Raw genomic sequence first — 107,559 nt, 5'->3', positions numbered from 1 at the left:
TTCATCCCTGTTGTTGCAGACTTTACCCCAAATCAGGGAAGAACACATCTACTCAAGCTTCTGCTACATTATCTTTCCCTTTTGTTGTTCTCTCCCTTTCCTTAAAAAACTTTGCCTGTATCTTCTTGTGCCTGTATCTTGTGCCTGTATCATCTTGTGCACTAAGTGGACATTTCTGCCTTCTGATGCTTCTTGTTCTAGCCATACCTAACCATTTCACTTCCTCTCATGCCAAATTCCAGTTTCTGAACTCTTCACAAATTGTTTTTATACACTGAGTGACACCAGTGGAAATGTTGTTTCCAGTTGGAAACTCCCTGATATTGTCAATATTTGCGGAAGTGGCTAGAGGACTCACTATCTTCAGCAGCTTTGGCTGCCAGCCTAGCCTGGAGGCTGCTTCTGTGTAAGCACCAAGGAAATACAGCAAGGCACAAAATTATTCTGAAACTCACTCCCAGACTAGGACATGGAAAGATATCCAAAAGTCTATTCACTTCTCCTTCCTGGATTCCAACTATTTCTGCATGTGCTCTTGTATCCTTTGCATATACTTTCATGTCATGTTCATTCCCTCAAGTATCTATTCAAATATAACTTCGGTTTCCAATTGCATTATCATGTTCCATTAAACACAGTCCCTGTAACCTTCAGACACTTTTCACTATGTTTTCTTAAATTCAACTGTTAGATTAGAAGGTCTGTGGGTCAGGGTTTTGGTTTTTTTCTGGTTCTGTTGTATTTTTACACTATTTTCTTTTCCTTGTTGCCATTGTAGTTTTGCATGCTAGAGCCCTAAAGTATGGTGGTGACAGATACAGTGAGTTAAACTGGACAATCCTCTCCAACCTTGCCCATCTTCCAGGCATAACAACCCAAGAGTGCCATGCCACCTCAAATCTACACCAGTGTTTCCTAATCCCCATTTTATTTTCTGTTACTGCAGTTCATTTTCTGTTAAGCTTTCCATTCTTCTGTACAACCAAACACAACACATGGAAGTCCAACTCTCACTAAGCAAGGCAGCTGCTGTGGTGACCTTTCTTCTGCTCAAACCTTTTAGAACTGTTCATCATTGTGGGTTATTTTCTTCTTTCAGAAAGAAGGACAGTTTGTGTAACAAAACCGTATGAAATGTGCTGCAAACATTCCTCCCTTTCTTCTAAAATTGTAATTGATTTTAAGAAAATGGATGTCTGACTAGAGAGAGTAGGTAATTAGGAGTGTGTTACAATGCACCACTAATAAGGGATGGCTAAAAAAAATGGTCAGTGGTAATGCATAAATAAAAAAAGGCAAAAAACCAAACCCCCCGGCAACTAGAAATAGGTAGGTTCTAATGGTTTTGTTGTGTATTTCAGTCAAGAGCACCCGAACTGGCTTAAGCATCTATGAGGTTAGCTGATAGACTCTGAATGTGGTACTGGTTTAGCAGTGATTCACAACGTTTTGCAACTTAGTTTCTTAATTGAGCCACCAAAGGAAAGTATCTGGGTTTGGAAGGTAAACTAAAGTTGGTATAGAAAAACCAAACCTGCTCCCCTGGCTTTCTGTAGTAGGGATGTACTTCATATATGTGCCTCACAGAGGAACTTTTAAGTACCTCAGTTCTAGAAATCCTCTTGATGCTGAAATATGAGCTTTGTTTTCACTGGTAACTTTTGCCTGTTTCCATTCTACTGTAACAGGAAGACTCTTTCCATGACTTACTGCTTTTTTTCAGGAGCACTAACGTGAATACACAAGGAACGTACCGGAGGAAATGAAGGTGTGATTTGCAGGCTGTGACAAAGAGCGTACTTCTGAATTCTTTCAAGCTAGAAAGTCATGATGCAAGCTAATAAATACAATGAAATGTCACTAAATTCTTCATAAAAGCCATTTATGTGACTTGTGATAAACACAATGTTATACACATTTTCAGGCTATCAGTCACTTGAAAATGTAGATCCTTGAAGTTTATGAAGGGTAATTTAGGACATGCTTTTCTATGCATTTATACTTCAGGCAATGATTCAAAGACACAGACTTCTCTTTCTAGTCCTGTAAGGCTTAGCTATAACATGTGCCACTCTGAACCAGAAAGGTTTTGAATGCTGAGGGTGGAAGGAATTACACTTGCTTCATCTTTCAAGCATCTGTGTATTTCTGAAGCAACATCATTGCCTTTCACTTGTAGAGGGGTTTTATGGAACTATAGAATCTGCCCTCGCTCCTTGAAGAGATCTTGAGTGGTTGTCTTCATCCACAGGGAAGAATTGCATGTGGAGCTGTGAAGTCGATTAGCTGTCCACACTGTATGTGTGTTGAACACATAGGCATGAAGCTCATTGCCAGACCGGCACACACCAACCTCTGAGAGCTCACCATCAGTAAATGAAGCCAAACCATGGTAAATGCGGGTTGGGAAAATCCGACACGGCTTCTGTCCCCTCACCGCATTTCTTGGTCAATCTCCCAACAGTTCATGAACCATTCCGCAGCGTTTGACGCCAACCGGCCACTCACACAGCCGTCACCTAATCACCCTTTAGTGAGCCTGGCCTGCGACTGACCCCAGCTCTGGGACCAGCCAGCCCCGGCCGGGCACACCGGCGTCCGCGCCACTCCCCCCCGAGGCCCAAGCCCGCCAAGCCGCTGTCCATGGTGTAAGGGCGAGGCGAGGTTGGCGGGGGCACCGCCGTGGGGCCCGGGGTCGGTCGGGGCACGGCCCCGAAGGGCTGCCTGGGGCGCACGGGGCGGGCGCGCCCTCAGGGGCCGGTACTCGCCGCGGCACGAGACCGTGTGCTCACAGCCGCGCGGTCACGTGCGCGCGCTTCGGTCACGTGGGTGTGCCGCTCGCCAGGCGCGTGCCCCCACTCCGGCGGCGGAGGCCCCTCAGGACAGGATGTAGTGCCGGCTGGGGGCGGCGGAGGGATAACCAGGCGGCGTCAGCTCCTTCTTCGGACCCAGCCGCAGGGCGCGGCGCCTCCTAGCGGGGCCGGGGTAGATCCCGCCGCCACCGCTGCCGTCGGCTCCCTCTGTCCCTCTCGCGAGAGCCCCCCTCTTCCCCCCCGCTCCTGCTCTCCGCTGGGCGGTGTTATGTAACCCGCCCGTCCGGCGCTGTTGGGGCGCGGCCCGCGGGTCGGCATGGGGGCCAGGCCAGCGGGAATTCACCGGGGCTCGGGCCCCCTCCCCCCCGGGGCGCGGCCCCCTTCCCTCCCGCCGGACAATGAGTCCCGTATGCTAATGAGAGTCTCGCGTCACTTCCGCTCTTTCTCGGCCGCCATCTTGGCCAGGGCAGGTTCTGGGCAGGAGGGACCCGGCTGTATTGTCTGCAGGGCGCCCAGGGAGCTCCCCCCCCCGCCCCGGAGCCCCACACCCCCCGCCCCGGGGACCGAGCCCAGTGAAGCCGCCGCCGCCCCCTCCCCCCCGGGACCCGCTCACCATAGGCCACCCCCCCCCCCCCCCCCGCACACTCGCCCTCCCCCCCCCCCGCCATCCAGCCCCCTTTGTCTCCCCCGCGCCGCCGCCGGCTCCGCTCCGCCCGCCCGCCCAGGGACCCGGGCGGCGTCAGGGAGGCAGCTCCGCGCACCCCCACCCCCAGCCAGAGGTGCCGGGGGAGCGCCCGCCCTCGCTGCTGAGGAGAGCCCCAGTCAGGTAGGTGTGTGCGTGAGTCCGCGGTCCGACCCGGGCGGGGGCAGCCCCCGCCCGCCCCCTCTCTTTCCCTCTCTCCGCCCGGCGGTGCCGTAGCCCCCGGCAACCTCGTCCCTCAACCCCGGCGTAGGGGTGGGTGTCCCGCGTCCGCCCTGAGGGGCAGGAGCCCCGCGACGTGCTCGCCGCCCTGCCCGCTGCAGCCGAGGGGCTGCGGAGTTGGCAGGCGGGCCCCCTCCGCCGGCTGTACACATGTTCAAGATACTTGGAGAGGCTGATTCTGCTCCGGCCGGTTGTGGGGACCGCTACACTGTCGCCTTCCCTCCCTTCTGCCCGGGGCCCGCGCGGCAGATGCAGTCCCAGCCTCCTCCCTTCCCCCTCCCGGTTGGGGGGGACCACACATGGATGTGTCCCGAGAGCGGCCGTGATGGCGAGGGCTGCGTTGGCGGTAAGATGAAGTGAGCGGGATGACGAGTCGGTGAACGGGTCCCGCATCCCCGCGCTGCCTGCAGCGTCCCTGCAGCCGGGCGCGGGTCCCCGCCGGCGGAGTTGGCGCCAGAGCCAGGTCGGAGAGCAGCGGCGGTGCCGTGCGCTGAATGGGGAGCAGCCTCCCCCCGGCAGCCGGTGTCGCTGCCTGCGGGAAAAGGCGCGATCCCCGGCCGCTATGCTGAGCCCAGCACCAGCTGCAGGATGGAGCAACGTTCACTCGCCCATCGCTCCATTCCCTACCCAGGGCTATAGTTATTGACACCCGCTCCTCAGACAAAGGCGGGGGAAATAAAACCATAAAGCCCCGCTTAGCTGCCGGGAGCTGCACCCGCCCTGTCACGCATCCCTTTCGCTTGGCCGCTGCAGCCCGGGGACGGAGAAGGAAGGCGAGGGGGTGAGATTTCCGAAACAAGTACCACAGCGTGGGCGATGCCGGTGGTGCCCCTGCCCCCCCCCCCCCTTCCGTGGGCATTGTTGCCGGTTGATGGCCGTGGCACAAAATACCAGCCCCCACCCAAAATGCACCGCAGCCCAGCCGGCGCCGCCTGCGGGAGGCAGGCAGTAGGGGGCGCCCTCCCGTAGTTGGGCAGGGCTGCGGGGGGGGGTTCGGCGGGGCTGGGGGGGGCCGGGCTCGGCTGCGGCCCCGTCACGGGCACTGCAGCCAGGCTCCACCACCAGGCACTGCCCTGGACCCACCGCCCCGCACCGGCACCCTGGGCCCTGCAGGGGGGCGGGGGTAGGCCATGGGTCACTTGCCTGGCAGTGCTGGGATGGGCGCTGGGAGCCTGTGCTGGGCCAGCGTGAAGCAGGGATGTGATTTTGGTGGAGGATTTCGGGCGGTTTTGCAGGGCTCGTACGCGAAGCTCTGCGGAGGATGTTGGTGATTGTATCAGAACTTGGTTGTGGCTTGTGGTGCCATTCGCTGTGTAAACTTGCATGGCTTTCTCACAGGTTCTGAGCGCATGGCTGCAGCCCTAGGAACTTGCAGTCTGAGGCGGTGGCAAAGCATCCAGTGCTTTGTCTGGGGCCATGGAGTCCTGATAACTGGGGGCTTTGACGTTTTGATAGTCTTTGTTTATTGGATATATTTAAGCTTTTTGGTAGGTGTGAAGGAGGTTTTCACTCCTTTTAGAGAAGTTACCTTTCTTTTTCAGGTTGCTTTTACTGGTTGTGTTTCTATTTATTTTTACTATTATTTCCTGTTTGGAGGTAGGAGGTGTGAGGTAATGGAGATTCCTACCTGTCAGGGTAGCATGGACCAGCCGTAGCTGGTTCCTGTTTAGCACAGCTTGTGTGTTGCAGCCCACCAGCCTTGCTTCCTCTTGCAGGGTCTCAGCGACTTGGAAAAACTTTCACTTGGAAACTGGTCACTAATTGTTACAAGTTGCCCTCCTTCTACGTGAGAAATATGGATCTTTCCATTTAAGAAACCCCAAACAAACAGAATAACATTATTTATCTATTATTTTTCTTTTAATGACAAACCAAACCTTAGCTCAGTTCCTTTTTAGCTGTGCGTTTGCAGATGTTGGGCAGTAATTCGATATCAGCAGATCGACATCTACTGTAATGTGCTGAAATCCTAAAACTTTAAACAGAGACAACAGAAGAGAAACACCATTGTTAATAAGATTGCACTTGAGGCTGATGGATGTAACATAATTGTTACCTTTCCTGAAGATTATTACAACAAATACTTAAGAGAAAACAGTCTTTTTTGACACACCACAAATAACTTGTTCTCCAAAAGTAATACTAAGCTAAATGTTTTTCTACTGTTTTTATACTAGTGAGCTGTCCTTTACTATAATTACTATGATTTCTTAATGTCTTTAAATTACTTTCTTATATCTAATAGAAATTGGATGCTTCCAGTGTTTGGGGACAGCTCTGTGAGAGCTTTGCGAACTGATCTATTTGTAGTGCCCCATTATTAAAAATAATATGTTTTTTCTCTTGAAGTTATGGTTTATCAGACAGGTTTGTAGAAAGCATCACTTCAGGTTTCTACAATTTATGCTTCAAAGTATATATGAACTACTGGAACTTAAAAGTCATTAAGAGCTCATAAGATCACTTGTGTAAAGTTGTAGGAGGGAGATGTTTGGATATGCAGGGGATAGGGAAGGTGAAATGTGGCTGTGTTTGCTTGTAAGTAAGACAAGTAGTGCTGCTCACAGTGCTTAGGAATGAAAATCCTGCAGGAGAAAGGGACTTCTTGACTGTTTTGGAAAGTTAATGCCCTGCAGTGTGCCCTGCAGTGTTAAGCATCTGCACAAACTAAACATCTAGGGAGACTGTACTCTTCAGGATGAGATTAATAACTTACTTTTTTTTTCCCCTGTATACATAGGATAGAAGTTACCAGTTGTCAGAAGATGCCCATTAGCATTTTCAGGTTTGGTATGTCACAACGGTGTATTACAACAGCATTTTAATTAAGCTTTAGTACTATAAAGTGTCATTTGTTAGATACTCAAACTGACTTCTCCACTTACTGGTTCACCATTAAATTCTAGAGGAATGCAAGTACATATTTTCTGTGGAAGGTAAATTTGGCTTCTGACACTCTGCAGAGTGAATAATAGATGATTATATCCATCCCAGCTTTGCCACTCCATAATAATAGTAAATACTGAGAGTAAATATTGAAATTTATAGCTGCATTCCTGGAATACTTAAACATATCAGAAGCTTATCAGTGGTCAAAAGTCATACAGCCCAAATCTGTGTATTGTAAGTTTTTATTAGGATAGGAGCTGATTAGATTGATATAAAGAAATAAAGCGGAAAAAATTGTTTCATAGGAGCAAAGACAGTGCTCGTGGGTTAATTATTTATTTTGAGGTGTCTGTGAATAAGATAGAATAGGAAATTTAGTGTGGATTTTTGTGGTGTTTGGGTTTGGTTGATTTTTTTCAAAACGGGGAAGTTACCTTTGAAGTTGGTTTAAGAGAGGAAAAAATCTTATAGACCAGGAACAAACAGAACAGTGTCAGATATGATGAGGATCAGTCTTAAGGGCTGTAGGACATGGGTGTCAGGAGAGGCAGTGAATAGCTGTGGGGCTGAATCATGTGGTCCACAGGTGTCATTTGATCTGCTTTGTCTGCATGGACAAAGGTGGGGTGTTTTTTTAAATTATTAGTTCAGCTGAGCATGTTTTCTAGGATTTTCCTTTAAGATGCATGTAATGAGTTTGTTTAAAAAAGGTAACACCTGGTGATGTTGGGCTGTGTCTGAATAAGCATTACGGGATGTTTTGTTATATTAAGATCTGCTCTATGCTTAGATTTTTGTACATGTGTGTATAGACACACACACACATATATAGAGGGTATTTTTTTGTTATCATGTCTGCAAGAATATAATAGTCAATGTAGACACAGTCTTGCTCATAGAAATAAGTATGCTGATAGAAGTGTGTATTTCCTGATAATAGTATAAGGGATGGAGATGAGACTAAAAGGTGCTGGTCTGAGGATGATACCATATATGCATATTTTAAGAAAAAGAACTCATGTGTGTTGGGTTAAAAAAAAAAATCCTATACCTTCTGTGTATGTAGACAGCTTGTTTTGACTCACATTGAGGGAAGAATGCCCTTGCCATCCCTGTCAGAATGGTCAAACTGACCTGCTCACTTTGAGCTTTCAGGAAGTACTTAGATTTTGTCTAAAACTTGAGTACGTGTGCTAGATATGAATAAAGACCTCTTCAGAGAGGGTGTAGCTCATATTTGTATACCTGCATGCCATATGCCTCAAGTTAAAAACGACATTCTTCAGACCTTCACTCTAGCAGGCTGATGTTGAAAGGCAAACATGAGGCTTGAATTTAGTGCTTCATTCTTATTTTACATTAGTGCTTTGCAGATGTGTGTGATGGTTGATGGTTTTGAAGAAGAGTGGAGTAAATACAAAGTTTTCTGTAGTGAGTCACTTTCAGTTACCACCATTTATATCCTTCCTTTTATCTTTTGTTTTAAGGTGCCATTAAAGCTGATTTGGATGAAAACTGATACTGGCTGTTGTGTCCTAAACCTGTGTAGTTGACTATACCAACACATCACAACTTGCAGGTTCTTGACTATCCAGATCATGTAGCAAAACATTTCATTTAATAGCTATTTGTCAAGTAGAGTCTAAAACAGTGTACAAGAAATAACTCGGCAACTGTGTAAACAGCCTGTCCACTGGAGTAGCACTTGAGCACATCTAGTCATTTAGGTGTAGGAGAGAGCATGCTCTCAAGCCTGGCTTCACTGATGTTTCTTTCCTACCCCTGGCTTCTTTTCTCTCTTTCAGGCCTCAGCCTTCAGGCATTCTTTCACCCCTTTTTACCTCTATTGATTTCTGATGCCATTCTGGATCTGATAGTTCTTTACTTGTGCTACAGCTGGGCCAAAGAAATTGTTAGTGATGCAGATTCATAGCAGCAACAGTAAGGGGGGGGGGGGGGGGGCAAAATGTCTCTTGAAATCTAAGTAGGTGAAATAATTGTCTTTAAATGCTTTTTCCACCCCCTAAAAATTCAAACTTAAGTTTGTGATCTTTTGTTTTGTTTTGTTTCCCCTTTCCTGCTGCTGCTGCTATGAAGCCTTTCGAATATCGAAGGTTCCTGAGTCAGACCGAAGACAGCAGTAGCTGAGGTGGATTAACGCTGGAATGTAGTCAGGGATTGGAACACTTGGGAGCTATGCTTAGACAGAAAGGGAAAGAGGTAAGAAATGTGAAGTGGTAAGACTGATTTTAAGCTCTTGTTTACAGACTTCACCCAATCATGTAATGCCAGCATTTGTGCGTAGTGTGTGTGAAGTGGTAAGGCAGAGAAAAAACAATTAGCATCAGCCTACTTCACTGACTGTTTTTACACTGTAAATACTCAGATGCTAGCCGGTTGGCAAGGTCTCTTCAATATCTAATGTATCTGCTGCCTGAGAAAGCATGGATTGGCAGGGTTTTGGATGAGCTTGTCGAATTTGTATGCTTTCTTTTGTTGATTTGTTCTGCCATTTACACCAGCATGCAAGCAATGCATTTTACTAGTTGGGATACATGAAGGGATGCAGTTTCACTATTGATTTAAATATATCTGTGCTGCCAGTGGAAGGGGTGGTGTGATCCATGCTTCCTGCCATCTTGTACCAACCCTAGTTTGGGTGGATGGAGGAACTGCTCTGCCTGAAAATCACTCCTTTTTTTCCGGGATCAGGTCCCTGCTCTGGCTGTTGGTACAGTGGTGGGTAATGTCAGGAAAACATGAGACAGATAAGGCTACCATTTTTACTTGAAGTCTAATCTGATTGCAGTTTTACAGTTGCTGTAACCCAATCATAAATTATGCTTATATTGATTACATGATTTGTTCTTCCATGTTTTACAGACACTTCTTTGTTGCTTTGTTAAACAAATGGTTTTTGAGAGTTTGGGGTTGAAAATTTCAAGATGGTTCTTGGTTTAATTTAAATGGTAACTGCTAATTTGTGAAACATGCTTATACTGCCACAAAAATTTTTATTCTGGAATAGTTCATGCTTAGCTACAATCTAGATGAGGATTATTTTGGAATTGTAGAACATATTTGTGCAGCCTTTTTTCCTGATCACTGAAGTGTGGATATCATGGTGTAAGCAAATAACATCTTTCGTGCTTCAATGATCTTCAGTCTTGATTTCAAATTTCAGCAAGATGTGCAGGCTTTATTACATTACAAACTGAAACCTTTAAGAAATAGCCCTAAACAAGCAAGGCTATCATATTGAGCATGTATATTGCATATTGATTTCACTGCACAGCTGTGGATGCACATAAACATTTATCTTTGGAGATCTTGAGCAGTCATAAAAGATGGCAGTAGGTGTAGCCTAATTCTTGAGCTGCTAGTGCTCCTAATTTCAAATTTCCTATGCATTGAAGTTTAGCGTATGCTGGAGAATGGATGCAATTTCAAATTGCTTTTCAGAGTGCAGTAGAGATAGCCAGAATTGGTGTGTTTTTATCATGTATGTTCAAAAGGTCATTCTTTAGAAAACATTAAAATGTCGCTAACAGAATTCTTAAACATACTTCAGCCTATGTCATTAAAATCAGAAAAGCCAATATATATTCCCAGTGGAGTGTAAGGTAGCATATTATTAATCAGTTATAAAAGTAAGGAGCTTTGGTTCCTAGAGCAATCAAAATTGGGCCATTTTGTGATTTATATTGGGGCATTCAAATTACAGAGTGTATAGAACTTTGGTTTAGTAGTAGAAGTTGATAAGGAAATAGTTAATTCCCTTTCAGTTTTGCAGTTAGTGTACACACCCACCAGATGGAGCTTCTGGCACCAGTGGAAAATTCCAGAAATCGAGCAAGAATAAGAAGTGTATGAATGACTTAGAAGATCTCTGTCCTGGACTGCAGAAGATATTTTTTTTAACCTTTAAATAAAAAATGAGTGTCGAGTAAGACCTCTCAGCCTTACTGATTCCTTTCACTAAAACCATCTTCCGTATAAGTTTCTTCCTCTGATGGGAAGTTGGTGTTCTCAGCTGAAGCTAGACAGTAAGCTCCAAAGAAAGGAGATAAAACGGTTTCATAAGCCCTTGCTGAAAATTGCATATAAACACTGAAACAGCACATTAAGGTTTTTGGCCTAAGAATTTCCTCCAAAGCATTCTGAGTGGTTTGTTGTTGCTATTTGTATTACCATATGTTAAATGAACTTCTATCCTGAAGCAATATTTACATAGGATGTCCAGAGAAGTGGTGTGAAATGGTCCTTTTTGTTTGACACACCACTTGCCATTTTTTGGGGGCAGCTAATTTAATGTCTGCAGTGATTTTCCCCCCCCCCCCTTTTTTTTTTTTTTACAAAAGGACTTTAGCAAACAAATTATTTGACTATGAGGGGGTCCTGCACTATTTTCATGTCCACAGGGCTGCAAAGGTTTTACAGTGCTTTGACCAGATAGCAACATACATATGTTGATTTCCTTCAGCTCTAATAATTTTAGTTGTAAACCAGCAGGTCAGGGTTTCCCAGAGGGTTAGATGTAGGGTTTCTGTTCCTGTGATATCTTTTTAACGTCCCTAATCCTTGGATTAGGTAAAGGACACAAAGTAAAGAACCTTGGATACAGAAACAAGTTGAAGTGCTTGGGTACTTGTGCTTGCTGACATGCTAGCTCAAGGTTGGATTTAAGTGCTGGGTCTAACATGGCAGCTGTGCACACAGAAGTATCCAGCTGGAGTTAAGAGGTGTTTGTTAGACAGAAGTTAGTTGAAGAACATCATGTTAAGTGGGCAGAAGCTCGGTGTTGCAGATGGTTGAGCTGATAAGGCTGAGGAGCTGCTTTCTGTTTAAAATGTTGCCATGCCAGAGTAGAGCCCAGGCTGTTACTGTTACAAAACAGCCTCCATCTCAGGATTATAGTGGGCTTGAAAAATGAACCCTTAGTTGTCTGGCATTTCAGATGTGCTGTTAAACTGCAAACCTTGTTACCTTCACAGGAGATATGGGTGCACATCCCTCTGAAAACTAGGCCAGAAATGCTTAAGGAGGAAAGAGAAGAGTCCATCAGAAGAAAATGAAAATGCCTCATGTAAACTAGTGATAGAGGTGTTGGGAGTTCACTTAGTGCAGGGAGGGGAAATAGTGAATTGCAACTCTTACCTTATCTAGGAAGTTTTTGGTAGTTTTCAGTTCTTACAGCTTCTGTGTTCTCCCTGGTGTTTCTGCTCCTGGTATTTATGATTTGCACACTCTTCTCTGAGACACATTTCTGATTCCTGACTATCACTTTTCCTTGCTCAGCTGTCTCTATTCTTTCCTTGCTCAGCTGTCCTGGAATTGTCAGATCCCAGAGTCCCAGGCTCCACCTTGCTGTAGACAGGCCATCCTTGTGCTTGTGTGACTGTAGAGTGGTGTTACACACTGTCACACTGGATAGCATCATTTAACATGCATACATGCAGAGGCTGCTTTTGTATTGCTGTAGGAACCACAGGTTTATTTTCTTGCTTACTTTTTCCTGTATTTTAAGAGATTTCACTCTTTTGCACTTAGCCTTCTTTGCCAATCTGTTTCATAGCTAGTCTTTGAGAGCATGCTGTTAAGTGCAGTTAGCTAATTGTTAAAAGTAGACTGTATTTTAAATGCAGCTGGAATAGGGAAATAAAAAGCACAGCATCAAGAAACTACCAGGCTTGCTTTTTTTGGTCCAGGAATGTACAGGTGTTGTCACCTCTGACATGCTTCTATGTTGTGTTGTTACATATAAACCAAAATCTTCAAGTTAAAATACTAGCAAAATGAGGGCTAAAAGAAAAGAGTTTTGGATTACATAAAGTCAGAAAAATGCCAGTTTCTTGTCCGCAACACAATGCAAGGAAATTATACTCAGTCTCTGGGAGGCCCAGTATGGGCTGAAGTACTTCCCTATGCTCAGTATTTGTATCTTCAGATAGACAGTTGTCACTGGTCTGCTCTCAAGACTGATCTGGTCCTCATCCAGAAGTGTGCTTTCTGCAATGGTGAGTCAGTGGGGAGAGGTAATTTGGACATAGTAGAGATAGAGGGGTACAGCTTCTACTTTCTGGTTGGAAAACAAATTAACCCACCGTTCTTGCTTGTTTGAAGCTACAGCTATGGTCTTGCTAAAGCATCTGCAATATTCAGTTTTGCCTCAATGCAAAGTATTTTAAGAAATCTGTCTTTTTAAATTTCTTACAATATTTTAGTATCTTCTGTTGAAACCATACTTGCTGAAGAAATACAATCTGTACTTTAAGCTGTGGATATTCTGTCTGAATAATCAAGAGAGAAGAGATTAAAAGCTAACAATTTTAAACATTAACCCCCCATATTGCTTGGAAGAGTAATTATAAATTACTCAAATTTTGCTTTTATAAACGTTAGATTTCCCTGCCCAGGTTTTATGATACTAATGTCTGGTGTTTCCAGTCTGTCCCAAGACTGAGATTCTGTCCATGGGTGATAAGTGGAGGGGAGGTAGCAGTCTTCCTACACAACCATAATCATTTACATGCCATTACTCAAAAAGGTTTACTTCACATCCTCCTACAAGCAGCATTGTAACTGAAAATTGTAATCTGACTGCTTCCCAAATGAATGTGTATCCCTAGGGTTGTGGCTGACAGCCATGTCACCTGTTTGATCTCCCACAGTCTTGTGATTTAAGGTGGGACTGTACAGGAACCTTCTAGGCAAAATTCCCTCTTTAAGGAAGTGCTGTTGGTATTGTAATAAGTGCACCTTACGTACACTTACAGGGTGCAGCTATGCTGCTGGTACTAATAGCTCAGATGAAGCATAAATTGAGGTCATAAATGCTTCAGTCAAAAGATTTTATGAACTGTGAATAGAAGTGTTCCTCTCTGTATCCTGCAGGATTTCTGAACTGGGTAACTTAATTGAGAGGTGAGCACTAAAATATTCCTCAAGTGGCATCACCCATCATAATCTGTTGTTTAAGCCACAAACCTGCTCAGACTTCCTGCAGCACTGTTAACTTGCTGGAGAGCACTCCACGGTAGCTCTGTCAGCAAAGGTACTGTAAATGTGGTTTGTAATTAGCTTTGGAGTCCTTCACAATGAAAAGTACATTCTAAATGTAAGATTGCCCTTATTACATTTCTTATCTCTTGTCTTTAACACTTTGTTTTGTACAGCAGGATATGATCCTTCTTCTATGTCCGGGCTTTGGCCTCACACAGTAGGTGTAATATAATCGCTGAGGTGGGCGTTCTGGAGGAGAATTATTTTTGGAGGCTTTTGCATGAAACTTGTCCAATGAGTCTGAGACGCCCAAGCACCATTAATTTTGGAGGTAAATGCCTCATAATATGTACTGACTAGATTGGGAGGAACTAAGATTTTCATTTGGCAAACTATGGGCAAAAAATAGTTGAAAGGATCGTTCTGATAGTTCTGACGTTTGGACATTCTGAACTTAAAGGAACACCAACTTGAACTGTAGAAAAATTGGGTGTCAGGAGGGCTTTGAGGTCAATCAGTCTGGCAGTTTGACTGCATGAAAACTAGTTTGCTGGTTTTCATTTTTTTTCTTCTCCTCTTTTGGTTTATTCAAGCCAACAGAGGCAAAAGTGAAGGATTACAAGACAAATGACCAGGCTGCTTGAAGTACACACTTGCACTGAAACAAACGGGGGGGGGAACCTGTGACTTGTGGTATGGAAGTTCAAAGATACATAATTTTAAGTTGGATGTCCCTTTAAGTTGTTCCTTGGAATCTAACATTTGTCACTTGAATCTCAATTGGAATGTTTAATTTTTGAAATTCAACTGAAATGTTCTTTATTATGATATTTTCTATCATTTGTCTGTCAATTGGTCTGTCAAAGGGTTACATACAAAGGGATAAAGCCAAAGGGGCGGGGGGGGAATCAACAACAAAACAAAAACAAATGAAAGAAAATATAATTAGTGCCAACAGTTTGGCTTTTTTAAAATGACAGATTTTAAATGTTGGTACTTGTCTGGGATGGGGGTGGTGGGGGAAGAATTGTTTGCATGAAGTATGGTTTACTTACAATTTTATTCATGCTATTGTTATTGGAATAAAATCAGGTTACTGATAATAGTATAAAGATAATGTATGTTTTAAAAGTTAATAAGTTAAGTTTGCTCTAGTAAACAGCAGTAATGTACTGGCACACAGCCAACAGAGATAGGAAAACTGTTTTAAAGCTTTACAGTGTCTGGGTTGCACTGATGATGTTGATCCTGGCTTCTCAGTGCTTTCTGATTTTAGTGATAACTATTACCGAGAAATATTTAATGCTTAAAGCCAGGCTGTCTAGTGGAGAGCTGTCCTCTACTTTCATGAAGTAATTTTTTGCATAATATGAATTTTATGTTCTAACTTGTTACCAAACTACATTTTATTAGGCTGTTTCACTCTGCTGCAGCCCTTCCCTTTTAGTATTATTATGGATATTAAGAAATTTGGGGTTAAATTATTGGATTGAAAACCACGGGCTCATGATACCTACCTAACAAAGGCAGTGTGCTAGAGTAGCAGGTTGAAGTGTGTGGGATGGTATATATTATGTAGAGAAAAGGAACAGCTTTTAGAATAAGGGTTTGAAACATTGCTTTTTCTGTAGGAAAAAGATGGAGTATTGCATGCTGGGAACAAGTGCTTTCCATAAGGTAGCTAAATTTTACAAGTACGTTTGTTTCATTTTGTTTTAGGCTTTGCTTAAGTATTCTAATCTAGTAATTTTGTCCTTTCTGCAGTTTTTGATTAGACCTGTGCAAAACTCTCTTCTAAACAAAAATTCAAAACCAACCAAACAAAAAGCCACACAAACCTGTGCCACAACTGCAGTTAGTCATTTCTGAAACGTTGCTTAATGCGTATAGAAGAGTGTTTAAAGGATGTTAGTATAAATTCTTTCAGTTGTGGATGTTCTGGATGACTACAGAGGAATGACCAGAAGTAAACCAATTGGTTAAAAGGTAGCCTTCAACAAAATAAACCAAAACCTGCAAAACAACAAAAAGCCCCACTCCTGATCAGGAGAGCAGAAACTGCAAGTAAATAGTCACATTCATGTTTCCTTTGTTCTTGTGAAAAGCTAGATACAACATACTCAGGAGTAAGTTTGAGTAGATGAATCTGGACTTACTTCATTAACTGCAGTTGAGTGTTTTGGCCAGGTTTCCCAAAGAAACAAAGCTTATACAATATTTCAGAATGTGGCTTAGCTGCTAATCCCCCCTCCTTCCTTGCAGCCAAAAGAGAAATTGAGCATTGCCAACCAAATTTGGTAGAGGTGGATGTCTGAAAAGACAGACCCCCTTAAGTTTCATTAATTGTACCTCTCCAGTAAGAGAAGAAACTAAGGTTCAAATGTTCACAAGTTTTTCACAACTCTCCCATCAGCCTGTTCCTTCAATTGGATGCAAAACCTACTAAAAACTCAGTGGGAGGAGTTGTAAGAGGGAGGGGAAAGAAATCCTGCTGCTTAGGCCAGGGATTTTAGTGGGTTGGCTTTTCAATGTTGGATGTGCACCAGCTGCAGAGGTGCCAGTTAGGTGTTGTGCCCAGAGCTGAACAGAGCAACTTGCCTGGCAGTGTCTACTGTGGAGCTAGCAGAGGGTTATGAAGCAAAGAGACAAAGAATTACATGATCTTGCATTAGTATGTGAAGTGTTCAGCTCCAAACGAGAGTTGTTGGTGCCTGATTGAGTGCATGTATAGTATATTATTCCATGGATACGATATTATTACAGGTTCAGCAGCAGCTCATGATGCCCCGTAAAGCTTTTCTTTCCCAGAAAGAAAAGCAGGCTCGTGCCAGGGAAAGGGATATGTTAAAAAAGAGGAGGAGGCGACAAGACTATCTCAAAAGAAGCGTGGAGCCACAGAAAAATGCAGAAACAATAAAATGGCACAGGGATGATGAGAAGAGGAGAGAAAATGAGCAAGTTAAGGACAAAGATATCAAGAAGCGGTGGAGACAGGATGAGAGAGAACGACGAAAGAATGTGGACGCTATGAATTGGCACAGGGAAGAGGAGAAGAGGGAAAATGAGCGAGGTAAGGACCAAGAAGGCCAAGAACCAGCAAAGAAAGGATGAGGAGGAGAGGGGGAAAGAGCGACGAAAGGATGGACTTTTTGAAGCAGTAAAGGGATGATGAGGGGGAGAGGGGAAAAGAGAGAGCAAGAGCAGTTTTCTTATATAAGCATGTGCAGAAATAATAGAAAATACTAATATCTTTTTAGTTTCAAATGTAAAGGAAATCTGCTTTAATGAACTAGAGTTCTAATGGAGCTCATTATTTTAACAAGACAGGGTTGATCAAAGTACAGATGTGTATAAACTCAAAGTCCCAGTGGGATAGAAAAGGCTGGGCTTTCACGTTGCTTGTAAAATTGTTTTGCCTGCATGCTCACACCTAATACTTGAACAGTGTGGTTGATAATACTGTGTTACAGAGCACCTACAAGTTCAGGTTTTCTCAGTCTTCATAATATGAGTAAATGAGAGTGATTAGGAAAGGAAGGGTCAACCAAATGTGCCCATTAGAGAAGGTAAAACTGATGCTTTATTGTATTCTTATTAATAATGTGTCCAAGAGATAGTTGTAATTGCAGCTTCTGTTTTATTCCAAGGTAAATTATTTAACACAAGCTGTTTGGAATGTAAATTTGACAGAATGCTTTTAAGAAGCAGTCAGTTCAAGAGATGCGTGTTTCTGTGTTATTAGCTCTAAGGTGTGGGCATCCAATCAGTTGGCATCACATTTGATGTGATAAATTAAGCCACCACCTTGGCATCAAATCTGAAAAACTGACAAACAGTAAGTATTTACATTACACTAGGAAGACACCATCTGAAGTTGCATTTTTATTAAGTTTTATATAGGATTCTTTGGAGTTATAAAATAGGTTTGGATTGGATTTTTTTCTTGGGGAAAAAAAAATAATCCCTAAACCATCAATTGTAAGCTTATGAAATGTTAATGGATTTATACTGGATGAGAGTTTAGTCCTTTGGAAGTCCTTCTAGTCTGATTGAGACACTAGAGCCCTCAGAGTAAAAAGGATGGTGTCTTTGCAGACATAGTAGTAGTTTACTCAGGTCCTGTTAGCTGGTGATATTGCAGCCCTTCTTGGAAGAAGGGTCTTCTGTGCCTGCAGGGTGTTCACAATAAACACTGAGGGGAAGGGGCTGTCAAATTTAATCTTTGGTGAAATAAGGCCTTTTCTAAACAGTAGTAAAGAACTAGCTATCTGGAAATGAGAAGCTGATTCAAATGTCTGCATCTTCTGGATTTTCTGTATTGAACATATGTTTGGCTTAGGCTTGGAGTCTTACACTTCTGGGTTTTTTTTATACTCCATAAATGTGTTTGGCACCCCTGTTTTGACTGATCAGTTATGATGAGGCAGCCTGGAAGGACACAGAACAGTAACAAAGAGAAGAGTTGTGTAATTAATGACTACTAACTCCTATGTGGCTGAGTACTGAATGTGGCTGAATAATTCTATTGCTCAACAAAACCAAAATGGTCAGCATACTGAATATGCAAAAAGCTTTCCTTTTTACTGCTGATCCTTTCAACTGAGCCAAAAAAAAAGAGTTTAAGGGGTAGGGTGAGGGGCAAATCTTACTTATTATGAGTAACTATATATTTCATTGAGAGGAAAATGCTCTAAAAATAAGTTACCAGCTTTCCACCTCTGTGTTCCTGAGAGGTTTTCATTGTAGGCCTGGGAATTACCAGCTGGTAAAAGAAATTGTATGTTTCAAGAGAATTGAAAAAAAATGCAATTTCTTCCAGAAGCCTCGTTTTTATTTCTGTAACTTTTTTCTCTGTCCTTCATTCCAAAATTTCACTCAATGCTCACTAAGTAAGTTCAGTGTTGTAGTTTTTCTTTTCTTGACTGACTGTTCTCAGCTTCTTCAACTTACGTGCTTTCAGAACTACGTTCATAAAATTTCTGAAAGAAAGAAACGGAATAGCCAGATAGTAACTTTCCACTTACTCCTCTGGGATCATGAGCAATGCTGACATGTGAAATTTGGTGGTTATCTAGTGATTTTTACATAGAAAAGTACAATTTAAAAAAATCTCATCTTGCACTGGCCTGTGGATAGGTACTTGGGAAGACTCAGTAGCCAATCTAAAGTAGCTCATACAAGTCTGAGATGCCTGAATGCAAATAAAATGCACAAGGGACTGTGTGGGTTTTTTTTTTGCTTCTTGTTTATAGCTCTGGGGATTCTACAACTGTGTTTTACTTACCATTTCACACTGGTGCTCTTTACAAACCTTGCTAAGTGAAGTCATCTTCTTTAATGAAGTGTTTAGGATCACGTAGAATTCTGTACTTGCTGGTCATGGAAAGCTTTCCTTGTGGGACAAACTGAGCATGGTGGTTAGGAAATAGTGGCATTTTCAGTTAAGCATAAGGAAAGAAAACCTAGGAAAGAAAAAAACCTGCTGTTGTCTTGGTTCCTTTACACAGGAAGACTTCCCTTCAGATTATTTCTTTAGGTCTTTAAAAGATGTCTGGATGAAGACCACCATTTTACTAACAAGACCAGACCACTGACATTAGAAATACATTATACCTGCTCCTTGTTAAAACTGTAAGAAAGCTCAAAGATGAAACAAGCATAGTAAGCACTTTGAATGTGTTGCCCAAAAATGAAAATAACAGGATGAGGCAGATTTGGAATATTTGCTGAACACTTTAGTTGAGATAAAGGCTGTCTTGTTCTGAAACGGATGTGGCTTTCCCAGAATCAGAATAGCGTTACCTTGTGTGTGCTTTGAAGCTGTACACTAGAAGATCCTCTGTTCCATTGTTCTGTACAATGTTGGCAGAGCTGAAACAGTCCAACATCTGTTACCTGAGGCTGTCAAAGGTACCTGGCTGTAAGGCAGCTCTTCTGGTGAGGTCCAAACTACAAGAGACTCACTGGAGAATTAACATTTTAATTACACCAAAATAGAAACAGCTTTCGGGGTCTAAAGGCAGGTGGAAGCTTTCTCTTTTTTTATCACCTCATAATATGACTGATAAGGACTTTTTGCTATTTTTTTCCTCTTGAGTTCCTTATCCTCTCTCTCCTGCCAGGTGATGACTCCCAAGTTGTGAATACATGGTATTGTGTATGAGATCAGTATGTCCCTCATAAGGGACAACTGTTTGCACTGAGAAAAGTCTGTAGCACAAGAAAGTGTTAACTGCTGCAACCTAGAATTCTGAAGCAGGCATGCAGTATTGTATGTTGCATTGATTTTCCACGTAATTGCACAGCATTTTTTATTTCACTTCTCTTTTGACTCAGTTTTCTAGGTGTTTCCAGTCCCTTGGTGACTGATATGTTCAAGGGCTGAACTGCATGGTCATGTTAACTTGGAGTGCTTGAATCTGGTACAGTGAGAATAGTTCATTTTTCTTAAGGGGCTTAAAAATCACTTAGAGTAGTAATATAACAGGAGGATGTGTCAGACTTCACATTCTGGATGTTTTTAGAGTAGAGACTGCAATTGTTTCCAGCTGGAATTTGAGGTCCTAGTGAGAGTAGTGAGTTGGTGAAGAGGTAGTTTGGAGCTGGCAGTCACTGCAAGTCTTACTTATCTAAATGCTCACATCTGTTTTTTTAGAAAGGTGGTATGTTGAAGAGTTTGGGGTTTGTTGAAACTTCTGAATATGTGGTGGTTCATTTTTGGGCTAGGCCTTGTTTCCTGTCTGCTTTTTTTGTCGTGCCATAAAAATCAGAAGTCTTGATTTTCAGGGTCTTAAAATATTTGTGCTGTTAAATTCCAAAAGCTAAGCAGAAGTGATGTTTGCTTCTGCATATTACTCTCAGTTGTGCTCCTGAGAGTATTTCAAGGTGTTACACATTTTTTTCCCGCTAGTATTTTCTTGTACTAACATTTTGTCCTTTCTAGCTTGTCTTTTTCTGCTTACATTTGGCTACTGAATTATCCTAGGAATCAGTATTTGGTTGTGGACTGGACCCCTATGCTAGGCACTGCACAAATAGGGAGCAAAAGAAGGTTCTTTATTGCACAGTTTGCTGACCATTACTTTGCGAAGGTACAGTCAGACATTTTATGTACAAGCACACTAAACATGAGTGAGATCTTACCGGTATAAATTGTCAGCATTTCTTACAACTAGGTTAGTGATCCATTTTTTTTAGGCACCTGAAGATTCTATCTGGATATTTCTTGTAAGGACATTGTTGGTCGTCTTTTCAAGTAAACAATTTATGCTTTCCCACCCGTAACTCAGTTTAGGAACAAGGGCTTCCCAGTGTATTTGTAGGTGGGACCCAATTGTAGAAACAAAACAAAAGGGCAGACCCAAACTTCTTACTGCATTTGAACTATGAACTTTACTCCTGTTACTTAATGAGAATAGAAAGTGCTCAGGCTTCCCTGTAGAGTTATTTTGCTGAACACAGATGTGATTGTCTTGACTTTTCTGTGAATGTGTGAGCAAGTGCACGTTCCCTTACAAAGAAAAGTTCTGTAATGTGTTAAATATCTGGGATTTGTGCAGCAATGAATAGGATAGAGTAGAACCGTGCAGGAAAATAATAAAGATTAGTTATGCCTCAGCTACTGTAAAACAGAATACATGGAAATACAGCATGTCCTGCTAACTAGAATCCTGGGCTGGAATTAATCATTGATGCAGTGGTGTCATCTCAGGATAAATGCATCTTCCTTTCTTTTTTATTTTTCTTTTAATGCTGCTGAGTTTTTTTTTGAAAGCTACTTTGAGATGTCAGAGAGAAGTTCTCTTTTAGGCCTATAAAATTAGGTAAGTAGTACTTTAACCACGTGGAGTTGGTAACTGGTAGGTGCACAAAGCTTGTTCTGCTTGTGCCTTTTATCTGTCTTCAGTGAAGTGCAGTGTATTTAAGAATGTTCAGTTTGGGCATTTCAGTAGAAAAGCCAAGGAGAAACAGCATTAAAGTGAGCTATTTTACAGAAGGATCAGTTGATCTCTGACCTTTATTATGGGTAGCCTTCACTGTAGGGGATGTTGGATGTAGCAGTAGATTCAGTGCTTGGTGAAAGCAGTAGCAGGTTCTGTCAGTACTGGATGCTGTGTTCCTTAGAATTATGTTCTGTTAAAACAGTTACTGGGATCTGAGCTCCAAAGCAGTAAGAAAAGGCCATGATAGTTCTTGAGATGTTCCAGGTGTCCCCTTATAAACATAAGCTTTTGGTCAGATAAAGGATACCTCATTTCAAGAGCAGCATTAATGCCTAAATGATGATTTGAGATGCCTCTTACTTCCAACTATTTTAATGTCCACATTCAAGGATATGCAAAGCAGTGTGTGGTGTATGTCGTAATGATGACTTCAGTTACTTGCTGTAGATAGAAAGGGAGATGCTAATGCTCTGTTCACAAGCCATAACAATGTCAGACTATATGGCTCTCCACTAATTATGATTAAGTAGTCAGAAATATGTCTAAATGAAATGAATTGTTTTTGCTTAAGGGCATGTTTTTAAGATCAGGTGAGCTGGATTCAGCTATCAAGCAGAATTTCTATAAAGTAAGGTCAATCTTCAGTTTTCAGATATGAAGATCTAATTATATCCTCTATTATGATGTGTTGTGATTAGAAGATCTTGATAATTTCTTGTCTGTAAGACTCAACTGTGAGGCAGGGAAAAGGGCAGAGGCAAGAAGATGGTTTGGATAGAAGAAAGATCTTGTTTTCAGGCAGTCTTAAATTATTTGCTTTCTCTATCACTTTAGTTTGTGTATATATGTATCATGGTGCATTTGGCATGTCTGGGTGTATTAGCCACAGTAATTATGAGAAAGCATTTGATTCTTTTGGTGAAGAAGTTGTTAGTGATTGGTTTAGTACAAAATGCCTATTTGATAATAAGCATTACTTTGAGACTTGTCTGACTTTATAAGTGATTATCGCCTAAAGACAAACTCTGTACTGACTCTTGCTTTGTCATGAGGGAGAAAAATGTTTCCTTACAAGAAAAAGGAGGACATTCTTTCAGTGGGAACTTTGGCTTTAAAGAAAACAGCACAGCTTGCTAGAAGCTTTAAAATGTAATGTTTTCATGTACTGATATTTCTACAGTTGATATTAATAACTTGGGTTATTCTGGAATAAAATTGCGAGACATTATCTCCTTGGATTTGAAGCTCACTTGAAAATATTAATTCAAATCCTGAACATACTTGACTGTGCTACTTCATATAAATTTTGATTAAAAAATTTAGCAGACAGGTAGCTATGAAAAAGCTACTGAAAGCATTACTGAATCGGTGCTGGAAAGTGAGAGCAATGCTTACTCCATTGCCTTTAGAGAAAAGGAATTAGTGGAGCCATGATTAATTTCTTGGCTACATTAATATTTTTCACTCTGGCTCTGAATTGCAGCAGCAGTAACTTCTAATAAATGAATGTTCTGAGTTTAAAAAAAAAAAAAAGGTACTGTGCTTGGAAAGAAAACTTGTGTTACTCTATTGTAACTTACTGTTCAGAGCCATACTTCCCAATTCTGTTTAGGGAAGAGAGGGAACAGAATGTTAAGGAAACATTTTTTGTGAATTTGTGACCTGCGTTCAAGGATTTATATCCACCTTGTGTATTGTAGTAGGTTCTGTTTTCCTCTTAATACAATTCTAGTATCACACAAGTCACCTCTGTTGCAAGTCATTTTAGAGTGACAGTGAGCTCAGCATTGAAAGCTACTTCACAGTGACTGGCCTAGGAAAAGAAACTGCAGGTTGGAGTTGCTTTTTCCATCTGGAAATGTTAAGCTTCACTTTGTTTTTTCAACTACAAGTCAAAAATAGAGAATATGGTACTACTTGGAAACTGCAAATGGGGCACAGCCTTACTAAACCAGTAGGCTAGTTAAGAGTTGAAATTCTTAGGCAACATTTTTTCCCATTTGTCTTTTAACAATTTAACTAGTACTTCTCAACATTGGCATTACTGATCCTTAGCCCTGTTGTTAAATACTTTCAGTTGCTATCTTTGAAATGGACTTGGGTCAGGTTTAAGCTATATTAGATGTTGGTTTTACAACTGAAGCAAAATTGCTGCCTTGAAATAATACTTTCAGTCAAAAAGATCTTAGTTCTATTTGAAGGAACTAAATTAATTGCAATACTGCCCTGAAATAGATAAATGTACTCTCTGGTCTTAATTTTTTTTAATAGGAAGACTTCACAATACAAACTCCTGTTTGCATGGAAAAGATCCATTAATATTTTCAAATTCTTTTCCACCATTTATCTGCTATAATTAGTGATAAATGGTTTCATTTTTACTTAATCCCAGAGCACATTAAGAAATAGTACAAATAACAGGATACAGCCTCTGCCCAGAGGTGCTCAGACAGTGAAACTGACACCACAGAATGGGCAAGGGTGGGTAGAAAAGCAGGGTGGAACTTGGCACGTTCTGTACTTTCAAAGCCTCGTACGCAGCTAAAAAATCTTAGGTATGTTGAAAGTGGTTTTCTTAAACTTCTTTAATGTATGCCTTTGGAAATTGCTCTTAATATAAGAAAGAGGAAAGGGGCATGTGGCTAAATTCAGAATTTGGTGAGAAAATCTGATCAGGGAAGCCATAAGTTGAATGCAAATTTCAAACAAAGTAACTGATTTGCCTGGGTCAGTTTTCAAAGTAACAAGAAGTTAGAAACTCAGATTCCCACTTTATTTCCTAGTTCTTTTTTGAGGGTTAAAAATTGAGTCACTGGGTAGGAGTGAGTAGCATTCCAAAAGCATGACATGCATCACTCTACCTATTTGAACAGTCAGGTTCACTTACAGAGACAGGGAGAATGTCTTAGACCTGGATATTGTTTGTAATTTCAGGTGAAATACTTTATTTTAAAGGAGCACAAATGAGAATGGGTACAGCATTAAAAAAGAGCAGTTCATCATTTCCCATACAAAGTCATCAGAGGCTTTAGAGGATATATTTGGGAAGTGAATCTTTGCTTTCTCTGAGGTGGCAAAGAATTCCTAAGTGCTCTCTGCAGCTTGATTAGGGCTTCTGTTACAAGGCTTGTAAGTGACTGACCTGTAAGGTATTTCCCTAGAATGCCAGTTGCTCCTGTTTCTGAAGTGGCTTTGAGTTTCCCTAAAAGGGAAGGTGCCAGATACAATACAGAACATCAGTGTTGTTCATATGACCTTAATTCCGTGTTTTCCCCAGATTTAATCCTTTTTACTGAGACTGGAGTTAGCTGAAACACCTGTACAGTCACAGAAGTTAATATGCTCCTATTTAGAGTTCTGTGTGTGGAGAAATCAAGATGGTTTTCATTGTACTACATTCTCTTACCAAGGGTTACTTGGAAGAAATTACTGCAGAACATTGAAATACTACTACTTTCTTTTTTGCTATGTTGTTTGGAGATTACTATAGAGTTACTCACTTTGTGTGAAGTGTCTAACTTTATTGCACATACTGTAATTGAGTATTTTGGAGTCCCTGAGATGTACAGACAGGCTTCAAGCTTTTGTCTCGTATTTCCTGCTTCTCGTACAAAGGTGTTAAAATGACACTGTGTTCACCTCTGGTAATCTGTGAGAGTGGCCAGCCTGATACAAATACCAAAGTCCTTAATGGTCAGAGTTGCTTTGGTACTTCTGAAAAATTTCCTGTAGATCTTTATATAAACTCAGGCTTGTTTCCATGTAATTTCTAATTTTACAGTTGTGATATGGATCCTAAATGTCATGATAGCTTTTGCTCTTAGCCAGGAGCTGTTTCTGAATTCATTGTATTTGAAGAGATCAGAGCCTGGCAACAGGTGCTAGCAGCACCACTTGTAGATTGTGGAACCCCAATGAAGTGTTGTGTTAGCAGTGTTACATGCAGAACTCAGTTTTGTTGGTTTCTGAAACTCAAGTGTTGTTAGTGGGTTAGTTGTCAGTAACTGTCTTAAAGCATTAGCCTAGTAAAAGTTGGTAGGGGCATGAAAATAAAAAGGCTAGTGTGTAAAGGCAGAAGTAATCATTCAAGGAGTATGCATGGTAGTGCATATAGAAGTGTTGGTACAGATCAGAGACAGTGTAGTTTAAAGCCCATATCCTTTGTACTTTGAGAATTTCTTAATAAGCTCTTTAACTTAGCAATTGCCCTTGAGCTCATGGTAAAATGGGGAGAGTTGTTTGTCTAGCTGAGAATGCTGAATGCAATACTGCTGCAAACATCTGTTAATTCTGCACTCTCGGCTTCTACTTGAAAGTGTTAGAAAAGACTTTCAAGCTCCTAACAACAACGAAGTTGTCCATTTTTAGTTGGCTAGGCTCTTTCACATTATAGTGGATTAATTTGTTGATCTGAATCAAGCTTTTTGTTGTCCAAACACAGCAAGGTTTCTGAATTGGCTCATGTAAATATTAATGAGCAGAAATGCAGCTTTTCTATTCTTTGAGCAACAACATGGGACCATTAAAGCCAAGGGAACAAGACAGCAGCTCTGACACTTCCTTGCTATTTAAGAAGCTTCCTGTCCTTTTCTTGAGAAAAGCCTACCTTTTATTGCTGCCTCCACTCCCTCTCCCTTCTGCAATAACTGTGTAGTCAGGGACTTTAAGGTTTTTGCCATTTTGCACTTCCTTAAAGTGCAGGTGACTTGATGGTTCTGTTGCTGAGCAGGTGCCCACCACCACAGCAACGTGCAGACTGAAAACTCCTGTGTATGTAAAACAAGACAATTGGAAGAAATCTTAGTGGTGATAACTGAATCTAGGAATCCATGTATCTTACAGACTTTCTTTTAGTGGGACAGCCCCAGTCATTAACAGAGAGTTTAATTGGAAATGTATGGGGAACTGAAAAGGAGGGTTGTCTTGTAGGCTGAAAATACCCAGCTGCGCTTTGAGGTGTTAAACCATCTCTTTCCTGTGATTTATATCTCTGAATGGCTCTAATCAAGCTTTCAGGTCTCATCTTAATAAAAGAAGAATGAGCTAAACAGCTTGTGAGCCTTTTAAAGCTATAAACACAGTAAATGGAGGAGACTATTAATTCCTTAACCTACCTACAGCTGAATGCAGGAAGCCTCTTTCTCACTGCAGAGATACTATTAAATCTATTCGGTGACTGTCACAAACTTTGAAGCTCAACTTAGCTATTTTCAAATCAGTTAGGATAGGTATGCACATAAGATAAATGGACTTCTAAAGTATTTCAGCATAGGGGGTAAATTCCCTGTAAATACAAAACACTTTAAAAAAAAAAAAAAGTTATTTTAAGATGCAGCTGATTACTCTTGAAAGAGTTGTTCCATCAGTTTGTTGGATTTTTCAAGTGCTCTCTTAAGTTTGTCAATATCTAGCTTTATGGCCAACTTCATTTAAGAGCAAATCAGATAGAGAATGTGGTAGATGCTTAGCTAATGACACAGCTGTGATGCTGAGTTTTATATGGGTGAATGAGACAAAATTACTAATAATGAAAAGTGCAACACGCTATCACACAAAACACATATGACTTAAACCTTTTCTCTTGCCTTTTTTGTTTTTTCCCCCAATAGAAACTATGTTCCAACTTCCTGTCAACAACCTTGGCAGTTTAAGAAAGGCCCGGAAAACTGTGAAAAAAATTCTTAGTGACATTGGTTTGGAATACTGTAAAGAACATATAGAAGTAAGTATGATACCTCCCAAAGTGTTGTAGTCAGAGTTCAAATGCTCCAGAGTTCATGGGACTGTGAGGTCTTTGGTGTATGACCTGATTATGTTTCTTAGATCTGTTGGATGAAATGTTACATATTTACTGTGCATTTTGGAGGGAATTTCCTGCATCCTGTTACCACACTACACTCTTCTGTCATCACCGTCTTCTAGGAATGACTCTGTGATTCCACTTGAGCCTTGTTCAGGTGTTGCTACCCCTGCATTGCTTTTTAAGTTCTACACAAAGTAGGACTTAATTAGTAACTTGAGATAAAATGTATGTGTAAACACACGGGAGAAAGTTTAGTCAAGGCAAGGCACACTTTAGGCTCTATGTGACTTCATCTGTACTGAAGGAGGTTGTCTTTGGTTTGTGGGGGGTACTGGCTGAACACATGGGAACAAAGCAGGAACTTGGTGCGGTACAGGATGTTCTTAAGGGACACGAGATCACTGTGGGGTTTTCATGAAGTGTTTGTCAGGGTAATCAAGTCAAAGAACCATGTCTTTACCTGTTCCTAGAAGGGCAGAATATTTGTGCTACTCTTCTAGACAAAACTTCACAACTATCATCTTAAGTGCAGCTTTCTCTCATGGGCATTAACTTCTGTACTGTCAGTTCACACACTTCGACTACTATGAGTACGCAGCGAATTTTGACCAGTTTCCTTTGGCATTTCTGTTAGTACCTCTATGAAGAGCATTAAAGTGAGAAGCATAAGAAGAAGAAATTACAGTCCTTCTGCTTGGAAAATGTGTGGAGTGAGAATATAAGGATAACATTTTACACTGGGAAAATGCTACTGTCAGTATTCATTTCAGTGGAAATGCTGTTTTCAAGGCCTTCTGTGCAGCTGACTTAAATGCCAAAGATGAAATGCCGACATACTTGATAAGATTTTTTTATTAGTAGTAAACTTTTAAAATAAAAATGAAACCAACTTTAAAAAACCCAAACAAAATAAAAACCCAAAGCAACACCCCCACCCCCTCAAAAAAACCCAAACAAACAAAAAGGAAAGCAAACCATGACCAAATATCAAAGTTATAGTAAAGTGTCTCTGTGGTCTTAAATGTTTAGCACCAGCCTGGAAGTACTTTTCTCCATGGCTGCTTTTGAAAATGGGGCAGGTATGTAATTACAGTCTTTGCTTAATTAGGAGGATGAGTTTTGAAAATAGTTCTTCAAGTGTTTTAGGATATTGAGACTACTCACAACTCTTCTCTTCCAAAGAGGTGCATCTGGAATACCCACACTCCCTTGAATTAATAATCCCCTACTATGTGGCAGCAGCACTTGAGAGGACTGCATGGATGCTTACAAAAGTTGCTTAAGGAGCAGTTGGTGTTTGGTTTTGATTCTCTGTACTCTCTTCCCGTCTTCCTCTTCTCCAGGATTTTAAGCAGTTTGAACCTAATGACTTTTATTTGAAAAACACTACATGGGAAGATGTGGGATTGTGGGACCCATCGCTTACAAAAAATCAGGTTGGTAATAGTTTGTTGACACAAAGATTCCAAAGATGGTTCATTCTGAAGGCTGTTTCACAGATACGCCAAGAGCTTTTCCTGCAGTTTTACCCACCGGTCTTCCTTTGTTGTCATCCTAAGGGGCAATGAAAAGCTGGGCTTTTCTTCTTCCAAGTAATAGTCCTGGTCTTTTTTCAGTAGTATATGGGTAGCCAAAAACTGGAGAACTGATTGGTCAAGAAGCCTTACAACTGCATATTGAGAGCCCATCTGTTTTCAAGCTTAGCATGATTACACCATCCTTCTGGTCAAAAGATCACCAGTTTTATGCAGTTCACGATAAGCTTTTTACCTTCCCTTAAATATTTCATTTTCTGTTTTTGTAATCTCAGAAGTTTAAATTGCCACATCTATCCATTTCACTGCTGTTGTAGCTCTGTCAGCTCTCTGCCACACCTGAAGAGTCTCATAGTCAGACTGTGTCCCAGATTTGGTTTAGGCATTTGTAATTCTGCATAGCTCTACAGGTTTTGCTTTTCAGATGTTCATGAGCCAGTAATAAAAGACATTTGAATTGAGCTAGAAATGGAGGGAAGAAATAATACCCCATTCTGATTAAACATATTGAAGGCAGGTCATATCCACTGCAGTAGCCTCTGTCAGTGGTACAATATAGAGTAATACCAGCACTGACGGAACAGAGAGAAGGTGAAAAATCTCTCTACAAAATAAGCTCCCTTTGAGCATCTAAAAGATCAGGTACTGCTCATACAGGAAGTGGGAACCTGTATCATGTTGGATTCCTATTGCAGTGTTCAGCTAAAAATGCCCCTTTCTTGGCTGTGTTCCACAAAACACATCGGTGGTGTCCTTTTTCTAGTTAATTCCAGAATCAAAATGGTGATATAAAGAGACAGCTCTTGTGTACTTGTTGTATCCTGTCTCCTGCCTACCACATGTCTGAGGCTTCAGAAGATGGACAGAAGCACATACTCCTACTTGCACAACGGGAGAGTACAACTCTCCAAATACTTCAGATGATCTATGTGTAGTTTGATGCACGACTTGATTTGACACTCATGATGAATGTAACTATTTGAATTTAATGTCTTTATCTCAACCAAAATGCCACACTGCTTGTGGTTATCTCTGAGGCCAGTGTAACTTTAGTTTCTGTACAACAGTTGTCAAGAACTGCATCAGCAAGGTGTTAAATGAACACAGGTAAAGGGTGTAGTGAAACTGCAAGTCTGGCATTTCAAAGTGTTTTTTTCTAACTCAAGATTGCTTTAAAAATCAGGTTTGGGCTTTGATCAGAAGGAAAAGGTTTGATGGCTTTAAGGGCTTGTGTAGCCTCAATATGCAAGTTGATAAGCTTGGGTCCATTTGTTCACCAAAACCACATTTTGAAGAGCATCTTTATATGAAAAGTTTGTAATGGAAGGAGACACTGAAAGAGCTGGTGTTACACTGAAAGAGCTGGTGTTACGCTGAAAGAGCTGGTGTTACACTACAGATGATTGGCAGATTTTGATGGGAAGTATCTTGTCTGGATACAGTCTCATCCTACTCAAACAACCATGCTTGTCTTTTTCTCTGGAAATGAGCTTACAGTCAACTTCATGAAGTTCAGCTGCAGGGAAGGAGGCTTTTTTTCCCTTTTCTTTTGACTGGTGGTGAAAGATGCTCATAATTTAGCCTTGTACGATGAGTTCATGGTAAAATTCTTGAGAGATCTCGAAAGTCGGGCTCGCCGCATGTACGTTCAGGTGATAACCTGTTTAGGGCCTGATCTGCAGGCCAAGAATGGGAGAGAAGAAATTAAAGGCATGAGACCGTTATGGTGGGTCTTGAGGTGACTATTTGGAAACATTATTGTTTGGAGAATGTCATGGATGTTGTTTTTCTTACAACTGCTTTTCAGTATTTAGTTTCTGCTTTGTTCTCTGTTCAAGGACTATCGGACAAAGCCCTTTTGCTGCAGCGCATGTCCATTTTCCTCGAAGTTCTTTTCAGCCTACAAAAGCCACTTCCGGAATGTTCATAGTGAAGACTTTGAAAATAGGATTCTCCTCAATTGTCCTTACTGTACTTTCAATGCGGACAAAAAGACTTTGGAAACGCACATTAAAATCTTTCATGCTCCAAATGCCAATACAGCGAGTGGAGGCATCAGCACTTTTAAAGATAAAAACAAACATGATAGCCTTAAACCCAAGCAGGCTGACAGTGTAGAACAAGCTGTTTATTACTGTAAGAAGTGCACTTACCGAGATCCTCTCTATGAAATAGTTAGAAAGCACATTTACAGGGAACACTTTCAGCATGTTGCCGCTCCTTACATAGCGAAGGGAGGTGAGAAATCACTGAATGGTGCAGTTCCATTAAGCTCCAGTGCCCGAGAGGAGGGTGGTATCCACTGCAAACGATGCCTTTTCATGCCGAAGTCGTACGAAGCTTTAGTGCAGCATGTTATTGAAGACCATGAACGTATAGGATATCAGGTAACAGCAATGATAGGTCACACTAATGTAGTGGTTCCAAGATCTAAACCTTTGATGCTAATAGCTCCAAAACCACAGGACAAAAAGCCTATGGGACTCCCTCAGAGGATGGGTCCGCTTTCCCCTGGAAGTGTTCGATCTCTTTCGTCCCAGCAGATGATGAACAGACTCACTATACCAAAGCCTACGTTAAATTCCACGGGAGTGAACATGATGTCAAATGTTCACCTACAACAGAACAGTTACGGAGTCAAATCAGTACCACCAAGCTATGTTGGTCAGCCAGGGGGAAGGCTGAATTTAAGTGGTAATGCAGCAGTTTCTATTTCACAGCAATCACAAACTATGAAACAGTTTTCAACAAGTGGAAATGGAAGGCCTTATACTCTTGGAGGGGAACAGAGATCACAGGCAAGATACTCTCTTCAGTCTGCGAATTCCTCCTCGCTTTCATCAGCTCAGTTGAAACAGACATCATTATCTCAGTCACAAGCAGCTTCAAGAGTATTAGGTCAGTCTGGCTCAAAATCTCCTGTGGCTGCTACAGGTCCTTCCTCTGTCAATACATCATCCACACAGAAGTGGAAAATCTGTACAATCTGTAACGAGCTGTTTCCTGAAAACGTGTATAGCGTCCACTTTGAAAAGGAGCACAAGGCTGAGAAGGTGCCTGCAGTAGCTAACTATATCATGAAAATACACAATTTCACTAGCAAATGTCTCTACTGTAACCGCTATCTACCCACGGACACGTTGCTCAACCACATGTTGATACATGGCCTGTCCTGTCCCTACTGCCGCTCAACCTTCAATGATGTTGAAAAGATGGCTGCTCACATGCGAATGGTTCACGTCGATGAAGAAATGGGACCTAAAACTGACTCCACTCTAACTTTTGATTTGACATTGCAGCAGGGTAGTCACACAAATATACACCTTCTGGTAACCACCTACAACCTGAGAGATGCTCCTGCTGAATCTGTAGCTTACCATGCTCAGAATACTCCTCCAGTTCCTCCAAAACCACAGCCAAAAATACAGGAGAAGTCTGATGTACCTGTAAAAAGTTCCCCACAAGCAGCAGTTCCCTACAAAAAAGATGTGGGGAAAACTCTCTGTCCTCTATGCTTTTCAATCCTCAAAGGACCCATCTCTGATGCACTTGCACATCATCTACGGGAGAGGCATCAAGTAATTCAGACCGTTCACCCGGTTGAGAAAAAGTTAACCTACAAATGCATTCATTGCCTTGGTGTATATACAAGTAACATGACTGCCTCAACTATAACGCTGCACCTTGTTCACTGCAGAGGGGTTGGCAAGACCCAGAACGGCCAGGACAAAGGTACTTCATCTCGGCTGGGCCAGTCTCCAGCTCTAGCACCTGTAAAGCGTACTTACGAACACATGGAGTTCTCTCTGATGAAGAAAAGGAAAATGGATGATGATGATTGCCCCTCTGCCTTCGAGGAGAAGCCTGAGGAACCTGTAGTCCTAGCATTGGACCCCAAGGGTCATGAAGATGATTCCTATGAAGCCAGGAAAACATTTCTTACAAAGTATTTTAATAAGCAACCATATCCCACTAGAAGAGAGATTGAAAAGCTGGCTGCCAGTTTGTGGCTATGGAAATCTGATATTGCATCTCATTTTAGTAACAAAAGGAAGAAATGTGTTCGAGATTGTGAAAAATACAAACCTGGTGTGCTGCTTGGCTTCAACATGAAAGAGCTGAACAAGGTTAAACATGAAATGGATTTTGATGACGAATGGCTATTTGAAAACCATGACGAGAAGAACTCCAGAGTCAATGTTAGTAAGACTGTTGACAAAAAAATCAACTTGGAAAAAGAGAATGAAAGTTCCTCAGACAGCTATGAAAATGTAGAAGAATACAATGAAAGGGGCAGTCCCTTTGGTCAGCGTATTTCTGACAGCGGTGGGAAAACCTCTTCCGACAGCATCGTGGAGAACCCAGAGGACAGCATATCCAAGGAAGTCATCGAGGAAAACACAATACAGTCTCCAGAGAAGTCTGATCAAAAACAAGAAGAAAGCTCTAAATATCAAGAGATTATTTCTGCTGAGGAACCAGCAAAACTGGTAGGTGATGTCTCAGATAGTGATCAGGATGACCAAGATGATGCTGTTGAATGGAAAGATGGAGCTTCACAGTCTGAAAGTGGGCCTGGTTCTCAGCAGGGTTCCGATTTTGAAGATAATACATCGGAAGTAAAGCCAGAAGTGTGGACAGATGAGTCCTCCCAGAGTGAAGATCCTGGTAGCAGTAAGCCGACTGTTGAGACGAAAGGGGGCGGATCGGAGAGCGAGGAAGAACAGTCAAAATGGAAGAATCGTTCCTATGGAAAAGTAGAAGAGTTTTGGTCTAAGGACCAGTCACAATGGAAAAATGCATCAGAGATTGAGGAGAGCTTGTCAAATCAGCAGATGGAATGGCAGAATAGCACAATTGACAGTGAGGATGGAGACCAGTTTGACAGTGTGACTGATGGGGTAGCAGAACCAATGCACAGCAGCTTAGCTGGCGTGGAGCTGAGTAGCCAGCAGGCATGAGCTGCTAGATTCGGAAGCATCAGGAACAGGATCCGGTCCACAACTGTCTAAAACACTCATTTCAGCCTGCCTGCTCAGCTCACACTTAACTGGTCCTGCCTCGTGAGTGCTAGGTCATGGCGTGTGCTGGTGGTGGCCACTGCTGCTCCAGTGGTTACTTAAGGATGCTGTTGGCTAATCTTGCTTGAGAGAACCTGCTGGGATGAGCACAGTAACTTAATGTGAAAATGGCTAAGCTGGTGGCTCCAGAATGCACACAGAGAAAAGCAGAGATTTCTTCTATCTGCATTTCCAACATTTATTTCACTCTTGTACATGTTCAGTTGTATGTCTTTTTAAACATTACCCTTTTTCACATGGTAGTGTAGGGCCAACCATACAAGCTACCAGTTCAAGGTGTATAGTAGACTATGGGGAAATTTGAGTTTTGTTTTGGTTTTTGGTTTTTGTTTTTTTTTTTTTTCATGTATCATTCTGAATAGTTGAAATGTATATTTGTACAGTCTTTTAGACCTATTCAAGTGAAGCTTACAAAAATTGTTCTTGTGTACCCATCATAGATCTGTTTCTCTTTTTTAGTGTTGCCCTGCTGTGTAATAAATGCTGTATCTAGTTTACCTAGCAAAAGCTTGAAACTGCTATAGTACGGATTTTGACAAACTTAGTTTTTGCACATAACCTTGTACAATCTCCAAACAGAGGCCAGCAACATTAAAAAAAAAATATATCTGGACTCTATTGTATTATAGAATTTTCTTGTTCTGAATATCCTTGACATTACAACCGACGACAAACGTATTTCAGAGCCATTTTCTGAAATCTTTTAAGCTAATAAAAAAAAAGAAAAGAAAAGAAAAATATCACATGCAAAGAAACAAGTTTGCAGCTACTAATTTTGACACCTTTTAGATCTGTATAAAAAGTGTATTGTGTTGAAGCAGCACACTGAAACAAAAGTGCTGTGTTTTGGATATTTAGTTTTCTCTTTAGTTAACACCACCCAGGTGTTGTATTCATTTATACCATCTAATATATGACACACTGTTGTAGTATGTATAATTTTGTGATCTTTATTTCCCTTTGTATTCTTCATTTAAGCATCTAAATAAATTGCTGTATTGTGCTTAATGTAAATATTTGCTTTATTACATGCAAGTACTACATTCCTGTTTGGTAACTCCCACCTTGCTACATTCATTCCCTGTTTTGTTTAGTTTTTTTCCCCCCCGAAGCACTCCGCAGCTCTGCTGGGGGCATGTTTGTATGGTGCTTTCTTACTGAATAGACTGATACCTTCAAGGTCCTTGCAAAAGGATGAAATCTCTTCAAGGAGATCCTGCAGAACTAACTTTGGCTCCATTTGTCTTTACTATTTTAGCATTTTAGAAGAGTAATTTATAAGTAGGATTGTAGGGATTTGCTTGTTCTGCATCTTGGAGAAACAAGGTCTATGACTGACTTGCATTTTTCAGCCCTTTGTACTTCGATGAAGGGAGATCACTGTCCCACATTAAAGTTCTCTAGAAGTCCCATCTCTCTGAAGCACTGCACACGGAGCGTGAGCAGCAGCAAAGGTATTTGAGCACTTACCCTTTAGCCATGGAGGACGATGCCTTGCAAGCTACAGCCTTGGCTTGGCTTTGAAGAAAAAGTAATTTGAATACTAAACAAATAAATCTGTTTCTTAAAATTTGTGACTACTTTGGTCAAACCATTCCTGCATTTGGGCAAGTGTGCAGTACAGCAGGCAGCTGCACCACCAGAACCTTGAGACAATGATACATTGAAGGGACTCTAATGGTGATGAGGACCAAACTATTCCTCATGAGAGCAGCGAGTTTGGTTTAGGCATATGCCTAATAAGTATACGAGTGCCTGCTTTTGGGTACTTTACAAGAACTAAACTGACCTGTGATATTTTCATGCCAGTTGTAAAGGAGAAAACAGCTCTGTGCTCTTCATTTTAAACAGCAAAGCTGTTTCACAGGGACCTTGAGAAAACATCCAGGTATCTCTAGCAGTCTGGGGTAGATATAAACTGTACTTTCACTAAGATAATGAACAAGCCCCTCTGTAAGCCAAAGAAGAGAATGTCTGTGCTCTCATGTTCTGCAACTTGTGCTGCTGATGCTCTTCCGAACAAGCGTTTCTGAGTTTTGTTGAGCTAATCACACGTGTGAAGTGACAACTGGAAACGGTTACCTTTAGGTGAGGAGTGGTTAGGTTTGTCTTGTTCTTCCCATCCCCCTTACAGAAGGAGATCGTACTTCCATTCTGCTTTTTTAACTCAGAGGAGTGAAAGATGGACTAGCTCACAGTTGTGTACTTAAGTGGTAGAAGATGCATTTTAAGGACAGGAAAAAGACTTTTGTCATTTACATCAACAACAGCTTTTGGTGCTCCTCTGTCTTAAAAGAGAAATGATTTGAGCCTCAGCTCATTTTGTTAGCAGGCTTTCTGAACTATTTAATTGAAAATAACTTCCCAGTAAATCACCTGGGAGGTTAACTGCCGCTCAGCTGTCAGACACCAGGCAGTCAAGAGTCCTACAGACGGTCATTCCTTGCTAACAAAATTTGGTTAGGCTTCTTTCTCTTTCCCTAGGCTGCTCTAGTTGAGAGGATGCTGCTGTCTTTAAAAGACATTTCAGATTTCATTTCATCCAGGGTTTAAGAGGTTTTACAAATACGTATTTTTAAGAACTTAGTTTGCCAGTAGTGCAACAGCCTCTGCTAAGCAGTGAAATAAACTAGATACCATCTTAGGAAGCTGCATTATATTTGTCTCAATATCTGGCAGTTAAATTTAACTCTACAGTTCCATTTCTAAATTCTGAGCTCCTGTTTACTGTTGTCAGTGAACAGCAGGACTACAAAATATGAACTGTCTAGAAGTACTTCAGTTGCCAGAAAATTCCATGATAGGAAATGCCATTTTATAGAGTGAGTAAATTAAAGGTCTTGCACAAAAATAGTCTGTCTTACGAGCAATATCATGGAGTGGGGGTGGTGGTTCTAAGTGGCATAAACTCTCTAGTATTTCAAACAAGTTACTCTTCAAAGCTGGAGTTCAGCCTAGACCAGAATTCCTCTCTAGATTTGAGGCTAACCACACATTTTTGAGGAAGTCCAGAAGCAAAAGAGGTAAATGGCCCAATAAAACTGCAAGAACCTTAAACCCAGTTTGTGTAATCTTACCATGTCGCACCATTAGAACTTTAAGAGATGGACGTTACCCAGTTTTACAGACATCATTGATACTCTGTAAGAGAACGTGCCAGCTTCACTTGCAGAGTTACCCAGCTCAAGCTGGCATTTAAATGCTGCTGTATGCAGTGGGAGACCTTGAAAACCCACTAGTTTGTCCAGGCTTTGACCAGCACAGGAGAGTGGAGAGACCATTAACTTACTCTAAAAGAATTAGTTTCAGCCAGTTCATCTGAACTGAAGCAAAGAGGATGTCTTTTCCATCTCAAACATGCTACTTGAAATCTAAAGGTTGTAACAGCTGAGAATGAAACAGGAGGTGATCAGCATGGACTCTTTTTCAGAGCTGGTGAGCACCTCAGAGGGCAAGGACAGCCTGAGCCTGTGAAGGGTAGCTCCATTTTATGTCTCCCTGTATTTTCATGGGTGTGCAATGGGTTTGTAACAGCTCCTGTTCTGAAGCACTGCTCATTGCACTGACCAGCTGAGATGCAGTGGCTCAGCACTACACTTTTCTTCCTCCTTTCGGTTCCACTGCTCTCCTTCCATCCCCTCCCCCTCCTGGAAGCCAGTGAGCTTGCCTCCAAACTAAACAGTTCTTATCCAGCAGGGACAGACAGGCAGCTTTTTGCTAAACTCCCAGTTTTCTATCCCGTGCATCAGACACTGAAGTCACACTTGAGCTCCACCTTTTCCTTTGAATGCTGTGACTTAACCCTTGATACTCACTTGGAGTTCAACTCAATCAAAACCTCTGCAGCAATCTCTGCATTGAAGTTTTATTTCACAAGCTCTTCATCTTACTGAAATTGCAAGTGACATTTAATGCTGCCATCCTCTGTTCAGCAGGAACATTTCTGCAGCAAGAACTTGCTACGTAACATGGATTTATGACCCTTTGAGACATGGATTTTTCAAGACAGAAACCTGACTATTCACCAGGTATTTTAAATTCTAGCATTCTTAGCACCAAGAACGAGCAGGTTTCAAATCTCCACTAATACAGCTTCAGTAAACAGCTTATCATTTTGTAGTACATCTGTTTCATACACTCTGGTATTAAACCAAGTTTTATTTCAGTTTTTTATCAGAACCAGAAGATTCCAGGAATAAGCTGTGTGTACTGTCTTTTCATTTCTGTTAATAAAGAAGCTGATATTTGGATAAACAGGTTGGTATAACTAAGAGTATTTTGTTCCTTTCATAACTGATTTGCCTCTCTAGTATCAGCGCATTTGTCATCCTCCATTACAACCACCTGCATTGCAGGGGCAGACATTGACTAGCTCTCTCTCCTGCTTTATATTTTAATTCAACTTTATCTTTCATCATCAGTCCTACTAATAAATATGAAAAGGTTGAGTTCATTTATTTCTGCATCAGAGAAGCATTGGTCTCCATGGTTACTCAAAGCCATGTAGCTTTACTTTCACCATAAGCTGGGGTTTTTTTTCCCCTCCTCACAGAATTGCACTGAGCCCTCCAGCTCGAGTTCTTCCACAGGTATTTTTAAACCAAGAGAATTGATTTGTATTTCTCCATGTTGTGCTGTATACAAAGCCAATCATCTGAAAAGCAGCTAAGGTCCTCTCTCTAATGTTCCTTGTTCAGAGAAAAAAAGAGTGAGGCTTTTTTAGAAGTTGAAAAGCCAAACACCAAGCTACAGGTGTGGAGAGGAATTCTGCTACTTCCGGCTAAATGGCATCTGCGGTACAAAATCGTCCATCCAGAAGTCCAGCTTTGCAGAAAGTTTATTTCTACCATTCAAGTTCTGGTACACAGCAACTTGTGAAATCCTGTCTCTAGTTTGGAACAGGGCACTGGAAGCTTCAGCCATGTGCAGTTTATTGAATGACAATGTTCTGACAGTGACACATTCTCTTGTAACATCTGGACATTGTGAGGCTGGCAGCACTGGCTCATTACTGGAGGGGTTTAAATGCTACACTAGGGCACTCTTCAACCTTCTCAGCATTTTAAAGTGTGGAGCTAAACAAAGTCAGGTTTTGTGTTTTCTTCAGTGATAGGAAGCTTATCAAGTAAGTGCCACCTACTGTGATCAAATCTCAGAATAAACAAATGTTCCAGCCTCCACCTAGCTACAAAATTACCAGAAGTTCTCTGCTTCCCTTGTGAGATGCTAGCCAAAGGTCTGAAATACAACAGTTGCTTCTTTCTAACGTGGTAAAGTGTGAGGCTTAAGAACAAACTGCAGCTGCCTTTCCTAAAAACCCTTTTGTTAGTCAAGTCATTGGTTTGGATATTTAGTACCTACATCATTCACAGGGAAATAGTCTTCTGTTCGGTAGAGTTGTGGCAGGTCACAGGAGCGTGCCGCTGATGGAAGCTGACTCTGAAACAAGAAGAGAACAGAAATCAACCTTATTGTGAGAGGAGGAAACAATACTTTAAGGAGTTGATCATGTCAAAGAGACATGAGGCTGGGGAGAGGAGTCAGCAGCTCAGAACTGAAGTTCCTTTCCAACACATGTACTTGGCTCTGTAAACAATGCTGAAAATGTGAAGTTGTTTACTTTCAGACCTGATTCTACAGACTCTGCAATCATCTTAGCTGGATTAATATCGAGCAGATAAAAATAGAGTAGAACACAGGGGAAATCAGTTTTAAAGCACAGAAAAATGTAAATGAATTAGTAACTGCAAAATACTGGCTACAGAAGAAATATGGAAAGGGATTTGGGGTTGCTTCTGGGGTTTTTAAGAACTCAAATAATTGACTAATCTTGAATTAGGGGGATTAAATGATATTTCTGTAGTGCAGGAATTCAAACCTCCAGCTAAAATCACAGTCTCAATGGAAAATGAAGAGCCTTTCCCTCCCCTAAAGCTAATGGTCTTCAGGCACCTAGACTGGCCATATTTCCAGATAACAGTTGTGAGTTTCACATTTCATTTGTACATAATTCTCATCCATGTGTTCCAAGATGTACATCTAGTCACAGACATTGCTTGGGAGTATCCCCCGCTAATTCTCTGGCATAGATCTTGGCTCTTCACAGACACCTAGGCACAACTTAAGAGGTAAATACTAATTCATATTAGGACCTAGAACTGGCTCCCAAAGCTGCTCTGTTGTGCTGGCGCTGTCAGAGCAGGCAGGATGAAAAGGGCTCTGCTGACAAACCCCCTGATTTATACATCTCAGCAGTAAGAACAGTGTCCTCAGAGCAGAGCACTTGCTCCTTACTTGGATACACAAACTTTGCTGCGGGGAGAAACACGCTTCCATTGATAAAACCCAACAGATGCATGTGGGTTTAACCTTTTCACATGCAGGCTCAAAAGGAGATAAGCTCCTTTCAATGGGCAGAATTTTTCATGCAAGATGTAAATTTTTTCAACTAAAAGTCAACAGTCACAACTCCTGAGTATGAAAACATGAAGAATCTCAACTGATCATTTAAAAACTACTGGCAAGGAAGTTCACCTCTGCAAAACAGAAAGGAGAAAAATCCCTGGCCAAAGGGATCTGTTTTGTTTTCCAGAAAATAAAAGCAAAGCTAACTGGGATTTTCAGAGTAAAATACTCTGCCCTTCATTCCTCGGGCAGCACTGCCAGTGGTCATACCAGCAGAAAACAAGGCAGGGATAAGTGTTGTGAATTACAGTAATTAAGAGGTTGAGTGACAATCTGTTTGCAGCACGCCCTGATCAGAGCAATTAGAGTTAGGACATGAGCCTCTCAAACCGACTTTAAAAGTAGACTCTAGATTTCCTATGGCTCAAGGGACTTCTGTCCCACTCTGTACCACTGCTGGATCAATAGTGAATGAGGCAAAGATCCCAATCCATACACCTTGACAGTATTTTTTGAGGAAGGGGTCTGAGAACAGCTTTCACAATGGTACAAACACCACACAGGGTTAAAAGGGCATGAGGAATCACAGTGCTCTGCACATCACACAGGCTGAAGATAAAATCATTCCTTTGTGGTTAGGCTGCTGTGAAACCTAAAAGGAAGAATGATATGGTTGCCTGCTAAGGAGGAAAGGGAAGAAATGGCTTAAAATTCCAAAGCCTATTAAAGTCATCAAAAGAGAAATGTTTAAGTAGTAACAAATAGCTTTTCACCTGTATACACATTACTTATGGCTGTCACAATCTAATAAAGGCCAGATTATGGCCCTTAGAAAGTAGGCACTCTCATTGGGATAGGATCCGTACTGTAACATACAACCACTAGTGGCACTGACTACTGCAGCAGTTTGCTGAAGGCTAAGTGGCCATAAGACTAAACTGTGTTTATGTCTAATCCAGCTATAAAGGCCTTGGGCAAGGTTTGATCATTCCACTGGGCTCTGTAAGCATCTGTGACACCTATTTAGTACAACTACTTAAATCTTTATTTCTCCTTTTTTCTCTTAGGTCAGGTTTGAGACAACCCAGCACAGAGTAGTAGCAAGCATCCACTGCACCTGAAAAACACAAGCTAGAGGCAGATCTCCATTGAGATGCTCTGTATTCTGTTCCAAACTTGGGAACTATTTATTAACTTACAGATTCAACAGTGAATGTCCTCATACAAGGGTGGTAGGACTGGAATAGGATGCCTAGGGAGGTTGCAGATGTCTCCTCCCTGGAGGTGTCCAAGGCCAGGTTGGATGAAGCATTGAGCAGCTGAACCTAGTTAAGAGGCATCCCTGCCCAGAGGTTGGAGTAGATGGTCTCTAAGGTCCCTTCCCACCTCAGCCATTCTATGATTCTGTGAATTATTAAAGGAATTCCAGAGGAGTTTAGCATTTAGAAGGAAGGGTAACAGGTTTACACGAGGCTAGACCAAATAGTAGAAATGAAAGGATTAAAACACTGGAGAGAGCTTTTGACAAATAAAGCATACTCAACAATTCTGCTCTTGCAGGCAAATAGAAGAAGTGGCATGTAGAATCATGCCCAAAAGATTAAAACTTCTGGTGGAAGCTTTAGAGACTTGAGGCAGCTGTGTTTTAGCAGGCAGCTACGTTATGCAGGGAGACAGGTTGTGTGACACAATACCTAAAGGCAGGAAAAGCAGCCCTTGAGAAATGCAGTTTGAAGCCCCTAAAAGCCAAACCTCCAGCTGATTGAGCTAAACAAATGAGAGCAGTAAGAAAATGACCCATTTAAGCACATTGGTTTCTCTGACAACTGCAACCCAGCATCAGAACAGCAAAGCTGGGTCAAAAGGTGATCCCTTACAGGTTATATCACACCCCGGAAAGAGCTTAATTCAGAGGCAGATTCTACCTTTTATTGAAGAAAAATAAATGCTAGGCTGAGTGTGTCTGCTTCCCCAGATTCATTTTCACAGCCAGGCTTAAGCCAGTCTGCACAGCAACACTACTGTGAGTGCTGTTAAGATTCCTGATGTGAACACAGAAAGGTGTTTCCCTTCAAAATAAGTATCTACAAGATAATCTAGAAATGCATGGAACAGGGGCACTTTAGTTCTGCTTTTATGACACAGATGTAGGGCATCCACCCCTCTGGGACCATGAGCCCACAGTTGGTCCATCTGCCCCTGGCCAGTCTCACTCCCAGACAGATCAGGGACAGGCAGCACTTCACCTGCTCATCAGGATTCTCACACTCTGGGAAGCAGCAAGGCCAGCACAGTAGGTATGGTCTGTCTGTGGTGCAGGGGCGCTGGCATAGCCACCAAGTGCCCAAACAAGGAGATTTGGTATCACTAGATGGATTTCTGCCCCTATTCCATGCAGTATGTCTTATCCAGGCTGTTGCAGTGTGCCTGAGTGCTACAGCCAGAACACTGAGCTTTTTCACAGGCAGAGAAAGTAAGATTACCTGAGAAAAGGAGGAGGGATATTATTTCACACAGGCAAACTGAGGTTAATATTCTATATGTGATGTTTCTGGAAACTTAGCTGGTAAGTTGAACCCTCACTCTTACTCTGGCAGCAATCATTCCAGATTAAAAACCATGACCAAAGCGGGGGGGAATGCCCTTTAAGGTTACCAAATTTAAAGCCTTGGTAGTTCAGCTTAGTAGCTGAAAGACTTATTCCCCTACACTGAGCTCCTGATCAACTCCACTGCCTCAAAGCAGAGAAAGGAGCAGTAATAAAGTATTTCCTTCACTCTGCTGGACTGCCGTGCTGGCTTTGCCCTGAGTGCTAGTCATGTTTGCCGAGTTCCTGCATCCACTTCTTACATCTGTTCTCTTCCACCTGAGGCAGCTCAAATGTACCTGTCCCTGGACACCAATAATCAGACTTGCTCCTGTTAGTTTGCAGCGAAAGACTGCCAAGCTTTTTGGAGTGAATCAGAACCACTGCAGATAGCCAAAGAAAATGAAGCAACTCTAGGAGCACTTCTGCACAGGAACCTGCCACAGCAATTTGAACTCTGCTGTGAAAGATAAAATGACATTCTGGGCTATGGGGCAAAAGTTGTTTTTTAGATTTGGTCATTCTCACAGGTATTAAAATCAACACCTGGACTATAGAAACCAAAATAGGACAAACCTAGTCAAGAGGTGTCCCTGCCCAGGCAGGGAGGTTGGAGTAAGTATCTTTTAAGGTCCCTTCCAACTTAAGCCATGCTATGAACTGAAACTTGTTCCTTCAGCAGCTCCAAACCCAAGCAAACATCCCCACCTTTTTCCAGCAACACAATGTCACAAATGCTGATTTGGATTCCTCTCAGTCTTCATTTTTAATACAATTTTACATAACGATGGTAAAATAATTTTCATTTATACTAAAAAATAACTAAAGCTCCAAAACTTACTTCTTAAAAACCTACCAACTTTGACTTTACCAACCAGCCTCCTTTTGAGTGCTGCCAACCCATCCAGCACAGCTGCCAGAGGACTCCCAAGAGACAAGTTTTGGGAAAAGTTATGACTTACAGAACCAAAATGTTCTTCACACATCAGCTCTGATGCTGAGCACAACAAATCCTCACCCCCATGTTCTCCTCTGTTAAACACTTGCTACATACAAAGTATTTAACAAGGATGTTTTTAAAAGAGAAGGGATCTGATGTCCATTATTGCCACATCAGAGACTCTTCTTCCACTTAGGCTGGCTTCCATAGTAATTCTTCTCCCCCATCTGTGGGGCTACCAACCTCACTGTGCCAAGACAGAAGAAACTCAGCTCTTCTCTAAAGTATGTGCTGAGGAAACATGCCACTGAAGGTGTAACACAGCGTGTCACCTGCACAAGTGGGAAGAAACAAGCACTAAGGCTTCTCCTTAGCTAACTAACAACTTCTCAGAAGCTTCATAAAGGGGTTTAACCAGGGTCAAGGATCCACCTTTTAAGTAGCACCTTCAAAACAGACTGAAGATCGAAGACTAATCCTAACAGCCTTACAAACTAGTCAAGCCCTACTGCACCTTAGGAAATCAAGGCAGGAAGGTTGGGCTGGATGTCCCAATGGAGAGCAAGTCATGGCAGAGCCCAGATCTAAATCAGGACTGACAGGAGAATTCTAGCAGAGCCTGCAGCACTGGTTTAAAGCTTCACCACTTACAGCTATCCTCCCCATTCCTCCCCCAGAGGTTATTTTTCTCTCCATCAACAGAAGGAAGTGTGTTGCCACATCAGAGCCATGCCAGTTCAGCCTGGCACACTACCTTTGATCACTGATGAAGTTTGTACTAAGGTGCCAAAACTATTAATTACAAAAGCAAGAGCATGGGTGCAAGTTCTCCTCTTCAGGAGAGGCAGAGAGAATAATGTGAAACCTCTCCAATTTTCAGAACACAAGCTTCAGACCCCCGTTTTGGCTCATCTCCCATACTGCAGGTATTTTATGCAGCTGACTTACAAGACTTGGATTCCATTCTTGACTTCACACACACAGCACCTTTGCTTATCTCAGCAAGGTAAAGAAATCTATCATTCTATAAGCCCAGAGTGTGACTAGATGAGGAGCCCAAGCCACAGAATTTTGTTCCTGGGAAAACAGAAAAATCTTTCTCTGACTCTGGTACCTGTGCCCCTCATGAGCTGGAGTCACCCAAATGGGACATCTGACCACACCCACAGCATTCACAAACATTTGCAGCAACCTCTCCAAATTCTCTCTTTACAGAATTCTGGCTGAACACCACCTTACTTTCCCCCTTTTCCTTCAAGTCTGTGAGATTAGTGAAGGCTTTCCAGACAATTATTGACTCATGCACTGATTTTCTTATCTCTGATTGACCAACAGGTGTGGGGAAAGAGGGGGGAGAGAAGGTTCTTTCTCTAGTGTTCTGTTACTAGACTCCTTATTAGAGTACAATGTAGAGGTTGAGGCACACTGTTTGCAAACACAAGGCAATCATACTACTTTCTAGTATTATTTATGGGTCTCAAAAACACAGTAAATAGCTCACAGACTCACTGTGCAGGTCTCACTCTTCAAACAGCTTATGAAGCAAATAATACACAACAGAAATGGGAAGTTTGCCAATCAGAATGAAGCTCACTCCCTCCTCTGTTGGCTTTGTAACTCAGAAGGCACATGCCTTACTCTTTTTTAACATGGTTATAATATCATTTCCATCATAAATCGTAAGGTTTTTTTCTTCCTGTTGTTCCAAATATTCTGGGTTAGCACTTCAGAGCAAGGCCAATTTTATGCAAGCTCCAGAAATTACAGCTTTTGGCTGTAATTAGTTATTAACGACAACTTTTCATTTATGACTAGGATCTCATAGGGGAAGAATAAATCAGGCTTCCCTTCATGAAGTACAGTGCCACAAAAACATGTAAAACCAGTCAAAGAGCTATTTTCAGTCCATAAATAAATAAATAGAATTTAGAATAGGCACAGGAGGAAAGGAAAAAACCCCAAACCAACAACCCACAACATCCTTTCCCCCCCAGCCCAATCTCTTCAGCAAAGATCTACTCAGCAGCTGCAATAATGATCCCTGCACAAATCAATAATCTTGCTGAAGCCAGGGCAAGTACAGTTTATTAGCTGTTCAGTAAGGAGACAGAAAAACAAGGATGCAGTGGCTCCTCTCCTGCCAACCAAGTGTGGGATGCAGAAGAGATGTGACAGCTTTGAAGAACCTCGCCACAAAAACGTGTCCTCTGTGTGTGTACAGTCTAAGCTTCTGTGCTCGGGCTTCTTACCCACCAGGCTTTCTCCTCTCCGGTGACAGATCTCGTTTCTCACTAATATAATCATTTTCCCAATATGCTGTTGCCAGAAGGAGCATGTCCTTTAAAAAGGAAAGTCTGGGTTTGTTTTTCTGCTACCACTTGTGATTGGTCTGACAGGCTGTGTCCGTAAGGCTTCCTAAGGCAGCCTGCCCTGGCTTCAGAGCACTCAGCCTCTCTCTTACTTCCGAACAAGGCACAGGAATATATTCGGGGCTGTTTCTCATGTGTTAATCTTCAGGAAAGTCAAAAGGGAAGAGGAGTAAAAGAAAGAATGAGACAAACTAAGATAAATAGGAACAATAATACCTAGTATTTCTATCTGCAGGAGCACAAAGGCCAGAAATTGGCCATTTGACTTTACAATATCCTTCTAACACAGCATTCTCATTTCACCAGTAAGATAACTCCATGCATTCCTTGTCATGGCTTTTACTGCAAGTTCTGCTCCCAGAACTACGAAGTCCCTGTCTAGTGGCACAGTCTGTGGAAGTGTATGCAGCAGGGGCAGATCCAAAAAGGGATTATTACAGCACAACGGTGAAAGAAAACCAACATTCACCCAACAACAACAAGAAAACCCCAAACAAACAAAGCCCCAAACAAACAAAAGCCCCAAATAAAAACACAACACCAAAACAACAACAAAACCCCACACACCAAGAAATCCACCAAAAAAACCCAAACAAATGGAAAAAAAAACACCAAACCAAAACAACTAAGCACAGCACCAGAAAAAAAAACCACAACAAAACCCATGGGACTAGATGGATGCATTTGAGGATGCTAAAGTTGCTGCTGTCAGTCATCTAAAAGGTCAGGGCAATCAGAGGCTGTTCCTAACAACTGGAAAAAAGCCAAATTTCATGCTTTGGTTTTTTTTTGTCTTTTCAAGAAGGCCAAGGAGGAAGCTACAGGGATCTACAGGATGTTCAACCTAACCTCAGACCCACAGAAAATGTGAAGCAAATCCTTTTGGAATCCATTTCCAGCACTTCAAAGAAAAGGAGGCGACTGAAAAGAGTCAGCACAGATCTAATGAGGGCAAACAATGGTTAGCCAACCTAATTAACAACTGACTAGAAAGCAGCTTTGCAGAGAAAGTACTGGTGCTCCTCAGAGCCAGGAAGCTGAACCTGGGTCAGCAGAGATCTCTGGCAGTGTCAAAAGGTAATAGCATCCTGCTATCAGTACGAGCACAGCTAACAGACTGAGGGATGCGATCACTTCCCTCTATTAAGGTACAAGACTCTGGTCTGGTGATCCCCAGTTCATGAAGTATTTACTGCACTGGCATCCACGAAGCAAGTCCAGCAGAGGACAATCAAGATGCTGAGGGGCTGGAGCACTTACATTATAGGGAGAGGTTGAGACAGCCACTTTCTTCAGCCTGAAGAAGTAGTGCAATTTAGTTGATGTTTTCAACTATCTAATGAGCGAAGACAGAGCTGCTTATAGAGAAAATAGAGTTGGGCTCAACTCAGAACTGCACAGCAAAAAGAAATTTAAAATCAACCTAAAGGCAATGGACATCAGTTGTGGGAAGAAGAACATCAATCAGACATATGGAAAAAATCTACACAATGACATGGTCAAAGACTGGAGCAGTGCCCAGAGGGGCTGTAAAATCTGCCTTCTCAGAGATGTTCAAGGCTTGACAAGACCCTGGCCAGCCCAGTCTAACTTCAGTTAGCTCTGCTTTCAGCAGGGAGTTGGACCTGATGACCTCCAAAATTCTAACTTATATTATTCAACAATTGTCAGTGAGGTGCAGAGGCAATAAATTACTTGAACTCTGTCTGTGGTCTTAATCATGTTAACCCTGAGCTTTGAACTCAGCATTTCTGTGCTGTTTATTCCATTCCCTTACTGCCAGGCTCCCCATGTGGCATTAGGGTTAGACAGGTTTTGTTAAGCAGGTTTTCTGCCTACTTGCACAAGTTAAATTACAAATTCTCAAAAACCTGCAGTGCTGCACTCAGATTATTCAGTGGCACCCCAAGCAAAATGTGCAAAGTCCAAGTCTGCTGCTATGTCTGTTCCTCATGTCCAATACTCCAAATTAATCTAATCATTACTCACTAATCTATCACTTGCTGACAGTCTCAGTCCTAGGGAACTGACAGTTACATCCTCAGACCTTGAAAGCTGGTGTTAAGAGGCCGTTTCACAAAGGTGCTGAAGTGAATGGCTAGGGAGTCTCACCCAGGCATCTTATCCTGGCTTTCAGTCTTTCTGAAACCATGAGTTAAGGCATAAACAGCAGATTCCAAGGCTGTCACTCCTAGGCTTTTATGAGCAGGCTTCTTTCTTTATTAATGCAGCGTCTGAGGCAAGCACATACAGTATCAGAATAGTAATAGCCTCAAATGATACATCCCTTTGCAAATCAATTCATACCAACACATTTTCTCATCCAAGATATTTAAACATTTGGAGCCTCTTGCACACGGAAGAGCAGCTGAGCTCCCCAAGGAACAACTCAAAGGGTTTTCACTTTCTGGAATAATATCACAGGCAGAAGTAAACAAAAATAGCATCATCCATCTAGAGCATGAAGCAGCATTATACACAGGAGGAGTCTGTAATTATTGAGGGAATCAGATAAGGCTAATTAAAACTAAAATAAAATAGGTTGACCAAACAGACACAACAAAGCACAAGTTGTTGACACCCCTTTCCTGGGTAAATGATTCAGAGTCTGCAGTACTAGCCAAGTCAAGGCAAGAGCCTACTTCCCAAGCTGGCTCAGTGTTCAATACTATTGCACTACAAAACAACAAATACAAAACTGAGCAAGGAATGCCCAGTTAAAAAGAATAATCACTTCCCTCAATCTATCAGTCATGTTTCTCCTGACGCTTCCAAGTTGGCCTTCTCTAGTGGCACACTGCTAATTCATGCTTAGCTTATCATCTAAAAAGATCCCTGGTGGTCTTCAGCCAGTCAGTCCCCAGCTTGTACCATAGCAGTCTTAGTCCATCCCAGGTGAAGGATTCAGTGCTTGTCTTGTTGAATGTAATAAGATCCACTGGAGCACATCCCTCTGGCCAGCTGATGTCCTTGGAAAGGCAAGCCTATTCTGGAGCACACCCCATAGTTCACTGTGATCCACAAACTCAAGGAATATACATTCTGTCCCTTCCTTCAGGTTACTGCAAACTACTTCTGAACAAGCATCCAGGTAGAACACAAACATTAACAACTACCCTTTGAGTCTAATCACTATTTTCACCTATCTAGCAGCCCACTGATCTACATCCTAACATCCCAATTTGGATACAAGGATGCTGTGGGTGTCTCTATCAAAAGACTTCCTAAAGACAAAGGACACCAACTGCTCTCCCCTTATCCAGTTACACCACAGTCATATCATTCCTGTGACTTCACAGTCAGAACAAACTCAACATTCCTGATAGAGAAATTGTGCTAGAAAAATTATCCATAAAGTATTAAAACAGGTCCTAGTCCTGCTATATTTCCATATAAGGCAACGGGAATGGAAAGCAGACAGCACCTCGGACAACCCAGCAGATACTAGAAATGTGGCAAAACTGGAAGCATTAGATTTAGCCTGGCAGATTATACAATATCCTAACACTCACTGGGAAGGCATTCAGACAAACACTGACCCACCCACAAGTCACAGGAGATGGAAAATTGCACTCAGTTTCCAAGAGTAATACAGCAGGAAACAAAGATCAATGAGGTTTGGCTTGTATGTCAGCCTCCCGTCAGCGGCTGTGATGCTGCTCTGCAGTAGTACAAGAAGAAATCTGTCCACGAACACAAGAATAGCCAGTGTGCCTACACTGCTGCATCAAAGCTTAGTAACTTGTCTCCAGCTGAGACCAACAGCTGATGATTAGAGCATAAAAACATGGCAAGTATGTGGCATTACTGCCTCGAATATTCTCCTAACCTACAGGAATTTTCAGCATATGGGTTCCTAGAAACAGAGAAATAACTTTTCTAAATGACTTGGATCCAATTTAACATAAATCTTAACATAAATCTTCTTCCATTTACTACCACAAGAGTAAGTTCCAAACTTCAGTGATATATTGCACAAAATTTCTCCTTTAGCTAACTTTGAGACTATTTCTTGGTAATAATTTCTACTTACTGTCTCACGCAATTTTAGATTTCAAAGAACTCCAGTGCATTCTTCTTCAGTGTGGAAAAGACTAAAATCATGGTCTGCTTAGCTGTTCCCCAGAGGGATGTGGTTCCAAACTCCCATTCCAGATGCCTTTTCTAGTTGTGCTGCAATAGGACCATAGCTTCAGCCAGTATTAAAGATGAAGCCAGAGATTCCCAGTGTCACACAAAGGTTTTCATTTTTGCTTTACACCTGTAATAATTCCTATCATTCCATTTCCTTTCAAGTCAAAGATGAGCTGAAGGTTTTCATGAGGCCATGATGTTTTTCTTTAGTGAGAAACATGAGTTTAGAAATCAACCCATACATGTAAGGCTCACTCACATCAACCCCATCTGCATCGCCTTGAATTACGTTTTGGCTGCAAGTTTTTCTGCTCAGTCTCCCAATACTGCAGGGTCTGTCTCTAGCTCCCTGCAGTTGGCATTTGATCTCAAAGCAACTGTTAACAAGCTTTCTGATCTCATTGTATAGCTCATTTTCTAACTCATCTGTGAACACTGAACAGTATGCTAGAGCTACAGCTAGCCCCTGAAAGACTTCCTCCCAAACCTTTGCTCAGGAGCTTTGCAGGCCTGTAGTGGAACATATATGAATAGTGACTTTCAGCAGCCTGACAGGAACATGGCCACAGTGCTTAAGTGAGGAGGAGAAACAGCCCAAAATAAAAGTAATACTAATCCCCTCACTGACAAAAGTCTCCATTTCTTTCTTCTATAAAAAGAAATACAGCTTCGTCTTTGTAAGGATTGATACCAAAAATTGCTATTATGCTCTGAAAATGATTGTAACAGTTTGGGTTTACAATCCCACATGGTCCTGCGACAGGAGGCACTCTGGAAATTAAAGAGTTAAGCAGGAATGGTGTGGGGCTAGCACGGATTAACCGGACTTTTCTGGAAGAGACGCTGTCAGCAAATGGTTCTCCTTCAATACTGTAAGGTTATGTCACCTAACAGGAAGCAAAACACTCTGGATGTGACCCCACAACGGTGCACACCAGAGTGTGGGTGCTGTGCAAGGGCTGGGGAAGGGGCTGACTCCAGCAGCGCCCAGCCCAGCTGCTGGGGTGACTCTGGCTGGCACAGGCACACGCACATTTCTGCAGACTCTCTTGCATTTTTGTTCTTGGCAAGCCAGAGCAGCTTGGGAAATATTTGCAGGTCTGGCTATTTAAGCAGGCGCAGCAGAGCAGGGAGCACGCAATCATTGCCCAAGATTGGCTCACAGCATTACTGCTGCTGGAGGGGGGAAAAAAATCTTTTCCATAATAACAGTTTTGCAGCACCCCAGCTATGCTGGCTCTAGCATTTTGCCACCCAGCTGAATGACGACAAACCAAGGGCAAACATGCTATTTTCATACCTTCTTTTCTTTTTTTCCCCCCAAGCCATATTGACACATGGACTCTGCGACAAAACGAATGCTACTGAAGCCCAAAAATATCTGCACTGAATATAAATATATTATGAAATAGCTTTTAAACTCTGCCCTAAAGCACTTTCTGATTGGCTGCCAATGATGTCACACATCCATAAAGCCCAATAAAAAGCAGGGGTTAACAAGCCTCATTCCTGTGTATGAGCTGCTTGCCGCAGGAGCACAGAGCACTCAGGACAGGCAGGGGTTAACTGCACCATCTCTCAGGTAGTTAAAATCCTCCCACCTCAGGCTTGCCTGTCCAGCAAGCTGCACTGCTGCCCCTGCTCACAGCCTGATCCTAACCCTACTTATCGGAGCACTGTTTGCTTGGGAGAAGCCTTCCTAAAGGATACAGTAAATCACTGTCAGGTTTTAGGTATGAAACATACTCTCACGCATGGTTAGAGCAATTAATTTGGCCTTATCTAGCAGTTGTGATCTTACATTTTGAGTAAAAGGTAAGCTTAGTATCCTTTCTAAAGAGGAACTTGACCTTCAGTCCTGGTTGAATAAACTGTTATTAAAGCCCTAACAAAACTAAAATCCCGAGTTTTACAAACTCAAACCCCAATGCCAGAAATATCAACTAAGCCTGCAGAACATACTATTTTGGCACCGATTGCTCAAATAGTAAAAACAAGTTAACTCTTGCTGTGCATTCATGCTTAAGATTGCTTGACAAGGAGCACTGGTTTGCAAGTTTAGGCAGTTTCAATAAGCAGAGCATTTCATGCAGAAAGAAGTCTGCTAGGTAAAACACTAAGCCTATATGATGCTCAATTACCAGTAACCACCATTTGTTTCTTACTAAGAATATAATTCTTGGAGCTGGCGTAGTTTCAAATGTTATTAGGTAGCTAGCATGTGGTGTTGTAGTAAGGAGTCTTCTGCACAAACTGAAAAGACACTGAATTTTATCACCCTATTCGAGGCAGTTTTGCTGCCAAATGTGGGCTAATTTATATTTAGCAGCCTATTTAATAGTTTGCACTCGTACTTCCAAAGCAAGCACGGAAGCAGACCATATAAAAATATGAAAATGTTGCCTGATTCGCTACATAAAACCTTATTTGTTTTTCAAATCCTTGTCTAAGGTTTAGGGACATTCAATTGAAATGAAACTGCAAGCTACAGGGTTCACATATGGAGCTGCTATAGGGTATGGTATCCCTGCAGTGCTCAAAGCAGGATCGCTGCGTATTGCTATCTACTGTTACCCCCTCAGTTTCATATTAATAGCAAAAAATGCTATAATCAGTCAAAGGAAAGCAAAACCAAACCAAACCCAACCAACCCACAAGCTCAGGGTCTCAAACCCTCATGCTTTCCTCGATTACTCCTAAAGGATCCCTTTACCACTGAACCTCAGCACATACCATCAAATATTTCAAGTGGAACAAATTCATTAACTTGTAAACATGACTTAACTAACTGCAAGCCAGTGACAGAAACCTGGAGCACCGTTAAATCAACTTCAGGCAGGCACTGCATTTCATGTGTTAATACTTGCCATCTGCTCATGTTGCATTTTTTACCACAAGAAAAAATATGTGACTGCTGAGTAAAGACACTTTAAAAAAAAAAAAAAAAAAAAAGGAAGGAAGGAAAGGAAAGGAAAGAAAGGAAAGGAAAGAAAGGAAAGGAAAGAAAGGAAAGGAAAGAAAGGAAAGGAAAGAAAGGAAAGGAAAGAAAGGAAAGGAAAGAAAGGAAAGGAAAGAAAGGAAAGAAAGGAAAGGAAAGAAAGGAAAGGAAAGGAAGGAAAGGAAAGGAAGGAAAGGAAAGAAAGGAAAGGAAAGGAAAGAAAAGAAAAGGAAAGGAAAGAAAAGGAAAGGAAAGAAAGAAAAGGAAAGAAAAGAAAAGGAAAGGAAAGAAAAGGAAAGAAAAGGAAAGGAAAGAAAGAAAAGGAAAGGAAAGGGAAGAAACCTGACCCCACTTAGCCATAAACGAGGGGGGTATTTATTTTACTACTTTTTCTTTTTTTCTTTTACAGAGGCACACACACTCTCTACTGAAAGCAGCAGACCCTATGTGAAACAGTCCTTTTAGCTATTGCTGCCTTATAATAGCTACACTAGGAAATCTTAAAGAAAAAAAAAATAAATAAAGTGCCTGTGCATGTTTGGTACTCCAGACAGCGAGAAATTTGCCTCAGGGAGAAACACTTTGTGAAAGAGGTGGGGGAAGGGTAACATGCTGGTAGACAGAGAGCATAAGGGAAGCAGGGCAGAGCCTGTGCGAGCGCTGGGGAGACTCAGTCGTAAACCTTACTCGCTGTGACTCCTGGAGGCTCAGCCCAGCAGAGCACCTCGCGGCCACACAACCATTACATCACCCACAGAGCTGCCTGCTGGCCACAGAAAATGGCCCAGACAGGAAGAGAAGGATACCAGCCGATGAGATGTTTCTCCACTTTGTGAAACATGCGATTTAAAACCTTTTTTTTTTTTTTAACATATATAATTAGGGTTTGTTTGGTTTTCATTAAAAAATATCCTAACTTCTTACTCTCTTAAAAACTAAAAAGAGAGCAATATTTTTCAACAGTTGGAGTCAATGATCTCAAGGGTTGAACTTAATGATCTTGAGAGATACTTTCCAACCAAAACAGTTCTATGATTTTGCCCCAACAGCTGGGCCTAGGACTCAGAGCATGCCAAGACTTGATGGCATAAGCTTTGACATAGTTTTGGCCAATATGGTATTTCACTTGATGTTCAGTAATAATCCTAAAGAGCACTCAAGCATTTCAGTAATGCAAGTGACAAGGAATTTGCTATGGCACCAGGTCACCAAGGAATAAACATTTCTGGTCATGTGCCATGAAGTTCTGCTTAGATGTTGCAAAGAGAAACACAAACCGAAATTGTCAGATCTGCGTTGGTGCCTCTGAACAGCTGTCATGTTTAAAATGGATGCTTATACAGAAAGCATCCAAGGAACTGCTTTGCTGGGTCACATCTACCACTACCATGCCAGATACACTGAGCAGCAGGTCCTGACCTAAATGGGCAAATTCAAAGGCAAGTTTCTTTACAGAAGTTCTCAGGACACATGGTGATGGTGCAGGAGATGGAAACCTGTCCACTGGAGGCTGGACAAAACCTTTTCACCAAAGCTAGCACACAGTAACTGTACTTTGGTTGTAGCAATAGTGTCAGTGCATGAAACTTGAAACTCTGACTTCTGGCTAAAGATCTCTCTCACCGCTTCCTATTACCAGCCCCTAGAACTATTTTATCTTCATAAGACTATAGCACAGTGTAATTTCTCTGGCTGTCACCTTTCTTTGGGTGCATTGCCAATGTATTGCCTCCCATGATTGGATTTTGGTAAAACTTTGTTAGCTGCTGGGATCCTATTCCTGATGACTGGAAATAGAGGTGGGGGGGAAACCCTAATACTGTGGTCACAACCAAAACAAACAAATATCAGCCTATGTCACACAACTGAAACCAGGACACTAGCAGGATATATTCATGCTGCAAAAATTTGAACATGAGGCATTCCTTACAGTGAAAACCCCCCTCATCTGGTCCCAGATCCTTTATATTTAAAATTCAAGCATTTTTACTTCCACCCCAGATCTTTCACCAGATCTTTCCTCTCCACAAAGGAGCCCAGGTGTTTCTTGAATTCACTGAGAATTTCCAACACTTCACTCATTCTCACATTAATGAAACCCATATGTTTAAGTACTGCTGTGCCCAGTTCCTTCCTTACTGCCCTTTCCCTGAGATTTGAATTTGTTTTGTGAATAACCTTCCCTGTACTAAAATAAGTTGCATAGGTTTTATTAACATCTTTCATAATTTTGCAGACTGCTGTAGATGACTTATTTACTTGAGACAGTTTTGATGCTAGGAAACAAAGATGGGACATTTCTCCTCTTGCAACAGTCAAGTTCCTATTTTTCAAAGTATATTGGACCCAGATTATCTCTTTTACAGCTACCCAAGAATGAGTGTGGGACTTGCATTAAGACAGCTGCAGTGATTTTCAACCCCAGCTGGCTTCTCTGCCTCTTCTCCAGTGCCCCTCTGCACTGCAAAAGCAACCAGTAAACCTCCCCAGTTAGAAGCTCAGTAAATGGAAGAAAGTGAAACTTTGGTGTCTCTTTACTTCAACATACTGACAAAAGATCCAGCCACCGTTACCTTCCTCACAAGAGTCTGGCCCCCACTTCACCTGTTTGACTTCTAGTCACTGCCATTTCACCACTGCTCTGCAATACAGGTATTGATTCTAAATGCATGTAACAGTTACCAATGCTCTTAGGTGATGTGCAACACTTTTTAAAAAGATCCCAAACAAAACCCAAGTGGAGGAAGTATGAACCACTACCACCACCACGACATAAGCAGCCATCAGGAAAATGAGTCACAGAGAGGGCCAGTGGAGTCCCTTAAAGCAATTCCATCTGTGTCAGTCTTCAGGAGAAGGCAGAGGTACTGAAAATGAGTTGATAAAACACTTTTAAAAGGTGGTGGGTGTCCCAAGTGAAAACATCTACGTGGCAGCATAAAGAGATGGAGGAAAGTGTAGAGGAAGCGGGGAGTTAATTGGACATCTGTGTGAAGCTGGGGGAGGGCAGACAGGAAGGCAGTAATGAACTCCATAAGCAGACGGTGCTACAGGGCTAGAGAGAGACTCCAGCTTTACTCAGAGCAAGGAAGTAGAATCCACATTTGTCAGAGCATGCCTGTGTAAAAATTACACCTTCTCAGGGACCTTGCTTACCCAGAGCACTTTGGAGGAGAACAGGCAATTTACTAACAGCAGTGTGGCCTTCAGCAGCTCTGTGGTCATTTGTTAAAAGGGAGAAAAGGTTGGGGCGGGAGGGGAGGAATGTCACCAGTGGCTGAAGCTTCACTTTACCTCTTGCCTCACAGATTAGTTCAAGTAGCTCAGTGAAAGGTAAGACACAGACTGACTGCACAAACAACAGCCCTCTGCATGAGTTGAGAGCTACACACACACTTATGGCTAATTTTCTTTGAAAGTATTTATACAGGATTCAGATCTTTATTTAAACATAAGGATAACTTCTTTAATTTGAGGATGCTGGAGCACTGGAACAAGCTGCCCAAAGAGGTTGTGGAGTCTCTTCTGGAGACTTTCAAAACCCACCTGGGCTTGGTTCTGAGCAACCTGATCTGGGTAATTTGGCTTCAGCAAGGGGTCTGGACTAGATGATCCTCAGAGGTCCTTTCCAACTCCCACTATTCAGTGATTTCCCTGCCTTTATTTCTTTCAACTTAATCTATAAATGTATATCCAGAGAGAGTCAATCTGATGGACAACAGGGGTGATGTATTGCTTCTGTTTGAGCATCACCTTAGGCTACTGGGAAAATCTGCAAGTTTTCCATATTAAAAAAAGCCTAATCAGAATGAAAATCCCTTTCCAAAATTCCTTCATGCCAATTTCATCCAAATTTGAACACAAATTACTCTGCATGGAAAATCCAGAGCATGGATTCCCTATTTAAACTTTTTTACCAGGTCATATTAATCTTCTTGGGTATTGTACCAGTTTAGTCTGGGTCCTCTGTTCTTTTATAATCCTCTAAGGACTTCAAGTGAAAAACTGAAGCGTTAACAATACTCGAGCAAACAAATTTCATGCAGAAGAAAGTCTTTGACTTAAGGGTTCCATGGACACTTCAATGCAGTGCCAGGTCATACTACAGCTTTATGGTAGGACCATAATAAACATTTTATTTCTGTATGCCTCCAGTTCCCATCAGCCAAATAGTGCATCTGTTTGGTGTGTTTACCCAGGAGGCAGCTTGAACCTAGAACTGCTGTCAACGTGCTTCAAGATTCAGCATCCCCATCTTAGCTAAGCCCTCCAGCCCTCAGTATCAATTAGGAATTTATTTCATTTTTTTTTCTTAAAGTAAAATGTTTGTAAATGGAAACTCATTTTAAAGGTCAACTTTGTGTATGTGTAATTAAAATAGGAACAAAATAAACACAGAAATGTTTGCTTTTGTCACACTGAGACCACAATTTCTGCAGACATTCCTCTGATGAGACACCATCACAAAAGTATATATTACATGGTTACAGAAATAAGTGGAGGCACATACCATACTGCAGGGACAAGAATCCACAGAAATATGGGCAAACAAAAGTTCCCAACAGGCTCACCACAACTATGACTGGCAAGAACATAATTTCTCAACGTACTACAATCCATTTGAAATGGTTAACCCTAACATCACCTAATCTGCAGTGTGTTTCTTCATCTCAGACAGCATTTAAAATGTAGCTGATAGAGCATAAACTGGGAAAAATAGCATAATCAAAGGAACCCTGGCACGGGGGAAAGTGTCAGCCTGTTGTAGTAGCAAGATTCAAACAGTTTGGGAAATGTGGTTAATTTAACACCAGAGGTATAAATGGCACACCTGTAACAAAGAAGCTGGGATGCTGTCAGACGAATCCAGACAAGAAACTCTACTAAGAAAGGGACCCAACAACTCCTATTGCAATATGCTGCTCTGCTGGCCTTCAGGCATTCATACTAGAGAGAGAGCTCCCAAGTTTTAGCTTTTGTTATTTTATTGCTTTTGTTTTATTAAGAATGGAGAGCTGTACGGCACCAGTTAATGAAGAGAAACTTCACTGGGGCTGTGAACAGTATTTTACATGCATTGTTTTGTAACAGTCAGTGCACAATGTTGAACAATGTATGGAACAGCAGAACCTCATATGGAAGAGAGAAATGCAAGTGCAAGCAGATCTGATACACTGAAGACACTGATATTGCCCCAGAAAGCAGGCCAGTGCAGAGCTGCAATCTATAACATGCAAACGCTTCAATCAATAGTGTGAGCAGAGCCACTGCTTGCTGCATTCCTTACAGGAGCAGCCAAAAGGAACATCAGAAAAGGGGAGAGTGAAGAGGCATTTACTGCTTATTTCATTTGCTCCAGCTACTATCTTTCCTGTAACTAATTCACTTTAACTCTGCAGAGGGTAACGTTATATCAAACATTTCTGAAGGAAAATTTGTTTCCTTGCCTTTCAGGAGCAAGCATCAAAGCCCAGTAAACCATGTACTGCAGAATATGTTTAAAGCTCAACAATAATAACCAATGGTGCCACTGCAACTGAACTCTGGAGGAGGAGCTCTTCACATGCAGGGGCTGGGGTTCTATTTTCTGGCACAGATTATACCAGCTTACAGAAGGCAGTATTTTACAAATCTTTACATACGTAGCCAGAAGCTTTTGTCAGTGAGATGCAAAAACAGTTCCTATGATAGGAAAGAGATGAGAGCACTCATGATGGTGGCTTTCTGACAAATTAAGTTTTTCTAACTCTTTTTTATTTATTCATTTGATCTAAGTACTGGAGTTCTGCGACAGGAATTGGCTGAGTCTCTTTCCAAACATAAAGGGCCTAATCTGTTCCCATTAGAGGACAGGAAGTCAGAAGCCAGTCTTAGCACTGATTAATAAAAGCAAGATGATTGTTATTTTAATGTCTTTGTTGTACATAAACTAGAGATTATTTTTTTGTCTGCTACCATTTTAGCATGATGACACAATTACAAGCTGATGTTTTCCCAAAGAGTCACCTGTTTAGGACAAGAGACCCTTTGCCCTGGCTTCTCTCTACGGAGCAGCACTTACACTCCAGTTTCTCCAATCACGGTGTACACCTGCCTCGGAACACACGCTGCACAAATCCTTATTAGCGTGCCACTGCACTGTCATGCTTTGGACAGTCTAACAACAACATTTCTAGTGCACAGACTTTTTACAGCTACCCTAAGTGCATTCTAACAAATTGGTTGAAGTGGGAACAGGCAGTATTTTCTATTTCTGACATCTGTTCAAGCACACTTGAAAACCAGGTAGCTACTGTTAACAGAGATGTGTGCCTGCTGGATCCCACCAGCCCAAACTCCCACTTCACCCCCAGCTTTCCTCCTCTTCTCAATACACAGGGCTTCACATATGTATGTAGTGTGCAGTGTCCAAGCCCCAAGCACTCTCTTCTGCTCCTCCAAACCAGTGGCACTGCTTACATCCAAGCACAGTGTGGCAGCTTCTTTAAGCTCTTTTGCTATACACCAGGCTCAGCAAACTGGCAAGAAACACTGGCTTCACTTTGAGAACTGCATAGCCTCCCTCAGAAAGCAGGAGAGTGAAGGCTAAAGCCAGGGGTAGCTCAAATCTTGACTTCCATGTCTACTGCATTCCTCACTTGATTCTTCCCATTTTTATCTTTCTCAACACAGAACCAGTGTGACCTCTCTGGGGCTCCAAAACACTTAATGAATCCATTCAAACCAGAATAGAACTGGATGAGCTTCAAGCATAGCTGCAGGTAAAATAAGCTGAAAACACCCCTGAAGTTCCTAACATTAACTATTTAAGTATATGTCAGGGTTGTTTGGTGGTTTTTTGTGGGGTTTTTTTTGGTTTGTTCCCCCCCTCATCCAGTATTAAAAAAGTCTTGGTAGTATTCAGCACTTGAAAATTAATGAGTGTTGAATCTGAACACACTACATCCCCAGTTTTGAAATATTCTGCTCTATTTTCTCTCCTCTCATCCTTCCCATCTGGTATGCTTTAGTAATAATTTAATAAATATTTCTCTTCAAGGCTGTCAGAAGAATCTCATCACATTTTGGAAACATTAAACATTATCATGTGAGGTAAATCAGGACACAAAGAAGTAGCATGACATAGATGTGATCACACATTGTCAGTGGCAAAGACAGTAACAGAAATCCCAATATGTGCTTCTTTGGAGTCTTCAAGGAAAGAACTATAGCAAAGATTGAAGTTGAAACCTAGAGCAAGGTACACTTGAGTATGACCCGCAGAAGTTTAAACAATGCAAAGCCTCAATATAGGAGGGAGTTCTTATTCCAGTTATTTCTCTTTGGTAAGATTTATTTGTGGAAGTTCAAACTCAGCTGGTTGTCTTCTACATTAAGCAAAACCTTAACTGCTGAGTCCTTCTGAGCCTTCCTTTCTCAGAGGATGAATCTATCATCAGTCTACAGAGACTGCCACCAGAAGTCTGTGTCTGCTTCTACACTTTACACTGGTAACCACTGAAAAGAAATGTTAACTCAGATGCTTTAGTCAGTGCAACTCATCAAAAGCTTTTGCTCTTCACTGAGCTCAGATGAACTAATGAAGAAACCCCACAGAACACTTCCTGGCCCGTTATCAACTTCTCAGTTCTGTTTGTCAGAATCTACCCCAGGTCCCCAGAAAAATCATTAGCCAAGACAAGAAAGCAAACCCCACCTCAGATAAGAAGCTTTTGTTCTAGAGATGACAATATTAGTAGAAGGAAAAGGACAACACAAAGGCCCCAAATAAATAAAGTCTACCAAATGTGTGCTTTCCCTTCCTCTGACTAGCATGGCATTTTTTGGAGGATGTGATTTTACAAGCCTTTCCCTGCGACTATGACAAGGGTTAAAAATTACTCTGAAAGTCAACATTTTACAAGATTCTCAGCCAATGACATTGAAAGAAAATTTCTGACTTTAAGAAAACAACAGATACCACAAGATGCATGACAAAACAGCAACATGCAGCTTGCTTTCACTGGCTTTTTTGAAGTCCACATGCTGAAGTTTGCTAAAATAGATTTCCTGTCCTTTCTCCACGATTGCTGAACCCCGTTCAGCCAGGGCACAGATCACATCTTCGGATAAAAGATTTGAAATCACAGCTTCCCCCCATACAAAGTTGAAGCTTTACCAAAGAAAAGCTTTTCTTCCACAGAGCTGCAAACATCAGAAGAGACAGTTGGTTCCTCTGTTCTGCTCCCTTAGGAGGTGTTACATTCTTGCAACCTGTCAGGCTTACCCAGTCATATTTGTAATTTATATTTAGTGTAAGGCTGCTTCTTTTCAGACCACCTCTCGATATTGCTAACACAAAGAGTGAATTCTGATTATTCACTTTGCTCCCACAGATTAGACACCTTTCCCAGTGTTACTGTGCACTGGAGGTCTGCATGAAACAACTTTCTGAATACCAAAAAGCACACCAAAAGATGAAAACCAAACATCACAGGATTATGCTGCACCTTGAAATACAATTTTCAATGAGATTTCCCTTACATTAAAATGCCTTCCTTGTTTCATCATCAGAAGAAAAAACTTAGCTGAAATAAAATACACACACATGCTCTGCTTGGAAAGGGGGGCTCTCAGAAACTTGGACGGCTGGCAGGGATCTTACTAAGTTTCAGGCACCAGTCAAACCAACAGGAATGCATACTGGTATGCATTCCATTTCTTGGAAGAAAATCAGGAGGGAAAACATAATGGCAGAAATACAGAAGGGACAAAAGAGAGCAGAGAGGTAGGTGAGACTAGAACAGAGATACACTGGGACTGAAAACACAGTAAATATCACATTAAGATGGAGAGGAAAGAGAGGAGGAGATGAGTTCAGAAAAGGCTAACTGAGAATTGTGATGAGTTGCTGGGAAACAACAGATTTAGAGAATGACCTGGGAACTTAGAGATGGAAAACAGAGTGTAAAGGTAAGGGTTGTGAAGATATTCTTGGAAAAGAACAGGGACCAAAAGGGTGAAGAGCACATAAAGCTTCCTCAAGTCCACATCAGATCTCATTATCCCTGACTCTTAACATTCTTATCCTATCCTATCTTATCCTGAAAGAGTTCTCACCCCCCTCTAGTGCTCATCCATGGATGACTCTAGAGAGCAATTTTGACATAATTGACATAAAAACAAAGACTAAATGGAACAGCCTCTGCCTGTGTCTCTCACCGCACAATAATGTATAAGAAGCTTTCTATTTGCATACACATACAGAGAGAAAATGCTTTCATTTGAGAGCAAAATGTAGAGATCTTCAAAAATTACTGCTAGATCTGTTCAGTGCCAGAGCAGCACCTCTTGGGGGAAAAAAAAATATACTGAAAAATGTAAACAATGTAAATAATAATTCCCTTTGCAGAAACAAACTGCAGCTAGTTCTCTTACATCACTTGAAATTAATAACTGAATCCGCTGCAAGGTCACATTTGTTACCAAAAAGGTACTCAACATCACTTTCCCATCTGCTGGAAGCAACCTTAAAAATACTCACCTTTTTAAATGATGAGGCACTTGCACACTGAAATAATTTGCAAACAGTATTAAGAAAGGTGCCTTGGCTCTTCTCTGCTTCAAGCACTTGCTCTTTTAGGAAGGAAACGTGGTGTGCAACCATTTTAACAAATGCCTGTGGACAAAGGAGAAACACCTAATGAAAATTAAAAGCACATGGTTGGGTTTCACCATTATCCTCACTTAGAGATCAGAAGTCAAAGAAAAAGCTTTAACAAGATTCCAGAGTGCACTATTGCTAATATAAATAGCCAAAGGGCACATATGCAGGAGTAGACCACAGATGTTTATAACCATAAAGAACCACCACTGGTCATGACCTAGGGCTAATTCTTTTCCTTATCAAGGGGCAAACTTTTGCTCCTTTTTTCAGCATACAGAATATGAAAGCACTTGGCTTGCACAGTGTCTAAAGATCTGGCAACATTTCAGCAGTGAGGTAAAAATCCCCTCAGAACCCACAGATAGACTGCTACTACTGGTGGGAGTGAGAAAGTGGCTGAAGAGATGGGAGGAAGTAGACAGCAGAGGAAAGAATAACAGGAGATTTTAGTTTAAAAAGGTCAGGAACTATTGACCTACACCATACACAAGTACAGTTTCAGTTAAAGTTTGGGCCATAAGGAAAAGCCAGCTAGGATGATCACTGTATTTATTTGCCAGAATACTGAACAGCTTGTGAAGAGTTTTGATTCTCTCTATGAACAAGTAAGCTTCACTATTTTATTTTTTGCTTTTTTTGAGAAGTTGGGCACTGCCCACAGAGACAGTGAGGTTGAACAGGTGAATTAACTGCCAAAAATGTACCAGTGACAACATCAAACCCAGCAGATTCTCATCCTATATAATCGTTACACAACAGTCCTTTCATTTCCTGCTCTTGGGAGTACAAGTTCATTTCTCCCTTGAAAATCCCCATAGCTGCTAAGCTTTACATTAAAAAGTTCTAATTAAAATATTAACTACTGCTCAAATTGCCAATTTAATCTTGTGCTTTCAGCTTACTAGCATTCCAGCTGGTAATATTAGGGAGAAAAACTGATTCCTAGCCATCAAGGTATCGTCCTCCCCTGATAACCAAAAAAAGCTGCTGCATTTGTCAAGGGTGATCTGTAGCCTAGCAAAACCTGGTGTTTTCCTCATATTACTATGTCCCTACAGCTCTACTAAGGAAATGGAGTCAGGAAGGTGATTTTATTCTCTTCCCTGTATTAAAGGGAAAAAAGCAATAAGGAGTCATGTTGCTTAACACACTTTTGGCACAAGTAATTGCTTAGAGCTAATTCTATTTTCCTGTTCAAAGACAAAAGCACCCTCACATAATCCCCCCAAAATCCCAAATACCCATAAGCATGGAATTTGCAAAAAGACCTAAATGGGTGAGACACTTCCAGAAACAGTTGGTTTGGAAAGTGCTTCAGTTAGCCATGCCCACAGTCCCAGCTTTGTCCACTCGAGCACAGCCAAATGGTCAAGCACACTGAAAACCTGCGAGCTGTTTTTTGGCCTGGGGGACAGGTTTCTGAACAGGTTAACAGCTGACTCCCACTTTTGTTCTAAAATGCTTTCTCTCAGTTCCCTGTCTGACACCTTTTCCTAGTGCTGTGGAAATCCAAAAAATATAAAGTGCCTGTTATCAAATGTAGGTGTGAAAATGCAGACCACAGAAAATAAACTGCATTTAAAGAAGACTTGCTGAAAGCCAAGGCAATTGCCCTGTCCCTCCCCGGGTAATAAACCTTACCAGAGGATATTACTTTGTACAGGGGTAAAGCCTGAAGCCTAAGCACTCCTATCTGTATTTAATACCATAAACACTTGGTTTCCTTCACTTTGAGTCAGCTAAAACTGATTTTAAATATTACACAATTTATCTCCTTATGTTTTCACTATATTCTCCCAGAGGCAAACTTGCCTTCAGTTGAGACAAATTTTAACATACTGCTTAAACATGGTGAGGGCATCATCTCAGTGAGTCATCCTGGCTTCCCTCCTTCAGGATACAACAGACACCAAACCAGACACCACAGAGCTCAGAAATCTCACCACTACTACATAAGACAATGGTCAACAACTTATAACTGGTATGACCAGCACTGGATGCAACTTGAATTTCTGAAGTTGTAAGTGGTTTTGCAGATACTCCTTCAAGTCACAAACCAAATCAACATTATTAGCATTATTAGTAACATAAAACCCACAACTCATGGTTTAATTTGCCATTAGGAACTGTAGAATGCACAGCAATAAATTAACTCAGCAATGCTCCAAACCCATAAACACTTCTATGTGCTGAACCATGGGTAAACATTCTGATTTAAAAACAAACATAAGACAATAGAGAGCCATAAACATGTGAGTGCTCCAGTGGACAGTTAACCTAGAAGACACAACAAAAGGAAGGGTGTGAATTTTCTAAGACAATGAACAAACCTCTAATTTATCAACTTTGGCATAGACATGGTTCATTTCCATCACTTTGCCTTTAATGAGAGGAATGGTCTCGTCCAGGATCTCTGATGTATCACTTCTAATCTGCAAGGAAAAAAAAGTATCTCACATGAGGACAAGTCTTGAAGACAAACACTACACTATTTTTTTTTTACCTCACTTTTTTTTTTTTTCACATGAATATTAAAAAAAATCCCAACCTATACAGGACCCTTTTGCAGTATATTCTAAAGAACAGATTGGGAAAATAACTTACTTTCTCAAGTAATCCATGAGACAACAAAAAATAAAACCCCAATAGTAGATAACAGAACTCTCACATCAAAACTGCTACCAAATCCTGCCCTCTTCTCCCCAAATTTCCACACTACTCCTCTCAAAAGATCATCTACTTTCTATGATGAAATGCTAAACATGATGAATAATGATGGATTTTGAATGAAAATTGCCTCTATACCCTCCATCATGATTCGGTTTTATTGGAGAAGAACTAACACTCACTACTTATCAATCAGCTTTTGGAAAGTCAGAGCTCTGAGCAAGCACCACTTCTAGTGCCTTGCCTTCAACAGAGGCTTGGGACTGGAGCTCTCAGGAGGGCAAGAATCCTCACACATTAGAGCTAGGCACCTCAGAGAAAGCTTCTGCTTCCTGGTCCCTGTCAGTTTTCATAACACATACAGGAAGATTACTTTATTACTCTTATTATAACCTAATATATCCAACTTTGCTTCTGAATCTTACCCGAAATCCTGCTGAATGTTGTATTAGCAAGAACTACCCAATTTGTTACATAAACAACTGCCAGTGCTTCGTTGGGTGGCAGCAAGATCCACCTCCAAACAAAGCGCTACAGCTAATGGAATGTACAAGCCAAAAATGATGGACAGGACACAGACAGGGAAGGGCTCTCTAAAGTGAAAAATAAAAGCAGAACCAAGAAAACCCCCACTAAAACACCCAAACAGGCATTCAATTTTGTAAAACAGAGCAGCAACACACTGACAAAAGAAATAAGAACAGCAGCTGAGCTCGTTTTTACCCAAGTTTTCTCTCTCAGCTGCAATGGAGTGTAGGAGGTCTTGGTTCACTTCTGCATTAAAGCTGTCCTGCCTACAATTTTACGACAGGATAGGATAGGACAGGATAGGATAGGACAGAAGGTGCCAAAGCAGATTAAATCCAGGTTTGTGCTACTGAATTCTGTTGGGTCCATGGCAGGCAAAAACCTCTTCCTCTATTATAAAGCACATGTGAAAAACAGATTGGTGATCTCAGGTTGGGTTCACATGCAAGTGGACTACATCAGATTCAAATCTGAGCCTGAAATTCCCAAAGGTAAGGTAACAAGCTTGTTTGCTAATGTTGGTCTCAGAAAGGACTAGGGGAAAGCCACTCTTAACAGCTAAATGCTAGATAACAACTATAAATACAAACACAGGTTGGGACAGAGAAAAAGGGAGATGTTGTAAGGACCCAGTACAAAAACTATTAACACAGCAAGGACACTGAGATGTGGAACAAACCTAAACCACCTTTCTTTGAGGGTAAAAGCAAATGACCAATACAAGACACAGGAGAGCTGATCTTCCAGCAAGCTGCCTGTGATGAGAGGAAATGATATGCAAATATGATTCAAGAAGTCATTCTGCAGCAGTCTGCAGAACCACAGCGACAGAGGAGTTCAAGAGGAGTCGGCACATAACAAAGGGAAACGATTCTCTCAGTACAGCAACCTCTCACGAGCCAGAAAAAGCAGGGCTGGTCTGAACCCCCAGATTATAAACCAAGATTTATTTCCCTTTGGGCAATGTATTTTACTTTATCTTGCTGAGGATTTAGCTGAGTGCTCAGCAAAAGAGCACAGCAGTCCATGAAAAAAGCCTGTATTCCTCTTACTATATTTTGCTATACTCATTGGAGCAGGTGGTGAGGAGGAAAGGTTTGATTGAGCTTTGTCTTCCAGTTGAAGTCGGCAAGATTAAGCCAAAGGAGGCAGCAAACTAACAGCACCAAAAATCAGTTAGGAGACAGGCTGCACAACCAATAGACGAACGATGAATTAGAACACAAACCAGAAACAGCACATTGAATGCAAGGCAGTGGACCTGATCCTTGCATACAATGGAGGTCAAACCGTATCCATCAAAGGAGCACAGATTTGTTTGTTATTTTGCATTTGGTAAAAAAAATTATGTTCTGGTTTTTTTTCAGGGGAAAAAGAGTAGCTCAGGTCTCAAGTCAATATCACAGGGATTTTTAATTATTTTTTTTTTAAAGATCTCTCTATATTCTTTTTTGGTCTTTGATTCCCTATGTTAACACAGAGAAACATAAATGGAACATGAATAAAAGTGACCACTCTAAACCAAACATCTCTGTGGTGAGGAAAGAGAAAACTGAGGTTAGTAGGCTCCTGAGAAGTTAATCAAACTCTAACCACAACCAATCATGCAAAACAACCTCTTCCTCTCTTTTTGCAGTGATAAAACCAGATTTTACACAAAGGCCTCAGGGAGAAGGCTCCCAAACTGTAAACCCATAAGACAAAGATAAGCAGTTAGCAGCTGGTCCGAGGAACCATAACAAAGCAAGATGTACAAACACATCATTTCCTTGTGGCAAGTTCTGAAGGAAGGTTCAATGGCTTAAGAAGCTGTGGTTTTACAAACTGGTGAGTATGCTGGGGTATCAACATAGGGATTTAAAAAAACAGAGGAATATCAAAAATGAGCAGAGATTTCATATCTATCCATTCATTCTTTTCAAGGATTAGGAGCCAAAGAAATTAAAGTAGTGAATTTCTGCATATCATGTGTATGTCAAAAGAAACATCATTTTCAGTCATGCTTTAAGATATCCACGAAGCACAAAGAATCTTATTGAAAAGGTAACCAGCTGCAACCCTGGGAAACAACACAAGAGCATATACAAAAGTCTACTCATTACAATGACTTTTTTTTGCTTTTGTGTCACTGGTTCATAGTTCAGTTAAAAATGAAAATTTGACAATTATACTTGAAAGGCTCTAAAGCCACTTAAAAGACATTAATTTACTTTGTTGAAGTCAGTGCCTGAAGGAAGACAGCAGAAAAAAAACAAGTGGCACTAAAATTCTTCTGCCACAATCTTTCCATGGCATGTGTGGGGCATGCTGAACTGGATTCACATTGTCACTGTAACTCACCTACTGTGCAAGTGTCCATTTTAAATGCTGTGCCATGCTCTGCCTAGCCAGGTACGAGGGTATGACAGTGGAAATAGCATTTTGTCTTCCTTGCACTAAGGATCCAGGTTTTTGCTCATTGCAATATTCAAATATATGCATCAAGAGCCCTTGCAAGTGAAATGCAGCAGCACATTCTAAGGATAAAAGCCAGATCTCTTTATGTGAACACATTCCTGAATGTCCAGTTGGAAAAAAAGCAAGATTCCCCTTGCCTTTTTTTTTTTGTGGCATAGACAAAAGACTAAATTATTGCTAGGCACAGAACTGGAATCAGTTCAAATACTACATTATATTTATCAGATTCCTAAATACCACTTGATGTGCTGCTGAAAGGAACCTCACATTGTAGGTACTGGAGAGAAAGCCACAGGAGCAGCAGTGCTTTGATGTTCCCAGATAAGGTCAATAATCTGCATACTAGGGAATTATTCACAGCCTGCAGGTTGTGCAAAAAAATGTTGTCAGGGGCAATGCAAAGATAGTGTATTGAAACTAGGTTAGTGGTTTTTGTAGAAAAGCTTGGCAAGAGAAATCTCACAGGAGGTTTTAAAGCTCAGTGGATCCAGCTGAATGAGTTAACCTGCTTCCCTGAACTGGAGACAAAAATGTAAGGTGCATGCCTGATTGATGAGACAAAGCATAAGGTATATACAAAGCCAAAGCATAAGGTATATACAAAGCCTTAGCACAAACTCCCAAACCGAAGAGCTGAATGAAGGAACTCAATAAATCAGAATACAATCATCAGTGAAGAGCTATTGATTCAAACCACTTGCTTTAAGCAGGAGATGTCATATCACTGAAGCAATCATCACATTTCGGGATTGAACTCAAAGGAATTTTTTGGCCCAAGAAACCAATCTCTTGTATTCTACATTTTGCACTGACTAAATGTGCCATAGCAGAGAATCTAAAGCCGACAAATGGAAGCCAAGATGTGTCAAAAAATAGACTGTATGCTCTAAGGTTCACATGCTCCTTTACAGCTATTTTTATCAAAAGCTGAATGGAAATGTAACTACTCAAACAGCCACTAACACAGAACCATTCTTACAGGACAGCTAGTTCTCCTTTTAAGTCCCCTAATAACCATGTGAGGCCTTGGTGAGCTAAGCTTTTGTTTCCTTCCACTCTATGTCACTTCCTTCTGGAAGCAATGATGCCTTCTCTCCACAAACAAGATATGCTAATAACAAAAGCAGAAACCTCTGATAGAAGTAAAAAAAAAAAAAAAAGAAACGATTAGTAACTGGCTATATTGCTGACTGATTTGCTGAGAACAAAGCTGATGGCCTCACTTCTCTTGTGCAGAACTCACATCCATGGTGAAACAAGGATCTGTTCTATAACCAGATAATAGTAACCATTAGCTAGCTGATGATGCTTAGCATAAACTCGGGCAAACATGTTAATCTGAGTTTTCAATTCCTAAGAATCACAGAATGTTAGGGGCAGAGTTGTGCAACAAAATAGTAAGTTCCTAAGGAGATGTTGTCTGGTCACTTCTTGCCATTAAAAGTACATTCAGTATGATTAGCAGCCATTATAGTTGCCAGTGACACATTATACAAGACGCTTGAAGACAGAAGAAAAACGTTGTGGGAGGTAATAACAGAAAGTGAGATGGTCTGCACATGAGTGACTATAAGAGTAAGTTCTTCTGGGTAAACTTGCACTCTGTGAAACACTCAGAAAGGCTTGAAATGCAATACCAGTCCTTCTACCTCATTTTACATCTTTTAGCCCAAGGAAGGAAAGAGTTGACTACAGAAAGCACATTCATTAGTTTTACAGGAACACCATAACCCACATAGCCTTTACACAGCTCTACTTTATGCAGAAAGCCTGGGGTAAGCTAAATAGTAACATACACCTCTGGCTCTAAATGGTTTACCCCTAACAATTAGGCAGTGACGATGGTGAAGATAATTGGTGTGCGACAAATACTGCAGAGTGTATCAGTCACAACCCCATCATTAGTCCGCCCCACTCAGTGATTCCATCTGTATCAACTTCTCTTTATTCTTATAAGCAGAGACAACTAGCTCGTCTTTGTACACCATGTAGCACAGGTGGCCTCTATTTATAGCTGGTGGCCATGAATGTTACTGTAATCTCTGCCTGCATCAGCCAGCCTACAGCCACTTTCTCCAAATGGTCCAGCACTGGAGCAGTCCTTCGGAAGGTTTTGTAACACATCTAAGGTAATGGAAAGGACCATAGAAAACACAGATTATTGAACTCATCTAGAATTTGCTGATGAGCTCTACTTCTGGTCTTTCACCGAGTAGTGAGCCAAGGGTGCAGAGCCCCACCTGGCACTAGGCGAAGGGAGGAAAGCTGCGCACATCGCGTGGCTCCCCACAGCTCTTCCCAGGGGCTCTCCCACCTGCACCCGCCCCACGGCCGGGCGGCGCCCGCGGGAGCTGCCCGGCGACGCGCGCCCTGGCGCCACCTGGCGGCCGCGGCGCCCCGCTGCGCGCCCAGCGCCGCAGCCCTTCCTGCGGCGGTCGTGCTGTCAAGATGGCCGCCCCCCGCGCGCACCCGCCTGGCAGCCCTCAGGTCTGGCGGCGACATGGCCTGGGGACACGTACCGCGTCCATGATCCCGCAGAACTCCTCCAGCCTCCTCAACAGCTCTTCGATCGTCTCTTCCATTTCCTTCACCTCGGGGGGAGGGGGAAATGGGAAGAAGCCAGGCCAGGGCCTCAGCAGGTCAAAGGGGTGCACACCAGCCAGGCATCACGCTGCACCCCTCACCTTGACCCGTTGCAGGCCCACTGAGGAACCCAAGCCAGGCTGGGGAATTTTTAGGCAACCACCATGTGAGCAACTCCAAAAGTTCAAAAATTAGATGCACACAAGTCATGATTTTGAGAAACGTAATATATAGGTGGCTGGAGGCACTTTTCACCCCTGCTCGAGGAAGTGACCCATATGGCAAGGAAGAATGGACACTCCATAGCTACCTCCACGTGGACCCCACATGGAGTCTTCTGTCAGCCAGCTTCTAGACCTGTGTCAACACATTTCAGCGAAAGTTGCTTGCCAAGTATCTCAAGTTTGGAGCAGAAAAGTTTATTCTAACACTAGCACTTGGATGTGCCAACAAAGTGGGATTTATAGAGGTTGATTTGAAGTTACAGCCCACATTATTCACTGATAAAAAAAAATGGTTACATGCACCACCACCACCACCCCCTGCAACCCATTAGCAAATACCTAAAAGAAAGATAAATAAGTAACCAAACCAAACAAACCAACCACACTGACTATTCTGAAGCAGAGAACACTGTGAAAGACAACCAAGAGCTGCCCAAAGGGCCATTTTGGACAGCCACCAAAATGTTTTTCCCAAGAGAAGGAACCCATACTCCAGAAAAACCCCACAGCTACAGGAGGGTCTGCCTAAAATCAAGGCCCCTGGCATTCCCATGCCTGCAGAGGACAAGAGTTGACAATCTCTCACTCTCAACCTCAAGTTTAAAGACTGTTGTTCATAAAATCCCAGTAAAGAAATGCAACAAGGAGACACAAAACCCCTCCACCACTTCCGAGCATGTATTTAAAAACAAATGGAGTAATCAGAGTTCATTAACCTGAGCAATCTCTGAAATTCAATTATAGTTATCAGCCCAGTGGTTGAGCTAACTCTGATTTTTTTTCTGTTCTTGAAAGTGCCCAAGGGTCTCCTGAAACAGGAACAACCACTCTGGAATAATATGGTAAAGTGAATTGCTATCATGTATTAGAAGAAAGAGTGATAGCAGAGGAAGAACAGGTAAGGAGACAAATGCACTTTGTCAGCATGGGGTAGAATGGAAAACTGCTTTTGATTGAGGCAAATGTTAAGAGCAGCATATTGTATACATTCACCCCAAAGGTTGTGCTTTGCACGGACTGAAGATGGTCACTGGCATGTAACTCCTCTTCCACAAATGGAACTCCTCTTCAGAGCCTGAGTCAACTTTCCAGCTCAAAGGTGGTGATGTTATGCCTCTGGAGACCTACTTGCAGCCAGCTTCTGCAACAGAAGAAATTTGAGGGAATGATTGCAGGTATGGGGGTATTCCTGGAGGTGGCTTCCATACCAGCGCTATGAAGATGGCAACAGGGAAGGGAAAAGGCTTTTTGCCAAAGAAGAGAAGAGGATGAAAAGAGAAATGCAAGCTGCTAGTGCAGCAATGAAGTGGACATATCACTCCAGAAAGGATGTTCTGAAAATGATGCAAGAAGCCATCCTGGGAGCAACCACAAACCCAGGAGACCAAATCCTCCATGTACAGTGAGTGTTATTTTAGGTCCACAATCACGCAAGCTGGGGAAGGATTCAACTCCAGTTGCTTCTAGGACAGTGACTCAAAAAACAGAAAGGACACATTATGCTATCACAAAAAGGAAAAGTAATGACAACAAAAAACCTTGAAGCATGTGGAACAGTGGCTGTTTTCACAAGGGCAAACTTGTTTCTCTATATAGGACATACTGTGGGCTGAGGATAAGCACCTATTCAGTAGAACACACATAGGAGCTCAGGCCATGTTGTGAGTAGCAGGAACATGACCCAACCTGGCCCCAAAAGCTCTGCAACTATGTTAGAGCACCACTGAGCTAAGATTGGTATGTATTGTCTCAGAGAAATTGTTAGCAACTGACATCTTCATCACTGGAGTGGCCACAACTGTCTTCTGAAGAGGTTTGCATCTCTCAAACTCTGAATTGTTCATGGTGACATAAAGCTAGCACATTATATTCATGCTGCAATTTCACGTATTATGAGATATAAAACCTACTCTCAGAAGTTTTGCAACCTTTTCTGTGGGTATGTATCTGGCAAAAAAACCCAACAACTCAAGACACCTTAAGCTTTACAGGTTTATAAGAAGGAATCCATAGATGCTGTAAATCAATGCATGGATTTCAGTGGTGCTAACATGAGTTTACATCCCCTAACAATCTGTTCCATGTCTGTCTGAAGGAAAGATTTGTGTGGAAAAGCTGTTTTCCTTCTGCTGCTCCTTTGCATGCTTAAATAAAGGAACATAATTCCCACATCTCCTTTCTCCTCATAAAGAAAGAAAACTCTCCCTCCCTACTGCAGATAGGCTATCTCTGGGAAGATCACTGCTAAACCACAGAAAAATGCATTCTTGTCAAATAAAGAGTTCTTGGTGATTTAATATTGTAATATATTTAATTTGTGAATAACTTGTGAATGTTGAGTCTGATTTCTTAAAGTCTTCCTAAGGCACAGAAACATAAATGCTGGCTTTTTTGGTGAGTGTATTTCACAGCAGAGCAGTCTCAGTGGGTGGTGCAAGCATCAGATGGCCCACAGACCAATTCTATCAAGCTCCCGACGTTTCTTGGCAAGTCTGTGTGCAGTCAGCTTCACAGGCCTGAAGCCACTAACAGAGCCACATGTTCAGGACTAGCACAGTTGGCTTAAAGAGACAGTCCCAAACTGACACCAAATTTACAGCTTTGAAAATGCTGTTCAATAGTAGCAATCATTAAATGCATGACTTTACAGCAGGCATAAATCCCACTAATTTGAGAGACAATGCAGTAAAGAAAAGTTGCATTAGGTGTACAGGTTACTGCCCTGCTCTAACGGTGCAGACACTTCAGGCAGGTTGCTCGCTGACATCACAAGCCCCTCTAATATCTACTGTGAGCATCTTGCATTCATAATGTTCATAAGGATTCAAACACTGGAATGGCATGTGTTGGAGGACAGAAGCAAAGTTTATTGACACCACTGAGAGTAAGTTAATTCAGAACAGATTCATAGTCCTTAATCTTCACTCTAACGAGGGTTACATAGCCTAAAATTTAACAGAAGACAACAATAGTAAGAAACAATAGAAAATAGATGCAAACAAACCACTTAACACTATTTCTTCAAGGCATGCCACTATAAAAGCACACTAGGCATAAGAAAGCCAAAATACCATGTTTGAAAAGGACTCAACCACAAACACTTAGCAGTTCCATATGAATTGCAAAAGAGAAAAACAACATTCTGAGGGCTCTATGCCTTTAAGATACCTTGTGAATGGTTCAGCGGGGCCTGCTGCAAGCAGCAGTGTAAACGAGATATTTACCATCATCTCTAATTAGGTACTTACTACACAGAGCATACAAGCTCCTCCCAGGTGGTTATAGAACTCACTGTATATTTATCATTAAGATCTAAAAGAAAACCCACTGAGCACACTTCAAAGTTATGAGGAAAGTACAGGGAGACAAGTGTTTCTTAGTCAGAACTGTAATTTCTCAATTGCTTTAAGACTCTGTGAACTGGCACGGACAAGAAAAGAAAGTAGTCTATCCTTTTCCATTGCTCACTTATGCCCCTGAAGTCAACCCTCTGGCTGCAAGACAGCAGACATTCACAGTGAATCAGGAAATTGTTCTGGGTTGAAAACTGTTAATTTCTTTGCGTATCACTTCAGATCACTTCTTGGACACTGCACAGCCATGTTAAGCCATGTTAAGCCATGACAAAGAAACAGGTAGCAAAAAGACACAAGAGCTTTTGATAGCAGTGTTAACTTATCATGAGACCTTAGCCAAAGGCACAACAGCACCACTTCCAGATGGCATTTTAATGTTCCCATACATCCACTGTTGATTCTCCTGCTTGTTTATGGAAAGAAAACAAAACAACATTTAAACCACAACTTCATTTTGTAACTGAGGGCAAAAGCGCGCAGCCTAACTTTGAGGTTAGCTTTCCTTTCATACTTGCTGGGGTTTATATATATATACACACACACACAGAGTATCCATAGAAATATCTCTTGTTTACCACTTCCCTTTAAATGTCTTTGCTGTTGAGAAACAATCTCCTCCCTCTTTACTCCAAGCTTCTCTAACTCCCCCCCCCCCCCTTTTGTTTTGCCTCAGCACTATGCACCCACTCAACTTTAGAATAATTTACTTGCTTTCCCCAGGGATTTTTATTTGTTTTTTAATACCAAGCTCACTCCTTGAAAAAAATATTTGGGTCAGATATTTTATATCATCAACTGTTGAGGCCCACAGTTGAGATATGACTATGGTGTTCTACCTTATCTCACTTCATTACGGAACACAAAAAATAGAAAGCTCAGCACTAAATCTCTTCTACAAAGTTTTCCAAGAGCCTTCTGCTTTCAGTCAGGAAGTGAAGCTGCCTTTGCAGGAATGTGAAGTGCTCTCCTAGCATGTCATTAAGATGAAAGGTAGGCATAAGAAACTTTAAAAATAGCCAAACCAGAAAGCCACACAGCTCTTCAGAACATTAGAGACTGCAGCAGGAACATTTCAATGCTGCTGAAAATTAACAGGTTCTTCGGTATGATGTCCTCCTGGGCCAGCTTCAGAACACTGAAAAAGCTCTACAAAGGGAAAACAATCTGTGGACTAGGGAAGACAAAAAATGCAGCATGACAAGTGTGTTTCAGTGGTGAATCTGAAGTCCTCCACAGATATGTAAGGGATAAATTCAAAATGGATATAATAATATCCTGTGATGCAGCATATGCTTGAAAACTTTCACTTACTAAAATCTTCTACTGGATCTTATTTTACATCCATTACTACTGCAGCCTCATTTGTTACAACTGCTAGCCAAAATTACAAAGGATAACAGCAATCAGGAGTTACATGCTAGAGGAAATTGTTATTGATAAATGCAAAACTAAGGCAACTCTTTGTGAAAAGGAACCAAAAGCTCTCATTCTGCTTTCTCCAACACTGTCATCTCTGACAGAGCTGAGCTAGCAAGACAAAACCCTCAGGAAGAGACAATTAAGACACTTCCACAACAGCTGTGATTAAGTGCCAAGCAGGAAAACGTCTAAGTTCTATTGCTGCTTTGAGCACACTACCGATGTGCAAAACTCAAGAGAAACCAGTGTTTCATTTCAGCTGAAGACGCCTGAAGCAAGGAGACTGACTCACAAGTAACAACAAACACAAGTTGTTCCTGTATTGCTTGTAAGAACTAACACTTGGTTACACAAATGCATAATCTGCCATGCCACACTACACAGGCAACTGGTTTTATTAATTGGCCAGTCTTCTTTACTTCTTATTTAACACCAGGATGAGTGGCACTTGATGAACCAACAGAATCCAGCTAACATAAGCCAGTATTTTAATAAAACTTACTCCCTACTAAGTAGTTCTCATTGCAGTGTCATCTAAATCAAGCTTGAAATTCCATTCTTTGTAACTGATAAAGCCTTAACACCACTTGTTCCTGGCCCACTATGGGTATGTGGATGACTAATAAAGTAGATCTTAATCCAGAAATAAGACAAAAGCTGTCAGTGGTTTAACCACATGAAAATAATGTGGTTGTCATGGACTAAGCATTGTATCATCCCCTTGAAAATGCCAAACAGAAGAACAAAAACTTGCAAGATTGAGAGGTGTCTGAGTGGTCTGACTTACTAGGAATCACAGATAACCACACATAGACAAAATTGATGGGAATGACGACATCAAGGGAGAAGCATAGAAAAAAAGTACTCTGAATACTGAAACTGAACGATTTTACTTTTTTTTTGAGACAAAAATAAGTCATGTTAACATTCTACAACAGAGAAGGAGGGTGAGGAGAAGCTGTTTTTAAAACTGCTTTAGGAGTCTTTTATCTCGAAGAAATTTTACATCACCTGCCTACTGGTCATTTTACATCAGCACCAGGCTCGGGTGGGGTCGGAGCTACCTAGAGGTCAGAAAGGGGGACACTCCCAAGTGCTCTCTACTGTTATTGTAGCCTTCCTCTTTTTGTCGTGGGTGGGTGGGGGAGTGGCTCAGCCTACAAAGTGCAACTTCAAGACCTGCCTCTCTGCCTTCAGGGATCTCAAGCGTCCCCTATCCGTTACTAGGATGGTGGCACTGCTCTGCGAGGTCACCACTCTCACCACCCTGATCGAGCTGAACAGCTTGACTCGGGTAACTAACCGCACCCAAGCCCCTCAGACTAAGCATCGTTCCGCTTTACCACAGCAGAGCTCAGTGCCTGACCTTCCTGTCACCAGTCTCGATTTCCACATAAATCAAACAGCGTTGTAGCAGCAACAGACAGTCATTTTAAAAAGGCATGGAAACCTTCAGAATCTCAGCTTAACTTTATCCAGCGGTGCACCCCAGGCAGGGAAGCCCTGAAGCCTAGGCCCTCCGCAGCCACAGAGAAGGCAAACGCCCCGCGCCCTCCAAAAATAAAACGACATCACGGGCCGAGGGCTAGTCCGCGGCCGGGCAGGAGGGGAGTTCCTCTCACACCCTCGCTCAGCAGGGCTCGGGGAGAACCGGCCGGAGCCTCCGCGGTCCGCACCAGGCGAGCCCGGCAGCTGCTGCTGCACCGGTTGGGAGAGAGCGGGCCCCCGGCAGTCTCTGACCGAGCAGCGGGGACGCGCAGGCAGCGGTTACCTGTTCCCTGCCTCTGGAGAGCCCCCAGCCCCAGGTGCAAAACCCACCCCCCTCACCTGCTCCTTCGGGCTGTTAAAGCCGAGCCCGCCCCTCGCTCCCCAGCTGACGGACCGCCCCCGGGCCGGGGCAGCCCCTGCTCGGCGCCCTCCTCGTCCGCGCCTACCTCTTCCCGGGGCGGCGGGATGGGGCAAGGGTCGAGCCGCCGAGTCCAGCTCTCTTCATCCGTCGTGCCCGCCCGGGACTCCTGGAACTCTTCCGGCCGCAGCATCACCTCCGCGGCAGGTCGAAGCTGACCCCCGGCTGAGCTCATGGCAGCCGCCGCTCCGCCCCCGGCTGCCGCTCCTCCTCCTCACACTGAGGCGCGGCGCGTGCCCAGCCGGTGCCGCGGGCCCCTCGCGCTGCCGCGCCGCCGTCTCAGCGCGACACCACGCCACCTAGCGACAGGAAAGGAGAAGGGCAGCGCCCGCAGCGAGGGGATGGGGCTGCCCCCCGTCACCCGTGTCCTGACGTTCGGCCTCATACGCTGCGGAGAGCCCGACCCCTGCCTTCGAACAAACGAGGGCCAAAGGTTTAGCGAGAGCTTTCCCCTCAAGTTCTGACACTTCTCTTACGGGAGAACCGCCTACAGAACCCACGCCGAGTAATGCCGCAGGCACCCAGCTGCTCCACCCCGACTTTTTCCTTCACCACTCTTAAAGATCAAGCTTTTGACGACGTTTTGCTTCAGCCTCTGCTGCATCAGAGGACAAGATAGTCAGTGGCTCAATATCTGTTTTTTAATCCCTTGGAAATTAAAGGCTGCAGCTGAAAATGCAGCTTGAAGGTGCTCATTTTTCTCCAAGCCCCTTTTTGCAAGGTATTTAAACGACCTGAGGTCAGAGACATTGTATCTTACATTATCCTTCTGACAGTGCCTAGCTCACAGGGGTATCTGTTTTCTCCCCGAGGACAGAGCTGGGAGACTCGTTGGGAGAGATGCAGTTGAAGACTTCTGGAGGCTTGTTCACTGCAGAAGATGCTCTTCCTTGCACATAAGGCTTCTTTAAAACACACTCTTAAACCAAAGCAACATTTTAGAGGACAGATGAACAAGACAGCAGTTAGAAGCATGACAAAAATAACTCTCTTCTCAGTACTTCCTTCTCCAAGCAGGCACAGGACCTACTTGATAACTAGTGGTAATCAAGGGCTGATAGATACAACAGGAAGAACTTCTCAATAACGACATTTCTTCCCAGTAACAGTGTTACTCTCAGTTGGAGGAGGCAGGAAGCTGCCTGCCCTTGAAAATAGTTTTGTCCATGCATCTCCTACTGGGTCACATGGACTCTGCAGTTGCATGGACACAGAGCAGTTATGTGGTGTTTCCCACTAACTTGTTTGAGACACAATCTCATTTTAAAATTTTATACTATACAAAACTACTTTGCTTGCAGAGTAGGTGGTCACAACAGGCCTGCACTGTCATCCAGTGCTTTTCTTGGCTTTGAATAAGCCCAGATTATTGCTCAATAATGGCAGAAATTTTAATTCAATTTAGGATTAAGACAAAAATGCTGAATTTCTATGCTGTAGTTTGCTGAGACCAAGGCAGCCAGGCTTGAGGAGCTACTTGAAGCAACAGAAGAGCTAACAGGTTGAAGGATTTGCCCAAATCTTCAAGAGTAGGGACAAACACAGTAAGCCTAATCTAGTCTATGCCATCCTCACACCAGACAGACATTTTTATGCCACACTTGCAACTAAATTATCAGAAATATTATACAACCTGATCTTCCAGTGACCAGCACCAGACTTGTATATCACAGATTAACTCTTAAACTAAGCTATACATTGCAGAAGAAACACGGGGACAATGGGAAAGTACTCTAGGTGCTTTAGGAGTGTAACATCAGCTTCAATTCCTCTGGATTTCATACAGGCTATGCTAGCCATGTGAGCTTTAGCACTGGCATCAATTATTTACTGTGGAGGAAACTTCAAGAGAAAATAGTGCTGAGAAAAACAGTTCATGCATTGTATTTCTGTTTCTGTGAGCAAATGGCATTGTGACCTCTGCATCTCAGCTGTATGGTTAGGATAACCCTTCTAACTTCACTGGCATAACAGTTTGTCAGTATAAAGCACAAAAAGGGGAATTGACATGCTGAATTACTTCATTTATTTCAATATACTAACTTTGGAGGATGACTCAAACAAGTTTGCTGTATTACACAGCTCCATTTACTAACCACCTGAAGTATTTTTGAAGTACAGCTAATAACATTTCAATGTTTAACACCCAAATTATCTTTTGCAAGTAGTTTGTGGGTTTTTTTTTTAACATTAAGTTTTAGCTAAATTTACCTCAACTGCAAAACAGACCTACTTTTCTCCTTTTACAGCACAAGGCAGGCTTAGCAACAAGGTTACAAGGGGATTTCAGCTATTAGGAAATTTCTGAACTACAAGTCCAAGTGTTTTATATAACCTTCTTCATGTAGCACTCAGAGATCTGTGTTTATATACTCAGTATTTTCTCCCCAGCACTTTAAGAAATCCAAACCCTTTGCATCCTCAGAAGCAAAAGAAAATAGCTGAACCTCACTTTTTTTCCCCAACATGGTCCAGCACAACAGCAAAACAAAGGAAGAAAAAGGAAAGGGCTTGCAGGAATTCCAGTGTCTCGACAGGAATACCCTTCTTGTGCCCAGAGGTTGTTGTCCCAGCTACGAGAGTCTGCAGATAGGCCAGGCTTGCAGGCAGAGACAGGATCTTTTATTTGACCAGCTTATACAGTGTAATAAAATAGACAAACTGCTGGCAATTGCAAAACTAAGTATTTCTTTCTACAACATGCTGGATTCTTACCTCCTTCCTTAGCATATCTCCTGTTTTCTCCCTGTTTTTTGCTCTTATCTCCATTTTGTCTTGCAGCTGTGACTAACTAGGCCACTTGTTTTCAGAATTGATTTCAACATACTCGATTATGAAACATTTCTCTGTTGTAACCACACCAGCAGAATGGTTTTTACACAAGTATGAATCTCTGCGCTGGATGAGATCCCTACCTTCTCCAGCACCTTTCATGCTCCCTGCTGTTCTTATCTGTTCCATGTCCCTGAGCATTGCCATCACATCTAGGACTAAAAAACAATAAAAGGAGACCTATCAGTAACCAGGTATTACAAGGTGCTCGGAAGAAAATGTTCTGAAGAAGACATTGCACTACAGAGAGACAAAGAACCATGTTCTCCTGTGGAAAGCAAGTGTGGGGGCAATAAATATGCTCTTACATACTTTTTTAAACATCACAGAGGCTGGTATGTCTTTCACACTGAAGAAATGCAAGGCATTTCCTTACACTATCAGGTAATAAAATGGCAGTTCAAGTAGAAAGGAATGTTAATCAGAAGGACAGGAAATTTCATTTCATTAGCAACACTTCTGAACTGCTGTCATAAGAAAAGCTGGTTAAATAGCACAGCACTTCTTCAAATTGCTTTGTGCTTCTTATTTCTACAACACTTTTAAAATCCAACCTACTACATTAAGTCCTCAGAGACAAATTTATCTCCCATTTGAGAGGGGAAGTACACAAGTGATCCATCACAGCTGCACAAGGAGGCTGCATTTTCAAATCTCGGCTACAAGCTTGCCTCTCCAAGACCCAGGTGTACCATTTCTTGCATACTTCTACAACATCCAAGGACAACATTATTACTACCCAACACATTTTTTTTCCTCCTGTCCATATTGAAAACCATTTATGAAGCTACCTGGAAGCCTGTGATTCTCCTCCAGCATTACCACATGCAACTCCTACAACAGGATCTAAATACTGCTACTTGTATTGCAAGGAACACACGTTCATCAGAAGTAATCCAGGCAAGCCTGAAACTGAAATGTCACAACTAATTTTAAGATAACAAGGAAACTTCACAGGGCTATTTAACACTAGTCTAAATCTGTCTTCTGTTGGTATACCAAGGAGAGGAAGACTTTCTATTTATTACTTATGAAAATCCCAAAAGGTGTCTGTACCTGCAACCATACACAAATTCTCAATTTAATAAAGTAACTCAACTCTTAACACCTTGTTAAGAGCTCATTATCTTGAGAAAAGTCAAGTATTGCTGGCATTTAAAGGACAGCTGCTATTCCAATGTGTTTAACAGTTGCATTCCTTCCTCATGGAGGCAGCAGTAGAGAAAGTTACAATCTTCCTTTATGATTTGTTTCAGGAAAAATACCAGTAGTTTTGACAGTAGAGGGAGTGTTGCTGACCTGCATGAATCTGCATTTTAGCCTCATTCTCTTAAAGCTTTGTGGAGTGGGTGTGACTAGATAATCTCTGGGGGTCCCTTGCAACATCTACCATTCTGTGAGTCTGTGAAGTGTCCCAGGCTAATTTCTGTGCTGTGCCTCTGTTGCAGGTTCAGTCCAGGTCAATATTAGCATTAGGCCACTCTTTCAGTTCTTGACCAACCAAAAGTGCCTTATCAAGCTTACTTTATCCTCATAGATATATGCATTCCTCAGGACACATTCCTTAGTCTTCCTTCTTGCAACGGCAAATACTCTTGACTCTTAGTGGATTTTACTTAGAGCAAAACCTCTCACACAGGTAAGCTTGCTGGAAGGTACAGGAACCATTAATATTAAATAGTCTAAATAGTCTGTGCTCTTACTGCACAGAGCAGGTGCTGCCTCAGGGAAAGCACCACAAGCACTTATTGCCAGTCCCAAGTCAAGGAAAGCTTTACAGAGTTTGGGTCAACACCAGACTCAAGCTTCTGTAGAAGCATCTCTTACATGAAATGGTGTCTTCTAGATTCAATATATTTTTTGCCTCCTAAAAAAAGACTTCCTAGATAAAATTCACTATGAATCAAATAACTCAGAGCCAGTAAGTGGAAAGTACATTCAATTGCACTTTTTTTTTTCCCAATCCATCTGTTAATATTTAATTTCCTCATTCAAATCTGTTTACACACAGTTTTATGGCTTTTAAAAATCCTTTTAAGGCTGATCAGTCCTTTACTACTCAGTTTTGTTATACTAAAAGCATTCTATCATACACATCACAACTTTTTTAGAGTCTGGTATCCTGCTAGAAATAAGCAATTCAAGCTGCACACCACAGTAAAGCATTGCTGGACCATGGGTTTATACAGTAACATTATGGGATCAGGTCTGCTCTTTATTCCTTTCCTAACATTTTGGGGGTTTATGCTAGAAAGTATAGGGTTGATGTTTTCACTGAACTGTCATAGCCCAGGATGGGCTTCTGAGGGGCAAGACTGCTTGGCATTATTACATATTTAAAATGAAGACAGATTTTTCTTTCCCCCCCACATACATGTACAATTAACCTACACTGAATTGTCTGCTGTTTCATGGTCTAGCCTTGCAATTTGTCTGCAATCCTTCAGACTTTGCATCTCTCATTTATTCTTATCTCATTCATTCCAAACACCCAATACTTGAAAAATTTCAGCTTCAATACCAGCAAGTTACTTGTTCCCACAACAATCCACATGCTGAAGTGTCAGTGACCTGGGAATCTTTCCCAGTTTTAGAGCTTTATGCATCTGGATAGAAGTTCTGAAGTTCGAAAAACACTGCACGTGGATTTTAATAAGGCAGCACATAACTTAAAAAAAAACTCATTTGAGCACTGCTTTAGGAAAGGGGTGAGCTGTCATGTTCTGTGCAAAGCAGACATTTATCCCATTTCTACGTGCCACAGGTGGAGTGGGTTCTTTCAGCTGCATGCCCACATTAAGAAACTGTAACGATGTTTTTGTCGCCTCCCCAGAACTACATTAAGTATGAGAAGTACTGAACCATACAAATGGAACCAGTCATGCATATACAAAGCAAGGTGGAGAACATAAGTCATGTGACTTACCCCAAGACCAGCAGCCACAAAGCCCGACACAAACCAGCTAAACAAAACAAAACCAGCTAAACTAAACAAAACCTAGTGACTTTTGTCACTAGGTAAATGTTTACAAGGGCTGCCAAGGCATTAGGTAGGGGAGAAAATGTGCAAGTGGAACAGGTTCAAGTTAAAACGAATACAGATAGTTATAACCAGTACTTACAGCAACAGTGAAGCCCTCCATGACACCAGCAGCACTGGACAAAGGTGACAGAAGGCGAGGCACCATCTCCCAGGCTTCATGACCTAAACTTTACTGTAAGAAGCCCACAGGTAAGCAAGTCCTGTGCAAGATTAATTATTTGCAGCTACTGTGGAATAAGGACATCAGAGGTTAGTCAACAGGAATGAAGGACAAAAGTTCTGCACCCCTTGCAGACTTTCCATGAGAGATTTCCTCCAGAGCAGGGAGCAGAGGAAGGAAACATTTCAGACTATTACGAAATCAGAGCCCACTTAGCTGACCAAGAGAAAGACACCATGGAGCCAATTTACTTTCACACTTAAGAGTAAGAGGATACATTCTTCCTCATTTTTACTTATCTGACAAAGTAACTGAGAAGAAAACATTTTATTTCTATATGCATTTATTATTCCAGTCTGTAAAAATATAAGACTAATATACAACTACATCTAGCTTGATTTTGTAAAATCAACCTTCATTCAGTGAGATACCAATGTACATTATACATTAAAGTTGTAAGAAAAATACTGATATTTGACATTTTAAACAAGTTCATTCATGTAAAAATCACATTGCAAGTAAAATTTAATTAGAAAATACATAATATTCACAAAAATACACCTTAAAGAGAGCTTGTGAGAACATTGTCCTAAATTTAATTCAGCTGTTGGAAAACAAAACAAAAAGTATGATTCACAGTTAGGCTTGACTTGTCCAGTACCACAGCAGAACTTCAAAGTGAATGCATCTTAATTCTACCAACAATTTGTTCTTTTTCCTATTAAGGTGCACTTAAATCTCCCAGTCACAAGTGAGGAATGACTTTGTCCCCCGCCACTGTGCATGTACACAACATGTAATACTAGTCCAAAGGAATTTCAGTTGCCCACTTTGAAAGAATTTGGATATTTATAAGTTAATTTATAAAATCTGGATTGAAAAAATACAATTTACACAGACAGGATACAGCATACACAAAGATTACATTAATAGCAGCGTCAGACTTGTCAATCATGCCTAGCATCCTCACTATCACTTTGGGATTATTTTTTTTTCTCCTTTTTTTTCTTTTTTTTTTTAGCTAAAGATAAAATCTCTATAAAACAGTCAAGCCTTTAAAGTATTTTCTTCCAGGGAGAAAACTGTAAAGATGTTAAAAATTTAGGAGGTAGTGAATAAAAAGGCTAACAATATCAGTGTGTTTAAAAAAAAAAAGCCTTGTACTGAAGCCCAGTAGCATTGCTATATAAAATTAGGTTTAGCCACTTGTAATCAACCACTGATCATCCTGAAGTTAACAATTTAAAAATATTTTGTAATTAACAGTGTATGCATTAGTAAGATATGGAAGAACTTTAGAACCTTTATGGTAACTGCAGAATTAAGCAAATACATGCTGTGCAGTCTGTCACGGTAAATACACACCTTTAAACATTGCCCCCCTCCCCCCTTACTTAGGTTTATTCTTTAATGTTTTCATCAAGTCCCAAATGCTTAGTTTTACTATGTTACCAAATTTCTGTATAACAGAACGTGATGTGTGTCAAAAAATAATATTCTCTCTCATTTAGGTTAATCAGTTTGCAGGAAAGGTCCCAGGAGATGAATTCTCATGCAATTTAGAGTAGGACCCCAGTTACATTTCTAAAGTCTTTAATACTGGCATTTAGAGTCAAAATATTCACGCTTCTGGTGTAAGTACAGATTAAGTAACACAGTTTGGCAGCACACTAACCTTGGGTGTTTGTACCTAAGCAATGTTACTTTGCAACACTCACGCTCTCAGACTCAAGCCTCCTGCCCAAGGTGGCTCAAAGCTACTAACCAAGCTGCAAATACTCATGCACCACAACAGGCCCATCATGCATTTCCACTGAGTGAAGTACCTGCATGAAGTGCACTACCAGTTCCTTCTCTGTATCTGTGGACCTCATTTCTTATCCAAGTGCCTTTAGTCTTTTGATTCTTCACCATACATTCAAGTAAACAGAAGGCACAGAAGTGCAAACTAGCATAATAAATGAAAGTCACCCTCCACTGATGATTTCATACAGGAAGGAAAGTCTTTTGATAATGGAAAAACAGACATTTTAAAGTAAACAATCTTCCTTAAATAAAGGAAGCATAGAGCAGCACTGACAGAAAACATGTATATTTAACATCTATATGTTGCAGAATGAACATGTGTTTTCTTCATTTCACACTAACTGGATGTAGTTACTTCATTTTTAACAATTATAAGCAAAATAAAACACTCTGAAATTCTTGCTCACGTTGGAAGTGTTTCCAAGTCCTCTCCAGATGCTCACTGAAGAAACCATAAATCTCACAAAGCAGAACTCTAACCTGCCTTTGCCAAGTACCTCTGGCTGTTATGCTACCTTCCCATAAATCAGAATGAATACCTTTGACATCTATGAGTCTTGAACTACAGTGGTACTGAAGGCTGGAAAATACTACTGCTCACAAGATCAATTTACAGTTTGAACTCTGTAAAATTAAACAGTAGTAATTTCTGAAGGAATTTTGCTTACCTCATCACAAATATCTCAATTATGTTTTAAGCCTCTGCTATCCTAGAAAGGCCTTAGCATTAAGTTTACAGTTAGTCTCTTGTTAGTAAAGTTACCAGAGGTAGATGTTTCCTCAAAACAGACTGAGTGAAAAAAAGAAAGGAGTTATCATCTTTCCTGTTCAGAGTATCTCCCCACAGGGTAGAACATGCTGCCCAGAAGTTAGACTGCTGGCTCTGGTAAACAGTACTTCAGCATGGAGCTGGTAGAATCCTACTTCTTAAGAGGATGGACAGACTGCTGGATCACTGGTGTGAAGCTCCATTCATGCTTCTCTCCAGTCCCATTAGTCCCCATCTCATCTTCCTGCCACAATTTATGTTCCCAGAGAAGGGTCTGGTGAGGAACTCAGTGCGAAAGTGGTAAAAGCAGGAGACATGAAAAGGGAATAAAGAATGCTAGAAGCCTCTCCTGCAATTCTTCCAGATGTTTGCAGCTGATTACATACATACTTAAGATATCAGGACTTGTCATCAGAGTTTTGGTTTACCTATATCAACTTGGTAATAGTCCAAACACCCAGACAGTGTGTGCAAACATTTACAGTTTGGGTCATTATAGTGAATAATTTAACATCACATGGCTCAAGTGAATTCGAGCAAAGCCTCATTCTGGTTTAAAACTGGTTTTTAATCCAGAGATTTAATTGAATTTAAGGTGTTCTGAACTAGTTCAGGTTTGAAAAAAATGTCACTTTTTACAAAATTCAGACTCATTACAAAAACCTTTTGCTGGTAGAAACTTCCACAGCTTCTACTAGGACTCTGATTTAAAGGTAGATTGTTATTTTATGTCCATAACATTGTTAATGTGATTTGTTTGAAATTTACTAGGATTAGGAACTAATCCACCAATACCCTTGAATACTGCAAACTACAATGGGAATGGGTCTTTGATGCGTAAGTGTTAAGACTTTCACATTTGAATTTCAAAACCATAGTCATTAAAAGTAAGCTTATCTGGCCACTAAAAACAGTTAAGGTGCGTGACTAATGAACCTGTGGTTGCACATTCACTTACAAAGAAACAGTCAACTTCAGAAGCCCCCACCTTCAGATCCTGACTGTTGTCAAGTTGCTGACCACTATACTACCACATATCCCTACTGCTCAATGCATCAGTCCAGGAACTAGACCAACCATGAGTATCTCTTCCTACCCCACCCCATGATTATTTTTCAGCTTGCTCATACACAGAGTCACCCAAACAGCTCTACAACAGTCCGGAACAGGAATGAAGTGGCTAAAAAAGCTCCATCATATGTAAGCAGCACTTCAGATGAACATGAAACCATGGTACATCAGACAACCTCACACAATAATGGAAGTTTACTTCTACAGAACCAGTAGTACTCTGCATTAAAACAAAATAACAAAAATAACAACCCCCTACAACCCCCCAACAAAATACCCCCCCAAAGAAACCCCAAAACCCAAGTACCTTTAAAAGAGAGCTCACAGCTATCTCTTAGTCATCCTTCATTTTAAGTTTTCCTCATTCAATTTCAGTCTTTTATCAATTATTGTCCATCTTTGTGAAGTATTTACACTGAAGTGCAGAATTAACTGAAGTTAGTCAAATTACATAATTTTGAACTTCTTGTACTTATTTCCCCCCCACCCCCCCCTTTTTAATCTAACTGCAGTGCTTGGTAGATGGAGAGGTATAAAATGTATTACATATTGAGCCAAATTATAATATGTATGGCATCCTTACTGAATACAGAGTATATCAACGTAGTTTCATAGTGTTATTATAGTTCCATCTTCTTCTAATGGCTTATGCTCTGGATCTCGTACTTCAAATTCCATGCTAATGCTGCCTGCTGAATGATTCAAGTTCAGCTCACAGGAAGGAAGGAATCCATTTTGTGTTGACTCAGAAAGGAGTTCAATTTGTGTCAGCGATTCTAGGCTTTCGGTGGTAGGTGCAGCTTTTGGAATCTGCTGTGGCTCACCACTATCTTCAATAATAATGTCCTCTTCATCACTCTCCTCTTCTCCATGCAACAAGTTTGCCAAAATATTTGGCGTGCTACTTGGAAGGCTAGATTCAGTAGACTGACCAGAGCTGCCAGATGTCCGACTGTTCCTCACGACATTATTTCTCTGGTTTGCTGGTCTTACCGTAATGATCAGGTTACGGCTGTTCGCAATCATCATATCTGTAACCTGATCGAGGCTTTTTCCTGAAACCTCTATTCCATTCACCTCCAGTACTTCATCATTGACAGCCAGTAAGCCTGTGCTTTGAGCCAGGCCTCCAGGGACAAGCCTAGATATGAAAATCCCTGGAACTTTCTCTAATCCATGTGGCGTTACTCTGACGCTGGAACCATCTCGTATATAGAATCCAAGGGGTTTGTCAGTTCCGTACTTGTAGAGTCGCACCCTGCGATGGGTTTCTGGAAGAATGTCTACATCTATAATAGAAGACACTGGTCTGAAGTCTTGTGGCATGCTAATGACAATGTGTGGTTTCTTCTTGTGATTATCTGGACGTAACACATTCGATAAGACATTTTTCTTCCTTGTCATAGTATCCGTACCGAAGGCACTGTAGTCTGCATCTTCTGTAAGAGACAGCAGATGGGTGATTAGATCACTTTACATGGGGTCCACGCTGCACTGCTTATCAGGGTTTAGGTTAGCAGAATGAAATAGATAATCTAGAAGGTTTCTGGCTCGCTACAGTAGAAACATTGCTCTCTACACATGAAACAAGCTTTAAGGTTATGAGATTCAAAGCCTGTAACACTGTTGGTTCCCTTCTACCAAAGGAAAGGCAGCACACAAAATTAAAGAATGCTACTAGAGACGCTGTATGCTAGGTGTTTGAGAGGAAGGTTAGAATGGATAGAGTACATTCCTAGAAACATTTTAATTTTATTCAGAGTAATTCTACTTGTTAGTTTTCTCTCCTCAGGTTTCAGATCATTGGAAAAGAAAGAATGAAAAAGGGAAAGCAGCCAGTGTGCCTATTATTGCCTAGTTCCTGGAAGCTAGCCAAGTGACCTGGATTCAAACTCCAGAAAGCTTATTCCATTCTGCACTCTCTCCCCTGCCCCCAGCCAATGTAGGTAAAACGGCTGTGGAGCAGAAACAAAGAGACCTTGCACACAAATACTTCAAGCAAAACTGTTCACACAAGCAATGCTGTAACTGCCACAATTTGATACAGAAGTATGCAAATGGCTTGTGCAAGTCACAAATACCTCTAACAGGAGACAAAACATGTTCTGTGGAAGCAATTCCGACCTCTGAAATGCCTGTCTACCAAAGGAAGCTTCCATTTTCCTTTTTAACATGCTCTCCAAAGATCTCCAAGCCAAAACACATTCAGATCCAGGTTTCCTTGGATTTATACTTGCACTTTTGCAACGTTGTAGAGATTTCTTCTGCAGTGGATAAAAAACCCACACCAAACAATAGCACTGGTCTGTGCTAACCCTGGGACTCAGAAGTTGGAATTTCTTTGTATTATTACATTAAGATGCCATTGGTGCAGTCAGGAAAGTACAAAAAAAATCACTATACATTTCAATCTGTGGACTGAACCAACTATGGAAATGCTATCCTAGTGTGAAATGTTGGTAAGTCAGAAAATAATTTTCCCTTGGCTAAGATGCAGATATACAGGCATAGACCAGTTTGATTTAGACTCTTTAGATGCCTTAAGCAAAACAGAGCTAAGCAGTTGTGAGGCAGCAGTCTAACACTACTCCACCAGGTAATACTAACTCCTCCATTAATCAGACACTAGAGCTGCTGAAAACAAAGAGTTTTGTTTTGTTTGGTTGTGGTTTGGGTTTTAAAGAATAAATTGATTGGTAGCCTTGGACTTAGCATTCTAAAAGATAATGGTTAAAAGAAACAAATATAAGTTAGCCCACAAAAAGTCCAAAGGGATTTATTATAAACTCATGCCTTGTGTGTACACAACAGTAATAAAATAGTTCATCAACATGGTTTAAAAATGTGTCCTGATGGCCTCACTTACATGCCTTAATGTTTTTGTTTAAAAAAGATAATCATACATTCAAGGAGGCAAAGCTGTTTGCTACAGACAGAACATCTCTCACAGAGAAGTTTACAGATAAAGTTGTTGAATTTGACAACACCAAGCATTATTTCTGAAGGCAGCTGAGCCTACACAGCCCCACTACACTCTGAAGTCACTTTTGTGGCAATCTGTTACTTTGAGAGGGATGCAGTAGGTTATTGTATCCACCTTCCATAGCTAATTTTCACTTCTGCTGTTTCCAAGATATGGCCACCTTTTCACCCAGCCTGCTGTTTCTGCAGGTTACTAAATGAAAAATGCAGCACTAATAAAAATTGTTCCACACATGTGACTTCAGCACAGATAGCTCACAGTGCTCTCCCTTCACATGGTATACTGCATCTCAGTGCCACCCTAGGGACTTTTCTCTCCCACTTCACCTACTGAGACAACCTCTGCAAAGTCTGCTTGCTTGTCTGTTTAGCATCAGCAGGTAAAAGTGATGCTAAGTCAAGGAGGGGGCCAGCAAGAACAGGATGAAGCTTACCAAAGACAAGTGCAAAGTCCTGCAACTGGAATCAGATACCCAAAGAGCCCAGCCCAGGCTGTGATCTACGCGGCCGGGGAGCAATCTGCTGAAAGGGACCTGGGGGTGCTGGTGCACAAGCTGAACACAATTCAGCAGCAAAGGCCAAGTGGATCCTTGGGCTGCATCTGCAGGGGCATTCCTAGCAGAGACAGATGTGGCCAACCCACTGCTCAGTGACTTTCCGGCTGCACAGGGGGTGTCCAGTGTGTCCAGTTCTGGCCTTAAAAGATGCAGAAAGTCCAATGGAAGGCCACCAAGATGATCTAAGAGCTGGAGGCTCTGCCTGTGAGGAAACACTGAAGGAAGTGAGTCTTTTCTTTCTGGAAAAGAAAAGGCTCAGGGAGAACTTTATCATAGTATTTCTCAGTACTTCAAAGATTGCTGCCAAGAGGACAAAGACACATGCCTTGCTACAGAAGGCAATGGCTACAGGTTGCACTGGGAGAGGCTATATCTCCACACAAGCTGGGGAAGGGGTTGTGGATTTTTGTCCTGGATTTGTGTTGTGGGTTTTTTTTTACAGCAATAACAATCGATCAGCAGAACAGCCGTTGGGGGACCCAGTGGGTCCCATCACTAGAGGTTTTTGAGATGCAGTTGGACACAATGCTAGATCACATCTAGGCTCCTTTTCCCATAAAAATGTTGGGCCAGTTGGTATTTCAAGGCCCCTTCCAGCATGGGCTGTTGTGTGATTGTATGAATTACACAGGAAAGAGTAAGAATGGAGAAGCAAACAGAAGAATCAACACTATCTATGCTTGAGAACATTAGATGATTGTGAGTATAGGAAATATTTTTTTTGGTTTATTTGGGAGTCTGAAAGGTTCTCTCCCAAAAGCATGGAAGTGCTATTGTTCTGCAAAAGAGGTTAAGGTGAAAAAAATCCAAACCTACAACTTAAGCATTAGATCTCAACACCAAACAAGAAGGCTTTAGAGATAGCCTGAGAGTGTTAAGTTGGTTGTATTGAAGAGCAGGTTGGTTAAAAACTATCCAGCCTCCCAAAACAAAGCATGCAACAGGTAGATCACATCCAAAGTGTAGCAGACCTCCAAAAATGCAAACTCCTCATTTTCTCTGAAAAACACATTTTGGGATATTTGACTGAAAATCAGCTATTAAAAGCGCTGCACTCCATTGCTGAAAGCTCACATGTTGATTTTTCAGACAACATGGAGCAATTCTTTTAATGTCTCCTCAAAATTTACAATCAAAGTAACAAGTGTGAGAAGTTTTGCCCTTATCTCTACTGACAAGCCATCCAACCAGTTTTAAGACAGACATCTGGTCATTACACTGGGAGGATTTTTGCAATTCAATGAGTTGAAATAGCTACTCTTTTTATTTGGAGCTACAATTGCTTACAAAACAACTTGGAAAGGAAAATTGTGAAGATACAAGACAGCAGGGCCTTGCTTTCAGTATCTTTTTCTGTTGAATGTGATGTAACACAATGACGGCAAGAAAGTGATAATGTGGGTGAAGATTTTAGACAGGCAATGGTGATTTGAGTATTAGTATTAAAAATGTTAATGAGTGCAATGGTTATTTTTTTATGTCACAGATTTCGCCCTCCCCCACCAGCAGCTGGTATGCATCTTAGAGTTCTCAAAAACTATGTAAAAATGTTGTGCAGTGCATGCCTAAGTATGCAGATCTGATACTTTAGACCTCTGGCTTTCAGGCTGCACAAACAATGGCAAATTCAACAAGACTACACAAAGTATTCCAAGTGCCAGACAGGCATTGCGTGGACAAGAAGTATCATTTTGCCTCGTTCCAAAAGCTTCAATTCTTTCTGCTTTGTGCTGGTGACACATATTTCTAGGCATTTAATACAATATTGCTCCAGAATAGCTGTTCTTTGGGAAGTTCTCCAGAGAGCCAATGAGTAAGTTGGAAGCATTTCGACTGATTAGTTCCACATTGTTCAGACCTTAAGCCATATTATGGCTTTTCCCCCCCCCCCCCCTCTTTCTTTCAGGCTAAGCTCATCTAAAGAAAATAGAAAAAAATGCATATGCACCATTTATTTGTGCTACAGTGCAAGTTGCTGATGAAAACTCTAGGATATAGATACTAACATTTTGGTACCAGTGAAGCACTACCTTTCTACTGCTTTTACAACAAGAGTTGGTTTAGAAATATTACACCAGAAAATAGCACATCAAACATACTGATGTTCTTATATACTGATGTCAGACATACTGATGTTCTTACAAGTGCTCTTCTACATGCATTGCAACATAAAAGGCATTCAGTTTGGAGGTTTCTTCCTTCAATTCACAGTTCACAGATTCAGATTATTGTCAAAGAATCAAGAGTATCTGGTATTTTATATATTTGATATGACAGAATGTATATCATATTCATTGCTCTCAGCTTGCCACTGGGCTGCAAGGCTTCCTCGCCTTCACTGGAGGCCACCAGGATCTCTCTCTCCTGCCACTCAGTCCTACTTTACCTACATGGTAAGTTTGGCACATACCAGATACACACACATACACACACTTATCACATCCAAGAAATAGATTTACTGTGTTTCTGCAACCGTCCAGTACATTTGTGGTCTTTACTCAACAGTTAGATCTAGAACTGTTCACAATCTCCTTCCCCACAGAGAAATGAGAGGTCACAGAAATCACCACCCAGGCTGCCTTTCCATAACTACCAGCTGGGAAGGCTTAAAATTTTTGTTTAAATCAAAATTTTCACAGTTAGCAGATAAACATTGAGATCAGTTGCAAAAGGTCTGGCTTTGAAAGAAATACTATGTAAATACATCTGTATGTGAACTAACAGATTCCAAACTGCTTTTTAAACAAAAGCTATGGTCAGAAAAACATTTATTAGAAGAGATCTGAACTTTAAAAGCCTCTTTCAGAAGACAAATATACAATAAGAAAGCTTAACTCTGAGCTGGTGCTTTTAGAAACTTCCTTTGTAAGTTGCATGACACATTGTTGAAATAAAAGCATCCCAAAACTGCAAGCCATGTGTCAAAACATTTAAGAAAGCAGAAAGCACCAGAGGGTAGATATTTTGCATTGTGACTAGACTTAGTAATCTAAAAATTCAAAACTAGCACAAACCTTGAAATATGCAGTTAAAGTTGCATATTTGTGGGGAAAAGAAACAGCAAAAAGCTGATGAACACTCATCTCTCCACATTTCAGCCACGAAGCGTGACTCTGTTTAACCTCTCTTCCACTGCTAAACAAATTTTCTAAAGCAATATTCTCAAGTACAAAAGCATCTTTGTTATGGCACCTAGCTAAGCACTTTAAAGCTGCAGCAGAAAATATTTTGGCATAAAGCCAAAGGACAAGGTGTTAACTACAGATAGTGTTAAGAATGTCCACATAGTGCAAGATTGACTTTTTCCCCCCCAGTGGTTTCCAGCTCGAGGTGGCACCGATTTGTATATACTTACTATATAAAATGTAAATCAAAAGCCCAGAAATGCCAAATCTGTGGTCAATGTAATACTCCTCAAGGCATTTAAAATGCTTCTCTAACATATTTGCAGAGCCACATAGTTACCCCTCAAGAATTAAAATTTCACCCCCTTCCAAATCATTAGTGCATTGGAATGTAGATGCGATTTAGTATTTTTTTAAACCCCAATAAATCTTGCAATTTGGGACTCAAATAGGAGACAACAAAACATGTTTTAGGAAACTAACTTGGTTTTAGGAAGAAGACTCCAAATAGCTAGAATACTCCACAACGAGAGGTTTCAAAAGACACTTCCTCTTATTTTTTCACCAAAATAAAGTTTCTCAGTGAAAAGAGTCTCTCTCAAGAGGCACAAATGAATTAATCAAAGAACCCATTTTTTAGTATAAAAGGCCATGTACACACAGAACTTGCAGGGGTTCTATAGTGAAATTTAACATCCCACAAGTGAGTTTTAAGGATATTATAATGAAACAGATTTTGTTAAGTTATCATCTCTATTATCCTTGTATTTACAATGCAAAGTCCTCCACACTGAAACTGCCCTTCAGGGCCTGTGTGGACTATGTCCTCTCCACCATTTTATTTTCAGCAGCATTTTTCTCAGTGACTCCCATACATCTGGATTTGATCATGATGCATCAGTTTAACCATTAAATTCCAGATGTCAGCAGTACCTGTTAATCTGTTAAATTGCAGAATGAGTTCCAATAAGCAACTGTTTTCCACAAACTGATATCTATTCTTGACCTGTGTAATACTGAGCTCCAGTTCAGATTAAGCACTCAAGTAGTTTAAAATATTTTAAAGTAATTTGGTTAACTACAATTAGAAGAGTAAGAGGAATAATGTGATTTCGTTACAAGTTCTCTAGGTTTCTTACCACATTATCCAACACACATAAAAGTTCAGGGGACACAACTTTCCAGCTTTCTTAAGTTAGGAATCAGAACTGAACAGGAGAAATCTTACTTTGGGGTAATAAAATTTCTGAACTTTGAGTCTCATTATCACAACAGTCACTTCTTAATAACATTGCAAAAGCATCTTGTGGCTCCCATTTCAACCCCTTAAGGCATTCCTTGCATGCAATATACTAAGAAGTTAATACTGTTTACACTAGATTTTAGTGTAGTCTCCTCATACCTTATGCTAGCTTTCCACAAATTGTATGTAACTTCTAAATAAGTGAGACACTATAATAATAAATTCTCCTGTCTTCTAGGACAGCAAAAACTTTCTCTCTTGTCCACAGTGGCTTTTGGCCAAAGATCTTAAATTCCCAACTATCATTACTGGAAATAAAAACCATTAGAAAATTCCTCTTTTTTTTTTTTTTTTTAATCTGAAAAGAAAAAAATCCGGAAGTATGAAAGCCACAAGAAGCTTTGCAGGTAGAAAAGTAACGTGTCACTTATCATAGTTACAGAGCAGCACAGAGCAAAGCTGTCCCATCAACAGCAGGTATTTGTTCAGATGTTTGATTTTCAGAGGTACAGCCAATACATTTGGATGTGCATTTGGATGAAATTTATCACACCTAAAGAATTTATGTTGCACAGCCTATGACACATCTCTAATTACATGTAAATTATCACATTTGAAATACAGAATCAACTTACTTCCTTATTTTCCATCACACAAACCTCTGTACTTTATGGCAAAGATGCTAATGGAATCAAAGCCTCAATTTAATCAACAGAAGTGATCAAAGTGGTCACAACTAATTCAGAACAAAGCATAGTGCTGGACTCTGATGCCAGCCTGGATTCTCTATTCCCTAAAATTCTACATCCTGAAGACTCCAGTCACAAAGGGAAGGTGATGACAACTGATACTTTCTACATAGCTTTTTCTGCCAATCAGTTCTTGGCATGACACACCAAAGTGCATTCATCTTACTTTCAGTTATATCAATTCCTCATACCAGAGTACTAAGAAATAATCCATCATGCTTTAAGTAAAGGTACAATGAAAGTATAAGGTGTCACACTCTGTATTAAACATGTAACACTAGGAACAATCTAAAAACATATGGTGTTAAAATACAAACTCAATAATCCCTGTCTGACAAAGTGGCTTATCTGTTCTCGTCATATGGCTACTGTAGGAGATTAAATAGAATCACAGACCCTTTTCTACCTCAAGATTCGATTAAAGCAAATAGTTTATTCCTTTGGCAATTCAGGACTGAAAACATAGGCCTTACTGACTACACTATCCTCAACACAAAAGAAACAAACACATTTTGCCAGCACCACAGCAGCTGGCAAGCATCCAGACTGGTTTTGAATATTTTTTTTGTGTCAGGCTGTTGTAGAGCTTATTGATTTCTTGGAGTGGGAAAGTTGATAAAAGCTTCTGATGTTCAAGTATTTTCTAAGGAAAACAAGCCTGTCTTACAAACAAGCAGAAACAGTCACATCTTTATAATACAGCTAAGCAGTAAATAGTCTGCTATTTAAAGATATGGACACACAATGTATGCACACTCACATTCTTCTCCCCTGCAAGCAAGAAATCAGAAATGCAAATGCAGAAGTCAGGTTTTTCTGACTTCTCTGGATTAAAACAATTTCAAACCACATCATCAGATTTCTTCCCTCCCTTTCAGGTCTAGATATTGAGTATGTTCTCCTGGACAAGAATAAATAAATTAACAAATGCAGGTTTGTTTTTTGACTCCTTCATGAACAGGAGCAGACACTAGAAAGAACTCTGTGCCAGACAACCAGAACTTTCTGTCTAGAAGACACACAATTTCAAAAGGCTGACATTTGTGGTTTGCTAAACTGAAATAAGCTTGTCATTTTGGAAGCTTTGGAATGTTTTATTAGGAAAGTGTGATAAAAGCAGCATATTGCAAAGTTAGAATTCAATTCATACTGACATCGAATACTTCATGGAATAAGACTTCCAAGATTCCTTTCCATTCTGAAATGGTCTCTCTTCTTGCCTGATCAAGATCAGACTTTTTAAGTGAAAGGCATCCAACACAGGGAGCAGAAAACCCTACAGATGTAAAGTTTTTATTTGCTTACACAAAACTAGAAAAAAAGCATTGGATAGACTTGACTCTAACCGAATTAAATACAAGTGAAAAAACACAAAGCATAAATATGTTGCCCAAGGAAGCTCCTGCAAGAGAGAGGAGTTGTGAATACCTTTAATGATTCATAATTATGATGGAATTCAATTGATGAAATAGGATTGAAAGTTTTTTCCTGCATACGTCACACTGTTTACTGCAACGCAGCCTACCTGAATAAACAAGATGACTCATGTACTTCAAGTGCACTCACCTTTTCTCTGAATGAAAATCCTGAGTAGAGGATTGGCTGTGGAAACTGCTTTATGATAGTTGTCGTCATTATTGATAGGCAGCAGGTCTCCATGAATGTCTGTATATCCCACTAGAACATCAACGTTTGGTATCTTGTGCACATGCTGCAGTAATCCATAGAACTCCTCAAACTTCCCAGGTTTGGATCTCTCCAGAGAAAATCGTCGAAATTCTGCTCCAAACTAGGACAAAATATATCTTGCATCATTACTACAGAACTCTAACATCCATGAGCAACATGATTTGAATGGTAATCCAGAAAAGTTACAGAATTAAAAGTGCACTAAAAAAATATAACCAATAATGTTGAATTGACATAAAAAGGCCAGTTTAAACTGCATGGGGGTGTTTCCAAAGTTCTAACTATTTTTAGTCTTGATAAAACAAGTGCTTTTTTGAATATGCACAAGTTGTTTCCATTGTTCTGTTCAGGTCCAAGCATTCACTAATAAGGGAGCTTAACATTAAAGCAACAAACCAGTGCAAGAGCAATGCTGGATTCTTACATGCTTATGAAAGACCCCTCTCTTGGTAAGAGACAGAATTCATACCCAGCAGTGATGCTGGTGGCTCAGAAACAAGATGATGATTAACCTCCCATGGTATGTGACTGACTCCCTGGACATTTCATTGCACCTCAGAACGGTATGTATAGATTGTTATACACCTATGGTTTGCCTATGCAAGGCTGCAGAGTTTTCAGATTCCCCAGTTGTTTGGACAGGAAATAAAAAAGCCACTTTGACCTGAACACTGTAGTACAAACTACAAGCAGTAAAGCTTTAATGAGCTGATCTTACCTGAAGACAGAGAGAAAGGAAGCAACCAGCCATTACTCCTTAAGAGCACTCAGAAGATTTGCCTGAACAATCAATATTCAAATCATGTCTGTGTAATCTTACAATGTGGCTATATCCACAGTATCACACAGAAACCCCCATTTTATCACTCACACTGTGCTTTCAGGGGTAGCATTTGCATTTAGTCAGTATGACCATTCAACAAAATCCCCCAACTTCCCAGTCCACTCCACCTTCAGCCTAACTTGAGTGAAAACACAAAGCTAGCAATGATTTAGCGGCAGTCAGCATTGGCCTAAACCTAGTGCAAGTAAGAGCACACTTTTGATGTAGACTAGACAAACTGTAATTTTATCATGTATAACTGGTAAAATCATAGTGTTCTGCCCAACATGGTCAGAACCCAAAGCAAACAGAACATGAGACAAAAATTGCTCCAAAACCTCTGTATCAGACACACACAACATACCAAAGATGTTAAAAGGAATTGAGAGAGCAGCAGCCAGGTTACTAAAAGCAGACCAGCTTACTTGAGAGCAATAAACTAATCAGTAAAAAAAAAGGGGGGGGGGAGAATAAAAAGTAACTTGGCAGCATTTGTATGACCTACAGCTAACAAATAATTTCTTCAGCAAGTTTGGCTTTAAGCAGAACAGAAGGGCACATGGAACAAAATACTGAGTGAAAGTTTGAGCCTCAGTATCACATACTTGGGTGTATGTTACACACCATAGATATGAAGGTGCACATTACCAAGCCTCCAGACCAACCTTTACCTCACATTTGATTACAACCTTTTGGAGAACAAAAGCTGTAGAGTTCTCACATACAAACAAAGGAATGAAAATAAGGAGACAAGGGCGCCGTTGTTAGCACATTAGCACCGTGCTAACTCCAACACAGCACAGCAAAACAAGCTACCCTTCCAGCACCCCACCTTCCCCCTTGAAGCGTTTCAAATAAAGGAATTATCTGGGAACATTGCTCTTCTAGAAATACTCCAATTATAGTAACATTAGCTAACAATAAGGCACATGGGATGATTCATACCTGCTTAGAAGAAAAGCAAAGAAAAGCCCGTAGGAGGAACTCTCATCACGTCAGAAGCAGCAAGCTTAATCATGACGTCAGTTAAAGTCTTTATCCCGTGTTTCTCAAATCTTTCTTCAGCTATGTGAAGTATGAATGCCACAGGATCGTCCATGCATTACATCAATTTCAGTTGTGTGGCTTTGAAGGACTACATAGTTTAAACATAACTCAGCGATAAATGTCTATAAAGCAAACCACCTCTGTCAGTTTGGAGTAAACGTTACATCCTCCAGCAGCAAGTGGGGCTAGATACCAAACGTGCGATTTTCCTTTTTCCACACGACTTTTATACATAATTGGTGCAAACAGCAAGAGATTATTAATCGTGTTTTCTCCGTGTTTGCCATATGCTCAATACTATTATAAAGATAAAAAAAAAAAAAACACGATGCTATTTCATCCTTGGTTTTAACCCCTGAAGCGTTTTCATTTTATAGCAAACACTGAGCTCTATTAAATGGGCTGCACTTAAGTAGTTTAGAGGAGATGAAAGATTGGAAGAGAGTAATTTATGAAGAGAAGGCTTCCTGCCACCTGAGCTCTTTACAAATGCATGCTGTTACACTGGTAACTCCTCTGGGAAAACACAGTACAAGTGATGTCAGCATACTAGGAAGTCACTAGAGATACTTAACTAAGACTTACTTAGGAGAGACATCCTGAAATCCTCTGTAGCACACCACACTACTGCTAAACTGCAAGTCTCCAGTAACAACAGAACACGAGCTACAATAACCATATCTTAGTATATTACATTTCATTCTGCAAAAAATATTTTTATTCCGGAAAAAAAACATTATTTAGAGTCATAAGGGGGGGAGAACCCCTGGATTTTATACGTAGAGAACTAGAAGTTTATTTCAGGGTTTTCACACCATCACTGTAGTTTAAGTCCAGTATTAAAGACTTGATTTGCTATGGTGAGAAGAACTGGAAACAATATACTAAGGGGGTTCCCCAGGGCAAGTTCAGACTAGTTAACCAAATTGAATAAACTAGACTAACAAAAGGATTCTGCTCATATAACTGCAGCTACAGTCGGGCTGTGCTGGCGCAGCTTTGTCAGTTGGGGCACGATTATTGATCTGGAGTATCTAAATAAAGAGCTGTACATCGCTGACAAGCCTTCAAAGCCCAGATCAACTCCACAGTAATGGTCCCCCCCCACCTCCCCCACAAACCTTCCCTCTTTCTCATTAGAATTTATTCTTTTCATAAAAGGAAGATGACTCTGTGCTCTATTAAATCAAGGTGCTGTTAAATAATGCATTAGCGACAAGTAGTTCTAGGAATGCCTTGAAACCTCCTTCCTAATATGCACTTAAGAGACGGTCCCTATTCATTAGAACTTCTACACCTCTCTGTATAAACACCAAGGAGAACATCCCATAGATGATCCCTAGATATAATCAAGGAAACAGACAATGAGGAAACAGTAAGCCTGGAGTTTTGGGCTGAGGCAACAAGTATTTTGTTTATAAACACACTGTACTGATTGTTTTGAATCATACAAGAACAGAGATGAAAAAAAGACCTCAGCAACCACAGAAAAAGCTATGCTTGGCTGGTATTTGAAATCATAGCTACCAGCAATTCCTGTGCTTTCTGGGCTTGTCTACATGGAAGTTAAATTTACACTTCAAAGAAATCATGATTCAAGCTCTAGAGACCACTCATACATTTTCTGGACGTTTCAGCACTGTTACCCTTAAAAGAAAACCCACACAACAACGCAGGTCCTGACTGCTTCACCTATACCACTGCTTAACACTCCACTAGTAGGAAAGGAAGGGAGAGAATATGGACCACGGACTGTAAACCAGTTTAAAGAACGCCCACAAGATATTTTTCTACCAATGGAAGAACATTCCCATGTAGGTGTGCTTGCAGTTTGCCTAGATGATGAAAAGAGGTTTTTAAACTCAAGCTATAGACATTTAACTAATAGCTTGACACCCCACCTAATACTGCATATCCAAAGCTTTTCAAATTGTTAACTGCAGAATGACACATCAACAAGATATTGCAAGTATAAATCAGAACAAAAATCTAATTTCTTTCAGAACATCAAAGTCTTGTCAGCAAGACTTTGTCTAACTGGCACATGAAAAATTCACATTACGAAGAAGAGATGCAGGTACATTGAAGAGCATTTACAGAACTTAGCAAAGCTCCGACAAAAAAGAAACTGTTGGTATAAGCCACAAATTACAGCTACACACTCTTAAAACAGTTGCCAGTGTAAAATCCTGAGAGCGTCTCTAAGAGATGGCAAGCTCTACTTTAAGTTAGCCAAGGCTTACCTCTGCCAAGTAATGCAAGCTATGCTTTACCTCACACAAATAAATAAATAATAAAAGCATAGGAAGAGTCCTAAGGTAAAGCAATGTGTTATTTTTAAAGTTCGGAAGAGCAGGTTTTGTTGTTTGAATCACAACTCCAAATACCTCTTTCGGTCCAGATACGCCAAACTTTACCCAGACATCTATTTCTCTGTTTTCTGGTCTATACAGAAACTAAGTCGCCAACTCCACAAATCTGTTTTGTAAATCATTTGAAAAATACTCACTCCCCTGACCCGCAGCAGACAGCGCACCCGGTAAAGGTCACCACCACCTAACTCCCACTACCTTAGCCCTGCACAACCAAGCAGCCTGAGAAGACCAGAGGGAGCTGGCTTAATCAGGGACAGGCAGGTGGGGAAGGGAGCCCGTCCTAGCAGCGCTCCGGGGACCACCGCCTCCCGTGCCCAGCGGCCTGAGGCGCGCTCAAGCGATACCGGGGCCGTACACCGGCAGACTCCAACCCCTCGCCCCCGGTGCCACCTCCGGCAGGTGAGTCAGCAGCTCTTCCTGCCCCCGACCCCTCGCCACCCCCGCGCTTCTCACCGCCCTTCTCCATAGCCACAGTACGGCCAAACGCCCCCGCAGGGCAGGGCAAGGCCAGGCCGGGCCAGTTCTTTTCCCGCGCCGGCGCCGCCGTCCGCAGCCCTCAGCCCTCAAGCGCGCTGGCCAGCACCCACCTTACTCTTCACCTCCATGGTGCCCAGGCCCCGGCTGCCCGCAGCCCCACGGTGAGGCCGGTTCATGCTGCTGGAGGGTCGATGTCCCTTCTTCCCTTCTTCTCTCCTCTCTCCCCCGGGTGCCCCCGAGCGCGCTGAGGGAAAGGGAGAGGGGCAGAAGGGGAAGGCGAGCGGCACCGACCCGAAGCCAACTGCCCCCGGCAACCACGGCCGCTCTGCCGGCTCCTGCTGCCGCGCCGCCTCCGCCCTCAGACAGGGGCGAGGAGGCGTGGCCACGACGGCTCCTGGCACCTGCCGCGCCGCCGAGCCAGCGGCCAGCCGCGGGGGCGGGGCGAAGCAACCGCGAGGCCCCCTCACGGCGCCTGCGCCGCAGGGAGGGGCGCTGGCCGGTGGGGGGCGGGGCCGCGCACCTGCCGCGGGCGGACATGCGCAGGGTGCCTCTTGGCGGGGGCGCCGCGCACCTGCGCTTGGCTCGGCGGCGATCCAAGATGGAGGCGTCCGCTCGGTGCTGTGAGGAGCAGAAGGGGGAGGGGCGGCTGGGTGTTGAGGAAGTCGGTGTTTTTGTTTTTTTTTTTCTTTTCTTCGTCTAGGGAGCAGGTGTGGGAGGTGCCTTGGCAACCTTTGCCCTGGAGTGGTTAGGTCTGGTGTGTACACACAGGGCTGCGGTGGCTGGATTGTGGTTCTTCTCCTCCCCAAGAGCCACAGCCCGTAGCTCCCTGCACTGGGGCTGGCCTGGTCTCCAGCTGCACCCCTCGCCGTGGGTAGCTCCTATCCCGCACCTACGCGCCCTCCCAGAGCTCTGGTGGGGTGGGTCCGGCAGCCCGCCAGGCCTCGGCGCCCCGCCGCCACCTTGTGAGGAGCCTCTAAGGCCAGGCTGCCCTGAAGGCGGGTGGCATCAAGGCATCTTGGCATCCTGGAATATTAACGCAGAAATTGCACCAGTGTTATGTGTTAGCAGATGACATAAGTATAAATAAGGCTAAAAGTTTAAATGCTTACTGTCAGGATTCATCTGTACAGCCATCCTGGGTGTAAAGGTGCTAGTGGAGTTTGTTTGCTTTTTAACCATGAATAGTACTGCAGAGTCTGGTGACATGTTGGAGTGGTTGTCTTAGGTAATCTTGTTTCTTGGTTTAATTCTGAGGTGGATCAATTATTTTCATATAAAGATCTGCTTAGCTACCCTGAGAGAGAAACTCACAAAACTGCTTAGGAGAGAGGCCATAAACGCATTGCAACCTAAAGAAAAATTGCTCTTCACTTGTATACTTTTATTGGCAGGAAGAAAGTGTGTAGGTTCATCTAGGTATGTCAACAAACCTTTGAAATACAGGTCTCTCCCTAATCTATAAATCTGATTGAAGGGAACTCATTGTGAAATATCCTTGTATAGATGTTCCAGAGATGCCTTGCAGTTGAGGCAAAGTGGGTCTAGTCAGTTCTCAAGTCTCAGTTGGTAGTCAGTAATTGAAAAAAATAACATCCAGTGCTGAATCACTTTTAAGCCTCTGCCGTTTTTTGTCGTCGTACTATCATGCCAAAGGCAAAGAAATTGCAGCTATCACTCAAGCCAAGACAAGCTGTAATTAGTACAGAGGATATCGTTAACTGTTAAATATAGTTTGCTGTCAGACAGTGTCTAGGCTTATTCAAGACTTCCCATGCTTTATTTAGTATGTTTGGGGTTTACACTGCAAAAGGATACATAGAGAATTTACTCTGTACGTTTAGATAAAATCTGTGATCCTGGTGTAACATAAAATAGATTACAGCTATGTGAGTAAGACTTGGATAAAACCTCATATTCTGTCACTTTGTAATTACAAAATTGCAAAGGAGTTTGGACTGCTTTCCATTTCTGTCTTCTACAGCGTGCTTTGCTTAATGAGCTATAGGACAGCACAGAGGAGAGTAGCAGTGCCTTCTCCAGGATTTCAGAGCTGTTGGTTTACCTCTTTTCTCTTGGAGAGAGGGAGGAAGAACTTCCTGAAGACGATTTGTGCTTGAAGCTGTTGTGCAGCTAATTTTATTGCTATAGATTTATGGAGTATCGTCTAAGATAATTTTTTTTTCTGTTGTGCATTCCTGACATGATTGGAGTGCCATGCAGTGGGTGTGGTAACATGCTTAAGGAGTGAAGGCAAATTCATTTCAAGTCACTGGAACCAACCTAATAAAAAGTATTAATCACTGGCTTGCTTTCATCACGAGAGGCTGATGTATGAAGAAGGAATGTGATAATTTGATTTCAGATAAAGGTAGGGAGACAGGCAGGCTTTTTGTGCCAGCTGTAATACAAGCTTATAGAGCTATTTTAGTCACAAGTTCTGTAAAACCTGATTCGGACTTCATCAAACTATTCATGGCACGTTCAGTTCCAGCTTCTGTGAAGCTGAAAGACAGGTTAGGTTTCCTGATCTCTGGACTGTTGGATAAGTTTTTTTGGGAGGCCTTTTTTTTCCCCCCTTTGTTTTGGTGTGGAAATTCTGTCACTAAATCCATGATGCGGTATAGTGAGGTTCTGCCATAATGCTTCTTTCCCACACAGCTCTCTTGGGAGCTGAAAGAATAATTCCAAGAATAAAGCAGAAAAAATGTCTGCCTGTATATGTTGGGCTGTTACTGATGACCCAACTAAACTTTCTTTGTATAGTTTGTGGATTATGGGGGTTTTACATTTGACATAAACTATTCTTTACACTGTCAGTCCTAGCTCAGAAGAGTAATTGTTAGATTCAGTAGATTGTCATCTTGTATTTGAGTTGATGAAAGGTTAGGTGATCTTTGAAAAGAAGAAAAAAATAAAGGGGGAAAGAGAAGCTGTATTTTGAAGTGTGGTAGAAGGAAGGTCATGGCATAGATTGTCCTGCTTGCTTTAAAAAAGACAACAAAACTGTACTTACAGGCTTTTGGTACCTTCTGCTATTTTTGGTACATTAATTTTGCATACCAATTACATTTCTCTACAAAGAGGGGAATTTTCAAAGCAGTGCATATGCTTGGTTAACTGCATTTTTTGCATACTAGGGACAAGTGAACTCAAATTGCTTTTACCTTTCCCTTAATAAGTGAGCGGTGCGGACAAAGCATTTGTGACCTAACACATCTGATGTTCACAAATGCAAATAAATATCGTAGAGCACTATTTATAGGTGCTCATGAATGCTTGGAAATGCCTTTCATAACATTTTGTTAATGCTCCAGATCCTGGAGCAGAGTGTGTGAATTTACAAATGTGGCATTGAAGAATTTAAGAAGAGTAATTTGTTGGGTTTTATCTCCATGATGAAAGACAATCCATACCAACAGCACTGTACAAACACAAGAGCAAAGCTCATCAAGTAGACTCCATTGCTAGTGTAGACCCCCTGAAGTATACCCCTTGCTCACCAAGTAGACCCAGTTGAGCTAATTTATTAATAATATTGAAATAACAGGAGTATAATAAAAACGCATTTCTTGCCCTGAAATTGTGACAGTTGTGGGATTTTGTGATTTTAATTTAGGTTTGGGAGGATTTGTTTTAATTTTACTGTTATTTTCTTGGAGGGGGGAACCAATAGCTGGTTTAGTAGCTAATGTATTTGGTTTAAAACTATACAGCCATGAAATTACTTTTGGCATTGAAGCAGTAACAGAAAAGTCTGTTCCCTTTCTTGTGCAGAAATCAGCAGTAAAATACAATTCTACTAATAGTGTACTGGCTATGTAGGTACAAGTATGTGAGTGTGGTTCAAAAGTGCTCTCCAGCTAAGGACTGCTGCTTTCCTGGCTAGATTTTATCATTGCATTTTTTGTACAGGAACCTGGAAAGCCTTGAGAAATGTTTGCCTATTAAAAATAAAGCCACAATAAAACAAAAAACCAAACACCTAAAGAACTGTAACGTTTGGGTTTAAATATCTACTGCAAAGAAGCTGGGGCACAGAAGTCCAAAGTAATATGCACTTCAAATCATGTTTTTGCTCAGTAAATAACTTACAATGTTAACTGCAGAACTAATGCTCCTTCATCTCTTAAAGATAGGATGGACCAGAGAGTTAAGATGGAAGAATGTCTGTGTTCTGATTCTTCTTTGGCTGTCAACAAAGTAATTGGCTTTTCCCCATACCACTCCTCATCAGGGCACCTGTAGTTCTCACTTGGATGCAATATTACCTGTTGGTGATAAAGGTAATTTCAAATTTTCATTTATGAGATCTTTTCCAATAAAATATTTATAGCTTCTTAGGATTATGGGGTTTTCTTTTAATTTGTATTTTTGCTTTATTTTATCTGGCTCTGTGGGCAAAAGCTGTCTTTGTAACCAGCTACCTGGCAAATAAACATTTGTTTCTGGTGTTCTGTAAATCTTCATCCAGTTCTGGAAACATGTTTAAGCTTACACAAAACGTTCCTATAAATTACACTTGGGTACTATACCTAGGAATTTGTCCAGATCTAGGAGAGTTGTGTGGAGAGGAGTGACTAGCAGCAATATATCCCAGGAATCACAGAATGTTAGGGGTTGGAAGGGACTTCCAGAGATCATCAGGCCCAACCCCCACTAATCAG

General features: G+C 41.5%; 3 protein-coding genes across 11 annotated transcripts; 1 reads left to right on the top strand and 2 right to left on the bottom strand.

Moving 5' to 3' along the window:
* Positions 1–3,482: 3,482 nt before the first annotated feature.
* Positions 3,483–34,302, top strand: ADNP (activity dependent neuroprotector homeobox). Of its 9 annotated transcripts, none has more exons than XM_054173603.1 (8): positions 3,484–3,639; positions 8,722–8,844; positions 13,803–13,957; positions 15,258–15,303; positions 16,390–16,696; positions 27,179–27,291; positions 28,716–28,808; positions 30,746–34,302. In XM_054173603.1, the coding sequence occupies exons 4-8, from the start codon at positions 15,265–15,267 to the stop codon at positions 33,866–33,868; spliced, it is 3,675 nt and encodes a 1,224-aa protein (XP_054029578.1). In that variant the 5' UTR covers positions 3,484–3,639; positions 8,722–8,844; positions 13,803–13,957; positions 15,258–15,264; the 3' UTR covers positions 33,869–34,302. The 9 variants fall into 9 exon arrangements, with proteins under 9 accessions (XP_054029583.1, XP_054029584.1, XP_054029585.1 ...); XM_054173602.1 differs by having other exon boundaries at positions 13,800–13,957; XM_054173606.1 differs by lacking the exon at positions 8,722–8,844.
* Positions 34,303–39,313: 5,011 nt separating this feature from the next.
* BCAS4 (breast carcinoma amplified sequence 4) lies at positions 39,314–78,322 on the bottom strand. Its single transcript, XM_054173353.1, has 6 exons — positions 78,069–78,322; positions 77,864–78,023; positions 71,179–71,250; positions 65,338–65,439; positions 62,885–63,019; positions 39,314–39,427 (listed from the first exon to the last, which is right to left on the bottom strand). Exons 1-6 carry the CDS (start codon positions 78,320–78,322, stop codon positions 39,323–39,325), a joined length of 828 nt encoding a protein of 275 aa, XP_054029328.1. The 3' UTR covers positions 39,314–39,322.
* Positions 78,323–88,311: 9,989 nt separating this feature from the next.
* PARD6B (par-6 family cell polarity regulator beta) lies at positions 88,312–103,287 on the bottom strand. The gene is made up of 3 exons (XM_054173619.1): positions 103,006–103,287; positions 98,051–98,273; positions 88,312–89,267 (listed from the first exon to the last, which is right to left on the bottom strand). Exons 1-3 carry the CDS (start codon positions 103,069–103,071, stop codon positions 88,438–88,440), a joined length of 1,119 nt encoding a protein of 372 aa, XP_054029594.1. The 5' UTR covers positions 103,072–103,287; the 3' UTR covers positions 88,312–88,437.
* Between the last annotated feature and the right edge of the window lie 4,272 nt (positions 103,288–107,559).

The sequence above is a fragment of the Dryobates pubescens genome, chromosome 26, assembly GCF_014839835.1.
Source record: "Dryobates pubescens isolate bDryPub1 chromosome 26, bDryPub1.pri, whole genome shotgun sequence".
Classification (NCBI taxonomy): Eukaryota; Metazoa; Chordata; class Aves; order Piciformes; family Picidae; genus Dryobates; species Dryobates pubescens.
This window is presented reverse-complemented; position numbering and strand designations above follow the sequence as displayed.

Bases quoted from the DNA above. Each gene is read 5' to 3' on its own strand.
- ADNP (XM_054173606.1), top strand. From the start codon at position 15,265: ATGGAGTATTGCATGCTGGGAACAAGTGCTTTCCATAAG. The intron at 16,697-27,178 runs GTAAGGACCAAG...TTCCCCCAATAG, and splicing joins GAAGAGGGAAAATGAGCGAG to AAACTATGTTCCAACTTCCT. The intron at 27,292-28,715 runs GTAAGTATGATA...CCTCTTCTCCAG, and splicing joins ACTGTAAAGAACATATAGAA to GATTTTAAGCAGTTTGAACC.
- BCAS4 (XM_054173353.1), bottom strand. From the start codon at position 78,322: ATGAGCTCAGCCGGGGGTCAGCTTCGACCTGCCGCGGAGGTGATGCTG. The intron at 78,024-78,068 runs GTGAGGGGGGTG...GGCTCTCCAGAG, and splicing joins TTAACAGCCCGAAGGAGCAG to GCAGGGAACAGGTAACCGCT. The intron at 39,428-62,884 runs GTGAGTATTTTT...TTCTTGTTTCAG, and splicing joins GTGCCTCATCATTTAAAAAG to AGTCAGCTTCCATCAGCGGC.
- PARD6B (XM_054173619.1), bottom strand. From the start codon at position 103,071: ATGAACCGGCCTCACCGTGGGGCTGCGGGCAGCCGGGGCCTGGGCACC. The intron at 98,274-103,005 runs GTGGGTGCTGGC...ATTTTGTCCTAG, and splicing joins CCATGGAGGTGAAGAGTAAG to TTTGGAGCAGAATTTCGACG. The intron at 89,268-98,050 runs GTGAGTGCACTT...TGTCTCTTACAG, and splicing joins GATTTTCATTCAGAGAAAAG to AAGATGCAGACTACAGTGCC.